The sequence below is a fragment of the Thermobia domestica genome, chromosome 11 (genome assembly GCF_964235325.1).
Source record: "Thermobia domestica chromosome 11, izTheDome1.hap1.1, whole genome shotgun sequence".
Taxonomy (NCBI): Eukaryota; Metazoa; Arthropoda; class Insecta; order Zygentoma; family Lepismatidae; genus Thermobia; species Thermobia domestica.
The window spans coordinates 118332636-118476814 of NC_137464.1; the positions used below are offsets into that span (position 1 = coordinate 118332636).

The 144179-nt window shown below is 36.6% G+C and overlaps 1 protein-coding gene across 6 annotated transcripts; it reads left to right on the top strand.

Annotated features, from left to right (window-relative positions):
• The first annotated feature begins 43725 nt into the window (after nt 1-43725).
• Nucleotides 43726-117179, top strand: LOC145664394 (uncharacterized). 6 transcript variants are annotated; one of them, XM_081731060.1, is made up of 10 exons: nt 43726-43859; nt 60204-60298; nt 64534-64592; nt 67880-67951; nt 71894-71954; nt 76468-76538; nt 82073-82140; nt 95070-96356; nt 105550-105661; nt 116400-117179. In XM_081731060.1, the coding sequence occupies exons 2-10, from the start codon at nt 60216-60218 to the stop codon at nt 116423-116425; spliced, it is 1839 nt and encodes a 612-aa protein (XP_081587186.1). In that variant the 5' UTR covers nt 43726-43859; nt 60204-60215; the 3' UTR covers nt 116426-117179. The 6 variants fall into 6 exon arrangements, with proteins under 6 accessions (XP_081587186.1, XP_081587185.1, XP_081587184.1 ...); XM_081731059.1 differs by having other exon boundaries at nt 43743-43893; XM_081731058.1 differs by having other exon boundaries at nt 43747-44037.
• The last annotated feature ends 27000 nt before the right edge of the window (nt 117180-144179 follow it).

A 144179-nucleotide genomic window follows, 5' to 3' on the forward strand; every position in this document is an offset into this window, starting at 1 on the left:
TTAAGGACGCAGTTCTTACATGGAATGAAATTTGATAAATACAGTATTATTTCTGAACAAAAAGCATAAGAAAATGGAAAGTCAATGACATTCTTAGAAATGGTAAGAAGGATTATTGTTGTACGTGGAATGCGTAAAACTAACAAATTATTTCGAGGGGAGAATGAGCCCGATAGCCTCCTAAATACGTCACTGAAGACAATTCTGCTCCCCTGATCCTTCACAGCATTGTTTTTCAACTTCATAAATATTTTAAACATCGCTTATATATATATACACTGCTCCACAAAACTTAAGCAACTCGAAGAAAGTGGCAGAAAATAAAACGACAGGATCACTGCACCAAGTGTAATGAACAAACAGACGGTCCAGATGCACAATGCAACACAAGTGAAGACGAACAATACAGTTAGGATGTACAGGGTGACCAAAAAGTTCAGCACTACGATACCTCAACAGGTGAAGCTGGGTTGTGCGAGAGCATAGGCAGTCAATATGGCATGTAACCACCACGAACAGCTATACAGGCACGACATCTGGCCTCCATGCTGCAAATCAGAGTGTTGATCAAGTCTTGCGGCAGATGGCGCCACTTCTCGAGGAGAGCTGTTTGCAGGTCAGGGAGCGTGTGTGCTGGTGAACTGCGCTGCGCTATTCGCCGCCCAAGATCATCCCACACATGCTCGATGAGATTCAAGTCCGGCGAATATGCAGGCCATGCAATGCGCGTAATGCCTTCGCTCTCCAGATACTCGGGCACACGATGTGCACGGTGTGGGTGGGCATTGTCATCCATGAACAGGAAGTCAGGGCCAAATGCTCCGCGGAAATTGCACACATGTGTATTGAGAATTTCATCCAGGTACCGTTGTGCTGTCAAAGTGCCATGTTGCACAATATGGAGGTCCGTTTTCCCGTCCAGCATAATTCCACCCCACACCATAATGGAACCACCGCCATAGGAGGGCCGTTTAGCAATGAAGTTTGGATGATAGCGTGCTTCTGGCTCTCTCCACACTAAAGTCCGATCAGAATCTGACGAGAGGCTGAATCTCGACTCATTGGAGAACATGACACGCGCCCACTGGTTTTCCCCCCATACAACATGTTTCTGACACCATGTGTAACGCGCACGTTTGTGTTCCAGTTTCATGGCACACACAGCGCAGGCCTTTTTGCATACAGTCCTGCTCTATTGAGTCGCCGACGAACAGTTTCACGACTCACGCGTTGTCCTGTAGCCTGAAACAACTCATTGGCCAGGTGGGAGCATGAAGCTTGACGGTTACGTTTGACAGAAATTGTGAGAAATTGGTCCTCGACGGCCGACGTCTTCTTCGGACGGCCTCCTCCATGACGTCTACTGACTTCACCTCCATTTTGAAAGCGATTACACAGCCTCGACACAACACTTTTGTTCACGTTGAATTCCTGCGCCACTTCCACTTGCGATCAGCCGAATTCCACCGCCCAATTGTTTGCCCGCGGTCAAAGTCACTCAAATGTCGTCTACCAGCCATTGCAATGTGTGTACCTCACACAAGAACCACTAACTCAATGCTTGGAGCCTCGGACACTACTGGGCTGTGGTGTACGGCTCATGGCATAAGTTGTTCACCGCGCTTGCAACGATGCTGCTTATGCGATAGAGTGGGTGCTCGACTTGCCTGTGTGTCTCTGTGTATGTGCATGCCACTAACCAGTGTTGAATGGACCCCACACGTCACTTATACCACGTTCTCTCGGGTTGCTTAAGTTTTGTGGAGCAGTGTATATGGGTGTTCGGAAAACTGGTTTGTTCGGATAATCGAACTGTACATGTTTATTTGCCAAAAAGAAGTACTGTACTGTTTGCATGCACCGTGAGAAGCTCTTCTTGGGGGCGCGCAATCCTTCAAACTGCGCGGAGCGGCACGCCTCAACTCTAAGCTGGCGCAGCTGTTGCTGTGAACAGCTTTGATACTGCCGCTACTTCGACAGCCAGTGCCAAACCGACAGAAGTGTGCTGATTGTTGAAATAGGTGCGAGCGAGTACACAGTTCGGTTAAGCGGTCGTTCGGTTGACCGACGTCCGGATAATCGACGCTCTACTGTATATATATATATATATATATATATATATATATATATATATATATATATATATATATATAGAAACGTCTTACCCGTCCCCCCCAATGTTGAAGACAGATTTGCGCCTATGCATGCATATACCTATGTTACATTCTTCAGCTATATGATATATACGTCCATTTGTATGTGAGATCCTGACCGCCTATATTGTTTCATACGAAAATTATGTATAGATGGAACACTTATACGGAAAGTATTATAAAACACGCGTTTTCAGTTATACGTCTGCTGTACGTCAAGTCTAAACACTACAGGAATTACGCATGTAACAACCTACCTTTTTAAGTACGCTACCTACATTTTTTTTCTCAGTGTGTGCTTTGAAAACTAGCCACATGTTTACGGGGAGAAAGCATTTTTGTTGAAAATCATTGCTGTTTTCTTAAATATTTGTGAGGTTAATCTACCTTAAGCTAAACATACCACTAACTAAAGAGTTTCAGACAGTATTGATGAGCTTGAATAGTCGCTAATGCTCTCGCCTTTGGTCCTGGGCTCGATTTCCCGCAGGGTCATTCGGTCGAAAAGGTGTAACAGCTATCCTAAATGAGGTTTTTCCTGGAATTTCCTCATTCACACCAGGTAAATGCCGGGATGGTATCTAATTTACAGGCCCCAGGCCGCTAATTTCCTTATCCGTTCCTTATATCCCTCCCTGTACCGTGATAGTGTGCTCGCCGAAGGTGTCATCCCTCCAACGTGACGTGCTTAAGGGCATAGATGCCGGTAATGGGCATGACTTGTATCAATAAATAAATAAATAAATCAGTATTGACGAGCAAGCGCTAGCAAGCGAAGTCGGGTTAGAGCGTCGCATTCGTCCATTCGTAGTATTCGTCCATTATAATTAATAGCAAATAGTAATTGCAAAATTTTTCATTCCGCACACGGCATTTCCAGTCCACTCAGTTCACAAATTACTCACATATCAATATCAATTATTATCTTTTCGCAACTTGAACTCATTCCACCTATAAACATTCTGTTTTTTACTGTTTTGTTCCCCCGTAATCCTAGAGAATCCGAGAAATATATTACATACTTCTTTCGTAAATTTTGCAAATTCAAACTCATAAAATAGGACCTGTTCGATGCTTCGTTTATAATTTCATGTTCATATCGTATATGGAGTAAACAATTTTGTCTTAAAATGGGCCCCTTCGAACGGCGGGGAGCTTCCCTGGGAAGCAGTTGCCCCCTCCCTTCTCAAGTTACGGTCCTGTCACTTATCACATACCAAGCCGGTAGCCAGCCCAAAAATGTAGGGGCAGCCCGATAGAAGTTTGAAGGTCCCGATCGAAACGTATTATAGTTAATCATCATATTATAGTTCACTTGCAAGCCTACCGTAAAAAGTTTAGGGGGACAGTAAAAACTTAGCGGGGGCCCGCCCCTCTGGATACGGGCCTGTCACATACTAATATGATGTAGGCCTATCATTAATTTTTATGTCAATTATATATTGTGGATCTCCAAATTTTTGGTGGCAACAAATTTTTCGCGGAGTACATAATCAAATTTCGCGTGTGGAGATACTATGTTTTCATACAAGTATATAAATATCTCTTTAAGTATATTATTTCATTAATAGATAATCATTTTTTAACATATTTTCTTTACCGGTCTGTTATTCTAGTATAAAATTAATAAGTTGACACCAAATCAGTTGCAAACACTGCTCAACTTACTATCACATTTAGTGACGTCATATTGTGTGGAGCTCTGGTTTTGTCAACCTAAGGTCTCCCTGTACAACTGTTGAGTCGCTCGATTCTCTGTTCAGTTGTTTGAACGCTGCCATTGTCAGGTGAAATGCGGGAAAGTGAATTGGATGGAAGCAGTGGGTTTTTAGTTACTTGGTATGATTGTTACTTCACAGTGAAGATTTGCTTTAGTGTGAATTTTTTAAATAAGTAATATGGATTCACAGGCAAGTAACTCTGTTCCAAGTAATGAACTGTTGTCAAGTAATGAACTGAATCGATCAACAAAAGCAATGAGTGGAGCTGAAAGCGCTAAAAAAAAAAATTAGACTTAAACATAAGGACAAGATGAGACTGAAAATTAAAGAGAATGCAGCGTAATAGGCAAGTCAGACTCGCTTTTTTCCTCTCACGTTCCCTTTTGTGAAACTTATTCCGCTGTGTTTCGTTATTGGCCACTTAGAAGAGGAAAGTACTTTAAACTGTGAAGAAGAACAAAGTAATTCAAGTCAGATTGGTTCAAGGAAACGAAAAGAGTGCCAGTGTACAGAATTATGTATACATCAAGTGAAGAAAGCGACATTAATTCAGAATACAACTTTGAAGACGATTTTCATAATGAAAAAAATGAAATGAAATCTTTAAGTTTAACGTCCCACGGTTATGCCGGTTAGGCTAAAGGAGACAGTGATAATGAAAAATGAGTGAAATGGTGGAGTGAAGAAAGTGGGAGGAAACGGGAGAACCCCGAGAAAACCCACGAGCACCGTGTTTGTCCACCACAAAGTTCACATGGCGCGATCTGGAGATTTTCATAATGATATTCCAACCGTCGTGCTCAGAGTGGACAATATTAGAGCTGATATATTTATCCTAGTGAAATTTGATTGTGGCTCTTCCGAACATAGGATTAAATATCGGTATGTATATGTGTCTGAAAGTGATGTAGAAGATGGGGACATAGAGTAACAATTCTAAAATGCATGGTCCCCCGCCAAGTGAACTTTGTGGTGGACAAACACCGTGTGCGTGGGTTTTCTCGGGGTTCTCCCGTTTCCTCCCACTTTCTTCATTCCACCATTTCTTTCATTATTCATCATCACCGTCTCCTTTAGCCTAACCGACATAACCGTGGGACGTAAAACTCAAAGATTTCATTTCATTTTTCTAAACTGCATGGATAACAATTGTACAAATTTTTGTTTTGATTAAAAGAACAGATCTAATTTCTCATTTGATCAAGTTTTAAATATATTTCCAGCACCTAATTTGCAGGTAAAGGATGAAAGAATATAGTATAAATTTCCAGAACCAATAGACGTTTTTAAAAGGAACTAAAGAGTTTTGAAGCGAATCCATTTGCCCCCTACAAGACTGTCAAACCAACTTAGATACCTACCTGTTTAATGAAAAGAAAAATGTGTGATTTATTATAATAATTTGTTTCTAAACCTCGTGGTAAATGTTTCTATGTAACTTAAGGTAGACGGTTTTGGTAATTATGTTTGTTTTAGTTTCTCTCAGCAAATTCATGTGAGTTAATATAAAAGTTTATTCTTCTTGTTTAACATCAATAACAATAAACAGGTATAGAAATCTTAATAACTTGATTTTATTCACTCTTTTGCATAAATCTGTAAATGTCCCGTGCGTAACGTTACGCACGGAACACCATTTCTACACCTCATGAAATAAATATGGAGGATAACAAAAAAAATTAATAAGTACCACTAACAGGCTAATAATAATTCTATTTTGGGGCAAATACTTTATCTTCTACAATTGCAAAGGAAACACAAATAATACGTGTTTTCCGTTACGCATGAAACAGCAAAATATGACATGAGAAAACTACGATTAGTGTTGCCACGAGACGAGACGAGACGAGACTTCAGGCTGTCTCGTCTCGTCTCGTGCAAAGCATGTCCCGTCTCGCTTCTCGTCTCGAAAAAATGTGCTCGTCCCGTCTCGTGTCTCGTCTCGAGAGGTTCTGTCCCGTCTCGTCTCGTCTCGTCTCGTTTGTCTCATTTTGTCTCGTAAAAAATATAGCAGCGTACCATGGGAACGAAAGTAAAATCTAGCAGGCTGCACCATGCTAATCAAGATACAACTAAGTTATTACCCTGGATACACAAGAGAAGAACATAGATGGATTAGGTCAGTGGATCGGTGGGTCAGTGGGTCAAGTGGGTCAAGTTTTCTGAGTGGATCAGTGGGTCGTGGGTCAACAGCATGTGACCCATTGTGACCCACCACCCACCTTGACCCACTGCGACCTCCCACCCACCGTGACCCACTGCGACCCACCACCCACCGTGACCTACTGCGACCTACCACCCACCATGACCCACTGCAGCCCACCGGCTCAGTATGATCTACCGACCCACTCTGCTCACTGCACTGTAGACAGAATATTCTGAAGAATGTAAATTTTTCTTCGTTTTACTTTCAAGATCTTCATCTCCTTTCCTTTTCCATTTATTTATGTCTACTTACCTGAGGTGAGTAAATCTAACCAAGTGAAAAAAGATCTTCAGGCACTTTTGGATATTGATATTTTTAATTGTAATAATAGCAATAGGGCTTATACTACTACTTGGCTCTCGAGACTGTGGCTTTTAGAGGAGCTAACTACTGGAAAAAATACATTTTTGAATCACTGTAATATATAAATTATTATATGAAAAAATGAATGTAGCTATGTGTGCCTGATCATCACGGTCAAATTGCAAAGTCAAATGAAATTCCTTTTGGTATATAGTTAGGCCTTAATCCAAACTGGGATGTTATATTGCTTTCATTATAATGCATAATATCCTAAGGAGGTAGTGAGGATCCGAATTTTTGCGAAACAAAATGAGTATTTCGCAAGCCGTTAAACTTACGGAGCTGAAATTCAGTGTATTAACTGTTTATTGAAAATAAACATCCTAGCAGTTTTTAAAATTCTCCTTTATGGGGGAGGGGGGCACATTCTATATATGGAAAATTGGTAGTGAGTTGGTTTGTAAAAATGATCGAAAACGATCGATGTTATTTAAGAAAAAAATCAGAAGCAAAAAATACAGTGTTTGGCTTCATATATCCATTGCTTTCTACTATAATAATTGCTGAAGCTTATGTTTATTATATAGAGCGCTTACAGCACAGGACAATCAACCCATAAAGTTGTGACTAAAATAGGCATAAAATTTGTACTGTAAGATTAATTACACGGAAATTTTAAGTTTGGATTGTACGCATAATTATATGGAAAATTTTACACTATTTTTTCTTTACGTTCGTACACTTACCTTAATTTGGAAGTTTCAAATTTCATCCTTTGTTCCACTCAAAAGTATCGATGATAATTTAATTGAAATTCATCGTAATTTGGCACAGGGCAAACAGTAATGTGGTAATTGAACAGGAAGAAGGAGGGAAATTCCCATTCACTTCTGAATACTTTCCAGAAACCTCGTTTCCTTTCGCTTTCTAGACGGGGGAGGGAACTTGGTAATGGTATCAAACCTTCATGTGTAATTACAAAAATTAAGTTTATAAACAAATAAGAAATCAACAGTTTATCAGGCTTTAATTGATAATTTATTCACAAGATTCCCTATCAAAGGCGTGGTAGATGAAGTTTCTGTTCTACATGGATCGACATTGCCAACTGACATGGTCGATATGGAAAAGATGTTGCATGGTGATAGAGAGACGATACTTCTTGCTAAGTATTTCAAAACTGACCAAGAAATATCGTTATCAGACTTAAGTCTAACAAGCAGATTGTCGATGGCTCAGTGGTAAAGCGTTCAACTCTGGTGCCTGAGTTCTCGGGTTCGATCCCAGCCCCCGCCAAGTGAACTTTGTGGTGGACAAACACCGTGTGCGTGGGTTTTCTCGGGGTTCTCCCGCTTTCTTCATTCCACCATTTCATTCATTACTCATCATCACCGTCTCCTTTAGCCTAACCGGCTTATCGTGGGACGTAAAACTCAAAGATTTCATTTCATTTCATTTTTCGAATGTGTGTGTTTTCTCGAAGTTGTCTAATATCCTACCACTTTCTTCATTCCACTAATTTTCCCATAATCATCTATTCGGGGTGGGCCAAAGTTGCCTAAAGATCTTAAAGTTTCTTATATTGTCGGGATCTATTCGCAATCATACAACGTACATCTTCATACCAAGCCGAGCGGTCTGCGGCGATAGACCATCGGCTTGAAGGACCTGGGTTGAGTCCCGGAAGGGTCATGTGTATGGATTTTAACAGCATTTGTTTCTTCGTATTATGTCAGGGGGCGAAATCGTACGGGATTAAAGGATTTCAGTCTGAAAAAATTGGAGAGAATATCCTCCCCAGGATATTTTCATGGGAGTAAGGAATTAGTAAAAATATAGGATATACATTTTATGGCAAGTTTAAAAATATGGTTTGGGTATCCTATTTCTTTTCTGTTAATTATGTTCTTCAATGTTTGAATTTTGATCATTCTCATGATATTTTCTGCTTTCAACGGAGTTTCATGAATATTATACCAAATGTTCTTTACACTCTGTAAGAAACCATTTCTGAAGATAATTCAGGTCCTAATGAATATTATTCACTAGGAAAGGGAAATATTCCCCTCCTCACAACATGGAAGCAGAGGGCAATCTCGCACTCTGGTCAGATGAAACATTTCCGCGTAACAAAACGAAGATCCCTCTGTAAAACCTCTTCACTTCCAGTGTTATTGTTAGTATCATAAATTTGCTGAAAGCAAACAATTTGAAGGGTTCGTCAATAATATCTTTGCTTTCTTTGTCCTTCGCTCGCCTTCCAAACGAAGAGGTGACTTTTACAACATGACTGCTGTATAATAAGCGAGCGATTGGTAAAATGGTAAAAGTGTGTTTTTATGTGTATGTGTGTGTGTGTGTGTGTGTGTGTGTGTGAGAGAGAGAGAGAGAGAGAGAGAGAACAAAATTTTAGTTGCAAGATGACGTACTTCAATTGCCGTTTTCGGTTCATTTCGGTTCATATAGCAAAAAGAATACCGTCACCAGAGAATAAAGACAAGTGTAGTCTGTTCTGTTCTCTTCCGCCATCTCAGCCAGAACTTTGAACTTCAAGCTGTAATGAGTATAGACCTTACCCAGTTTTCAAATTGAATAGATGGTGGTGGTAGTTCGGTTTCTTGACCTTGTAAAAAAATCTTCCCTGTCTTTGACTTTGTTTGTCATCATTCGAGCCAGAAATGAAAAAAATGAGAATTCCTCAGTTTACAGCAAGGGGAATTGCGGACAAGACATTAAGGATGATATTCCTGGAAGCTCATGTATCACGATTGTTTTGTTCAATAAACCGAGGACACTTTTCTATGAAGGCTTTTCAACATGTTTTCTCACAAAGGGGATTTTCCTTTTGCAATCTATATGACCACTGGCAATTTCAATCTTGGCCATTCCCGCCAGCATTTTCATTTTCGAGACACGAGACAAGACGAGACATTTCACGAGACGTCCCGTCCCGTCTCGTGTCTCGTCTCGTTTTCGAGACGGGACAAGCAGTCTGTCTCGTCTCGTGTCTCGTCTAAAAGGGTTCTGTCCCGTCTCGTGTCTCGTCTCGTTTACGAGACGAGACGAGACGAGACACGAGAAATGTCTCGTCTCGTGGCAACACTAACTACGATTTTTACCTACCAGAATCAAGCATTAATTAAAACAAAATTGTCAAATTTTTGCTAAAGGTCCACATCATATATTTTGCTATTGTTCATATAATTACAGATTTAGAATTTAGTTTGAAAATTATTTGAAAATTGGGATATGTAGAAAGCATTGAAAGCATGGTGAAGAACAGATAAAGTTTATGTAGTCAAAACCCAACAAATATATTTAACAAAATTAAATTAAATTAAATTAAATTAAATTAAAATGTCTCGGTATATATTTACACTATCTCTTATTAGAAAAACATAAACATCTTAGTTTCAAATTAATTTTGAAAATTTACTGACAATGAACCACTTAGCAGAAAAACGCCCTAATAGACTGAATAAAGCAGAAAACATAAACATATAACAACTACCACTTCCTATGAAAAGTTGCTCATGGCTCAAGGAATGCTTGAGAATCCTTCATTTATGTAGTCATATATGTCAATATACAATCATCTTTTGCCTGATGTTTATGAATATTTTGCGCTGCTCTTTACAGTTACCGTATAATATTCTGAAAATCAGTGATTTTATACTTCAGATTATTTGATTTAGACCTATAGGTCCATGACACAAAATTAATCAGCTAACAGTAAGATCGCTGAGTTATATAAAACCCAGTCAACTGTGTTTGGCTTAGACACGGGTGCCGATAATGCAGGGCTCGGGACTTGGAATTCCCAGGATCATGATATTTTTACTTGGATATTTGAAAACGAAAAACACATAACGCCCCCCCCCCCCTTTCATCTTCAGAGTTATTCAGAAATTGGTGCCGCTGCACTGGACAGAAAGGACACTTATACCAACACTATGAGAAGAAAACAACCTGATGATGAATGCATTTTAGTATTAGAGTAGCGAAGTTTTTCGATTAATTTTGTTGATTAGAGGGTTAGTGAGATTGAATTGAAGCAAAATATGAAGAGAAAAAGTTCTATTGTATCTTCATTGGAAACCAATATCATAAGTAATATCCGCGAGAGGTCAAATTTATATTTACATTTATCTACAGTTTTAGTATAAAATTATGTGGCAGTAAGAATTCTTTGCAATTTACTTTAGAAACAAAAAACATGATTTCTGAACAAAGAAAGAAGAAAATTTTCGTATTAATTTCTTTGTGTTTTCTCTACGCTGATGTAAATATTTTTGGTCAGAAGGTTGAGCATCACTCTTGCTTCAGCAGCGTTGTAAATATAGAATAGGGGTAAAAGTGAGGGAGAGCGCGGGGAGACGCCGTTACCTCACGTCCAGAAAATATCTATGGCGTTCCTCCACTTCCTAAATAATTACAATGTGCTAAGGTAGGCATACATGACGGGACCCACTTTTACCCATATATATATATATATAAAATATGCATTAAGCAAATCCTGGCTTCAGCGGGGAAGGAGGAAGTGAAAAATGGCCCTTAAGTTTGATTCTTATTTTGTTCTGACCCGCGCTGCGCTAGAAGTAGACGATCACTTTCTATAACATTTCCTGCTAAACATTAACACTTTCCGTTACTGGAAAGGAGGCAGTTGTGTGCTGATTCCTATCCACTCCAATAAAAAGAAAAAGAAATAATATACACGCCACATTTCTTACCGAATATTCTATCTGATATTGCTGTACATTGAAAATCATATGATATCATCATTTAAAAATCATCGTTTTTAAAAGTCCTCACCCTGACTTTTTTTCTTTAATAAATCGTCTAGAAACACAGAAGTCGCGCCAAATCGATGATCACGTAATAACTTCTGCTTCAGAATGAGTAAGACCCATTTCTCGCATTGTGTAGTAAAAACAAAGAAAGTACATTGTCTTCAAAATCGTGTCATGCCCTGAGTAGCTAATGATCATACGTGCTCTCTGCACACGCAAAGGAAGTATGAATCATACCGTGTAAAATGACACGAAGTTCCTGCGAAACTTAGTCATACGTGTTATGAATATCTGTTCAAAACAGGAAAAACAAGGGTCGGGATATGATCTGCATAACAAATTAATGTGCTAGTCATTTAGTTTGTAGTGAATTCTTATTGGCATTTAGTAGATCTATGAAGAGTTTTCCTTCCTCATTATTTGTTTATACATTTCAACAGTGGCGTATTTAGGATTTTGTGACAAGGGGGCTATGCACAGCATGAGGAAGCAGGGGGCAGTTGCCCACATGAGTTTGAGAATTAAATATACTTTAATCGATTGTCAACTAATATACTATGAAAAAACGTGGAACTCGTGTATCGGTGGAGGATCTTACCCCCCTTCTCCCAGGTAAGTCTGAAATGACGCTCCTGTAAACACACGTTGAATATTTGTAATCTCATTCCAACTTAACTGATTTCATTGTAGAAAGAAAGAATGCAATTATTCAGTTTTATCTGTGTACGTTTTTAACTGAAAGAAAATGTTTAGACAAGTTGAAGGCAGGGGCGGATCCATGGGGCAATCGCCCCCCCCCCCCAGAAAAGGAAACTTTCTTATTTTATATATAAATAAAACCCATCCCAGAGTTTGGAGCTCTTAAAAGTAGCTCTAAATAGCAGTATTACAGCCCGCCGCCCCTCCCAGATGTCCTTCCTGGATCCGCCCCTGGTTAAAGCTGAAATATACGGATTGCAGTTTTAATGGCAAGAATTGCAGATTGGTGAATCTTATGTGGTATGATACACACAAAAATTTAGCAGTGAATTTAATCTTTTATTCTATTTATAGAAGAAAAAGGAAGCATACTCTTGGCCTATCTAATTTCCCGGGCTACTCATTCCCCTCTTGATTTTCTTTAATTCAAACATTTACCTTTCTTTATACGATTCTTTACGTTCTTTTACGGGGAAGGAAATAAAAATCACCAGTTAGGAACAGGGTTTTTCGTTCATAAACGTATATTACCAGCAATTAAACGGGTTGAATTTGTTACTGACTTTCTTTCTTTTATTACTCTTAAGGGACGGTGGTGTGATATTATTGTTTTAAATGTACATGCCCCAACTGAAGATAAGGATGACGATATAAAAGACAGTTTTTACGAAGAAGTGGAACGGATATTTGACCAACTCCCGCGATACCATATGAAAATTCTATTAGGGGATTCCAATGCGAAGGTAGGACGAGAGGATATTTTCAAACCGATTATAGGGAACGAAAGTCTACATAAGGAAAGTAATGACAACGGTGTTAGACTCGTGAACTTTGCAACATCCAAAAACCTAATCGTGAAGAATACAAAATTCCCACATCGCGACATTCATAAATACATTTGGACATCACCAGACGGGAAAACACATAATCAAATTGATCACGTTTTAGTAGATAGAAGAAGGCAATCTAGCATAATTGATGTCTGGTCGTTTAGAGGGGCTGATTGTGACACTGATCACTACCTGGTAGCAGCGATAATACGAGAGAGGTTATCGTTGAATAAAGGTAATATTCATTGCCCGAAAACGGAGATTCAACTTAAAGAAATTAGAAGAGAGTCAGGTAAGAGAGAAATACCAGATTGAAGTTTCGAATAGATTCTCGGCTTTAGAAGATTCGGAGTGCACTAGTGTTGAGGACACCTGGATTGAAATTAGAGATAGCATTAAAATTTCAGCAAAAGAAAACTTGGGACACGCGGAAATACGTAGGAACAAACCATGGTTCGATCAGGAATACACTAAACTAGCAGAGAAGAGAAAACAGGCAAAATTACGCTGGCTACAAAATCCGAATGATATAACTACACAAAATTTCGCAGATATCAGGCGGGAAACTTCCAAAACTTTTAGAACAAAGAAACGCGATTTTCTGAAAGCTAAAATTAAGGAACTTGAATATAATAGTAAAAATAAAAACATCCGGGACATGTATAAGGGAATCAACGAATTTAAGAAAGGCTATCAACCTCGTGCTTATATATTAAAGAAATCTGACGGTACAGTTCTCACTGACACGGATAGCATCTTAAATAGATGGAAAGATTTATTTGACGATATGCTTAACATGCAACCAAAAACTAGTGTGCATGGAGAAAAAGAGATACACACCGCAGAACCGTATATTCCAAAACCCAACCGAATAGAAGTAGAAACCGCTATAAAGAAATTAAAGAAACACAAATCTCCGGGTGTAGATGAAATTCCGGGTGAGTTAATTTTAGCTGGAGGCGAAAAATTGTGGAACAAGATACACAAACTCATCCTCCTTATCTGGAACAAGGAAGAATTGCCACAAGAGTGGAAAGAATCAATCATTGTTCCAATTCACAAGAAAGGCGACAAAACTGACTGTAATAATTATCGAGGCATTTCCCTTCTGTCAACATCCTATAAAATCCTTTCAAATATTCTATTAGCAAGACTGACCCCATACGCAAATGAAATTATTGGAGATTATCAGTGCGGATTTAGACGAAATCGATCAACTATCGACCAAATATTTACCATTCGTCAAATACTCGAAAAAAAGTGGGAATACAATACACCGGTGCATCAACTATTTATTGATTTTAGTAAGGCGTACGACTCGGTTAGGAGAGAAACATTATACAACATTCTTACAGAACTTGGAATACCGAGAAAGCTAATTAGATTAATTAAGATATGCTTAAATGAATCCCAAAGTAAAGTCCGGGTAGGAAAATTTTTGTCCCACCAGCTTTCACGTCGAAAATGGCCTGAAACAAGGAGATGCGTTGTCGCCATTATTATTTAACTTTGCTCTGGAATACGCTATAAGGAAAATCAAAGATAGCAACCAGGGCCTAGAGTTGAACGGTATTCACCAGATTATGACATATACTGATGATGTAAATTTAATAGGGGATGATAGGAGAACAATAGAAAGAAATGCAGAGATCTTATTAAACGCTTTCAGGGACATGGGTTTAGAAGTAAATGCAGAGAAAACTAAATACATGGAAGTGCGTCGGGACCGTAATACAGCAAATTATAGATGCGTTAAAATATTAAATAATACTTTTGATAAAGTGGATAGTTTCAAATATCTAGGATAAATATTAACAGAGGAAAATCATATCCACGAAGAAATTAAATGTCGACTAAAAGCAGGGAATTCGTGTTACTATTCGGTTCAAAATCTCTTGTCGTCGCGAATTCTGTCGAAGAATTTGAAGCTTAAAATATACAAAACGATAATCATGCCTGTTGTTTTGTATGGCTGCGAAACATGGTCACTTACTCTGAGGGAAGAACATAGACTGAAAGTATTTGAGAACAAGATCCTGAGACGAATATTTGGACCCAAGAGGAACGGGAATGGGGAATGGCGGAAACTTCATAACGAGGAACTACATAATTTATACGGTTTACCCAACATTGTTAGGGTCGTCAAGTCTAGGAGGCTTAGGTGGGCGGGTCATGTAGCTAGAATGGAAGAAAGTAGAAACGCTTTCAAAGTCTTGACTGGAAGACCAATCGGAAAAGACCATTAGGAAGACCTAGGCGCAGATGGGAGGACAATATTAAGATGGATCTCGCAGAGATTGGAATACAAAGTAGAAACTGGATGGAGTTAGCTAAGGATAGAAGTCAGTGGAGAGCTTTTGTGAACGCGGCATTGAACCTCCGGGTTCCATAGGCCATAGAGTTAGTTAGTTAGTTATAACTAAACGATGTAAATTTTCCTTTGCTATATTAACTAAAGTTCCGTTATGTTTATATCCGTGCAAGTTGGTGTGGAACACCAGTTACGCTTATCAGCTCGTCTTAGTTTTGGTGTTTACTGACGACGGTCGACTTGAATCACAACTAACAGCGGTCGAAAGTATGATAGGAGAAACGAAAGAAAGTAACAATTAAGAAAAGGAACAGAAGAATAGAATGGACGAAAGAAAGAAAAAAAAGAACGCAGTCCTTACATGAAATGAAATTTGTACAAATACAGTGTTATTTCTGAACAAAGATTATAAAATGAAACGTCAATGAAATTCTTAGAAATGGTAAGAAGGATTATTGTTATACGTGGAATGCGAAAAACTAACAAATTTATTTCAAGGAGAGGTGCTTGAGCCCAAGATTATCACCCCCACTTGATAAGCCACGGCATTTCAACGTCATATGTGAACGTCGGCTTTGTGAAGTGGCAATCAAGGGCGGCTCGTGGTGAAACTCGCAACTGTAACGTTTTTTCGTTTCAAACTAATGAAAGAAGAGTTACCTAATGTTCTAATTGTTTTTATACACAACAAGTAATGGATTAGATAAGTTTTCTTACCGTAATTTGAAACAATAGAACTTAATTTTTAGAGGTCTGACTTCCCTCGTACTCTTTCTCTGGCTGCAATACAATTAAATGGAAAATCTTACCACGATGACAACAGTTTGCTTATTTCTTCAGACTTACGAACTATAATATACATAAACATAGGAATTCTTATCAGGTCCGTAGCTAAAGAGTGGCCAGGTCGGACAGTGTCTGTGCCTGCTTGACCTGTTGATTTAAATTTGTAGAATCAACAATTTTCGGTAAGTTTAATATATGTCTTCAGAAAATGCGCCCATTAACTGCTTAACAGTAGCAATGTTCATACATTTCTTGATCAATGTCAGGGTTTAGGACGGTGTTGTAAGTAGGACCGTAGGACCGTCTCGTGGGCACAGCAAGTGAGACAGTCGCTAGAAGTATTTCCCAATCTGTAATCCGCAGATCTTTGGTGATATATAAGACATTTCATTTTCATTAATCTTTATCTTATACTGTTGTTCTCACCTGGAATATTTGTAACTCATATTGCCTAGGTTTCAACCAATTGAAAATAGAATACCAAAACACAAGAAAAATAACAAAATTACCAAACAAGACGGAAATATATATATATAAAACACATCTTAACATCAGTCCAACATATTCATTCGGATTGATAAAATCAAAACTATCTACACTCTGTATGCCTTCCAAAATAAAAAGCATTCTTGACGAAGTAGTAAAATTTGTGAATTTTTACAAGCACCCGTCCTCTTAACAGCCTGTTATTTTCTGCTCTTTGTAATGCAAAGGGAAGGGATAAGAAACCCTTACTATTTCACTCAGAAGTTCGTTGATTGTTTCGGGTAAGGTTCTGAGTAGACCCGTAGCCAGGGAAGAGCTAGAGCGTGCAGTGCCAGCCCTGAATGATTTTTGCCCTTTCTGAAACAAAACGTTGACCCCGCTACTATTTGAATGAAATCGTTGAACTCTATTGAATATTTAAAACTAACGGCTCTATTATATTAGGGTATTGGTTGCGCCACCGGTGGTGGAACTGTTGGAGACATCATACTCTTGTGTATCGTCCACCAGTGGCACAACCAAAACAAGACATGTTCATGAGAAAATGTCTTTAGTGAGTGAAAGAATGCTTCTTCTTGTCCTCTTCATGAAAAAGGGGAGCCGAAGGAAGAAAAAGAAAGTGTGCATACACCCTATATTGATGTCAAGGGAAAATAAAGAACTACATTGCGCACTATTCAATTATCTTTGTGAGGACAACACCAAGTTTTTTTAAAATTATTTCCGAATGTCAAAATCATCGTTTTTTTAACTATTGGGCATTGAAATGTCCACTCCCTTGTCCTTGGGATGAATTTGTACCGTTACTGCATTTCCGTCACCACCTCCATTGCCACTTGGCATTTTTTCACGAATCAAAAGAAACAACCGACACTACACTAAGTCACAATATATTCCTGTCCGATGAGTCCCAGAGGAAGTGCCGATGGTCAAACAACTCTTAACCCTCTCAGGATTTCAACTTTTTGAGGTAAATTTTAGACTTTCACTGAAACAGCTACTGCTTTCTTACTATTTATCATAGAATTATGGCTCATACCTCGTTTTTCTTTTCTTTTTTTTTTTTTTAATTTTCAGAATAGAACATTCTTTCCAACGGTACCACTCGCTTGACCAACGGTACACCAGAAACGGGAAAACCGGAAAATGTTTTTTTAAAAAAAATCAAATTTTTGCGCCCCTCTGCCCCGAGCTTGGGTTCACATAGGGATTTGATTTTTCTTAATTACGTAGTTATGTACACAATACATGTGCAAAATTTCAATTTTGTATTTTGAAAACTAAGAGTGAAATTTTTTTTAAAGTCTGCAGGCGACCCATTTTAATATATATATATATATATATATATATATATATATATATATATATATATATATATATATATATATATATATATATATATATATTTCAACCAGTGGCCGAATGTAATAGAGCCCTCCTTGTTATTACTTGCTTTTTCTCCATCCTCTTTGTTACTACCCCGTCATGACCTTTTTTCTATTAGATGTCAAACATAGCATACTCTATCTCACAAACGGATGGCGATGGATCAAAAATGAGTTTACATTCTCATTTGTGGGAATATTCAAGCCTAAATTGAAGCATAAAAATATACCCCTTTCTGTATAAAAGAAATTTTGTGTGGCATGCAATATGACGGAATTCAAGATAGGTTTTACGGTGATCACACTTCCAAGCAACGCAGTTTTTTCAATAATACCAATTGCAACATTTGCTTTTCCTCCCTCTACGCGTGTCGTTATTATTGGCCTGTCCCAATACTTCCGACTAACCTTATTTACAGATCAACATCTTAAAACAAAATTAAACAGGTACTTTCCACAGAATATTTTTCATACTAATAACTATTTCAATACTTTGATCCAAGGGTGGAAATTGAATTTAAGAACTAAGGAGACAGTTATTAATATATATAGCCTGTTCGGGCTGTCACGAGAGTTCAGAGAGACGGGGGTGGAACCAAATTTTCATGGAGAACCGACTTAAGTGATAGCAATTGTTGCAGAACAAACGACCAAATAAAATCAAAATCATCAAACAAGTTTCCTAATTGTTGCTAGTAACCACCGATATTCTTCATTCTTTTAGACAAGCATTTACTAAGGGGACGCCTTCCCTCATGCCCCCCTGGAGGATGTGAAAGGGTTACAATGTGCTTGGAGCACAATACACCGATCTTTTCCTTGGTGTGATTCTATTTGGTCAACCGAAACCTTAGCAAAGCGAGCGGTTTCTCCTCGCCTTCCAATTTATTTCAACATGAAGCCACCGTCCCTTGAATGCTCCACATGCGTGGATAGTGCACGATTCGACTAGCCAAACTCACGTAGACGAGCAGTGAGCCCCCTTTCAAAATTTGTCAAATGCTGGTAATGTTGCCTCACACGAAAACGTGACATTTTACACTGTCCTTCACGGTACTTACTAGGTCTAATCGTCCGACGTTGCGCATGTTTCTTATATGGCCTATCAGGCCTACTAACACGATCTCGTGGTGACAACACCCACTCTTGGGCAGTTGTAACCTTCACAGATAATTGCAACTCTAACCACATACGAGGCACATGTTTAAAAAGTCGATATTAAAAAGAAAAAAAAACAGAAAGCAACAAGGGTAGAAATTTATTGTGATTTATATACAAGTACACACTGCTATTTTTAGACATAGTGACCATGAATCTCCAGACGTTTGTGGTAGTGTGGTACAGGCTTCCGTGCACCATCTGTGTAGAAATCTGCCTTCTGAAAGTGCAGCCAGTCCAGAATGTCGAGCACTTCGTTGTTGTAAGCCACTTTTTTAGGTGAAGAAAAGGAAAGAAATCGCTGAGGGTAAGGTCGGGATTGAAAGAGGATCATTGAATAGTTCTCACCAAAATCTTTAAATTGTCTCAACAGTACTAGCAGGTGTGTGTGGGCGGGCGTTGTCATGGATCAGGAGAATTCCAGAGTGTTGCAATCTCCTCTGCCAATTTCGGATAGCACATCTCAGATTATTCAGTCTTTGGTAATACATATCTGCTGAAATAGTTCGTCCTGGTTCCAAGAATTCCAAAAGAATCACACCCTTTTGGTCCCAAAACACAGTTGCCATGATTTTGTGAATAGATGGTGTTTGTTTGAATTCGTTCGCTTTAGAAAACCAAAGTGCCGCCTTTGCATTCACTGCTGCTTTGAGTCCCAAGTGACGTAGAATATTCAGATTTCATCCTTCTGTCCCTATGTGAGAAAGGAGGACATCCTCATCTTTCCTCTCCCCAGCGGGCCAAAAATTCACGTGCAGATGTCATTTTTTGTTTCTTGTAAGCATCTGTCAGCATTTTTGGCAACCACCTCGCACACACCTTATGATAACGCACTTTTTGATGCACTCTTTTTGTATACACTTCTGGAAACTCTTTGGCAATAGGTTCAGTTATTGTGAACCGGCAATTGGATCGCACTTTTGTCGTTAACATCAACGCACTTTCACCAGATAGTCCGTCTGAACACTAGGCCTTCCACTATTCTCATCGTCATGAACACTTGAATGCCCTTCCCGAAACTCTCTGCACATTTCCAGACAAAACCTTCTCTTCAATATTGTCGATCCGTAAATGATACGCAACTCTTGGTGAATGTTAGCTGTATTGTGTTTTTTTGGCGTTCAGAAAAGTATGACATATTTCACTTCACATTTGGCGGAATTTTGTATTACGGCTGCTATTTTACCTTACTGGTACTTGCACGTACGAAACTCCACTCGGGTGATTCTCTTTTGTAAGCACCTAATACTAAGGCACGCTCCTGTACATACTCAAGTTTATCAGTGTTACCCTCAACCCCATGTGAAAGATATTTGCCTTCTTTTAGATGTCCTTCGTATATGCATGTGTGTGAAATTATGTTGACATTGCACTATTGCTTTCACATAGAAAAACACACTGCTGAACAAGACTGTATGTATTTAACATAAAAACACATTTACACGTGACGTTTCGATCTTCTAGCCAAGATCCTCATCAGACGTACACTGAGTGATACAAAAAACTACTCAAGTATAAATACACAATTCATCTCCCTATCTGCTCTCTAATTGGCCCGTTCAAACAGCCAATCAGAAGCGTGGAAATATATCTGAACTGACCAATGGGAAAACATAACATTCTTTCAGAAAAAAAACAAGGAACAAGCAACCATTGAATACATTAATTCACATACAGGGTTTGTCCGGGAAGTAATAGGACTGATTTTATTCCGCCATGACTGTACTTCGGAGCGTGCGCGCACCAACTGGATCCGGTAGAGGGCGTTCCAAGCTAACGAACGAGCGGCTGGTCAGTTGTCTCCGAGCACACGGAGAGTCAGGTCAGGCTTTTTTGCGCGACGTGTTTCTGTGAGTGATGCAAGCCGAAAATGCAGCGTTCGTTAGAGCAGAGGTACGCGATTAAATTCTGTGTTAAACTCGGTAAATCTGCGACAGAGATGTTTGATATGATCAAGCAGGCTTACCCAGATGATGCTTTAGCAAGAAGTGGTGTGTTTCGGTGGCACAAGGCCTTTTCGGAGGGCCGGGAAGAGGTCGCCGATGAAGACCGTGCTGGAAGACCTTCGACTTCGACAAACACCGACAATGTGACTCGTGTGCGCGAAGTTTTGAACTCAGACCGTCGACTAAGTATTCGTTTAATTGCCCAGATGTTAAATTTACCAAAAACTGTGGTTCATGAAATTGTGACGGGGCATTTGAACATGCGCAAGGTGTGCGCGAAGATTGTTCCAAAAGTGCTCACTGACGACCAGAAATTGCGGCGAGTGGAATTGTGCCAAGAAAATTTGAACATGTGTGAAAGTGACCCCCAATTTTTGAATAACGTAATCACATGTGACGAATCATGGATCTTTGAGTATGATCCCGAGACAAAGAGGCAATCTTCCGAGTGGCATGGTACACGCCGGCGTCTCCTCGCCCATAAAAGGGAAGAATGAGCAAATTCAAATTGAAAACGATGCTCATTGTCTTTTTTGACATCAAAGGCATCGTCCACCATGAATTTGTTCCTCCTGGACAAACCGTCAACGCCAAGTTTTACGTGGAAGTGCTCAAGACACTCAAACGAAGGGTCAATCGGGTCCGACCAGTCATCGGAGCCGACTGGAAGCTGCACCACGACAACGCCCCGGCTCACACCGCCTTTCTTGTGAACAGCTACCTGACCAAGGCCGGCATCCCAACGCTTCCGGAGCCGCCCTACAGCCCAGATGTGCCCCCCCCCCGGACTTCTTTTTGTTTCCTCACCTGAAACGCTCGATGAAAGGCAAGCATTTTGAGACGACAGAGGGGATCCAAGCAGCTTGCACCGCGGCTCTCAAGGCTATTCCGGAGAGTGACTTCCGTGACGCCTTCAATGCTTGGAAATTGCGCTGGCAGCGCTGCATCGACGCAGAAGGAGCCTATTTTGAAAGTTTTTAAAGAATTGTAACGATTGGCTCAATATTTTTTTTTAAATCGACTCAGTCCTATTACTTTCCGGACAAACCCTGTACATGTTTCTGTATTGTGGCCCAGAAAGTGGAAAGAGGCCTGGTGGATAGAAAAGGAAGGGGATGTAAACTTAATGAATTGGACCAAAGGTATCAGCATTAATAAAGAATGGAGAAATATTATTGATAAATACAGAAAAATGTATGTGAATTAATGTATTCAATGGTTGCTTGCTCCTTGGTGTTTCTTTCTGGTAGAATGTTATGTTTTCCTATTGGACAATTCAGATAGATTTCCACGCTTCTGATTGGCTGTTTGAACGGGCCAATGAGAGAGCAGATAGGGATATGAATTGTTAATTTATACTTGAGTAGTTTTTTTGTATCATTCAGTCAATGACACAAGAAGATTCTATACCGGCCTGGTACAGGACCACGTACAGGACCATCTACCTGATGGAAGATCTTACACATCGGCTTCGCTCCACTTCGGCATCCCACACAGTAGAAGACCCAAGAACAGAAGCCAACTTGTTAAGACTTGTTTCGACCAGTTGTTGAGCTCATCATCACTTCTGCCAATTTGCCACATACATTCATCAAAGCTTAACACTGGATGAAGTAGCTGAAACTAGAATATCCTTCCATCTCTTATGAGATGGTAAAAAGACGATAACTTGACTTGACTTGTATCACTAAGTGTATGTCTGATGAGGATCTTGGCTAGAAGATCGAAACGTCACGTGTAAATTTGTTTTTATATTAAATACGTACAGTCTTGTTCAGCAGTGTGTTTTTCTGATTTTATTCGCAAGACGGATGACTATGATTGTGTTCTTTCACATGCTTAACTTCTTTTTGTCAGTCAGTATATTATTATTATTATTATTATTATTAAAAGAATTGAGAATTGAATGCCTCATCTGAAGTTGCAAAAGGGTTAAGACATAAAACGCGTATGACCAACAAGCTGGAAGGAGAGGGTATGTGAAGTATGTGCCACGTAAACAAAATTGGGAACCACTATTCTGGGTGAAATTAAGAAGAAAATAAGGCCATATTTTTTTTTACATAAATTTACAAAACGAGACGAGAAAGAATTCTTCTTGAATCGAGACAAGAATCTGACAAAAATACGAGACGAGACAACCTTATTTCTCGTCTCGTCTCATGGGCAACACTACTCAGGAAATTCCAAAATGGATGTTTTACTGTTGCTGTGTGTTAGATTTGTTATTGCATAGTATAATAACGTAAAAAAATGAGTGCCTGTTATTGTTGGATAATAAAAACAGCCTATAGTGAAACATGCACTGCACATTTCCTCCTATTGCGAATTCAGTTTATTGCACCAAGACTAAACTTTGTTTCTTATTGTTGTACAGTATTCATTGCCCTAATTATTATTCGAAGTTTACTACGCGGTCGGCGTTCTATTAACCATGGATATAAATGTATTGTTGAATTTGCCCAATGGGGCGAAGAAAGAAGATAAGTTGTGTGTGCGCAAGCGAGAAAATATAAAAAAGCGAATACAAGGTGATATAAGCAAGCTGATACGTTTATTTTAAACATATCAAGTGTTTTATATATAAAGAAAAGACTAAGTAAATAAAAAGACTGCAATTGAATTTATTTACAGCCACAATTGTGGCCTCTACTTGTCAGTTCACATAGTGCCACTGATTGATAATGGACCGAGAAAGTGACCCTGAAGACCTCCCTGGTCCATCAGGATTGGGACGAAGGACCGAGAGACATCGTCAGCAGTCGCCTGATGAACGTAACCCAGAGCCAGACATTCCACACGTACATGAAGTTCCAAGCGAAGAGGAAGTATTACAGGAATTCGACTACACGTCGTTTCCGCAATGTATCCTTCGTAGTGTACAAAATGTTCCAGTAACTCCTACAGATATGGTAAACGTACTTGGAACTGTGGCTACCCTGACAGGAGCAGAAGCAGCAAGAGCTGTTGCTAACATGCAGGAGGGATTGGCTGGTCCTTCTGCCGTTATGAGTACAGTTGGAATGCTGGTACTTTCGAGTGTAATGAACTTAGTTGAAGCTAGGACACGAGCCTCTATTAACAATACTAATGATGAAGATCCATTGTATGTTGGAATGGACATAGATGTAAATCCTTCAGATCAACTAGATGTATATTGGCCTGTAATTAGAGATGCATTTGAACGCAGAAGACGCATTTTGTACGTAAATCCCGAAACTCCGAGAAATCTTCTGATAGAAACAATTTTTGTCGGAGATCGCTACCATTGGACATCGATAACACTTGGAATTAGTGCTTTGATGTCGTGCTCTATAGCTAGTGGAAGGAGTTTATGTTTTGGTATATACAGTCTTCTAACATCTGTTGCCTGCAGTGAGCATTTCAGAAACAACCATGAACCATTAGAAGACTATTCTGTTTCAGAAACTTCTGTAGATAGAGAAGTTGAAGTGGATGGTGAAGTGGTTGTCAGGAACTATGCTGTTATAGAAAGAACCCATAAGAAGATTCCGAGATTGGTTATAGCAGTGAGTGCAGTAGTGCTAGGATCATACTTCTATATAAAAAGACGGTGGTTATAATCATTCTACTTGTTAGAAAGGACTAACTTTCTTCTTGGTGAAGTGGTTATGTTTACAAAAGACTTCCTTGTTTTAATGAAGCATTTCCCTTAAGGAAACTCCCAGTTGTTTACAAGTTTACATAAATATATATTAAATATAAAATACGCAAAGTTCGTTGAAAAATTATATGTATTTATGAGCTAGTGTACAAAAGCAATCAGTTTTGTATTTTCGTTACGCACTTGGAAGCATTAATTCGTCTTACTTCAAGAACATGTTGATGAACTCCTATCTAAATTGCAACTATGTATACCTATTATTGTAAATAATCATTGAAACAAGTGTGAAGAACGATTTTTAGTGTAAATATTCGTTGAAAGCAAATTAAATATTGTCAAACATATATAAAATATTAGTAGTTCAATTATAGCTGCAAAACAGCTTATTTATATATAAACAATATTCTTTTATAGTTAAAGTTTGCAGTCACATTTACAAGAATCATATATTTTGTTAAGTACTTTCAGTATGTTTCTCTCCACTTTTTCTGATTTTTTTTTTTAAGCAAACGACTACGTAACAACATACACTCTGATTATATAATTCTGAAAAGTGGATCATTTCATACTTCCAGATTGGTACTAAAATTTTCTAATTATATTGGTTTCATGATCTTTGATAGAATGCAGAAATTTGAATATCTGACAATTACGTCGTTATAAACTGTGCACTCAAATTCCTATTTTGCAAGAAAGCAAAAGAAACGTTAGTCATCTTCACTGGCCGAGTGGCTAGAGAGCGTGCCTTTGATAGAGCAGTTCCTGAGTTTTATTCCTGGTAGGAGCATTGAACGCATTACAATAACTCAGATATTTCAAACTTTAGGTCTCATGAAATATGGCCTACCCACTGACAAAGATCATAAATACAAGCCAATCAATCAGTTAAAAGATCTAGAAGCAGTAATTAGTTGTCAACAGTAATTTATATATACTATGTAACGCGCTGTCTAAATGTTTGATATTCTGTGTTATCTTTAACAATGTTGTGTACCTAGTTGCGTGCATAAGGAAGGTTTTGGAGTTCTAACCTCCTCGAGCAAGATATTATGCAAAAATAAACATTTATTATGTTAAGATTTATATACAAACACCTAAAATTATATCAAGTTATGAGTTTGGCCCTCCTAGACGAACTTCCGCCACTGTGTGTAGCTACGCCATCTTCGTTGCTTAGCACATTTATTTACATATGGGGTTATTTTTCTGTTGTTGTTGTTGTTGTTGTTGTTGTTTTTTTTTTAATGACTTGGCATTTCAATTATGTAATTATATTGATTTCTTAAAGTCTTGACTTAAGTTTCTTGCTTTTTAAAACTGAATTTGCATCATACGTCAATTTAACAGTATTAATCAAACTTTTTGGGTTTCACTTAATTTCGAAGAAAACAGAAAAATAATTCTGCAAATAAATAAATAAATAAATAATCCAGTGGCTTGAGTATTTAACATCATTAAGTTCACTTACTAAAATTAACAAAAGTGGTGGAGAGTGTATAGTAGATCCTTAAGAAGAGAGATCATAATACTTAGGGTCTACAGATCACATGTAAGTTACGTGCATGCCAAGGAAAGACCAAACATTATATTTCTGTCTAGCACACAGCTCTCTGTCAATACATAAAAGTAACCAAGGAAGTTCTGTCGCCTTTTTTACCCATCACCTTCGACCATCGATATGTTACCTAAGACTTACCTGGAAGATTAAAAATAGTCCCCATCAGCATTGACGACCTTCTGCCAATGTTCTGGAAGGCCATGGATTCCATCGCCGCAGAACTTGGTGGGCCGTGAAGCGAAGAAGGTATCAAGTGCATTTTGCACCTGTATTAAAAATTTGAATTGGCGTCCTCGAAGATGATTGTCCAAGGAATGGAATAGCTGGTAATCGGACGATGCAATGTCCGGGGAGTATGGTGGATTGAATAATGTTTCTTATTAAGGCGTCATGCCCCAGGTCATCTTAGCCACGTGGGGCTTAGCGTTGTCCTGTAAAAAGAGGACCCCATTGGTATTCAGAAGTGCTGGTTCCAGAGTTCTGAGTTTTTCTTGAACACAGCTCAACTGCTGACAGTACACAGTTGCATTGATGTTGGAAGAAATTACAGTGAAACCTCTACTAACGGACACTTCTATAAAGCGGACACCTCCCCTAACGGACATATTTTGTAATCCCCGAACACCGTAATAGGGAAAAAAAAACATATTGGCAAACCTCTCTAAAGCGGACACTCTCTAGTAAGGACACGGACAGTCTTTCTTGTCTTTTATAGGTATTATTTACCTCCCATTACGGACACTTTCTCTAAAAACAAGTTGAAAAGTACAGTAAAAATACACTTTTAGTAATTCATACTATGTCACCAATGAAGAACATGAGGGTGTGACATTTTGCCTCCTAAACTATCTGTCCAGCAACTCTGAGGAAGGGTCTCTGTTTCACAACACTCTTATATCCTTTGCTTGCATTCCACTCCCACTCAACCTGTTTTAGAAACAAAAGTGGTTGACAGTTGCCCACGTTTTGGGATGACACATCATTCTACTATCCCGCTGGAATCTCTAACCAAACAGAAGACAAGTTTGGTACTTTTGACCACGGGTACGCATATTGTCGTTAAAAAAAAAGTCATTACTGGACTGCAATTAACTCACAAATTAAAGCAACACACCGAAAACGTAGTAAGTAGCGATAAATGTAAAGTGCAGAGAACTCTAACATCTTATTCCCATGTTGTGCCTCGAACATAGGGAATTGGATGACGCAAGATAATGCAGATACAGTAACATTTTGGTAATATTCATAAGTATGTAATTCATGCAAAAATATTTTTTCTAATTGCATATTACCTTGTTTATAAATTTACGTAAGAAAATATTGAAACCTCTGTAAGGCGGACACCACTCTATAGCGGACAATTTTTGATTCCCCACGGCTGTCCGCTTTAGAGAGGTTTCACTGTATTAGAATCATGAATGGGAAAGTCGCTGACTTGAACTGAAATCTTTTAATTTGATAATTCAGCCAAATATGAAATAAAATAAATGAATTTCGGAATTCTTACTTTGTATGTATGTTTTAGGATTAACTAATTCATATCGGACTTCCGAAGAGGAACATCATTGCAATACAAGAAGAACCAATAGGTCGATGTCCTCCTCAACAATGAAAACAACCAGAAAAACCAATAGGTCGATGTCCTCCACAACAATGAAAACAATTCTACCCTGTTCAGCGAGATCAATTGCGGTACTGACAATCAATGGAGGAATTTGCTCTTCATACGATATAGTATACGCCCAACACCTCATCCATATTAATCACGTACGGTGTTGCTAAAATGTAGCAAAATTTTATTTTTAAGACAAATGTATTATATTCTGTCGTGTTTGCTTTCTCTTAATGGCCACTAGTTCACACATTGCTGCAATCAGATATGATGCTTTGGGCGCAAACTCTCCCTTTAGACTTTCAGTAAAATAAATGTTAGTCAAATCAGTGGTGATTTCAGGGGGTTGCTCAGGACAAACAAACACATCCCCCACAAACATATCTCTTATCATGTTCACCGTGGCTTACCAGTATTTTTACTATTTTCACCCTCCGTGTATTCAAAATCTCCCAGAGTATAATTACCATAATTTCTGGATATTTTTAAGAATGGTGTATGTTTATTGAGAAGCTAAGAAAAGTTTAATCTTAAGTTCCAAAAATGCTTATGCTCATTTTCTATACTTAAAATATATTTTAATATTATTGTATTAATTATTTTCCTGAGTTAAGTATTCTTGCGAAGAACACTATATAGCTATTGATTTTTTCATAAATATTAGCACAAGACAGAATTGCAAGCCAAGCACTTGACCAAACACAGCGAAATTTTCCGGTCTTCCATTTTCCCTAAAATTTCGGGCATTAGTTAATCCCAGATAATTTTCCAGACACAGACTTGAATCTAGGACGTATGGTAAGCCTACCCGGGGGAAACCTTGAAATCATCACTAAGCTTAATGAAGATGAAAAACGGAAATAAATCTATTTCCTCGACAGTGAATATACAGTGTAGCATATGTTTTATACAGTCGGTTTGTACATTATGATGAATCCACACACTAGCGGATCCAGAAGCGTCGTTTGGTGGAGGCAGATTGCTTCGTGGACGAATAATGTAGGCTTTAAATAGCGCTACGTAAGAGTTTTGCATCAATTCAGAATAACGTGGTGCATTATTTTATACAGAATGTTTCAAAATAACACCGTCAAAGTTTGGGGGGGGGGGGCGATTCCTGACATAGGGTTGATATATTACCTGATTTTAGCGGATACCACCAGATTTTCAGGTCTTATATTCGTCCCCCGCTTAATCATCTCTTAATCACGAAAAACCACTCCCTTTTTTGGATTGGAGAAAAATCTAAGACGACTTTATTGATAAAGTGTTGTTATATTCAACGTAAACCGCTACATCTCTGTGTCAATCTCAATCGCGAGTGGACAGATGACAGAAACAAGATGAACGCAGAAACTGTCAAATTATTACTACTGGTTTTGTACAATATGAACAGGGGCGGACTGGCCCACCCTGCTACCCTGCAAATGCAGGGTAGGTCCCCAAACAGGTAGGCCCCTCCACCATTTTTTTTAAAAATGTGCTCAATTAAATCTACCAGCATCAAAAATATGGCAGGGGAACTCCCGCAAACTTGTGTTTTGCATAAAAAAGACGTAAAGTTAAACTTTCATGAACAGACCTTATTCTTCTTCACGCTTACCGACTCGAAAAGGTTCAGTCTATGAGACAATCAGGCCCTAAAACATTGGGGGGTTTGTGATACAGCAGCTGTTAAAAACGAGCATGTTAATTACTACGTTTTTAAATATAAGAAACACAGTAGATTTCAGGCTGTTATTGGGTTTGGATACCATTGCCTACTACGGTCCTTTTACTAGCCGGCGAGTGGCGATGTTTTAAAGAAACAATAGTTTCGTGGATATTGTGGAAAGTGGAGGTGTAGCCGGAACGCTTTTGAACTGCATTGTCCTCAGACCAAGCTTCGAAGAAGGAAATCGGATCAGGCTTCGTTGTTGTTGTTGTTGTTGTTATTTTTTTTCAGTGCGGTAAAGCGAAAAGAAATTAGTCGCCACTATCAACGATTGTTTTATACAAACCTCAAACAATTACTACGAAGTTGCTGCCCTCGGCTCTGTTTTATTTGTATATTACATCGAAGAGCAAATCCGATAGCAGCAATTCAATTATTGGAACACCAATTATGTGTCGTTTGTCGTGGAAGACAGATGTGGTTGTGTCAGTATGGATGGTAGGAGTGATTGTAAGATTACTGCAAAGAAAAAATATATAAGTGGTGCTAAAAAGCGAGAACACAAACGAAGATGTGATTTACAAAAAGCTGCATCTGACCCAAAACAACATAGGCTATTTGAATCTATGAAGCCCCAAGAAACAAATGAGCGTGATGTGACTCATTCGAGTACTGCAGGACAGTTGCCAGGTATTTTTTTGTTTTTCTGTCTAAGGTGTTTATAAATTACCCCATGTCTTTGGATGATTTCAGTCAATTGTAGCTTATCTTTTATGGCTATTTTTACTTGAAATTACACAACTTTAACAGGCGAACACGAAATTAACTGAACTGTTTGCTGCCGCGTAATGCTTTCAAGCGGGTCAGATCAGGCTTTCATGGGTCAGGGATCGAGTCAAGCCTGCTTGAGACACGGGTCGGGTCAGGTCACCTACGCTAGGGTCAGGGCTGTTCTAGCCACGGGTCGGCTCGGGTCAACTTTCTTATGCGCCGTTTCGGCTAAATCCTTCTCGGGTCGAGAGGGTCGGGTCGAGTTGAACGTCGACCCGACCCGACTCATGACCCGAATAGGTTTAGCCGAAACGACGCATAAGAAAATTAACCCGAGCCTACCCGTGGCTAGAGCAGCCCTGACCCGACCTGTGACCCAAGGAGGCTCGACTCGAGCCCTGACCCGATGAAGCCTGACCTGACCCGTTTGAGAGCACTAGCTGCCGGCACTGGGCTCAGTAAGCGTTGGTGTAACTTCTAAAAGTGCTGAACACTTATGCTGTCAGTCAAATCAGTGTGTATATCGTGTGAATGTTAACTTCCCTTTAGTTATTAATTTAAAATAAAAGTGTAGTAAAGTGTAAAAATTATTTGTGATGTGCAAAGTAGGTATTCATATGAAAAGAGAAGTTGGGGTCAGCCGAGGAATGGGCGGACTACAATAGGCGATAGACGATATCTAATCTTTCTGCGACATGAATATATGATATTATGACTTACTTATGTCAAGGAAAATCTTGCGTTTCGAAATCTATCGCAAATTTACCTCCAGTCGCATTCTTTGTGTTGCATTGAGGCCACAAAGTTACAGCTTTTTCAAGTTTCCAACACTGACACTATGTCTGTTGTCTCACCTGACACGCTTGGGGGTGGGGGTCGGGGGTGGAATTTTTTTGTCTGCTAAGAGCGGGGCGTACTTCCTCGAGATTATACAGCAATATTTAGACGAGTTTATTTATGTATGTGGGTTACAACATTTTCTTCTCGTCAAAAAGACAGGTACAGAGAGAGATTGCGGCACATTCGCGAACAGACTCCCGACTGAAGTAAGTGGTATTTTTTTTACGTATCAAGGGGGAAGGGAGCCCCAGATCAGCTATGCCAAAATACGGTTCTTCGTTAAGTAGGGTGGTTGCAGGTTTGGTTACTCAAAAAAAAAGTTTCAGATATGTTATTTTACATGAAAACGCAATAAAAATTGCCTCAAAATTAATTAACGTTTCCCAAATGTCTATATCTCTTCTACTGCTTTTTTTTTTTCTGATGGCATTTTCTGAAACACCAGTCTTTATTTTGGGATTTCCAGCAGACATGGGTAAAATCATGTCAAAATTACACATATATATATTTTGGGTTTTCTAAAACATGACATTCATTTGTTTAAATAAATGGTTTAACTTCATTACATAAAAAACAATAACACTATATAAATAACTGAAAGCACCAATTCCGGTATTGTGTATGTTTACAATAAAAAATGATAATGCCAATTACACACTGTATGAGTTACTATTAAAATGTTCCCACTTCAGGTTTTTTGTAATTAATGTTTTGCTTTTGTATGAATATATGGGATACTATCTATGGGTTCGAAGATGGACTTTTATATGTAATACATATGAAGAATGCCAAGTACATTTTTTACATTTTTATACAGTGGGCCCTCATTTCAGTTTAGCAGGGTGGACCCTATGGTTGCCAGTCCGCCCCTGAATATGAAAGACGTACTGCATCATGCATAGAAGTTTATGATAAGATTTTATACAATCGAGATTTTTTAAAGAAAGTTAAAGGGAATGAAAAATGTAAAAAAAAAAAAAAAAAAAAATGGCATAATCATACACATTTTGGTTCAACCCTGGAATACTAATGTATGATTTCATGGGTGCGTATTTCTTTGATAACATTCTGTCCAGTTCAACTGAACAAGTCTATGTTGTTACGTAATCTATATGTTTAACTAGTCTTTATATATTCAGAAATGATTGCAAATTGAACCACGGTATCCTTACACGGGAGGGTCTCACAAGTTGTCGCTAAAATCTGATTGCCACATAGCACATCTGATAGAGCATTATGAGAAATGAAAATAAACAAAATTTAAGGTACTATGGACCAGAAGGATAGGAGCTAGGGGACTTCAAAATTTAAATAACCAAAGATTTATATCATGGAATTATGTACGTTTAAAGTATCTTAAAAACCGTTAAAGCAACCAAAACAAAAGTTGCACAGTATAATGAGAACAAAATGCCCTATCGAAAACCATAAACAATATTTTCATAGGTGAAGCAGTGTTGCCAACTCAGCATAAAAATATTTTATTATAAATAGCATCATATACAAGTGTGCACAGATTTAAAATACACTATTATCACTAAGCATAACAGTGAAGTGTAGTTTTACAGTGTTGCACACTATTGGAGCTACGTGTGCTGAATGTGTACAATGAAGAAGTCTGTTATGTGGCAACAGATGGTAATAAAGGAATCTGGGTCTCATACTGTGAATTTAGTTCAAATGCATAACACAGATAGTATAGCATAGCAAAATGTCAGCAGTGTCACAAAATATTGATGCATTTGAAAAACGAAATTGAGTGATGCCATTTTTACGTCTTGTGTCAGCTTCGAAGCTATATTGGAGTGCAAAGTGCGATTCGAATCACTATGAAAGAGAAAGATAATAATGAAATGTAAGGTAAAAAGTACAACAAAAACATGTCCGATTCGGGATTGGAACCCGCGATACCTAATACTTCGGTTGTCTAGCCTTCTAGACCACAACGCTATCTGGTCCGACTAAAAACGAAATGAGGTAGTAACAAAATAATTATATTTACAATGTGAATTTACGGTGGGCTGCAGGGAAGCAAACTGGTTCACACTGGTTTTCCAAGAATCTAGTAAATTGGACCACGAGAAACATGAATCTGAAGGAATTTTGACGATTCGAATTTCGGAACTCGAGATATTCGAATTTGAAGTCACCAGGGAAGCAAACTGGTTCACACTGGTTTTTCATGAATCTAGTAAATTAGACCACGAGAAACATGAATCTGAAGGAATTTTGACGATTCGAATTTCGGAACTCGAGATATTCGAATTTAAAGTCACCAGGGAAGCAAACTGGTTCACACTGTTTTTTCATGAATCTAGTAAATTAGACCACGAGAAACATGAATCTGAAGGAATTTTGACGATTCGAATTTCGGAACTCGAGATATTCGAATTTAAAGTCACCAGGGAAGCAAACTGGTTCACACTGGTTTTTCATGAATCTAGTAAATTAGACCACGAGAAACGTGAATTTGAAGGAATTTTGACGATTCGAATTTCGGAACTCGAGATATTCGAATTTGAAGTCACCAGGGAAGCAAACTGGTTCACACTGGTTTATCATGAATCTAGTAAATTAGACCACGAGATACATGAATTTGAAGGAATTTTGACGATTCGAATTTCGGAACTCGAGATTCGAATTTGAAGTCACCAGGGAAGCAAACTGATTCACACTGTTTTTTCATGAATCTAGTAAATTAGACCACGAGAAACGTGAATTTGAAGGAATTTTGACGATTCGAATTTCGGAACTCGAGATATTCGAATTTGAAGTCACCAGGGAAGCAAACTGGTTCACACTGGTTTTTCATGAATCTAGTAAATTAGACCACGAGAAACGTGAATTTGAAGGAATTTTGACGATTCGAATTTCGGAACTCGAGATATTCGAATTTGAAGTCACCAGGGTAGCAAACTGGTTCACACTGTTTTTTTTATTTGTTTTTTCTTCTTGATTATCGTAAATTACACTACGATGAATATTGATTCCAATACTCTCTGTCGATAAGACTTTTGAAGTTGAATACTTGCAAATTTGAAATTTAATATGACATAATGGAGATGATTTTCAGCATAATATTTGAAAGAAGTTCTTTTCCTGTTTCTGATTCATAAAAGGTTTCACTGTTCGTATGCAGAGTAACTGGAAATTCGATGTATTAATTAGAGGGTGTATTCTACAACTAATTTGGAACATTTTTGCCTACATGGTCGCAAGTGAATTAATTTTGAGTTTTTTTTTTTAACATTTGGGGATTTTTTTTTTTTCAATTTTCGGAGCTATAACTAGAGGCTGCTAGTTGTGAACAAAGTGCCTCTTTATGTCTTTTTAAATTGACACATTTTGAGTAGTCGTCGACTGAAATTATACTGTGAACAAACAACATATCTGAAAGTACCATAACTCCTCGGGAGGCTCAAAGTTATTATTATTATTATTGCTATTGTTGTTGTTGTTGTATATCACTACCAGAGTACTGTATTATTGCTTTTGATTTAGATTTTTAGAACAACTACAGGCATTCTAGGATTAGCAATTTGTGACTCAATCGTGTATTTATTCTACTTTCGGGCATGTTGTTTGTTTAGGGTATGGGTATTAACTTTCGTTGAGTCAACAGTTTTTAATGCAAGACATTCAGTCACTTTGTAAACTAATGATAATTTTGCGGTTCTTGATAGGTTGCTTCACATGTTCCTACATATAGATTTGAAAATTACGAATGGCACTTGTTTAAATGCTCATACATCCTCTCTGTATTCTAAATTTATGCATTTTAATTAGATGAATGGCATGCAGGTACAACATAGATATAATATACAGAATAACAAATTACATTATATAGGCTAGGTTTAATGTATAGTAAGTACCAGTCTCAAAATGTTTACAACTCAAGAAAATGAGGATTCAAATCTTCTCGAATCTTGATTAGAGGTTCAATATGTGCGTCAAGAACCCAAATTCTTAAGGGCTCATGTTCATTGTTAACATCAAGTGTATATCGGTTCCCGCACCTCAATAATTCTTCTACTTTTTCTTGAATAGTTTGACATTGATCAATTGCTGGTAATCCTGTTCTTCTACTCGGACTATAACAGTGTATTGGTCTGCAAAGTGCTCTTGCCAGAATGGCCATATGGATATTTGCTCCCCAGCCTTCTCGAGCTATACCTCCTTCATTCATATTTTCGTTAGTAACTACCTCAGAGCTATGATATAATATAGGTTAGGAGATCTCCTTCGTTGTCAATAAAGAATTGGACGCGTTGAAGTTCATCTTGAGGATCTGCTCGAGGAGTGAGTATCCAGTTTCGATTTTCCCACATATATTTGACGGTGTAGAGTCGTAAAAAAATAGGCGTAAAACTCATGACCAAAGAGAGCAAAGCTAATTGCGTTGAACAAACAGTTAACCAAACCATTTATATGTGGAATTGTGAAATCACTAAGTAAGAAAGCCAACTGAGGGTGTCGCTGCATATGATGTGTATCTCTTGAGGGATGATTTGGTGGAATTTGCCAGCCGCAGATCTGTTCTTGATGTTGAACAGTTTGGAAAACTTCACTAACCCAATGAAGAGTTGGGAGAAAAGCATTGAGATCTTCAGCTGCGTGATGAAAGCGTATCCATGTGAGAGCATCACGAGATCGGGTGTTCAGCTCTTCCAGAAACTGACCAAATGGCTGGGAAGATGAATGTTGATCTGGCTTGGCTAGTGTTTCAGAGAATGTCACCTCCTTACGTTGTACTTGCGTTCCTAATGACTCTAAATGAGCTCTAAAATTCTTTATCGACGAAACGGTTTTGAAACTTTATCGAATTGTTATCGATTACTCGATTATCGGAACAGCCCTAGTTGGATGCAGACAACGAAACAGCATATAAAAATTTGGAAGAGGACAGTCCCGGGTGCCGGTCCATCTTGTTGCAAACGAAGAAGAAAATAGAAAATCGTTGTATTGATCATTCATGTATTGAATTATTTGATTGCTCTTGCTTCTTGTATTGACATACTTGTATTTATCGTTCTTTATATGATTCTTTAAACCAGTGTTTGCGTCAATTTAACTGTTTTTTTCTTAATGAAGATAAATTTTCTTTTACATTTTAAAACAAACATTTATTTCAATTTTACGATTACTAGCTTCGTTCATCTGAAAAGTGAACCATGTGAGATGCATTTTGACGGAGCGTAGCAGAATAGAGCGACCTACTTCGACAATGTGGTCAATGATGTCAGCGTTAATCCGTACAAAGTCATTAGTTATAAAATGTGAGATGATGCACTCCAAACAGAATCGAAGTGTTCAGAGAAAAAACGATGAGGGTTCAACTTTTTTTTTATTTTTTTAGATATTATGCCAAGTGGTAGCTCAGCCTTTTACTTTCGCTATATCATATACTAACAGGACAAAAACAATGACAGTTTTTCAATAACATGGCAGAAGACACAGGTCTACAATGGTAAATATAGAATACATGAAAGTTTATTTTCCTCTTCCAAAACGCTGCCAATGGTGGACCCTCATCGTTTTTCTTCTAAACTCTTCAATTGGGAAATATTTTTTTTAGCGACGACATTATATAGATATTAGAACGATTTGATAGAAACATTACCAACACCCCGTAGCTTCTAAGCTCTATTACCAACGTAGTTTCTAATGTGTATTAGATGCGTATACTTTTACTTGAGGCCGCTCTACTGCACCTCAAATATCAAAAAATATGTTTCACAGAAATTTCCATTTATTGGTACGTCATTGGGACATGAGCAATATTGGATTTTAAAAATTGCATCATTCTAAAGAGAACAACCTACTAATCATCAAATTTGTATGAATATTACTCGGTCCAAAAATTTTAGATCCTTGTTATCTCTATTACTATTCTTATAGTTACTACTTAGAGAAAATTTGGAAATATTTTTCCTGGTTAAAGATATTGGAGTGATATTTGGCAAAAATATTACTAATATTTAAGCGTATTTTTCAGACTATTTTAGTTTTGTATACTTTGACCCAGGACCGGTCCAGAGGGCCCCAAACTTAAAAGAGGGAATTTTTGTAGAGAAATTTCTCAAATTTTCACCAATTTCCCTTTTTTCACATGTGATACGGACCGACTCCATATTGTTTTCGAAAGCATTTCTTATTCTGAAGAGAATGACGTACTAACCATGAAATTCGGACACATACTGTGGAAGCAGTAGTTATGGAAATAAAAATCTGAAGAAAAAGTTTGAAAAGCCAAAATTTCGGCCATAGCGTCAGAAGCTCCACTTAGAAAATGGTGCAAACTCAGTTGTCTCTTCCTTGGAATGCCCCAAGTGAATTAAAAACATTTCCAGCTTTCCCCTAATTTTTGGAAACCAAAGTCCTAATTTGACTGGGCTAATTGTAATTGGTAGAATTCGTTGAGAATAGCCAACAGATGTAATGGATCTCAAAAACTGTCCATTATTGTTGATTTTTTTCATGTTATTCATAGTCTTAGGAAGTCAAAAAGTAGATGGTTGGCAAAACTGTTACACGTTTAAGTTTTCCAAAATAAAATATAATGTTTTCCTTAGTGAGTAATTAGATTTAAATTAAATTAATAGAGATAGCAGAGCTTTTGAAGAAATGGGATATTATCATTGGATTTTCAATAATTAATTACCTAGGAATATACTTTTCTTGGAAGTATCCCTGTTTTCTCGTTAAGTTATTTGATATATTTTATGTCGCGAAGAGTATCACTGGCACATACATCTTTCATAGCGAGGTTGTTCGGATGCTAATAACGCCAGAAGCAAACATATTTTACGAGAGGGAATCATACTAGGAATGCAATGGATATACCCGATTGCAATGAAATGAGCTGAGCGAGCTTAAACTACGTAATCAGGAAGCGTTTTTCGGTGATTATTCCTCGATGGTACATCGGATTTTTGATTTCGACCTATGCTGTCACTCAGCACGACATACTCTATCAGCGTGCTAAGTTTGGTTGAGATCGGCCAAACGGTCTAGGAGGAAGCGTTTTTCGGTGATTATTCCTCGATGGTACATCGGATTTTTGATTTCGACCTATGTTGTCACTCAGCACGACATACTCTATCAGCGTGCTAAGTTTGGTTGAGATCGGCCAAACGGTCTAGGAGGAACCTTTTTTCGGTGATTATTCCTCGATGGTACATCGGATTTTTGATTTCGACCTATGTTGTCACTCAGCACGACATACTCTATCGGCGTGCTAAGTTTGGTTGAGATCGGCCAAACGGTGTAGGAGGAGTTCGCGGACAACCAAACGGCTAACCCGAGTATAAGAGCTTCGCTTCGCTCAGCTCAATAATCCCCCATCATTTCAATGTAAATGAATCGGTCGCTCATAGGACTGATAACAGTTCCTGTCGCTTCTAGCCCTTTAGGGATCTCGGCTTTTTGGGCTATTTTTTAGACTTTCAGTCAAGCAGCTACTGCATCGTCACTATTTACGTTAGGATCATGGTTCATATCTCATTCTCTTCAGAATAGAGCTGGCTTTCAAATGGTACCACTTGCATGCTCATACCATATATCAGAAGCGGGAAAAATGTCAAAGTGAAAATTTCGGAGGGAAATTTTTTTTCTCGAACTTTGGCCCCCCCTGGCCCCCCCTGTGTGAACGTAGCCATCTAAAAAAATCTGAGAAATAGTACTTGGTATACTGAATGTGTGTGCCAAATTTCAAGTTTCTATCTTGAATAGTAAGGGCGGGAGAAATTTTATCAAAAATTCCCACAATGCCCCAAATTACCACAAAACACTATGATCTCAGGGAAAAAATTCCAGAGACATCCCTAATTACCCTAGGGTCATGTGTCGCCCATATTCTCTTCTGAATAGAACTGCCTTTCAGGCGGTACCATTCACATGTCTCCATCATGTATCTAAGGCGGGAAATTCCAGAAAAAAGGGATTTTTTGGTCTAAATTTCCCTTTTTTCAACTTTTAGCCCCTCTGGACCCCCCTGTTTAAACGCAGAAATCTGAAAAAAATCTGTTAAATACTACTCGGTGGACTGAATGTTTGTGGACAATTTCAATCTTCTAGGTGCAAAAATAAGCCCGCCAGAAAAAAATTCAGAAAATACCCCATATTACCCTATACAGAAGTATATTTTGAAAAAATCACTGAGACGTCCCTAATTATCCTAGAATAATAATTCGACCGTCATTCTCTTCAGAATGGAACTGCCTTTCAGACGGTATGACTCACGTGTCTCCATCGTGTATATGAGGCGGGAAAATCGCGAAAAACGGGATCTTTTGTCTAAAAATCCTTTTTTCAATTTTTCCCCCTCTGGACCCCCCCCCTGTTTTAATGCAGAGATCTGAAAAAATCTGATAAATACTACTACGTAGGCTGAATGTTTGTGCACAATTTCAATCTTCTAGGTGCAAAAGTAAGCCCGCCAAAAAAATATACCGACCATGTCCCATTTTTCCCTATATAGAAGTATATTTTTCAAAAAATCCCTGAGACGTCCCTAATTGCCCTAGGATAATGATTTGACCGTTATTCTCTTCAGAATGGAACTGCCTTTCAGACGGTATGACTCACGTGTCCCCATCATGTATGTGAGGCGGGAAAATCCTGAAAAATGGGATTTTAGGGGTAAAAATATCCTTTTTTTTTAACCCTTTGCCCCTCTGGTTCCCCCCTGTTTTAACACTGACATCGGAAGAAAAAATCTGGTAAATACTACTCTGTGGACTGAATGTTTGTGCAAAATTTCAATCTTCTACGTGAAAAAATAAGCCCGCCAAAAATAATGAACATAGGCTTCATAAGGGAAAATTTCTATTTCAAAATTATGACGTCATCACCTCCTATGTCTGGACGCAGGACGGTCTGAAACCATACGTAATGTCTTCTACAATGTCTCTGGACTTGAAAAAAAAAAACGGACGAAAAAGCTCAAATAGAAGAAAAATAACGCAATGTACCATGAAAAACGCGTATGGTACAAAATGTACCATAAGATCCTCAAAGGGCTAGGACTAATGTTTTTAAAAAAGCTAAACACAATTTTACTGCTGTTGCAAAGAGTGTGTTTCAAAACAACACCGACAACGTTTGAGAAGTGATTCCTGACACCAAGATAAGACCAAGAAGTACAGACCAATCTGTGTGCAGAAATCCGTCATTTCAGTTATCTATAGGCTGCCGAAAACATGAAAAGAATGAACTTTAAAGGTCCATAGATCCAATGGGAATTACAGTAGTCGGATCAAGTTTTCATTTAGGAACTAGTATGTGCCCTATCCAAATATGCATGTTTCAGAATTTGGGGTACTTCCGCAACAATTTTTATACAGGTAGTTGTGGAGTACTTCAAATTATATGCCTGTAGCCAAACTCAGGCCGTGTCCAAAAGTACATAGTGCACACTTCGAGGATGCACACTCGAAGTCTACAAACGGAGTGCACACTTCGTCAAATTAGCTTTTGATCCGCACTTGATTCCAACGCCTCATAGTGGTGGAACATGGAACATAGATAACAAAAGAAGGGTGAACTTCGCGTACTAGAAAAAATAAACATGCTTTTTTTTTTAGATGAATGATTTTTCAGTTATATTTAATATAAATATATCGTACAGATTGACAATATGGGGTAACCATAAAATGACTTAAGTTTCAGCTTTGCCGCACCTGCAAACATTTGTCATTTCGGATCTTTCACGCGCAGATTAACAAGAGCGGAGCGTAAATGCAATATATATATATATATATATATATATATATATATATATATATATATATATATATATATATATATATATATATATATATATATATATATATATATATATATATGTGTGTGTGTGTGTGTGTGTGTGTATTGTCTTATGTGCACAATAAACTCGTAACAGCATAAAGACCACTGAACTATTGACGATATTCTATTTATTAATTCCCGGAAGAACAGTAGCACTGGTGGTTAGGGCGCTGACGACACTATTGCGAAATAGCTTAGGAATTTTATTGCAAGCGAAAGTAGGCAATTTGCAAGAGCGTTAGGACACCGAAAGTACTGAGGGAAGCGCTATTTATAACAATATGGCTCAAAACTACTATGGGAGAGAGTTCATATTGGGTACAAATGCTTCTTGTATGGAATATGACACATAGTTGTCGTAGTTTTAGTGTATTGCTCCAGTTACAGGTATACTGATTGGACTATTTCAACCATGCTGCGCTAGTAATGAAGTTCCTTATGTGCTACTCTTAGATGTTATGAAAATTAAAAGACAGTTTTATGAAAAAATACAGTATGTCTTATGTAATCGCTCTCATTGTTCAACTATACGGAAGTAATTATTTGTTCATAATCGTTTCATAGTGGGTACAGCAATGGGATTATATGAATTAAGAGGAAGGCTAGTCTTTACTTTGGCCATTTCATTCAATGAATCGTTCAATGAACCGATTCGTAACGAAGACAGAAACTAACGTGCCCTCCGGGGCTCTAACCCGTCTTCACTCGCTAACGCTCGCTCGGCAATACTATGTGAATTAAATATTAAACTTTGGTACACTAAGGAACCAACCTAGCTACTACCCTATATGTATGGGCTAACAGGCAAGTTCTCAAAACCAGTACCGAAAGATCAAATCACTGAATCGAAAAAATGAATGAAATGGCTAAAGTAAAAACTTCCAAGAGGAATTTTGAAATCTTTGATACATGTATGGAAATACATTTTTTATTTGTATTTCACTTTAGGGCAGCTGTCAAAAATGCAAAATGTACGATCAGTCTCTCTCAAGTGCAAGGAAATATGATAGCTTTGAATGGAATTTGTTTAGAATCAAAACTAGAAAACTAAGCCTATCTATCTACGAATTAACATTTGCAGCTACAGATGTAACTGTAGCTATAGGGAAATGAATAGTCTAGTTATTCGTTATTCTATACTAGAACTTAATATTTTACGGCATACGGCTTAATATATACGGTATTAATATTTGTCATTTACGTGCAGATAGCTGTATTACCGATAGTCTAATTATCTCAATTAAGCTACATAAACCATGTAATATTTAAACACAAATGTCTTTATAGCATTATTAAAGAAACTATTTGGTTGCTTTCCCTTTGGATGCTGAGAACAACGTAAATAGGTTTGTTATTTGTGTAACATTTTTATATTTCACTTGTAATATCACTAAATTGTATATTTATGAAGTAGATTATTTTTAGATCAGCTCACAAATAAATTCAGCTCAACAAAAATATTAAAAATATGGCTTTTAAAATTTTAATAGGTTATTTTATTAGATATCGCCATGTTAAGCACACAAGTATACTAACATAGTGTACATCCTCGCACACTACGCACTATGCACTCGCAGACTTGTGAACTTGGACCTTTCGACGCACATTAGGTGACGTCAGTTCCGGAAATAAGCGTACTTCAAATGTGCACTTGTATCTTTTGGAAACGGCCTCACTCTATAAAAATTGTTGCGTGAGTACCACAGGATTCTGAAACATGTAGATGGATAGCGCACATATTAGTTCCTGAGTGAAGTTTTGACCTGAATATGGTAGGTCTCATAGTATTAAAGCTATGTAACTTTAAAGTTTATTGTTTTCATGTTTTCGACAGCCTATAACTCCGAAAAGAAGCGTTTGTGCACCCATGTTGGTCTATACTTTTGTCTTATCTTGGTGTCAGGAATCACCTCTCAGACGTTGTCGGTGTTGTTTTGACACCGACGTCCTATACTGGCAGTGAATTATCCAAGCTTCTCAGCTCAACGTATTCAATACTGACTTTATTCATTCACCGATATATATATATTACAGTTCTCAGGAAGCCACGGTTACGGCAGCACTTTAAAATAATTGACATAATGTTATATTACTTTTACTTTATAGTGCATAATTTCAAACCAAAACAATAAACAAATTTGACTCAGTATGAAAGAACCTGAGCATCTTCAAAAAGTAAAGCGCCTTCAAAAGAATTTTTGTTATGGTTCTTAGCAGGGACGGCGATTAGAGGAGGGCAAGAGGGGGCAGTTGCCCTACTTTTTAGAAGTGACCTCTTAATGTTTATAGTTTCATTTGGAAATGTAGTTTTCGTATGTATTGCTGGTTCATAGAAAAAAATTGTACCATATAATATTTGCCGTTGCGTGAGTACATATTGGTTATTTGTTTTTCTGTGAAGTTAAGAAAACTACAGGAATTGCCTTTTAATTGGAATTCAAAGCAATTAATATTGCAATTGCGTATTCCTTAAAATGTCGTAGCATATGCTTGTAGTATCGACTGTCTTTCATTTTCTAAGAGTAATAACATACATTTAATGGCATATGTGGTGATTTAAGGTAAAAAAAAAAATGGTATATGTGGAATTAATAATATAAGTTGTTCAATAATTCCCAGTTTCAATAACTTCTACGAACAAGCCTTATTATTCATTATTATGATCAATATTATCCTTTGTTTTGCAAATTGTTGTTAAATAATCTGATCAGACAATTTTCCAGACAGAATTTTAAGATGTTGATGAGCAAGGAATCAAGTCTCTTCTTTCACTTCCGTTATTTAAGAGTACAAATGCTACTACCTACTTGCGTTGCTCTTGTCAATTTACTTAATAAAATATGATATACAGTCTTTTAACTGAAAATGGTAGTATCCTATTAGTTATACAACTTTTCGTCTAAGTGTTAAAAACAACCAGGAAAACTAACATTGATATCCAAATATTCAGATCATGTCTTGCCTCTCCAACTATAACGTCCAATCACCGCCACTGGTCCTTAGGATGAAACGATTCATTCTCCGTACGGTTTTCACATTCTTCGAGTCTGGCAACGCTGGCGTGGGTTGGCAGCACTGAATACTGTAAACAAAAACATTTCGTGACGTGTTCGCCGGCGTCTTGGGGAGTTGAGTAGTAGGATGTGTAGGGATCACAGCGGAACAATGTATTATTTTAATTGTTAGGTTTAAAATAGGATAGTCAGCAAGTATTGGTAATTACAGTTAACGAACATGATATTAAACCCGGTAGGGACATTTTATTGTATAGGATCACATGCTAGTGTGTGCTAAATGCACGATTATTAATTTCTAGATTCAGAGCTGAAAATTGAATGATTGATCATAGCAAAGTTGACATGATGTTCTAAAATTCCTTTGCATGAGGAGTAGGTATCTGGATTTATTGACCTCTTATTGTAGTAGAAACTTGAAAGTAATTTTTCGTAACCACTGTCTTCATTTTTTTACACATGCACTTATTTTCTTTGATTTTTGAATGTAAGCATTTTGAGTTAGTGTATTGCTTATTGGTTTCACACACCTAGTTATATCATAAATACCGTCACAAGTTAGAATGTGAATAACACAGAGAGTATTAACACCAAGGCAATTTATTTTGGTCATGTTTTACATTGATATGTTGTACACCTGACGCACGAATCATTTTTCGAAATGTCTTCCCCCCCCCTTCCCCCTGGCCTTGATGCAGGTACGAAGTCTATCCGACCACTGGTCAATGACATTACGCACTACGTCCATGGGAAAATTGTTCACTGCTCGGATCAAGGATTGTTTCAGACTGTCGACAGTTGGATGCCGTTTATGGCAGACTTTTGCCTGAAGGACTGCCCAAAGTTTATAGTCCAATGGGTTAAAGTTCGGGCTGCTAGAAGGCCAATCAGCGGTAGAAATGAAGTCGGGAGGCCTTTCCGTGCCAGCCAGTCCTAGGTGGCTTTCGCTTTGTGGCCTGGAGCGGAATCCTGCTTGAAGGTCCACCTTTCTCCAGGGAACATGGTAGCAGACAGCGCTTTCGCTATAGGTGTTAGCACTGTGTCCTGGTACACCTTGGCAGATGTTTTAACACCTTGTTCGCAAAAATGCAGCTGGGTTGTGCCTGAGTAGCTCACTCTTCACCAAACCATCACTGAGGCAGGATGATGTGCCCCCTGAACCCTTGGAGCTGCCTCAGCTGCTGCAGTAGATAACGTTGGCATACACACGGTCATTTTGGGCGTTGTAGGCCTGCTCAATTGTGAACACCTTTTTGTCAGTGAACAGAATCTTTCTGTGCAGTTCGTTGGCGTAACGCCGCAACAGTCTCTTTGATTTAAGGACCCTCTGCGACATTGATGTTTGGTCAGAAAGTGACCAGTCCGCCTCTTATACGCCCGTAGATGTAGGTTATTCTTGAGCACACAAGACATAGAATAACTGCTGATGTTCATCTCAGCAGCCATCACACTTTGTGTTCGAAGAGGATTTCTTCGAATTCTTGCTGCAAGTGCTTTCTGGACCTGCGGGGTTCCTACCGTTCGTGGTCTGCAATTCCTTGCGCGGTCAGCTGCCGTTCCAGTCTCAGTGTATCGCTGTATGGCGCAATACACGAATCTTGCTGATTTGTAGGGGTTTCAGGAGGTTGAAAATCTCACCTGCTCTCTTCCCGACCTTGTGTAGTGCAATTACTGCTACACGACTTTCGTACTCGCCCCACTCTATCAGAACTCAGTACAATATCAACGTATGTCATGAACAGTCAAACACACACTACATGCATCTTCCGCTTTATACACAGATGGCAGCACTGTACCTCTCTAGATGCCTACAGCGCCACTCCAAACTTTGTGACAGTATTTATTATATAACTATGTACTAAGCGCAAATATAGTCTAGTTACATAGGTAGTAATGTCTTGTTGAACATTAAGTTGAAGGAAGTCATATTGGCAAAGCCGTCCCGTGGGTGGGGCAAGTGGAATAATTCACTCAGGTCTCGCTCCATAGGAAGAAACAGATTCTGTTGTTCCTGGAATTGTATATAGATGAACTAACATTTTGCAAGACATCTTTCCAGCTTAAACTGTTAGGCTACTCTTCCGCAGATGGCGGCCCCGGCTTAGACCCAGATGGCCCATTTTCAACGTTGTGTTGCTTTAAATTATTTTACCCCTCGTGGCAGACCGTCATCGTCGGGAAGGGTTAAAGCTGGGCGGATGGCTTTATTTTTTATTTATGTATCAACCCTCATCTGCATGTTTTTGCATGCCCTCTCAGCCGCGAATGCCACTACTGGACTCGGGGGTGGTTGGTGGGAGTCTTGGGGAGTGGATGGTCGGAAACATCTTCCTGCATCTAGTTTGGACGTACACCCGTGTGTGCGTCCGGTGTTTGTGTTCTCCAGTGTCCAAGTCTTTGAAAATATAAAAATTTAAAAAAATATTAACCAAAAAGTGAAAAAAATAAAGCACAAAAGGATTTAAAAAAAAAATAACCTGTACCTTTTGATCGTTTGGGTTGGTGGGGGCCTAATCTTTTGGTTTGACAGTTAAGTTCCGATTCTTACTTTTCCGGGGGTATGTGTTTTTGTCGATGGGAATTTTTTTCTTGTAAGGGAAACGCACGGGATTTCAACAGGTTAAGGACTTTTTCTAAAATGAATTTCTTATTTTGGCCATAATATTGGTCGGTGTTGGCCCTTTTTTGTCCTTGAACTGTAGAGGCCCTACTAATACTTAAAGTCACTTGAAGGCTCAAATATTAATGTTTAAAATTTTTATGAAACTGGAACTTGCAATTGAAACCCGAATTCGACACACTTCACCTGGTTTCGACAGTTATGGTACCTGAATTCGACACCTTCAATTACGTTCAAGTAAAACATTAAGTAGGCATTATTATAAACTATAATTTGTTTACTTATCCAATCCAAAGCCATGGATAGCATTGTTATAGGCATTATTAGTAACAGTAATCACTTCTCAGCTTCAAATATTATTTTTTTATTATACAGAAATCATCAGACAGACAAAAAAAAAAAAATCTGAATTGATTAGTTACTGAACCAATCTACAAATACCAGAAAACCAAACAAAATACGAAGAAAACAAAAGTAAGTACTGAACGTCTAAAAAATGCAATTTATATTATAGACATTTTAACAGATGATACTTCTGGAAGACCTAAATTACAATCACATTACCAGGCTTCTGAAAAACATATCTAATTCTTTCTCCCGTCATGGAGAGGTCTGGAGTCGGGACAAAACCAATTATTTGACTCCCTGTAATAAACGATTTTTTTTTTTTCATTTACAACAAATTCCTTTTTACTATTATCAATGCTTTTTCAATCCCATCACTTGGATTACTTATCCCAGAATCTCTTGAACAACACAAAGGAAGGTGAACTTACAAGTATTTCGGTTCCCCCCTATAAATTCTTCAATTATGTAATCTCCTTCTTTTATCTTTCTATTACTGACACTGTCTGTTGATACACTATCAGAGTCATCATTCTCTCATTCTGAATCACTGTCTTTAAAAGACATCGCACCTTCATCTGAAGTGTCCGAATCACCCACTCCCAGTTTCTTCTTTCGTTTCTGCGTAACTTTTCTCGCTATATCCTTACTTGGAACAGCAAGTTTCTTTGTGTGTGTTTTTTTTTTTTTTTTTTTCTTAATTTATTTATTTTCATTCCTAGTTGACGTTTCTTCCCTTCTTAAAATATTCCATCATTTGAGGAGATGTTACCACAGCTGGAAGTTTTACCTTCTTTCTTTTAACTTTTGTTGATAGATTATCGCATGGCTAGAATAGAGCTCTCTTGAATGGTGAAGGCACCTGATTTATGCTGGTTGATGGCTTTCGAATGTGTGCTGTTGCTTTAGCCATCACTTCTTGAAGTTTAGAAGGCGGCGTAGTTGAAGTTTCTGGTGAGTTTATCAAGAGTCGTGAATAGATTGCTACAACGAATCATCTGTGCTGGACGAAAGAATCGATACTGGTGTTAAACCTTCTACTGCAGAATTCTGTGCAAGTGATTCTTTTCCTTGTGGTCAGGGTTGGCTGGTTTAAACCAAGGTGGTTGAAACCAGCTAATTTCTTAAAAAAAATAAATAAATAAATAAATAAAAAATTAAAAAAAAATAAAATAAAAAAAAGCGCTTTAAATCGTGTGAACTTAATAGTGATGTTTCCATATATCAAACCATCTACATTAGTTTTATCTCCTTTTCACTTTTTAATCAAGGCGTCCCGTGTTCAATTCTCGGTCGAACCACAACCGTTCTTTCAAGTGTAAACCAAGTAGTGGTTCGCATGTTACCTTAATCAAAAGTCTTCTTTGATAACCTCGGTATTACATAAGAGTGTTAAGCCTAAACATACAAAACGAAACCAAATTGTATATTTCTGCTTGCCTGATTGCCTGTTGCTTTATAAAGAAGCCAAGGTTGCTTAAATATATTGATAAAATTGGCAAGATTTATCAGCTGCCTACGTAGCCAACATTAGCTTGGATTGGACTTTGTTTTAATCTACTTGTTTTAGTTTACTTGTCTTTGTTTTAATTTGTAATTTAATACCTCAGTTTTAGCGTACTGATTATGATACGTTGGCCTTAAAATTTTACATGCAAATACATTTAAAGTAATAATAGGATTTTCCCAATGGCTAAAGCGGGAGTTTCCCGATTTATATATAATTCTGTATAATGTTTTTACTTGTGTAACTGTTTATCTTTTTGTCCTTCTGAAATGACTCTTGACAATTATAATAAAAGTAGGCCTATGCAAAGATCAGTACAACGTATTTTTTATCAGGAGTCCTTCGTGAGTAAGTCGGCAGACTCATCGCATTTGTGACCAATTAGTCCCGGTGTCGTGTCCAAATTGACAATTCCTCTTGAATGTAAGCCGAGAAGCGGTTTGGATTCCCTTTAAGCTTATGTGACCCCTTTCAGCATAACTGTGTTATTGCATAATAACACCAAGGTGAATCAAACTTATTTCTGCCCTTATGTGATATAAAAACATAAAGCAAATTATTTAAATCAGAAAAAAACTGGGTTTTTGTTTTTTTCAATAAAAACCATGGTTTTTGCCAACTCTGCAAGTATTACAAGTATTCATAACTTCTTGCTTTGCTTTGTTTGGGACATTCTCTCTCTCTGATGTTGAGGTGTCTCGTCATAAACCCTTCATACCACTTCCTACTGGGAAAAGCACTACTGTCCTCAAGCTTCAACTCAGTTGCTGACTTTCGAATAGAATTCGGAAATGTATTCCGTGAAATTGGAAACTCCCTTTTTCCCATCATTATAACCCAATCTTCTAGCACACGTTCGTGTTGCGCTGTGAATGCAGCCACACCTCCTAATTTCATACTAAGTTGGATTTTACTCGTATATTTATCCTTTAGTGTGATTCTTGGAAGCAGAATTGTATCTCATTCCCTCGTTGATTGCTTTTATTGCTTTCGTCAGAGACTGTTCAGAATATGGCTAATATTTTTTTAGGGCCCATGTTCCTGAAAAGAAAGAGAGATGTAAACAATAAACAATAATATAAGACTTGTTGTTACAACATAAATTTCAATATACAGTTTTAACGTTCTAAAAGACCCTGGAGAATCATGAACACTCATTCCATTGTTTTAGTCAGGAGAACGTAAGTTTTTCAGTGCAGAGATGTTCGAGATTTTTAGACCTAATTCTTCCCATCTCTCTTTATTCAGGTAGCTTACATTCGTTCTCCTGGTGCTGGTGGGACACTCTGACTGCTCTAAAAAACATAAACTCTTACTACTAAAGTTCGAGTAGGGGCACGTGGCTTATACATTGCTCGGCGTAAGCTCTAAACTGCGATAAACAAAGCCACATGAAACTAAATGTCGCTGATTTGCTGTTGTCCTACCGACGCTTGTATTCCTCCGCAAAATAGTTCATGTAATTGCATTATTACTTTTACTATGAAGCTTCATATAAAACTGCTATATTATTATAAATGACAAAAATATAATACGGACTATCTAATAATACTGCAATCGAGTGTGGCTAATGAAACAATAGAAATAAACACTAAGGATGCGCAGTAATTATGGCGCCAACTCAACTGTGGACGGGTGTTATGCTTTTAAAGTCTGAAAGATGACTGGCATGAATCCCGGTTCCGCGAGTGTTGTGGTGAAACACCAACAAGGCAAACCTTTACACACTAAGCAACAATTGTTTGCGAGCGAAATTCAAATACTTTTTTTTAAAAATCTTTCGAGTTTATTTTCTTTCTTTTCTGCTGCTGCTGTAAGTATCTGGACAACATGAGGCAGTATTGTCAAAATGCACGTGTATAATTTGCCCCTCCCCGTGGGGAGTGGGAGTGATACATCACTAGCCAATCGTATTTGTGACAAGCGGAAGGATACAAATATTTTGTTTATCGGAGTTTAGAGCTTACGCTGAACAATGTTTAGTGGTAGAGTGCTCGCCTTTGGTTCCAGGGCTCGATGGTGCCATCCCAGGTCATGCGAGTTCGTTATGGACATCGTGTTCGTGTTTTCTCGGAGTTCTCCCGTTTCCTCACTTCTCATTCCACCATTTCTGTCATCATCATTCACTTGAAATAATCATCCGTCTCTTTTGGCCCCGATGACGTATCCGCGGGGCGTTAACCCTTATCCGGGCAAGCTATTTTTGTAACATAGACGGCAACTGGGGCCTTACTAACTCGATATGTTCATGATTTTTAACTTCGACTAAAGATAGAAGAATTCCGAATTTTATGTTATCGAAATATTTATGGTTATTGAGAAATTCGAAAAAAAAAAAAAAAATGAATCTACTGGACCTGGAAGGCTCCGCTTGCCCGGATAAGGGTTAAACTAAGAATTTTATTTTACTTCGATTCGACATGCTGGAACCTGATTTCGACATCCCATGTCGAACTGAGGTTAAATTATCGTCGAATTATGCAACAAATAGCTTTATGAAAGACTTTGAACATACGTTTAGATCTTCAGGTAAAATTATATTTGCACTACTGAACATGAATTCGACAACCTTGTCGAAATCCGGTTCACGTTAGAAATAAAAGCTCGTGTTTTCGACAACCTCCCGTTCATGTTGCATCACAATCTTTGTCCTCGCAGAAGAAAACAAAATGCACTGATTGAATCTCCTTTACAACATTAAAGTACCACAACTTGCTTGAAGCATATCTAACTTTAATAAAAGTCTTACGAAAATGACTTACCGTCTTATGATTTCCTTAAGATTATGTGCTTTTTCTCGTAGAATGCGTCACACACAACAACAATATACTTCTTTTCTCCATGCGTATGACATCTACTGTAACCGCGCTTTTGACACGAGAAAACACGCCCCCATAGTGTTGCCACTTCTATGCACGATTGGAGGAATGACCTCTTACACTTATTTTATAGCATTTAAGCACAGGTATGTCGAATTCGGATACCTGTCGAATTCAGATGCGTTTATCCCCCCCCCCCCCCCGCTGATCCTACGGTTAAGGCATGCTTATGTGATAGCCAATGGAGTAACGAAAGTTCTCGCAAGCAACCTCGATGTAAAATTGCTTTGTTCACATACATTTTCTATTTATCAATGTATATTTAACATCAGCGTTTCATTGGATTCGAGCTCACCCTGTCGTAAGAAGCCCAAACCAAACTAGAGCGAGACAAGATCTCAAGTTTTTGTTAGTGTGAAAAGACTAGTATCACGATGCATGTAATCCGATATCTTCTAATTAAAAATAAAAATGCTGAAGTTAACTGTCCGAGTGCTGTTAAGGGCTTGCCGAAGTTAACTGTGCGAGTGCTGTTAAGGGCTTGCCCCTTTGTCTCGTTAATAAAGAAATTACTTATAATAGTGAACAGTTTAAAGACATCAAGAAATTACAGAATGGCATTTTATTGGTGGAAACTGTCAACGAGAAGCAAATAACGAAACTAAAATTGACTACAATTGGACCAGTGAACGTGTCGGTAAAACCATCATTTATTGAACGTCTCATACGGTATAATATCATGTTGGAACCTCCTAAATGCCACCGAGGACACCAGCACGTCGTGTAGTGCGAGTGCTGCTGTTTGTGCAAATTGTGGCGGGGGTAGTCATGGTATGGAACCTTATACAGCGACCAAGCCCTTTTGTGTCAACTGCAAGGGCAAACATTTTACTAGGTCTCCAGACTGTCCACTCTTTCAACGTGGGAAACATATCTTTTGAAAGCTAATAGTTGTTGAAGATCTCTGCTGCCGATGTTAAGCTTCGTTTAAGAGAAAACATTCTTTTCTCGCTTCCTGTGCTCTTTGATACTGTTGCAGCTATCTCTTATAAATCTGTGATAACCCAGACGCCTGGCGTTTCCATCCAAACGGATCTTGTTCCCGACAAAGTCCAGAAATTCCGATCCCAGTCGCATCGACTAGCAAACCCCACATGTAGCGTTTTGTGTTGGTCTTCAATGAGCTGCAACTCTTCGCCGCTCACCTTATATCGCCGGCCTAAAACTTAGCCAGAATATCCGCCAACTCAATGATACGGTTCTTTCTGTTTAAACCAACAAAATCTCCACCTGTTCGTAAGCAGTGTTTTAGAATCTGGCATGGTGGAAGACAACCATGGTTGGATACTGAGTGGACAGGACTTGGCCCGCGTGGAAAGGTTCGTCTTAAATATTGATTTCTGCCCTTTTATTTTTTTATTTATTTATTTATTTTTATTTTTACCGTTGTTATGTTTGTTATTCTAATATATTTATTATTTTATCTCTTCTTTTAGATTTGTGGTTCGCCTCAAGCGTTAATTTCAGAATTTTTATTGTTTTTTTTTTTTACTATTTATTGTTATTGTTATATATGTGTTATTCTCATATATTTATTATTTTCTCTTCATGTAGTTTTTTTATTTGTCTTTTACAGCTGTTTTTGGTATATTTTGGTATCTTTGTTTTTATCATGATTGTGATGTTGATCGGGACGGGGCCAAATAGCCTAGATGCTGACGTCCCCATGAAACTCCAATCAATATGTTTTAAATAGAATGACTTCTCTGTTATTTTCATCGTTTACTCTTAACTGTTAATCACAAGTATTTCTCATTTTCATGTTTCCTTTGCTCTCCACAAGATACATGTTCATCTGTTATATTACTGCGTAAAATTAGCACCTTCCAACAGTTAAATGTTGCAAACTACGTTCTATTCAGAAATAACGAAAACAGAATCCTTACCTTCTCATATTTCCAACTAGCAGTATAACACCACCCCACTGATGTAAATAAACTTTTAGAGAAGGAATTGGGGCCAGAGTCCATCAAATACATGTTTATGAAACACAAAAATTCCAAAATACATACGAAAATACGTCTTACCTGTACTACAGTGCCCGAGAATTATCCTGGCAGTGACGTAGACTTCGTTCTTGCTCAAATGCCATCCCACTGGTTAATGCAGACGCTTCGTTCAATTCAACGTCCAATCCCAGGAAAGAGAAAATGCGCGAACACAAATACCAACTTAAAAGCACGCTCCGTTCTCTACAACAGGAAAGCGAAAGAAAATGAACCGAAATGGGATATTCGTTTTTGATAAATATACTTGTCATCTTTGTATAACGATAACTGGAGTTCGAGGAGGCATAAATGCTACATTTTTTGCTTTTATATTTGCATAACTTTCATGAAGAATATGGTTATTTTATATTTGAATTTTATAAGTATGTCGAAAATAATTTTTAATGATAGCCATTTATGTTTATTCTGTTCTAACAACACTCAGATTTCAACATGCTACAAACTTTCGTTCTATTGAAGACATACACAGATATGCAGTGGACGAAATGGGATGGGAAGTCCAAAGTTTATTTTAAAGAAACCCCCATGTCTTTACCTATCACGGCCCTTGAGTTAGAGGATGATATGTGAATGTGTTCCCGTTTCCTGGTCGCGGAAACAGAGCGTGGGGGTTAGTGAATGTAGCTTCGAAAAGTATAACATTTACCAATAGGACATAAGAACAGCACTTCCAGGAAAAACACACAAACACATTAAAAAACAAAAGCGAAATGAAATGAACTGAAAATCGCGTCTTCTTTCTGTAGGGCTGTTCTTTCTGTGCTGACTGTTGAGAGTTGTCAATCCTTTGTTTTATTCTCGTTCTCGAAATTTTGTGTATAAGAATGGGTGATAGTACCTTAAAGAAAGGCAAGCCGTTGCATTGTGATGCAGGAGACATTGTTTTTAATGTTTACAATTTTTCTTGCAGCAAACAATAATAAATCTGACAGTGTTCATGAAATTTCCCGAGCAACATGTGTCAGTGAGAGATCCGTGTGGCGAATTGTGAAAGAGAAGGAGTAAAGTCTGGACAACCCGTCGTAACACTCTATAAAGCAAGGCCAAATACACAGAAAAGACAAACAAATTTAGATTCTTTCGATGAAGTAGTAGTTCGTAGAACAATTCACAATCTCTATGCTGAAAGCATTGTCGCCACCTTAAATAAATTATTGTGCGAACTTAAGAAAAGCATTGACTCTAAAGGTTCTGACGGTGAGTGGACATTACAACAAACACTGCGCAGGTTTGGATTTAGGTTGAAAAAAATTCTATTGGAAATAGAAAACTGCTGTTTGAAAGGAAAGATATTGTCGTTTGACGACAAAGATATAGGGTCTAATCTTATTTTTTTCTTTCTTTGTCGTAACAATGCATATATATATATAGGGTGCGGCACGTAAAACCGGTCCGTCGTAATATTCTGGTATATTGTGTTTTTGGCAACACTTAAATAATCTACCTTCCTACCAAGAGATGGCGTGTCGAGGTCGGGTCGACTTACGTGACCTGCAGCAGTCACGTGCAGCCGCAGCCAGTGAAACTTGTCGAAACCAGTTGAGAAAAAGGCCTCGTTGTGTTAAGCCGGGTGAGTGTCAGTGTGTGATAATGCCGTATTCGATACCCGAGCGTGTTGCCATTGTTGAAGGGTTCATTCTCACTGGATCTTTTGTGAAAACAAAGAATTTGTTTCGGGAGAAATTTCCAGGACGTTCTGTGCCAGCAAAATGCACCATTCAGGAATTGATTGAAAAATGGCGGCGTACAGGATCGGTTCAAAATGCTCCCAGGAACAGACGACCATCTGTCTGCACACCTGAATTAAAGATGCAGGTGGAGGAGATAATGACAAGAAGTCCTCGAAAGTCAACCAGGAGATTGAGTCAACAGGTTCATGCGAGTGAGAGAAGTTGCAGACGTGTTATAAGGGGACTGAAGTTAAAACCGTACCGGATAAGTGTTGTGCAAGAACTGCAGGAAGGAGCCTGACCTGCAGAAGAGGGTGCATTTCTGTTCATGGCTGTTGAGCAATGTTGCCAGTGGTTTCTTGGATCCACTAATGCTCATCATGAGGGACGAGGCGTAGTTCCACCTGTCTGGGTACGTAAATTCCCAAAACAACCGGTATTGGTCGACAGAAAATCCACACGCAATCCACCAGGTACCCTTGCATGATGAGAAGATTGGTGTTTGGTGTGCCATTTCCGCCACAAGCGTTATTGGGCCCATATTCTTTGAGACGACAGTGAACAGTGACGTGTATATGGGAATCCTGGAGGAGTTTTATACACACTTACCGAAGAGGAGCGTCAGTTATGTTACTTTCAGCAGGACGGTGCAACATGCTACACATCAGCTGCATCATTGTCCCTTGTGCATGAGATGTTTATACCAGAGAGGACAATCAGCAACGGCTTGTGGCCTCCTCGGTCACCAGACTTGTCCACGTGTGACTTTTACTTATGGGGACTGTTAAAGGGAAGAGTATACGAAACAAATCCACACACAATTGAAGAACTCAAGACCAGGATCCAGGATGTCACCAATAGCATTACAACACAAGAACTGACAAGGGTATATATGAATCTCTTCAATCGTGCTCACATGTGTGTTGAAGTGGGCGGAGGACACTTTCAACACCTGCTGTGAAGGTGAGTAGTCATATTCAATACATTACATTTTCATTTTATGTGTTCACTTTACGGGCCGGTTTTTCGTGCCGCACCCTGTATATATATATATGCTAGTATTATTCAAATACATTGTTATCTAAATTCTCTCTAGTTCGCTACCAGCATTATTTTAAACTGGAGTTACGACGTGACGTGCGAAGCGTTGAGTGTGGCATCGAAGCACTATTTGTGAATAGCGTAAGTTGGTAGCCTTGCAACTGAGAGCGTTGACGTCACTGCCAAGATAGTTCTCGCCGACTGTAGATTGCCACACAAAGGAATACGTACCTTCGTGAAATATGAACTTCTCTCAGCAGGAAATACACTCTTATTGCCTTAGAAAGTGTTTCTTAAGTAAGGAGTTGTAATAATAGATGCAGATTGTCTTTAGGAGAGCTGAGTGTAACTGCAACGTGTGCATATATACCATAAAACTGCACTGTATAAAACAATCACAAACTAACTCGTGGTAGTAAAAAGCATGAATCCTATCTAGCCGAGTCAGAGTAGGAGCGCAGCTGGTGGACTCAAGCAGAAACGAGACGGTGCGTCCGTAGAAGCAGGCGCGCCAGCGACGGTAGGTATTCGCGTAAACAATGATAATAGAGAAACACTTTATATAGTATGAAAGCACGTGCCCTGCATATGGCACAGCTTTGTTACACTTCTGTGATCACTTTGTACACTGCCTTCACATAGCATTTAATTTTATGTCTTCCTTGTGGGGTAGGCTATTACGTGATAAAGAGCACATTTTTCATTTCGAGCTTCTACGTTACTATACGTGTAAGAGGTAAAATCCCGCTATATTTTTATTACTTGTACAATTCTATTGTGAACTCAGTAACATATTTCTTCCGTAGATTTTACGAATGTATGCCCCCATAACACTTTATACCACTTAAAATTTGGCACCATTTCCCCACATTTGATTCAGATACAACTTCCTTTCATTATTTTCCCCTCAGCATTTCTGTTTTCCCTTCCATTACTTCAACATCACGTCCTACGTTAGTTAATAAAACAGTGAGTTTTGAAACACTGCCATATTAGGCTCTATTACCTATTTACCTAATATTGCATCAATACGTAAACTCATATAATCCAGAATAATTTCGTTTTTCTGCCGAATTAATTACCATACACTTTTGGTCCTTATTAGCTTTTTTGTTATTCTCAAATGGCGGCCGCTGCCATTTTGTCTAATTCTGTTCATTACTCCATAAATTGTATTTCGTGACCGCCGTCTGCGGCAGTTAAACCAAGTATTAATGTCGCGAAATGCTTATACTGGAATCATTATCATTGATATGAAAAAAAGGTCAAGGTTATCCATCCACTTAACATCATTGATCCACAAATCAACGGGACAGCCTTGCATACTGACTCACTGTTAGTGGGGGTTCTTGTGGTGCTCTTTCCTATGTTTTTGCAACTTACTTTGTCATCTTTAAACTGAAAGACATGACCGAGGTCTTAAACGGACAAGGGAAGTTTGGAAGAAAGCACTTGCCTGCAGAGAAACTAAGCATGCCATTTGAAAGACCAATTCATGTTGATTACAACAAGTTAATAAAATTTTTGTACGGTTGAGAACTGTTTGAGAAATTCAACTTAGAAGTTTATATGAAAAAAATGAATATATACACATTTAAACGCGTTAAGTACAATATTATTAGCAACGAATATTGACATACAAATTGAAATCTATCGGAGGTAACAGGAAAACTGTTTTGCAATATCCAACGGGTTTCTTAGTTAAAATTAGTCATTATACTGTTGACAATAATGATAGGTTAGAGATGAAAATTGATCATGTTGTTCTTCTCTTCTACAAAGAAATGACGTAGGCAAAAGACTTCCTTGCACCATGAACATTTCATATGTGCAATTGCGTTGATCCGACAAGGGAACAGTTCGCATAATCAAGACGAAAAGCAAATTCGACATGTGATTCAAAAGGTGTATAATTTGTTTAGTAACCTGTCTTGTGGAACGCACACTGAAACAGTCCAATGTATCGCAGTGATCGGAACTGATTCATTAGCATGGACACGAACTTGATTTGATTGTTTCGTTGGTACATCATAACGTCCGGATGAAGAAGATTCATACTATGTACAAATCGTGTGCAATTTTTTGGTATATTCTCAACCATTACGTCTTTCCCATCCGTCATCCACTTTGCAATGGACAATTTGTTTGTGAATGGAGCCCAGAGATCAAGCAGTAGCAAGTTCAAACCATCAGGCTGCATAATAACGGTAGGTTGCTAGGAGGCGCAATCGTGCTTTAACGTTGAATCTCTTGAAAAATTCTCAACCGTACAGGAATTTTATTAGCTTGTTATAATCAGCATGAATTGGTCTTTTAATTGGCATGCAGGCGAGTGCTTTCTCCCGAACTTTCCTTGTGAGATCTTCCAATGTACCCAGAATTTTTTATCGGTCTTGCCTGACCGTGTGGGAAAGGTATCATATAAAAAGGAATTATGACGAACTGAGTCGTGAAATAACAACTCATGTGGGTCATTGCATGTCAAATCAACATGAGGTTTCAGTTCGACCCGTATAGATTGCAATAAGATGTTATATTGTAACTGCTGTCACTAATGTATGGAACAAGTGGAAAGCTCAAGCTGTTTCTTGAAGTGGTTTCGAAATTACAGGACCCTAAAGTTCTCAAGATTTACGAAATATTGCGAGAGTGACATTTGTTGGATTGAAATTTGCGGTTGACCTAGGATTTTGGTCAAAATGTCACTTTAAGGCTTATGAAAAAGAGCTTTCAGGTTGTATAAAACAACATAGATTTTTTAAAGTAGTGTTTTATTTCGAAAAAATCAGGATGTTGAATCTGATTTTCTTAAAAGGCAATATTTTAACAGTTTTCAAAAATATTATAAAATAAAATATTCGAACTGTTATCAATGTATCCCCAAAATTTTATTTTGAAATTAGCGAGGGATCATTTGTTACAAGAGATTTGAAAATCACTTTAAATTTGGTTCTTCGTTTAGAAAAAAAAACGAATGAAATAAGGACGTATTAAAATAAAATTAATAATGTACAACAGTGCCAAAAAAGACCATTGACCAGGTTTTTGACCGTATTTGAAACTTCAGGTCTTCTGTGTATACTGCTTACAACTTACTTTGGACTGAATTAGAAAGGCTTTTTCGGTTGCAGCTACATCTTTGTCAGGCAGAGTATATAGTCAGCCTGTTGGGGTCACAGCGATTACATTACACATTACATCCACTTCACGAATTCAAAGAACATACGGTCCCCCAGGATATGCAAAAGATGGAGATGGACCAGCTAGATAGTGAAACGTGACTTTCACTTTATCTTGCTTTTCATCGTTTCTCAAAATATATGCCTACCAGTGCCAGGTTGTTGTTGGATGGATTTGATGAGTCGGAAGTACCTTGTTAGAAAGTTTGTACAAGTTCTAGGAATTAGTTTGAAGCTCTAGGAATGAACACATTAAATTTCTGTGCCCCAGAAATCGTTTGTGCTTTGTTGAAGCGATCTTGTAGGAATGTTGGTGATTGAGTGAACTCTTGACTAGCTGATTGAGTATAAAATGCACTCCAGTAAAGTTTGCGCTACCGAGTCAAAAGGCTGCCAGGGTATAAGAATTGTGTTATAATATATATGCTGCAAACTTGCTCGGCTGCTAACCTTTTGACTGTGCTTACATTCCTATCCCATCACAAGGCCTCTTTCCGTAAGCTGTTAAAGCAAAATACCATTCAACCTCTATGTGTCAAATTAACTTCATGTGGATGTAAGTTTAAACAAAAAGTTCTTTTTATTCGTATAATGAACAGTAGATCCATAAGAAAAGTAGACAGTGAAACCTTTCGTAATGCGAACAAACTTTCTGTTCTGTCAAAAGTGTGAGAGAACCCTTCCTTTTACAGTTTTCTGTTTTACTCCCAACATTTCAGTGACGCTTTTCGTAATCGAGATGAATTATTATCAGTTCATTCGAGTTTAGCACAGTAAATATTTTCCACAATTTAAAAATAAACCTTCAACTGATCCGGCAGTTACAAGTATATATATTTAAAAATAAATAATTCGTGGAATTGTTGTATGCTGATACATTCAAAGATCATTCGCAGCAACATTACTACTTAATCTTTGATCGCAGAATCATGAAGTTCACTATAGATCATACCATGTATGCATGAAGGAGACTAACACTCTCTGAGTGTGTGTTTGCATATTTTCATTTGCTCTTTCTCTCCTCGTGAAGATATTCATACAGTAGACATATATTTAACCAAGAGCAGAATATATGGGAGTAAAACTAAAGCAGGTAACAGTTCTATTGTGCAAACGTTTGTTAGCTATAAAATTCCAGCAATGTTCCATTATCCTTCTTTTAATTGAGGAACTCAATTTTATGTCTCCTTGTAAACTATTTTGATTATGTTGCCTAGTGTACTTCGATGTATGTAGTGTGTATTTGTTAACTTAAACAATTTTGTTCTCTGTTTGTCTTTTAAAAATAATTGCAGGTGTGAGATAAAATGGTGATATCTAAGAAACATATAGATTCGCCTGCTCATTGGGCTACACGGAAGACTGGATATCCGTTCATAAAGAACCAAAGGTGAGTTACTTATTTTGATAACATCATAATGTGAAGGTCCTTCTGTGATGTCTTTTATTGGGACTTAAAAGCTTTGTGTTAGCTATTGATCTATTTTATGAACATTTCTTTAGTGATGATTCAATCTGCTTCTTTGTGGCTCCCCCTTTCCAGTGAAGGCAATATTTCACCAATTGTAACTGGCTACAGGCATGGATAACTTTGTCAATAATCCTGTAGGACTATTCAAAGATAACGTGAATATATGGATGAGTCAAATATATTTAACGAAGCGATAAATGCAGGATAATCAGTTATGAAATGCAGAGCGTTCAATTTAAAATCGTCCCTGAAAATATATATATGCCATCTTCTTTCCTTTGTACACTCTCTCTCATATGTCCATTATAAGCATACCTACAAGACTGGCACAATAATAATAAAACAAAAACAAAATAACAAAAGTTTTAAACAAAATTGAGGAATGTATTAAATTGGCCTCGGGGTCTGTCATGTTGAACGCGTATATATAAACTAACCTTATAGTGTCAATGTGTTTATTTTAGCGGAACTCTCGAAATTCATCTTCGGTCTACAGAAAATCCACATATGCGTTCAAATTTAAAGCTAATTTGTTGAACTTTTTCCGTAGAGTTAATAAATTAATATTACTGAGGAGGAAATTAAAATTATTTTTGAATTAGAAGTAAATAGATACTCTTGGAACACTTTTAAGAAAAATGAGGAAATGAGCTTGGGATATCCATATGATGTCCAGTAATATTTTAATTAACCATGATAATAAATACATTTTTATTCCTTTTTTGTCAAAAATTTCCAGTCAGCTTACATAAAATGACAAAAACATGGTTTATACAAGTTATAAATCTCCGATTGATATGGAGTGACATTTCACGGACTACAAAAAGATATTTTATTAAGGATAGTTATGAGTATATGAAGCTACATGTTAGTGTGAAAACTCTTAGAGTCTAAAGATACGGATTCCTAGATTTCAGGTCCTTCTAGACATTTAGAAGTATCCAGTGATAGTATTTATGTAGTTATAATATCTAGAAAAACTACATTACATATTAAAAGAATTAGAATCGGTTATCATTTGAGAGCGAAGAAATCCAAGAAAGTGGTTGCTATGAAGATTGGGAATGTATTATCAATTGTTTAGTGAGAAATTTAAGTTTTATCAAGTTTAAAGCATATTAATTCACATTATGCATAAATCTATGGGGTGTGATAGTGGACTAGTTGATCATGGGACAATAAAATGGTAAAATCTATATTGGTTGGAGTGTAGCGTCCGTTTCCAGCACCAAACATATATGAGACGTGAACCTACAGTTGAAAATGAAATCCGAGCCACAGTACTGGGTTAAAATTGCAAGACTCTCACGAGAAAAATGAAATGAAATCTTTGAGTTTTACGTCCCACGGTTATGCCGGTTAGGCTAAAGGAGACGGTGATGATGAGAGATGAGTGAAAATGGTGGAATGAAGAAAGTGGGAGGAAACGGGAGAACCCCGAAAAAAACCATGAGCACGGTGTTTGTCCACCACAAGGTTCACTTGGCGGGGGCTGGGATCGAACCCGGGACCCCAAGCACCAGAGGTGAACGCTCTACCACTGAGCCACCGCGCCCCCAGACTCTCACGAGAATCGAACCCGGAACTCCGTGCACCAAATGTACGCGTGCTAACCATTAGATAGTGGGGAGAACAGTAAAAACTACATGTGTTATATTCTGTGAAGTGTAGTTGACAAAAGTTACTAGTTTTGTATGTCGTTTATTTTTTTCCCTCGATATATGTGAGGCGTAGTATCATTCGTTGCACAACATATAAGTTATGTTTTATTTAGTATAGTTATGAATTAATTTTCGCATTTGAAGTGACCCAGAGAGAGATCAGGACCGGCTTTCGAAATGATCTCGCTGGAATAAGTACATAGGCAGTGTAAGGCTATAGTATTTAATTAAATAAAATATGCCACACGATTTATATATTTCATACATACAAACGTATAGTTATTCTGATACTTCGAAAGTTTATGCATTTTTGGTATCTATGCTCTAAGGGTTCGATTCCTTGATAAGTAAGTAGAAAATTTATTTCAGTCAATTGCAATACAGCATGTTGAAGGTCGAAACACAATGTCCATTATTTTATTTTTCCAGTCATTTGATTAAATTGCTGGTTGGTCGCTTTAATGAGATGGATATAATCGAGTATCTCACATGTAGTACGTGAGGAAGTGTGCAATTTTGCATTATCATATAAGCTTACAAAATGTGTACGAACTTCAGTTAGTTCAGTATGACAGTAATTCTTGGCCTGTACGTCATCCTAATCAGAAGGCACTAGTCAGATTCTCTGTAAGAATGTTAATACTTTTTCTTTTGCTGAAGTTTTCTTAAATTATTTTCGTATCAAAGAGTAGATATGAATCTGGGAAATACTTGCTTGCTTGCATCTTTGAATCTGGTATTACATGCATTTCAGTTATACTTGTTAAGGGTTGCATGGCAATATTATGTGCTAGAGTTGCTTCAGCATCCATCGTCAGAAACGCATCTTTCAACTTCAGTTTATAATAGAAAATGCAGTATTTAACACAATAGAAGTTGAGCCCAGCTGCGTTTCTCGTAATTCTAATATGTCTGTCCGGAATAAAGTCGTGGTCGCACCAGTTATTCGTCTCTTCTGTGATATATGTGCTTGGGCTTCTAAGTTAAATGTTAGTTTCTCAACATTTATCCAATCATTTCATTAGTTTTCTCCTTCTTCTAAGAGGTTAATTTCCTGAACTTATCGCCTTAGATATTCCATAATTTTCCAAGAAATACTTCTGTTACTCCTTGTGATACAAGGGCAATTCGAAAAAAAAAAGATAAAAAAGCTGTTTGGTTATCAACGTCATATACTCGCAGGTACAGAACTTTTATTATACACATTAGAAAAGTACTACATTACGTTACTTTTCAACATATTCACCATTCAAAAAAAAAAAAAAAAAAAAAACGCTTGGGAATGAAACTACCTTCTAACAGCATTCTGAAGAACATTGTTATCCCACTTCTTGCTGCATCATTCACGTCAGATCATCTTTAAACATGTAACACCATTCACGTACAACACCTTCACTCATCACGTTTTGTCCGTAAATACCACACAGTTCGCGATGAATCGCACAGCTGCCGAACAGTTTTTTCGTACTCGAAAATCTATTATCGCACACACTTCACGTTTGGTGGGTTTTTCTATTACAGCGTTCATTTTCAATTGTTATAGCGGACGAGTGAACTGCAACACAACCTTCTTCCACTACGTACTGTTTACTGAGCACTGCATACAGCGCCACAGGACTGACGTCTCTCTTCTCGGTCATTTCTCGCACATATGTAAACTTTTTTTTTTTTTTTTTTTTAACGAATTGCCCTCGTACTAATTTTCCAGATACTACTGTCATGATTTATCCTCCAATAAATTGTTTGCAATCTCAGTGTGTGTGGTGTTTCCACTGTAGTCGTCGAGTGAGTTAAATGTAAGATCAACGGCTAACTTACAACCGACTTCTTTCTATTTAGGTAACTATTAATTATCTGATATATTCAATACTATTATATGAAGAATAGACACCATAATAATGGTAGTTAAAGATCAGGTGTATGCGATTCTCAGTATTTGCTTTCCGAACTCAATTTGAAACTATTAATTGCCTTTCTTCTACTTCGAGTGTCAACTCTGTGTGTGTTTCTATAGCCATAAAGTATATATTAGATAAATTCGTAGAAAGCTCTAATATTGACAGGTGACAGAAAATTCAAAGTATCATATCTGTAGATTTACCCCCCCAAAAAAAAAAAAAAAAAAAAAGGCTTTCTGAAAGTAGCCGCATGCATTTTTTCCCTTCATTTAATCTTAGTTTATGAGGTATTTTGCTGTTCACTGATCAGTATTGCTCGTCATCACTATTAATTTGTAGCGCATATTTAAAAAACAGAAAAAAAAATCAATGCCGAACGAAATGTAGAAAAATGCGTAGTTTCCTTGAGTTGAAGCAACCTGGAAATGAATATTTTATTCAGCATGAATTTTTGGTCTTTTTCGCTTGCATGCATGCTTATTTTGTATGGGGATTTACACTGCTAAAGTAGCTGTCACTAATAACAATAGTACTGCTGTAAACTAGTATTAATTTTAGGTCAGATTTGCATGTTAACTATAGTTAATTATTTCAGGAATAAGCGAAACCAAGGATACAGAGGTCGTTTGAAGGAAATTTTACCTGCTGCACCAGGTTAGTTACATTAGTATATTAAGTGCTAAAACTAATATCGTGCGCAATACGATCAGTCACCGTAAATACATTTTTTGCTTGATTAGTAAACATACACAATGTGCTTCAGCTAGAATTCATATTTAGATAGTTGAATGCCACACCGATATTTGTTGTAACATTTATTTCTAACCATAAAAGCTGAAAGACTGTGCACGGCTAACCGGTGAACCTTCTGCTTGGATAATTTTATTATAACGTATCTGATTACAGTAATTTGGCATATTGAAACTAGGGTGGAAGATGGTATGGGTCTGCAAACGAACAAGGATAAATATTAGCTTTTTTATTGAAGATAAATGTAGATTTGTGTCAGCGTTGGAGGGGTATTACTTACGAATAGTTTGCTTACCTCACACTTCCAACAGTAACCTCGATTTCCATCAGGGTCGCACGTGAGAGGGGACTCGGGGGGACAAATACCGGAGAAAGTGTGAAAAATATCTTCATTTAAGTTTTTTTTATTTATACTAATGAACGGAGGAAATAACTTTTTTTTTCACACACCAGATCCTCTATATCACTTTTTCACTCTTTTTTCCCCCATTTCATTTAGTTGTGACTTTTTATCAATTGTGAAATTTCCACCAAACTTCCTACTGTGTGCAGTTACACGTACAGCCAACTTTGCCAGCAATACTTTTCCACAGAAGCTGTTTTAAAACTTAAAATAATTGAAAATAAATCGAAGAAACAAAGAAATTTAACCCTATAACTATCAAATCAATTTGACACAAACAGCGGTAATCAGTTGTGATGATTGACCACAAGTGTCGCCAACTTCATTGATAAGTTACTTTGTCTAGCGTTTTTGCCACATTTGTCAAAAGACAAAATGAGGGAGGGGGGGAATTTACAGAAAATTTGTCTGGGATCCCATGAAATCTATTTGTGCTCCTGTTTCAATTATGGATGTTTTCGCACAGTTAAACAGTTCACTGTGGAATACATAGTCTCTTACGTAAACAACATATGAAATAGATGTTATAGATCATTAAACAATCTTTATTGAAAATAGAATGACAAATGTATGAAGTATCTTTTACTAGGAGAACGAAAGACTTCAGGTCTTGAATTTGGACATGGCTTGCTTGACAGAAATAGGTACATCATCTTCCCAGCTTATGTTTCTAGATTTAAATTAGTAGCAAGGAAGAAGATATATATAATCACATTTATTTTTGATCCTGTATCTGTAATATTTTAATCACACTCTTGTGTGTCTTTACAATACTTTCAGAGACAAAATGAAAAACTGGCGTGCAAACATAAAGTTCTAAACACAAGGAGACATCAGAATTATCTAGGACTAGTATTTACTGTAACATCTTAGTCATAAGATCACAAAATCGACAGTTTTCCTTCTTGCAGTATACAGAATAGACTATTTATTTTGAAACGACTTTGTAAACTAATAGATAGAAGATGCTGAAATTTTACACATTGCAAATATCGCCACGGGGATATTGTATAACATACTCTGCAATTACATCAGATTAACAGTATTGCCAACCCCACATAAAGTTATATTTTTTACACGGCACTACTCCAGACTATTACATATGTACATGTTTAAACGAAAAGTCACAATATCATATTTATTATTCAGTGTTACAAACTAAGACCACTCTGGCATCACAAAACATCCAAATTTTGGAGCCTCTACAATGTTAATAACAAATAAAACGAACGGGGCAATGCACATTCAAAGTACCGTATTGTCGAATACAGTGGTCATAATATGACGTATATCGAATGAATAGGTTCAAAGTTACAAGAAATTGAACATTTTTACATTTTTCAAAAGGCTTTATTTAGAAAAACTGCTTAGATAAGTATCGCATCCAGTCACATAGAAACATTAATGTTTGAAGCACTAAACTTACATGTTTTCTTCAAATGTACTTAGTAATGTGTTGAACGAGTGAGTCACGATTGTGAAAATATGCTTCAAATAGTAAGCATTTCATTGCTAGTGTCTGCAGATAGATATGAGTGTAGATAATTCGGCTTTGTTAAACAGTTTTATGACTAGTTTCATTTACGGACCAAAGCGGATCAATAGGATGTGGACGTTTCTTGTGTTACCTAATGGACGCTTCTTGTGATACTTGCTAATGGACACTATACGATATATATATATATTGTATAATTAAAAAACAAACACTTATTATACTTTGTATCCAAAAATGATTTCTTTTTATTTCATTTCGATCCTCTCTTGGGCTTTCGTAAGTAACTTTCCTGATGCTCCCCCACCCTCTCCCGCATTTACGAATTCATTCTCTGGTAGAGCGTTCACCTCTGGTGCATGGGGTCCTTTGTTCGATCCCATCTGCGCCAAGTAAACCAAGTGGTGGCCAAACACCGTGTGCGTGGGTTTTCTCGGGGTTCTCCCGTTTCTTCCCGCTTTCTTCATTCCTCCTTTAGCCTAGCCAGTATAACCGTGGAACGTAAAACTTGAAGATTTCATTTCATTTCAAATTTATTCTCAAAGATAACTTTCGTGCAATATTAGAACACATGATCTTCCGACATCCCTTTAAGTTTTGTAGATCCTCACACATCTTCACTTATTGACGCCCTTCTATCGAATTTTTAATACCACTGAATAAGAGTATAGAAAATTATTTACAGAAGTATGCCACGGATAGGAATTACAAAACTATTTAAAAGTGTTTGAATAAGTATATTCCTCCATCAAAACAGCGCATAGTGAATCCTGTTTACAAGATAAAAAATATCTTTACACACTTACTTATCAAAAAGAGCATTAAAAGATCTTCCGTGGGTAGTTTTGTTAATGAATTATACGCTATTTATAATAATCGGAAGACAAAGACAACGAAGTCCTTGAATTAGTTGTCGAATAAAGAATGATTTACTAACGCACTTGAGCATATCTAACTGTATATGTAGATTTCTTATTTGCTAATCAAAAAAGAGTACCTGTGATAATTGGGAGCACTATGGCTCATGATAGAGCACTCACCTCTGGCGCGAGGATCTGTAGTTCGATCCCAGGCTATGTGAGTATGGTAGACAACATCGTATCCAAGGTTTTCTCCCATTCTTATTCTTTCATAATCCTTTTACTTTCAATAATCGTCCGTCTTCCTTAGCCTTAAAGAGAATCGTTGAACGTTAAATTAAATATTCCAGTTCATCTTTCTTTCTTGATAAACTGTATGAATGTTTAGTAAGTTTCATGTTGAAAGTGAATATTTACTGTATATTTGTTCTTTTAGGAAAGAAAATGAAGGTTCAACGAAGATTGTTGATGCCTGAAGAATCAGAAGAATCAGAAGTTCTTCGTGATGGTTAGTGCATATTATTATATCGTAAGAGCCTTCTTGTAAACTTTTTAGTACGTTTCATATTCTCGCTTCTGAGAGTAAGCACAGTAGAAGTTTGATATCATCAGACACCCTGGTAGCAGTAGTAAGAACTTAGTCAACACTCGAACGAGTGTACAGGTATACAATACCATGAGAGATAATCCCATAAAATGTACATGTTAAATATTTCATGTCTTATGTGTGTATGAGGAGTTAGCTTACGAATGGAAATCAGTCATATTCTGTGGGAACAAACAAACAGGAAATTTTTAAATTCTGGTACCAAGTTTTAATTTTAAACAGTTATTACAAGTATATGTGCGGAGTGCATGCTCAAGATTATTTATTATTTTGACGTGCGATATTAATAGAAACAATTATACCCCTGGCATATAATAGTAATTTCATAATGTTGCACACGTATTTGACAATGTTTTCCTTTACAGATAGGAAACTTACTTTCTGACTTCTCGTATTTAATTATTGGTACACTGCTAGCATGAGGTCCACCCACATACTCTATACAAAATCATAAACAGCGATCAATTGATCCAAACATTCCCAAACTGACGATACATTTCAGTGCGTGGATCCAACAATCATGAATATTGTGAGACTACTAGCAGTGGTGATGCCTTTCAAATCGAAAACTTTCGTGAAAGTCCATATGAATCATTCAAAAGAATAGTAGATGATAGAAGGAGTAAGTGAGAGAGTCTTTCATATTGTTACCCCTTTTTTGTATGAGTGTCTAGATGTCTCAGTATAATGTTGAATTCTTTCTTTTTTTCTTTTTTATACTTTTTTTCTTGTTAGGGACAGGATCGTTTCAAAACTTAGTAAATGCCACAATTGTTAACAGTGTAGGCTGTTATATAAAAACATTAACGTGGGTACAGCATGAGCTCAGGGAGGCAAAGTTCTACTGAGATATGCTTAGGATTGCGGTATGGTGTTGAAAACTTGTCCTCGTTTCGTGGTGGGATTACGTGTAGTTAGGCCGAAGTCCTTCACATGAACACTAACATTTCCAAAATCAGTAAATTAATCTCATCACTATGGTGGAACGAATATATTTGGAGCGTGGGATTGTGAGACTTGAGAGCGAAATCTCGCATTTCACCTATACATTAAACCTACCATCGTTTTACAATGTCTCCACTTCAAGAGTTCCGATTTTGGCTATATCAAACTCTCCCCTCATATTCTCCAACATTTCTAGGAGACCCGATCTGTTTCATCACAATATCCTTCAACCACTACTTCAAGATTCCACTCAATAGTACTCTCCATTCCCAGTCCCCTTCCTCGCCAACATTTTCCCTAACAATTCTGTTGTTCAAAAAGTCTCACTACCATGAAATTCTCTTCCAAATTTCCGTATAATACCATTCCAGTCTCCCTTCCTACAGAAACAGATTAATCTTGCTTTTCCCATACTTACCTAAAGTAGTAAAGAAATTATTTTTTTTGTAAACAAGATTTTTTTTCTGAATGGGATTTTTACACGGTAAAAGAATTACATAATTCTGTTTTTCTTCTTTTTGTGTACTAATTATTAGAATTTTAATTCTCTTATTTCCGTGATGAGAAATTAGACAAAAAGAAAATTTTTAGGAAGATTTAAAATTGTTAACTGAAAGAAGGTTTTGACAAGATAACAGTTAATAATATACAAACTATTTGCTAATATTTCATCAGAGATCATGCACATACCGTCGTGCTTCGTTCTACTAAGTGTTTGTGCCTAATTAAAGTACAAAGTTTAGCACTGTGTATCTGAGTTATCTTATTGTCATTTTATGTAGTTTTTTTCTAAACCGTTTCCACGGTGAACATTATTTGCTTTTCAATGTGCAACTTTTTTTTCTCTCTTTTCTTTTAAAATTCAAGAATATTCTTAAGACTGAAAATCAAAATTTGAAGTTCAGTTTCCTTTATTTTGGCTTCGAAGGTCCAAGTCTCATAAAATTTCAGTTCTGAAAAGGGATGTTAAAACAAGCCAAACCAATTTTTCCCCTACTGTTCCTAACACTTCCTGTTTGTGTTAGATCAAAATATAGAAGAAATGTTGAAACAAATGTCAACAATATTTCGTAGCTCTACATGCCAGTAGCATATGTAACTGGATTTAAGTGCGAAAGGTTTTACGTAATAGTATTAACTAGTTGTAAGCCGACAGAGTACAGTGAAGGAAGATATCGAAAGTGCTTATAGTGTACTTCTTTACTGTTCTATGATAGCATTAATTTTCTGTTTCAGTTCCGGAATTCCTCTTTCCAGCCATGGGAATGAGAGAAGTGGGGACATTACCAAGAAACCGTAAACCATGAAAACCATGTCGCTGGTATGCACGCGGTGCGATCAGCAATGTCGGTATCGGTGAAATTCAGGCTCGGAAGGAGAAGGGGGAACCTCGGAAAACCTATCAACATGGTATTTCTGAGGCAGGGAAGGAGCGAAAGACAATCCACATACACACACACACACACACACACAAAAAAAAAAGTATTTATATAAATGTATCATGTGCAGAGACATTGATGTTCTATGACTTAGTGAGGAGAAAATTGGGATTGCATCAAAGAAAACACAGCGCCTATGACATGTTCAATGAAATTACGAGGGATATCGAACGAGAGGAGAAAAAACCTCAAAAGAATGATCTGCTAAAAGCGAAGGGGAACGAGAGGACGAAATAGAGCTAGAAAAATTCGAGTAAACCCTAGAAAAGAACTGTTGCTCTTCCACCATGTTCTGCCTCTATCGCTCTGTTTCGCTATTACCTTTGCGTTTAATCTTTCACTTCTGTCTTTGAACAAAGAAAAACGGGAAAGAATGTAATTCGTAGTGTCTATGTCTGTTTAGAGAGGACGTATGAACGCTAGAAACACACAACCGGATCGTCTGCACAAAGATAAATTATCGAGGCGATTTGCGAGTTTAAAATTAGCGCATTTCTCGTTGACTTGGAAAAGGTGCAAGAGAGAAGTAATTGATTGATTGATTGATTTTAGCGTTCCTTTTAGCAGTGAGGCTATATGAGACGTGGACCTACTGATTAACGTGGAATCCGAACCACATGAGTTCCCGCCGGGAATCGAACCCGGGTCTCCCACGCCAAGAGAGAAGTACTTGCATGTAAGATTCATTTATCGAAGGCACAATTAATTGAAATTTCCTAGACAAAGCTTTGTGGCACTTGCTTGTTTTACTGACCATTGGTGAAGTGGTGTTCTCCTATGACTTTCGAGGTAGGTCTTGATCGGATCTTGGGAAATGTTTCTTCATTGCGATATGAGTCCTGAAAACGGTGGTGAATTTTTTTCGTAACTTAGTTACTTCCAAATTGAGTGGATATCCTGCTTGTTTTATCTAATTATGGAAACAGCAAATATGTATGTCTGGAATAAAATTCAAACGAAGGCGCGTTTTGTCTTGTAAAATATATCCACAGGCGTACAGTTCTTCCACGTCTGACTGGCCGAAAATCAAGATTCAAGACCTCAGTCACTGCTATATATCATGACACTGCTATCGATCACATCGTTCGCATCGAATGACCTTGAAATAGCGTGTTAAGTCCTGAGAAAGTGATGTCTGCTTGGCTTCTTAACGAATCCTCCATGCCTGTATTTTTCTTGCATTTTTCGACTTTGAAATTAAAAAAAGACAATGAACGAAGAACAATTACATCTGGCTAAAAAAAAACACATGATGTTAGTATTCAAGGCGACAGCCTGTTTCCAGTTCTCATGTATCTGTCTTTATTGAGATTGAAAGAAACACATATTTACACATACAATAATTAGAATCTAAGTTCTTAATTCTATCTTTATCTGCCCTTTTATGCTATGGAAATGTGTTCGTTTTACAGTATGGTCTATTTCTTTATACTGACACAGAGCTTTGTGTATTTTTCAGCATCAACCTTTGAAGATGAAGGAGATCAGTCATATCCGTGCATCATGGATGCTTTCGAGAGGTAAGATTTTTTTGTTTTTTAAAAAAAAGATACTTTACAAAGTATAAGCAACAGACATTTTTGGATTGCAACATTTTGTATTATCGTTGGTTGCCCATGTACGTGTATTATACTGATAAACATAATTATTAACTTCATCAAAAACGCGTAAAAGTATTCAACATGAATTTGATTCTAATTCTAGGCGAAGGGCGAATTCAAGCAGATTTCTTTGAGAAATCTTAAGTTATATTGATGCAATTTAATTTTGTAACATTTTTTTAGTCCATTATACACTTTTGAATATTATAACTTTAATAGTTCAGGACCTTTAGCATCATCATTTGACCCCAGGTTGCTCATGACTTTATGATTGGAACGCACAATTTCGATCACGTGTTTGTACCCTGCCAGAGCTACAACACATTGAATACAAAATAAAGTGTTTATCTAGATGTTCTTTTTAATAGTAGGTCTTGTCCTTTATGATCTTGCTGTTACTTAGGAAAGTAAAGTACAGTCAGAGATATCTTTAATATACGTATCATTATGACATTGTAGCAATTGACAAAGTAGAAGCACCACAAAGAAAGATCATTATTATTTTACAATTTCACATCTTTTGATCTGTAATATTTAGACTATTCGATCAACTCTTTACTTTCGTACAATGCTCTTGCAAATCCCTAAAACTTTTCTGTCGTTTACAGTCTTTCCTTCCTATTTCCATTGATTTTTCCTCGTCATACATTATTTCATATTTCCGTACTGCATCTAATTATTCATATACGTATATCATCACATTTAAGTTTGTAGTACTTACTTTGACTTTGTCAGTTTTCCTTCTCTGTTTGTTGTTTAACTTCCTAAACATTATTTTTTCTTCAACCGTACAAATTTAATTCTATTTATTTATATTCCTCATTTTCCTTAATATTTGTTCTGTTACTGATGGCTTCTTAACCCTGTCCTCTTTACAATACCCTGTCATTTCCGTTGCAGCCTCATGTACGCGAAGTATGTAATGCTCTCACCCCTCGTTAGTTCGTATTTCTCTTTTTTGTCTTTTATTATTATTTTAAATACTTTTCAAATTTTCCAGCTCTTTACTTTCACTTACCCATCCTTCAATTTTCGATTTCGAACTTATTTCTTACTTTTCTCTAGCAACTACTTTCAATTGGATATCCATTTAAGCCAGCATAAGATCGTAATCTGAGATCGCCTGGCGTACAAAAGACTTCCGCATCTTTAAACTATTTCGAAACTTGTCTTGTATCATTAGATAATCTGTTGATACCACTCTTCATTGAGTGGAAACTTCCAGGTATGTCTTCTTCAGTACTGCTTGAATCACGTGTTCCGTCTCATCATTTCCCTGTCGGCAAAAATTTATTAAATCCTTTCCTTTCTCATCTCTACCTATTGTATTACCTTCTATTTCTCCTCCCACTTTAACACACCTATTACAAGATGTACGCCTTTTCTTCCTATCCATGTTTTCCACTTCGTCGTAGTTTTGCTCTGATTCTTCCATTGCATATGAAGTGATTGATGCGTAGGTTTGTATCAACATCAGATCCCTCTTATCCTTTAGTCTTACCATCATTACTGTACCATGTACAAATTCTAACCTCATTACCTTTTAGAGTCGCTTCCTCAGAATCACTTCTTCAACATTCCGACTTCTTTTCTCACTTACTGAATGAAATATTCTACATCCTTCACTTCGAATTCCCCACATTACCATGCCTTCGTACGTCTCAAATTCCTACCAAATCCAGATTATTTTATCTCCGTAACATGGTAATATCTTGCATGTTCCTGTCCTAGTTTCATTCCCCTTAACGTTTTGTCCTCCAGTAAGCTTTTCCACATTAATATTCATTCGTTTAATAGTCTATCCCAAGACATCCCTCTCCCTATTCATGTCATGATGTATATTTTACCTACGGAACTATTTTATCTTCTTGTAGGTATCATTGTATCTATTTTCTCTTTCACTTGTCAGAAAGCCAGAAAAATTAATGTAGTAGTTTTCTGCTCCGTTCCATACCACAGTATCTCACTTGTTAATCACGCTGACCACATCTGGAATTGATGTCGTCCACTAACTTAACTATTGGACCAGAAAAAAAAAAATTCTGGCTCTTCCATTTCGCTCAATTTAGTGAGGGTTCCCCACCATCGATGTACTTCGGAATTTAACTGTAGTATGGCATGTTCTCAACACAACACAAATTCATAAAGATTTTGTTTGGGAAGGTTTTAATTTTAAAGCTTTCTATAGTTGTTTGGTAGTTCCTAACATTTTTATAACGGTGTAAAGCCTTGTTTCATATTTCTGAATCAATAACTTCTATTTGTGAATTCTATAGCATTTCTATATATATAGGGTGTAACATAGATGCATGGCCAAAAGTGGCGAGATAATTTCGGACATCCAAATAAGCAAAAATGTTCCTATAAACATGGGTCTGATACTGCTTCGTTTCCGAGATACAGGGTGTTCAAATGTCGACTCCAATGGCTTACTATGGGAAAGTGAATGAAAATGTTCAATATTACAAGAATGATACAGGTAAGTGGAATTATGCCTCTGCAGATTACATTTACACTAACATAGAGAATGAAACTAATGAACATTTGAGATTATTGGGTTGTCAGTGTTGCCAACCTGGTACAAAGTGTTATGTTTTCAAATAGCACTAGACGTCCACACGTTAGCATATGATTGCTGTTATCAGAACGTTCCTAAACATAGGACAGATTCCAATTCTTTTTCGAAAGATAAGGCGTCTACGTGTGAAGTCAATTAACGGCACACAATAGGAAACAACGATTCGTAGATCACAACTCTTGCATAAAAGGGTTATGTCGTTACAAATGAATGCACATCAGAATAATTTAGGTAAAAGCCACAAAGTAATGTGTACGCCTAGTGCTATTTGGAAACATGACACTTCGTACTAGGTTGGCAACACTGACAACCCAATAACTTAAAATGTTGATTAGTTTCATTCTCTATGTTAGTATAAATGTATTCACACATGTATAATTCGAGCAATGGGAGGGAATCGATATTTGAACACCCTGTATCTCAGAAACGAAGCAGCATCGGACCCATGTTTATAGGAAATTTTTACTTATTTGGATGTCCGCAATTACCTCGTCACTTTTGGTCATGCATTTATGTTGCACCCTGTATATATTCTATAGCAGAGGTTGGTTCATTATATTGAGCCGAAGTCATACCGCGCATACTCAACCCATCAGCATGAGACTGCCACGAGGCAAGCAACGGTATCTCGTTAGTCACGCAGTAGAACACTTTGGTCGAGGATAGTCTGATGGCGTCGAAACTAGACACATTCTGGCAGGGGTTCATTGTGGCCCTTTCCGACGCTAACTTCACGGCGTCGCGTAAATGTGTCATGTACGTAATTTTGGTGTAGGTCGTGCCACTGTAAATCGTATTATATGGAAATATGCGGCACAGTCTTGGACTCACCACACCGACGCGAGCAGCTAGAAACCGGCTTTCCGTGAAGAGAACTCCGCCGCGTGTGGCTTGGCATATGGCGACCTTCGAAAATACCCACACACAGCGTGCGATGACGAGCAAATGCCACACATTGCAGGCGACAATCAACCGCGCGATTCACTGGGATTTACACCTCACAATTGTTTGCAACAGCAATGTGCACGCTCTGAAACCATATTATGTGGCTGAGTGAGAAAGGAATGTAGGAGGCTGTGTAAACGTCATCTTAAGTGATCGGTGGAACTTAGTTGTTATCTTTGATGAGGCATGTATTTACCTCACAGACTATGGTAAATTTCGTGCCATTACATACAAACCTGTTGACGCAAAGGGTCGAAACACGTTCTTCCGCCAGTGCGCAGAGTTTCATGACTGTGGCTTGTTTTCTTACAATGACAAACTTCGTCTCTGAAAGGTGGAGCAAAACGTCAAAATCAGTGCTGCATACTACTAGACTTTGTCCTGACTGAAATGTATCAGCATGAAATCCCAGCATTGTATGGACAAGAAGTGAACCAGGCTGAACTGCACCAAGACAAGGCATCTAGCCACACGGCGAAAACATAGCTGAAATTCTGTTTGCCATATGGAACAGGAAACTGGAATTTCGGCAATTTTTTCTCTGACATCCCTGTCAAGAGTCCAGATGCTAGTCCAATGGACTATTGTGCTTTCGGATTCCTCAAGTCTGCACCGTCTCCAGCCTGTGGAAAGTCTATAAAGAGGAATGAGATGCATTATCCATAGTCTCCTGCAATGAAAATTCCGATGTTGGGCAGAAGTCAGTAGAGGTGGCGTACAGATAGAACACAACCGTTGCGAAAATATGGCTCTTCCTAGGTAAGTGACACACTCAAATTCGGCTCAATATAAATAAACCAACCTCATATATATATATATATATATATATATATATATATATATATATAAACAGAGTGTGTATATATATAATTGTAGTTTACTGTTTTTCTTATACTTATTACTTTTCAGGCTGTGTAATAATCCACAAGAACTTAATGATGAACAGGAAAATTATTTTCCTCTGGAGTTTCGACGAAATGGTAAGTAATGCCATATTGTACCATGAGGTGTAATACAGTATGCTTAAAGTTACGCAACCCAAACTTGGGTGACTTTTGGACCGTATATGGTGAATACCTGAGTCTCCCACCGATTCCTTACGTATATACAAAACATTCATTAATGTTCAGTACGAAAAGAAAGAATCCTTGTTACTTACTTCTAAATCATTAGCTTCTATTTGTGAATTCTATAACGTTAACATATAAAAAAGTACGTATACGAAGTGAAATAATGCATATCATGAAATAATAAAGTGTAGAATTATCTTTGATAATTTTCATTTTGGATAGATAGAGTAGGAAGGTATCTACTTGGACTGAAAAAGATACAGTACATTTTCAGTTATGCCTTATTAACGATATCCGTAAAAGATATTTTTCTTCGAACTTTCGAGATCCGATGTCAAGAGGCAAAACATATGTGTAATGACCACTCCTCATAGAACCGTGAAAAGAAATGCAAGTGCCATAGGGAAAGAATATTGTACGATTGTCTCTTACAGTATTCTATATAAATGCACAAGAAAGGGAGTGACTACAGAAGGAATACGTACTGTTTGTATCGTAATGTTTTCTTCTGTGAATTAGGCATCATGAGATACTCTGTAGAGGAGAAACTATTTATTGTTGAAGTTTATTTATGAACTTCCGTGTATGAAACAGTGAAAAGCGCAATTTGAGAAGATATTTCAAAATGCAAGCATACCTCTCATCTGATCTTACAATTTCGAGAAACAATACCAGTGAACGAGAGAACGCATAGAATCCTTTGTTCTTAGATAGGAAGTGCTACAGAATGTCATTCTTATTTTAAAACGATCCGTTACTATCTGAATTAAGTTTACCTAAATCTATAGCATATGGAGCTGTTCACATCTTAAATCGTCATTCGTTTTATGAAACTTCAGAATTCTCTTAAACGGTTAATACATGAGTTCCTGTTCGTTTTTTTTTTTTTTTTTTTTTTTTCACATTATTTACTTTTTATAAATTCTGCAAATCCCATGCTTACTTCATTGGCCGTAGTGAGTGCAGAATTGACGTACCCGTAGTACACTATGTTTGAGTGCAGAATTGACGTACCCGTAGTACACTATGTTCATCTTTGTAGAACATCGAATATGACACTGAAGAAGTTTAAACTGTAGCTTCCTTTATTTAAACTCTTTCCCTCCTGATCCCAATGAGAAGGGAAAAATCTAAAATTTAATGAGAGAAAAGAGAGATGTATTTTTAATTAGGTAAAGATGTTTCATTCTTAATCGGCTCGGAGACTAGTTGAGTAACACGTAGAAAGATGCGCAGCACGAAAATGTACTTACAGCTAAGAGAGCAGTGGTCTTTCTGAACTAATGTGCTGAACAATGATCTGTGTACGTTGAAAATTTTGCTACAGAGTTTTGCGGGGGTGAGTTTGAGCACATTTGCAATATTAAAAATGCCATTAATTCCCTCTTGACAGAAATGAAATGTAGTGTTGTGATGTAGAGAGTTTTGAAACATTCCATTGGGAAGGTAGTCAAATATTGTCGTGCAGTAAGTACATAGTAGTATTCTTACCAGTGTTACTTGTTTCTTAAATTAATATTATGCTCTAATGAAGAAAATCTAGTCCGCAAAGCGAAGAATGATATTTAGTGCAGGGTTTAGGTTGAATTAGAGAACTTACAAGACTGAAAAGTTTGTCAAAAATACAAACGTTATATATTGCAACTCGACAAAAATCTAGTGTGATTTGCATGTAATTGTATCTTGCAGACAAATAAGCATCCATTTTACTTGTATTAGACAAATGTTCACATTCTTCTGTTATACCCATCAGCAATTCGGTAACTACAAGGCATTCGATTGGTATCGTCATACAGCTCACATGAGAAACATTGGATTATCGAACTAATGCGAATGAAAGGATATGTCTGAAAGCTTTTCTGACATCCAGTAGATTTCCATATATGCATCTTTGGTGGCCTTACATACGTGTATGTCCAATCGATATTGTATCTCCTGCCATGTTCGTGTCATCATGTCTGGTGGAATGAATGCGATTGTGTTTCTTATTCAATCTTTAAGGTGATTTAAACTTTGATTTTTCTAAGCATATACCAGATCATTTACATGTCCCCAAAGGAAAAGTCCAAAGGAGTCAGGTCAGGGCTACGAGGAAGCCAAGCAGTTGGTTCTTCTCTGCCAGTCCATTTGCCAGGAAACCGTCTTGGATACGCCCGCCCCTCTGGGTGATTTTCCTTTTAAGACACTTTTTTGTTTCTTTAAATTGTTTCAGTCACTTACAAATACTCTCATATTGGCGGGATCTCCCATACTGGCGTCGAAAATTACGTTGTACAATGATCACTGATTTAGTTTCAGTTAACCAAGTAATGCGCTGTGCTTTCTCAACTGGATTCGGCATCTCACTACCTAGGCGACATCTTGACACCTAAAGTTTTATTTAAAGTCAAGTGTAAGTGAAACCTGATGACACAACAGCCTCACCTTCCAGGGAATAAATTTCATGAGTTTCTTGACGCCTCCAAGAATCAAAATCTATACGTTAATCTACAAGACAAATGACAAGCGTTTAGAATCTCGTCATTCTTTTATAGAAACCTTGCATTTGTATTGTTGAGAAACTTTTAACTCGTTGAAGATTCTTTATACTGTTAATAGCATTTTATTAATATTGCTAGAATATATTAATACCTATCCTCTTGGTTTTGTCGGCATTCCCGTAAAAATATTTTTTCTGTACAGAATAATGTTGAACAACGTGTTTTGATCACCTTCCAGTGGAATATTTCAAACCTTTTTGCGTCACAGTATTCATCATCTACCGTAGCTGTCAATACCAAAGGCAGTTTCGGTCAAGCTACAGAGCCACTTTTAACATTGAAACCCGATAGGATTTTAGAGCAAAAAACTAACATCAAAAAGCTAGGAATATCTACGGTAGAGACCTTTCATATGATTCGGCAGTTCTCTGTCAATATGACTGTGTAATATGAGTTATTTTGAATGGCACTCGTACTTTAAGAATGGAAAAACAATGAAAGACGGAGAAAGATCAGGGCTATCTTCCATGAGCACAGCCTCCGAAAACTTCACAAAACTAGAGAATTTGCACACGCTTATTAAAAGTGAGTAAACAAAGTTACATGTAATAAATACTAATGATAAAAGATAAGAAAGTGTTTTAATTAAAAAAAAAAAAAAAAGAACAAATGATATAAGGATATAGCAAGCGGTGTAACAACTGATGGAGTTGTTACAGAGAACTGAAATAAAGGTAGGATTTGCGGATAGGCGGTGATACCTTTTCCCGGCAATACGCAACGGTGAGCCAAGTTACTACCGTTCTATCAGTTTTTCATTTAACTAGAATTATTTTTACACAACATTGCCATTTGGTGTTTCGATTGATTGGTTGGCTGATTAGTTTAGCGTCTCTTTCAGCACCTAGATTATTTGAGATGTGAATCTACAACTTAACACATCTCAACCAGATAAGTTCCCACCGGAAATTTTGTGTTTCGAGTGTGGTTTATTAACACTGTAACTTAATACCTACTCAAGGTGATAAATTGATCCATTCTTTAAGCACCAAATAATAATATACACGAGTAGAAACTCATTTAAAAATACTACCTCATATACGTTGTCCGATTCGAATGAAATTCACTCCACCGAATGTGCATCTATAGAGAAATGGTGGTCTTAATTGGAAGGACATGCTACTAATAGTTTGAAGTTTGTCATGTAACACGACGAGTATTGTGTGTGGATTATGGTCTGTGTGCAGTACTAGAACGACGCCAACAAATCCCTTTCAAGTAACTATGTGAATTTGAACATGACCGTATAGTTGAAAGTACGAAAGGTAACCGCTTACATGGGTCATGATGTGTGAGTAGTCTTTCGATGATTCACACGAAGGAAGCAGAGGGCAGCGCCAGAACAGAAGAATCTTGGGATCACACTATTGGATAGGATACCTTCCGTCAGTCCAATCAGTTACCGTGTAGTTCCTGCTTCTTTTAATATGTCCCCACGAACACTAACCATCAATTGTCTCCCGTGTTTCTGTCGCACTATACCCGTCATATATGCTTATCGCTGAGACCGTCGAGAGATCTTATATTGACGACACGAGTGGTGTGCTAAGAGTCAGTTTGCTTCGGACACAGTGACAACTGATGTTTGTTCATAGACTTGCAAGTGAGCGGAAAAATTAAGCATGTGTTTGCACTCACCACACAAAATCAACATTTGGAACATGGGAGTAATAAGCAGTACATCACGCTTGCCTGTAGTTTTCATTCAGGAAAGGATGGCTGGTAATCGACCATTATTATAATACCGTGAGTGCTGTCTTCCGGTTGCATTTGGACACTATGCGGCATCCCATTTTCCAGCAGAATAACAGGCTTTCTTATATCGCCAGAGGACCCAGCGTGCTCTATTCGGCGTATGTCTTCTATCATGGGGTAGTAAGTTTCCGAACCTAAACCTGTCTAGCACATGTGGCAGCATCTGACAGCCAGCTGGTCTCCGACAACGTCATCTGTACCAAGATCTAAAGGCGTGGGGCCATCATACTCCAGACTGGTATTCAACCTCTGCACGAAGAACTGCTTTTGTGATAATTCGGAGTGACTACCCGTACTATTAAGTTGAGTAATGCATGTGTTTGAACCTACACATGTTCAGGATGTTTCACGGCATTATATTGGGATCAGTATTACCTTTTCACCTTCTTGTGTACCAACTTCGTATGAAATACGTGAATTCTTAACGGGTGTTGTTAAATGCTCTTCCATTAGTGTGAAACATCCTAGTGTTAACAAATTTAATCAGAGTGAAATGTACTTACGTGAAAATTTTGAAGAGAAACAAAATGAATGTATTAAATATACGACAACGACGATTTTTTTAAATATTTGTTAACCCAGAGCATGTAAAATGACGAAGGCGGGGTAAGACAAAGCTGTCCATTGGACATCGCCCATCCCCCACACCGATGGATAGTCTGATGAAGTATGTAATGTAATTCGATTGCTTCAGGCGGAAGGACGTAATATAGTGTCAGTTCATCGGCAGGAACTTTAAAATGATGACTGTGTTTATGACTGCTGCAGAGAGTTTAAAGAAGGGTTTACCGACCTATGTGATAGTATCCGAGGTGGATATCTGTGGTGGCAGACGACTTTGATGAACGCGTGAATCATGTGCTTTGTGATGCTAGTGCTCAAAAAGAAAAGTGTCTATACAATCCCGTTAATGCATTTTAATTCAAAATTATATAAGTACCTTTTGTTGTGATTTATATATATATAATACGCTTAGAACAAAGGAATCCCTGCGTGGGGGTAATCAAAATAACAGGTACTTACATACATGTTAGTTACGAATAAAAATACTGGATTAATTACTTATTATTCTTTCTTTCTTGGCTGGTAGCAAGTACTAATGTAAGATCCATTTGTTAAATATTTCCGTTCTTTGTTATTTACTTACAGAAGCTGAGAGAAGCCCAAGCTGGGGAATGGCGAGCACACCTATTGGAAGTCCAGTGAAATTTGAAATCGTAAGTTCAAATATTTTAAGAATTATTTTATTTTATTAGGTAGTTTAAGTATTGTACAGAAAGAAAAGTATTAATTGATCGAAGTTTGACGACCAATTTCAACAATGAATAGGATTCGAACTACTCTTAATAAGAAGCAGAAAAGTAGTAATAGCTTCATGATGTCTGTGGATGCACTTACAGAAGGTTGATCCATCTATATGTGTCCGATTTTAAACTTTCACCCCTGCTAACAAAATCGACCGATCCGAATGATTTAAAGAGCTGGAAAAAGCCAAAGGCCTCTAGTATCGCGCCAAGTTTGCGTATGTGTGTATGTGTGCATCATGGTTCTCAAGGTGACCCGGTTTTGGAAAAGCTACGTCGTGGCATATTTTTACGCCATATTTTCCATGGCATAGATTCAAAAACAGTGCAAAGAAAATGAATGTGAATTGGGGTCAACGACAATCAAAAAGATAATTAATCAACCTAAAACGACGTTCCAGTACTTCATTCACATGGCATTCCTTGTCCGACGTCACAGGAAACTGCATGTAGGAGTTGGAATTCTTCCTGATTCCGCTGCAGGTCGCCATTTTTACACACAAGTTTCCAAACGTAGCAGATATGTTACGATCTACTACCAGTAGCAGAAACTTCTCCAACACTGCTTCTTGTCAATACAATGAAACGTTACAATTTTGAAGACGTCGTCCGTTTTGGGTTAATATGAATACACATACTGTATATGTATATAGCTATATACCACCACAATCTTCTCATACATTTAGCATTTTCGGAGGAAATACACGATTCAATTTTTTTAGTTACTGTGCATGCGAAAATAAGTTATTTTCATGATAGAATTGTAAAAAGTTCTGCTAACAGTTCAGCTAGGTTATGCTAAATGTAAATATAGCAAATTATTTCTGTGTGACATCAAAATATGATATTAGTATAATTAATGGGCTGTGAATGTCCTATGTAAACTCGAACACAATATAGACAGAAAAGTAATGATGTCCTCCACTAGCAACACGTATTAGTAGTAGCATTTGATATAATTTGTAAACAAAGTAATCGAAAGTTTGCCAAGCGAATTTCATGTATTGTCTGACTTCAAAACATAAAATTTATAGAAGTGTTCTAGATAGAAAGTATCTGTAGGTATTAACGTTGTTAAATACGTGTTCCATCTTTAATTTTTAGCCCATTGATTTATATGGGGAGTTATATTTTTTTTTCTTTGAAACGAACTACAATTTTAAATGTTTGATTTCATAGATTTCTTCTTAATATTGATTTAAATTCCTTGCTTCATGAAAATTAAATTGTGTTACATGGCGCATTCAGAGTACAACAGAATCAAGTCCAGATCTTTTTTTACTCATTTTGAATATATATATTTCATCTTTTAGATTTCTGTGTAAAGCTTTTTCTCAGCGCTTAAAAGAATCGTGTCCAGATATTGTCAATAATAGCTCTCATAATGTAAAATGAAATGAAATGAAATCTTTGAGTTTTACGTCCCACGGTTATGCCGGTTAGGCTAAAGGAGACGGTGATAATGAGAGATGAGTGAAAATGGTGGAATGAATGAAGTGGGAGGAAACGGGAGAACCCCGAGAAAACCCACGAGCGCGGTGTTTGTCCACCATAAAGTTCACTTGGCGGGGGCTGGGATCGAACCCGGGACCCCAAGCACCAGAGGTGAACGCTCTACCACTGAGACACCGCGTGTCTAATATAAATAAAGTGTTCCTGGGAACAAAAACGCACAAATTTCAGATTTATCGGCAAGTAACATTGCTTCTTTGAAATACTGTCCCTTAACGACCCGTGACACGGAAGGAACATTTTTGATGTACAGTAATGTTTTGATTGATAAATGCAAGTTTTCGCCAAAAAACACCGAAAACTACATAGTTGTGTATTATGTTTTCAATATAACGTAATACAATATCATACGTTTGATTGGCTAAAAGAGGAGTAACAACTGAAAACTGATTCGCATAGTATGTGGTAACTTTTCGTACTAGATATGGGAAGAAAGCGTGCGAAGTTGACTCCTCGGGAAGGCAAATATGTTTAATACTGGTGGACAAAGATATCCTTTAAAAAAAACAAATACTGAAAAGGAAGATCTTCCTGATATTTCAAAATGTATATGGGAGCGCATAGTTATTATTATTATTATTATTTTGGACAAGCGGGATGGCGTGGGAGATCCACCGTTCGGATCTTACTTTAAGCTGTAGGACCGGGTCTCATATAGCCTCGCCGCTGAAAGGGATGCTAAACTCCAAACCAAATCAAATATGGATATCTTAAGTCCAAATAATAAAAGCAAATAATAATAAGAAGAAGAAGAAAGAAAGAAAGAAAGAATAGCTCTGTTTTAACGGATCAGGCTTCTTTATCCGCATGTTAAGCGACATTTCCAAGGAAGGGTGGGTAATCCCTTTTTCTTAAATGTTTGGCTACACACAAATACCGTCTTCTCTTAAATCCAACGTTCGGTTTTTCCATTCAAGTATAGGGTAGGATAGGGAAGAGTAGAGAATATTAGGGTAGCGTACGGTAGCGTAGCGTAGAGTATTGTAGGTTAAGTTACATTACGTTAGCTCAATGCTTTGCCATTATTTTCAAATGTAGGCTAGAAAAATGAAATAAAATCTTTAAGTTGAACGTCCCACGATCATGCCCCTTAGGCTAAGGGAGACGATGATTGAAGCAAGTGAGTGATGGTGGAAGAATTAGTGGAATGAGAATGTGCAAGGAAATGGGAGTACCCTGATAAAACCCACAGACACGATGTTTCCAAAACAAATTTTCTCGGCCAGTAATCGAAGCAGGGACCCCACGCACCACGAGTAAGCGCTCCAAATGTAGAGTAGAGTAAGTTATGTTATGTTACGTTAGGTTTACTTACATTCAATATTTAGTCATTATTTTGAAATGTAGGGTAGAGTAGGAAAGGTTAGGTTAGGTTACCTTATCGTATTGCTACGTCTCACCGTGACACTTTATTTGACAGTTACGTCAGCATGGAACCCCACGACTCTGTTCGGACAAGACTTTCAAAACTCAAATTTTGACATACACTTACATCGCCGCGCCAATTCCGCTCAGTAAAATAGCAAAGAATTAAGTTTACATTGGCGTCGCTAGTTGGTTATGCTTCATTCCAGAAACTAGCACTGGTGTACGTAAATATGATCCTCTTAATCAAGCAAAGTTTATTTTAGTAATTCACTGTCGGGTTTGCATAATATTACAAATTGGCGATTCGGTGCAGCTTTATGTACGGATCCAAGAACAAGTTCCTTGCATTTATGTTTCTTTTTCAGCATATCGACTTTTTGTATCTTAAATAATCATTCTTGGAGTGTGGGCTTGCATTCGTTTGTACAGATCCATTTGAGTGTATACACATAAGAACTATTGCTCAAAAGTTACTAAACAACTTGTGCTAGATGGTCACTAAAAAGCACAAATGCTATCTAATCGAGTTAGGGTAGGAGAGCATAGGAGTGGCCCGATTGATAGCGAAGGTGTGCGTCAGCGAAGGTGAGTGTACATATAAATAAGGATAGTCCAAACACTATATATGACATCAAATACCTTACATGTTGAATAATGTATTTGTACATTACTAAAGACGTTATAGGTCATATCGCGATATTTTCATTGCTTGTATATTTGTGTTCCAAATTAAGGGTTAAATGCTCTATCGCCGGATCAGTGTTAGGAAATTTACGGGTGTATTGGTTAATTTATTTTGATATCTGAGAAGAATGAGCGAAAGTCATGTGATGGGAATAGTTAAAAATAAGAAAGTGTCTGTTCTTGGTTGTTTTTATGTAAGCGGCACTAAATATGGAGGTGGAAGAGTCTATTTGGCGGAGAGGTACAATTGCTATGATTTAGGGGCGGGAAAGCACTGTGGAAATGGCGCATGTTTGTCAAGATTCTGACACTCGTGTTTGAGTTTTATCGAATTATAACCTAACCTAATGCAACTTAACCAACCTAACTTGCTAGGTGGTCACTACGGCATTGTATTTTTGCAAACAGTGCAAAAAGTGTATTTTGTTTACAAGTGGGCAGTTATTACTATGAAACCATGACAAGTGCTATTGAAACTCGTATCATTACCAAAACCCAACTGTTTTCACTGCCCTCGCCTACTTGCGCACACGCCGTCGCTGACGTGTCTGCTCCCTTCTGACGCACCTTCACGCTATCGTGCGGGTCCACTAGCTTCACCCTGCTCTGACTTGCGCTTTTAGTCGCCACCTAGCACAAGTTGGTTTATGTTTTTGCACTGTAGTTTTTATGGCATATGTCCGAACTCCATATTTATACGCATATAGTGATTTTAATTCCAAGTTGTAAAAGTTTACATGCCTCTGTTTTCAAGGTAATTGGTTTGTAACCTAACCTAATATAATGTTATCAAATCTAATCTAACGAAATGTAGTACATTTATATATATATATATATTTCGATTTTCGTGTGGACCGGCGATACAGCACAATTGCCCAAAGTAACATAATACATTACTGACGTAAATTTCACAATTATATGGATCTCTTAACTCTCAGACATTTGTATGGTTGCGCGTTAAGAGTTAGCACATTGACTTCAGATACTTCTCTTCATTTCACATACTATGGTTACTAGCTACATTATAGGGGAATCCGTACATAACAGGTTCGACTTACATTAATGCATTTTTATGTAGTTACGTATCTCACAGGTATGAAGACAAAATATTTCGGTTAGTAATACATTAGTCTATTAAAATAGTACTACAAATTTGTTCTGTATATTTTAAAAATCTGTGAATCCGTACAGTAAATGTGCACCGGCGCTTCTAATGAAAATTTGCTTACATTTTTTAAAATCTATACATATCAGGTTAATTATTTACGGTGGTTACTGCATGACTTATTGGGAAAAACACGGTAGCAGCAATCATTAGTTTTTATTGTAAAATTTGCAGAACATGCTAATAAATTTAATGTAAGAATGGGAACAATTCTAATTTATGACATACAAAGTTAACTGCTCTGATTTTCTGCTTCGGTTTATTATTTTCTTTTCACACTTATTGATGCAGTATTTAATATACACGGGCATATTCAATCCAAATAAAGCAAAACTGTAAAGATTTAAAATGCCTGTAGGCCTGTTAAATGAACGAATGGAACATTGTATGCCATAAAATATAACTGAGCCCAGGAGAGTGTCTTGCAGCAAGGTAGAATCTTATAAAGATAAATAAACTTAACTGTAAGATAAATTCAACCTACTATTCCATCTCTACTAGGTGGCCACTAGAAACTAAATTTCTTCAATTCACAGACTGTAGTAAGTAAATAACTTCAATTAATAAAATAAATAATATAATGAATTAGTGCAAATATGCTACTTTAATCGGTCAATTGTAGTAATGACATATTTTTATTGCCACAAATATCACTCTTTCTTGCTTTAGAAACAATTGAAATAAGCACAGTAACACCATTTATATCCACATAACGACATAAACATCCAAATTATTAATGTAATCTTCTCAAGCAGTCCTGCAACAAAACGTAAAATATCCAAAACAGTTAGACAAGCTAAAACGAATACATAATTCATTATCGTTGAAGTACTGAAAAGGATTTTGCCTGTCTCTCATTATTCTTGTAGGTCGGATAGCATATCCATCTCATCCAGTACTTCAAATTCATCTAAAATATCCAAACTTTTGCAATCATATTCACTCTACTCATAGCTGATCACGACGTTAACAAGGATTAATCTCCCGTTTTCGATGGTTAATCTTAATCTGATGATTTGGCGATATAATCTTCAGATCAGTGTTGGTGCAACACATTATCCTCACTTGCATGATTAATTTTAGTTTAATCTCCATCCACGGATTAATCCTCGGTTGGTGCAACTGAGCATCAGAGAAATAAACATTTCTGGCATAAGCACATAATAAAAACTGCCTAGCGAAATTGAACAGGACTCGCAAATATTTCCGTTAAAAGTTTCAAAGTTAACGAAGATAGATCTATGTTGAAAAATAAAGTACATACATATAATGGGCATAGTGAGATAAAATTTTAAAAAAAAAATGTTGTACATAGGCCTACCGTATTCAGTTATATGATTTATTTATGCTACAAATTAATACACATAAAACACAGTGAACAACAACAACAAAACTACATACGGTTTTAAAGGCCAAGACAAAAAATTGATGTTATGCCCTTCACAGCGCTCCTCCCTCTACTTTTGACTCCCTTTTGATTTATTGTGTATATTATGCTTCTTGTTCCATGTCTCTATAGCAGCTAGGGAACGAGTTATTGGTATTTGGAAATAACTATGTAAATTGCACTTCGTTCAAAAACTCACACGGTAACTAGGACCTTATGTGGCGGTGTACTAAAGGTTAAATGTGTAGGATAACAAGTAAATGAAGACCTTTACAGACAACGTAGTTCATATACCTAACCTCTCACAGAATGTTAAGATTTTTCTAAACGCTACATTCCGGAACTTGAAAATTTTCGTTAAAAAGTATATTTTAACATCCGTTCGCAACACAGGTTCCGCCTAATCAAGAGAAATTTAACACATTTTGTTCTACATTTAAATTCATGGGACTAAAAAATTTCCGTTTAATAAGTGGCCTGTTGAAGACAGTTTTTACTGCATTAAAAGCCTGTATTCAAAAACCTTACGTCTGGTTTAAAAGAAAATAAATCCACTTTAAATTACTTTTTGTATCCAATTATGTGTAAATCCTAGAATATTTTCTTCTAGCGTAAATTGTCCATTTCAAACAACAATAATTTACAATGTATAATATTGATACTTTAAATGGAATAAAGTAATTTGTACAAGACATGGAGCATGAATGGGAAGAAGGTGGTTATCGAAAACATAACTGAAGACTTAGTAGGGAAGTTACATTTCGAGAGACCGAGGTGCGTATGAAAGCAATACAAGCTTATATTTAAATATTCTATCATAAACTCTTTTGAAAACTTGGAAACTTATCTCCTTATCTCAAAAAAGTAACTGCTGTGACAAGTTTTAGATTTTGTAAAGCAAATATTTTAATTAATTTAGAGCTCATTTTCAAAAGGGTTGTTCATTTCTTCCCGAAATATATTTTTCAACGGTTTCTTTGGAATGAACTCTGTCAAGTATGAAAAATAAATAAATAAATAAATAAATAAATAAATAAAAGCTACATCTAGGGAGTTTCATAGTTGAATAAACTTCTTACCAGACTTGAACCTGCTATGAAAATATAAGGAGGTCAAAAAATAGAGCTCTCCTGAAGTTTGAGCTTTTGCTGTCGAACAAAATAGAAATGTCCTCTTTTGAAAACAAGCTTACTTGCTTTGCAAAATATATTTTCTTCTTGAATTGTTAACATCTATCAACTTCAATCTATTGCTTCAAAAAGATTTTTCGCGCCCATTTAGTTGTAGTGCGACATTTTTGTCCACCCAAGAAAAAATTTATACCATTCAAATTAACAAATTAGGACTGTTTAAAAATTTCGGCCACTTCGATCACTTGCAGTGCGACATCATCAAATTTGAATTTTAACAAGCTCAGAATTTTCTTCATGTTTGTCCACCCAAGAAAAAAATTGTACCATCGAAATTAACAAAGGAGGGCATTTAAAAATTTCACCATTTTGATCATGTGCAGTGAGACATTTTCAAAGGGCCTGTGACACATCCATAAGGTCTGGGCCAAAACAACCGATTTTGATTAAACTTGGTAGACTAATAGGACATCTTGCAAAACTAATGTAATTAGCCGGTATTTGTCGAAAAAGCTGTAGTTTCTGAAATACAGTCGATTCATTAAAGATGATATTTGTCGTGATATCTCGAGAACGGCTCCACCGAGATCAAGCAAACTTTGCAAGCCATAGTAGATACATAATAGCTTTAAAACGAAATTAAAACGAATTGTCTGCACCTGCGCAGAATGCGCAAATAATTGTACGCATGCGCATATCTCGAAAACGTGAAGACTGCGATATATTTTTCTCTTGCTTAGTTTGAACTATATGACAAGTATAACATAATGCAAGAAAAAACTATACTCAAAGGTGAGCATTTTCAAGCAATTGAGGTGAGAAGATGGGATGCTCTGCCCCCGGACACCCGCCTCTAGTTACGCACTATTGTCGTGATCTATTGAAACTAGTGGTAGGCACAAAAACAGGTTTTCCGTAGAAAAACCGAACCTGCTTTGTAGAAAACGGATAACCGGTTTCGGTAAAAACCGAACCGATTTAGGTTAAAACCGGTTTCAGTGAAAAATCGGGGTTTTGAACCTTTTCAGAACCCGGTTTCGGTTTTCCTAAAAACCGAAAACCGGAAAACCTGTTTCTGTGCCTACCACTAGTTTCAATAGATCGCGACTATATGCCTCATAGTTTATCCTTACGCTCTCTTAATACTGTGTTACTATTGTCCAACATTGATGACTTAAAGTACTTGATATCACTACGACCCGAATATGGCGACTATTAACGTTAACTATATGACTTTTACATAAGTGTAATGGAAATGTATGACTGAGAAGCGAGACAGAGTGCGTAACTAGAGGCGGGTGTCCGGGGACAGACCACCCCAACATCTTCTCACCTCAATTGCTTGAAAACGCTCACCTTTGAGTCTACTTTTTTCTTGCATTATGTTATACTCGTCATGTAGTTCATACTAAACAAGAGAAAAATATATCGCAGTCTTCACGTTTTCGAGATATGCGCATGCGCACAATTAGTTGCGCAGTTCTGCGCAGGTGCAGACAATTCGTATTAATTTCGTTTTAAAGCTATCATGTATCTACTATGGCTTGCTAAGTTTGCTTGATCTCGGTGGAGCCGTTCTCGAGATATCACGACAAATGTCATCTTTAATGAATCGATTGTATCTCAGAAACTACAGCTTTTTCGACAAATTTCTGCTAGTTACATTAGTTTTGCAAGGTGTCCAATTATTCTACCAAGTTTTATCAAAAACGGTTGTTGTGGCCCAGACACCTTATGGATGTGTCACAGGCCCTTTGAAATTTAACTAGCTCAGAATTTTGTCCATGTTTGTCCACCCAAGGAAAAAAATTGTACCATTCAAATAAACGATGGAGGGCCATTTCAAATTTCGGCCACTTCGGTCACCCGTAGTGCGCATTTTTCAAATTTGAATTTTAATTAGTTCAGAATTTTGTCCAATTTCCGTACATGTTTGTACCATCAAAAAAATTTGTACCATTCAAATTAACAAAAGAGGCCCGTTTCAAAATTTTCTGCCACTTCAATCACCAGTAGTATGACATCTTTAAATTCGAATTCTAACTAGTTTAGAATTTTCCTTTTTTTGGTAAATTTTTGTATGACCAAGATAGCTGAAATTCGAATTTGAAAATGTCTCACTACAAGCAATCTAAGTGGCCAAATTTTTAAATGACCGTCCCTGGTTTATTTCAATGGTACAGAATTTATTCTTGGTGGTACAATAATGTTTAAAAATTCGACACAATTCTGTGCTAATTAAAATTCGAATTTAAAGATGCGATACAGGTGATCGAAGTGGCCGAAATTTTGAAATGGTCCTCCCTCATTTATTTGATTGGTACACAATTTTTTTCCTGGGTGGGCAAAAATGGACAAAATTCTGAGCTAGTTAAAATTCAAATTTGAAGATGTCGCACTATAGGTGATTGATGTGGACAATTTTTGAAATGACCTTCCCTCGTTTATTTAAATGGTCCAAATTTCTTTCTTGGGTGGACAAAAACGGACAAAATTCTGAGCTAGTTAAAATTCGAATTTGAAGATGTCGCACTACAGGTGATCAAAGTGACCGAAATTTAAAATGCCCTCCCTCGTTTATTTGAATTTTACAATTTTTTGTAGGGTTGGACAAAATGGACAAAATTCTGAACTAGCTAAAATTCGAATTTGAAGATGTTATACTACAGGTGATCGAAGTGAACGAAATTTTTAAATGGCCCTCCTTTGTTAATTTGAATGGTACAAAATTTTTTCTTAGGTGGACAAAAATGGGCAAAAATTGGACAAAATTCTGAGCTAGGAAAAATTCAAATTTGAAGATGTTGCACTACAACTAAATGAATCCAGATGTTTCTTTTAGTGTTCTTATACTGCCACAGGATCACATAATTTCAAATCCACACACATACGACACGAGCAACTTTAACTTCCGACATAGGTGACATGGAAATTTTGTTGTAGGTAATTTGACACCGTTATTTATATCTTCTTCCAAAAAGGTGACAGTCATGCATTATTGCCGGGAAAATGAATCACTCATTCCTTTCTTATTCTCCCTTCACATGACCTTGGAAGGTATTCTGAGCCGAGAAATTTGAAATTCCATTTATAAGGTAAGTTGTTGGACGTTAAAAATTATCAATATGATCGTTCCTTTAGATATGCATTTATATGCAGTAACAACATAAGCATGCGCTAACCTCCGAAATATGCAAATATATGCGCTATAAAACTTTGCTCTTTTACCCCAAAACACCTGAAACAAATTTCTGTTTAAAGAGCATATCAATATCACATCAGAAAAAAAACAACATACAAATATGCAAAAATCTGAAGTTATCAACAAAATCGCGGGAGTCGTATTTGAGAAAACTGCAAATAATAATTTCATCCATCCACAAGAGTAAACTACTATTTGCGAATATTTGTATGAGAAGTGGTTTATGCATCATTATAGGATTATTGAAGAAATATTTATTTATGAAATATGAACAAAAACGACTGAGTCGTGTTTGAGGAAACCGTCTGGGAAAAACTCACCTCCAACAGAAACTTTTCCTTCTGATTTTTTTTCAGAACAGCTGTTAGGCAATATTGTCAGGTTATTAACGAGATATTTATTTATGAAACGTAAACAAAATCGTCTGAATCATATTTGAAAAATCGTGTGGAAGAAACTAATTTCCAAGAGTAAGGAAGAAACAAATTTCCAAGAGTAAGGAAGAAACTAATTTCCAAGAGTAAATTACCCCTTATGGATATTTTCAAGTAGAAATGAGTTATGCTATATTGTGAGCTTATTTATGAAAAATCGCCTGGATCAATTTTGAGAAAATCGTCGGAAAAGAACTCAGCCCCAAGAGTAAACTACATCTTCTGGACATTTCCTAGAGAAATTTACTTACACCACAATAGGGTTGTTAGTGAGGTATTGATGTGTGAATTATAACAAAATCGTTAGAGCCATTTCCAAGAAAATAATATTTTTCTTATTTTCACCTTTCAGTAAAGTACCTTATTTCTCAGGGGTAGGAAGAAAATTCTAAAAAATCATCCTGGGGAACCTGGGAGATCTTGTAAATGGCTTAAGTTTAAAATTTGATACGTTGAATGGTAGAGCCTATAGACGGGCGTCGCATGTACAAATTATTTTGCCGTTTACAGCACTTCGATATCTCAAACCGTTCCGGAAATACGATAAACATTGACAAAGTTCTCAACACTGCTGAAAATGGCGTGTTTGTGAAAATTATTGAATATTATTGTTGTTTTCTTTCTCTTTTTTAGGATTACAGCAATAGCTTTTAGTAGTTGTCATTACAAGTTCTCGCAGTTACATGATTTAAGCAGTGTTGCAAAGTTCTGCAAAGTTTATCATATCTCTGGAACGATTTGAGATATCGAAGTGCTGTAAACGGCAAATATCATTTACACATCCATTACAAACCGTACAAGTAACTAGATATAATACTTATTTCAGTATTTTTTTTTTTCAAATAAGACCTTTCAAAAAATTCAAAATTTTCAATCCATGTAACTTCGTTCCTGTTCATTCGAAACAAGTCATACCTTGGCCATGGTATCCAACGCAAGATACTTTGGATATGCATTATCCTGTTTGTCTCTGTTGTGCTGTATGTGTGATAGAAATTTCCAAACTTTGGATGTTTGTGGTACTATAACATCCTTAGTTTGCAACACTGAATATTTTAAGTGGTATTTTAAATTTTCGTTTAACATGTTGATTTGAAATACGTAATAATCTGACGTACTGCCGTTTGATATTGGGTTGGTAACACTGTTCATCCGGTGATGTTACAAAATACCTAGGACTTTGCCCTCTCCCTAAAGTTTCTTGGTGCAAAATTTCGCTTTTCCTTTTACGATTTCTGAGGTATTTATTACTCTCGTTATAAATGGACCAGCCTGTATATGTACACAAGATTGGCCGTCAGTGGAATGACCCTAGGGGCATCCTGTCATATTTAGTAAAGAATAAAATTATTATGTTCACTTACAACTCGTTGACTCTAAACGGATTACTATATGGTTTATTAATTATTTCATAAGTGTATATTTAGTGCACTAAAGTTAAGTGCATATTTAGCTCCTTTTTTGATACTTAATATTGGTAAACATCAACTTTATTATAATATTAAGTTCTAGCTTTGAAGTTACGCGTTTCCGACAGGACTTTTTCTTCCTTTTTTGACATATTGTACTCATCCTCGTACTTTTGGCACTTCCTGTGTATGTTATGGTTTGTAGTGCGTGAAGATGATATTTTGTATTTCGGTACTTAGCTGGATTTCTTGTATTTTAGTTGAACGTAACTTTTTCTCAAAAGGAGGTTAGAAAATCAGATGATGGCAGTATTACAATGTATGCGCTGACTTCTGTGCAAAAGTATATAAACCTCTAATTTTTCTCGAGACGAAAGTATAAGGCTGCGCAAATATGTATGTGATTTCAATAATGACCTTTTGTATACCATAAGATACACCATTAAATATTGCCTTTGTAACTTAACTTAACTTAACTTTGTATCGTTAAAAACTTCTTCCGATGTTGATTTTCTTTTAGGGGAAATATATATTTCTTTTCTGTTTTACAGTCTGATGTATCCAGTATATCGTCGCTAACAACACCATCATCACCAATACCAGAAATTGACTTTGAGGAAAGATATCTACAAAATGCTATAGTAAATGAGGAAGCGAATGCAGTTCCACCTCCGTGTAATCCCGATAATTGCACTTGTAATGAATTAGATAACTTAGACAACGAAGATATTCAGGTGAATTATATCACCTCAAAATTGACAAAAATTACCAAAACATCTCAATATACTGAAGATAGGGAAAATCATGTCGTGGAAATAGATGAAATAGTGGTTAACATGGTTCAAATTGATAATAGTACTGCGCGCAAACAAATGGTAGAATATACTACTAAATTACTACATCAATTGGAAAATGCGTGTACGGAAAATGATTGGCAGCCACAATTGGCATTACCAAATGGAGTTATTGAAAATTGCAATAATGATGAATATTCTGATGCACAGGTGGTGCCTGCAAATGAGAGGAGGTCTATAGGTAACGACGAAGATAATATTAGCTCAAATGAAATTCATTCTAGGAAACGTTTGCATGATGGCACTTCTAAAGATAGACCACGAAACTTAGCAAGGTGTGATTCAGGTGAAAATTCGGTGCAGGACTCTAGTTCTTGTTCAGATGATATCTTTCCACGAAATGCTTCTGTCCATAGAAATAAAACTCGTGTAGACTCTTCTACGGTTCAGACTGATTCTGATTCGTGTAATAACAGTGAATGTGTAAATTCTAGGGACTTACATAGAAATGAATCGCCAGATACCAGTGTTAATATTGAATCATCTCTTCTTCATATTGAAGACAAAGAGGCAAATGTGGAAGGTGCAGAACACAAACACGGTTCGCTTCCTAATTCTCAGGAATATCTTTCTAGAAATCTCCGAAACTTACTCGTGGAAGGGACGGACACAAATAATGAGAATAACCGAATCTCTTGTGGTTTAGCTCCAAATAAAATAAAGAAATCTCCGCACAAAGTTGTACAGCCAAAACGAGTGTTACCTAGTAGAAAAAAGTCGGTGATTAGGAAGATGAATGAAATATTTCCTCAGAAGAAAACTCCATATTCTCGTAAAGTGGTAAAAGACGTGAGAAATAAGCAAGAAAAGGTGAAATCTCCAAAAAGAAAAGAATTTCCTGAGCTAACACCAAAGAGCCCCCGAAGAAGCAAGTCATATAATCTTCGGATGAAACAGACTGTGAATAGTATCAAGGAATCTCAAATTAGAATATGTACAAGAACAACTAGGATGTCTACTTCACATAAAGTATCTAAGAGCAAGGTAAGATTAATTTATAAAAAGTAAATGTTCTCAGTTGGTACATATTCGATCGAAAAACGAATAGAATATACGAGGGATAATCGGAAAATACAATTACAAAGTCTATTATGATTATGTGTGAGCCATAGCTAGAGGATCAAAACAACTAATGATAGAGGGCACTCAACACTAGTCCTCGATGCCATCACTTTTCTTTTTATTGAAGCACTTTATTGGTAGATGAGGTTTTCCATACCGGTTGGGTAGAAATCCGCGTCAAGTTTTCTTAGCCACCGTGAGGCAGCAATTTTGACATCATCACATGTCAGATAATGGTGGCCAACCATGTTCTGTTTTAGAACATGGAAAAGATAAAATTCTCTTGTTGCTAGGTCAGGGCTGTAGCCCTGACCTAGGGCTGTAGGATGTGCTCTAGTCGTTACCAGCGTAAACACTGAATACACTGAACAGATTTTTGCGCCGTACAGATTTTTCTCATTATCATCCAGGAGAATCACACCATGGCGGAGAAGACAAGAGCGTTTTCGTCTGATGACATTCCGCAACTTCAGAAATGTCCTGCAGCACATCTAATACCTCACAGAATACAGTCTACAAAACTTTCCTGAGCGAAACAGTCTCTTTGAATTTCTTCTTCCGTGGAGAAGATGCATCCTTCCATTCCATGAATGTCTGCTTCTTTGATGGAGGGACAGATGCAGTATTGTGTCATCACTATTCACTATCCAGTGAAGAAAATTGTTCCCCACCGCTGCGTAACGCTGCAGAAGATTTAGCGACGTCGCCATTTTGGTTGTCTTGTGGTTCGCGGATAGTGCTCGTGGTATCTATTTCGCGCACACTTTTCTATCCTAAAGGACATTAACCAGAATGTTCTTCACAACTGTATGGTAGCCCAAGCTCAGCTGATATTCAGCATAATATTTTTCTTCCGTCCACACGAATATACTCTTGTTCACAAGCACAATTCACGTTAGTAAATAGTTTAGGCACTTGGTCCACCGCTGTGTACGGGGTTATCATTAACAATACTGGTCCATCCTTCTTTGAAGGCGCTACATGTTACTTTGAAATTAAGCCTTCCACAATTTGCCTATAAATGTGAGCAGATGTAGTGCTTTTGGCCCACAGGAACCGCACCACTGACCTCACTTCTGTTTTTGACCAATTTTCCAGACAAGTCGCCATTTTAAATGTCCACTTCTCGGGTATATATGGTCAAAATCCGAAATCCCCAAACTTGCAACAAAACAAATATATTATCAATCTACAAATAAAATTTTACAGTTAATAATACAAAATTTATATGCTTTGTAACTTCTTTTTCTGATCATCCCTCGTAAGTAAGCCTGTTCGCTTTTAAGGTAATTTGTAGTTATAAATTGAGGTAGTCATGGTTATAATAAATCAATCCATTCAGAAACTAAGATCAAATTAAGATTTAAAATAGAGGTATTACATCTAGTTTCCTTTAAAACTACATTCATTAGTCCCTTATTGTCATGTCTGCCTCATACATCAAATGTTCCGTTTTTCATTTCCGAACCTTTATTGTTTTTTTATCATTCCGTTTGGAAACGATAATTTAAAATGACACTCTATAGATTTAATTAAATTTTACTTGTGCCGTTATTGTTTATTCTTCATGTTGCGCGATTTTTTTTTTTTGTGTGTGTGTGTGTGTGTGTGTGTGTGTGTGTAAATTACTTTATTAATTTGGTGCCGTAGTATTTAACTGCATTATCTGTCTGTTTAGTTGAAACAAGAAATATTTTTGAAGAAAAAAGTTACCTTTGTAGAGAATAAAGAAATACCAGAAAGAAAACTTAAATATGTATATATTGTCAATTAGTTGAAGTGCCCGTACTTGGCTCAGAATAAGAAATTAAGGAGGGATGTCCGTGTTTTGGCCGCGTAAGAGAAATTGATCACTGCATGCTTTGATATTGTTTGCAGAAGTTCAATTTTTGGTAGGTATATGTGTGTAGAAGTTTAGCATGTCTGTGTTAATTTTCCACCCTCTATTTTGCCTTTTACGCATATGGCATGAGCTCAAATTTTTAGCATAGCTCTAGAATTGTTTGCACCTTTTTCTTGAAAACTACTGGAGGGATTCGTTTTATTTTTATACTACGCATCGTACACTAGCTGGTAATGCTACCGAACTAGGATCATTTTTCTAGGTTACATAGAAAGCTAATAATTATTTTTTTTTTTAATCTTGAAAAATTTTATTGATGTGATTGTTTATGTTGTCCAAAGAGTAATTGAGAGAAATAATGGATAGAGGTACATATAAGTAAGATTTATGCAAAATTTGGGTACCCTAGCGTTAATAGTTCGTGAGAAAATGGTACATGAATGTCCAAAAACGCAATTTTGAGAAATTAAAAGTTTAAAATTTACATCAGTAAGGCGGATCACAACATTCAGAAAGTACAATAACCATATTCTTCGTCTTTGGCTGTCAGTAATACCAGTAAGCTATCAGTGTCTTTCGCACTAAGTTTACTAGCACAGACTAATAAAGAAAGCAAAGAACGTGGACGGAGAACAGTAAACAACAGTAAGCAAAATGATCTATCTATTCTTTTTCGAACGACAAAGCAAAAATATGTTTACTACATATTCTTTGTCTTTGGCTGTGTCTTCTTCATACTTCCTACTTCTTCTTTTCTTAATTCTTGATTTCTTAGTAACTTCAGGATTGCTAATTGTTCAGGTTATGTTATACGCTTTTTGTTCATGTCTCGCAGTATTTTGGAGGTGTATTCACCGTTTGAAATTACCATCTTTTCCAGAATACCAGTTCTTGCTTGACGGCTACTATTTAAACACAGAATAGCATTATACACTGCAATTTGTACGATTGTAGAACCTGCAAATGTAGCTTTTGGCCATCGTTGTCATATCAGGACATTGAAACTCTTATTGGAGTTCTGTATTTTCCCATGCAAACATTTTTCCAAAAGGGCGGGATCGCAAGAGTTCTGTAGATAAGTTTGATAGCAACCATCACTGCAGCAGGCAATAAATGCTTATATTCATAATGTTCTCCATTTGCTAGGGATCTGTTATACCCACACCAAAATTTTCTCCTTTGGGATAAAGCACATTCGTTGGTTTCTCGTCAGTTGAATATTTATGAAAGTAAGTTGCCCACACTGCTTTCTTCATCTCCTGAAGGTTGCCAGCGTTTTCCCTGATTGCTCTCGCATAATATATCAATAAGCTATCAGTGTCTTTCGCACTAAGTTTACTAGCACAGACTAATAAAGAAAGCAAAGAACGTGGACGGAGAACAGTAAACAACAGTAAGCAAAATGATCTATCTATTCTTTTTCGAACGACAAAGCAAAAATATGTTTACTACATCATTACAGAAGAGTAGAATGATCAAATAATCTGGAATGAAAATAAGATACGTATATTTAAAAATGAAAATACAACGGAAACACACGATAATTTGCATTTCTCGAAGGGAACCTGATGTCATACGAACATGAAACTTCAAAGAATGTAGATTCTGAAAATGATACTTTTCAAAAATCGAAAATTTTGACCCCAAACACGGACATCCCCCCCTTAAGGAAAATATTTGAAACTCACTGAAACGTTTAAATGTGTTGTTCACCCTCTCTTCCTGGGGGTAGATATGCAAAATTAATAGCAATTTTAAACTGGCCGAAGAAGGAAGAAAAATAAATGGAATTCTCATCATGATAATCGTACATGTAAGGGAAACCATTTTTTACCTTAAGATACGATGCATGCATGTACTTATGATGAAATGAAGGATCGTGGTTTTATTCTAAGAGTACTCACTAGTTTTCGGGCTTCTGATATAACCTTCTTTATACATTTTTTCGAAGGCTCACGATAGTAAGTAGACTGAGCTTTTTTGTAGACATAGCGACATTCTTTCCTCTAATTTGACCTTTTCTCCACTTTTAATGTTTTAGAGTAATAAAGTCACCAGTAGTGATATTATGTTTTCCATTTATTAGCATAATCTTGGTATGTTGTAGGTTCTGATTTTCTGTGTACCAGGAGCCGTAGTTCTTTGTAGATTTCAATGGCCTACTCATCTCTTCTTCATCTTTTAGCCTGGATATGTACACTCATGTCCAAAATGATTGTCGCATATCTATAACTGTCTTCTTGTAAGAATATAATTTGATAATGATTTTGCAGGGTACTTTTAATACTGATAAGCATGTGTATAATCGGGAAATGTATATTTGTGGTAAATTTCATAGGAATAGAATTATAAATACGAAAAGTAGAATGAGTAAAACAAAATGTTGCTAAATGGACAAGAAAGTTTTATTTTCGTTTTATTGTTCTTATTTACTGCTCTTTTGACATGAAATTTGCCACATACATGTCTTTGCCGATTATACACATACTAACATTATAAGAAATAACGGGCAAATTCGTTATGAAATTATATTCCCATAACAACATATTTATAGACATACGACAATAATTTTGGACATGAGTGTACATATATATATATATATATATATATATATATATATATATATATATATATATATATATATATATATAAAGAAAAAAGTATGTTCCTTGTAGTTTCTCCTTTTCTTAATTGATTCTTCCATAATTCCGACATTCCGTAAAAGTTACAAATTGTGGTATTATATGTCATTAATATTTTCAGTTGGTTCTTTAATTAGTAATGATCCCCTTTTTAAGATAGTATTTTTGTAGAGTTTTTATTACTAAATTCGAAGATATTCTAGTAGTCAGTCAGTAGTTGTTCCAGAGTAGTAAATCAATGTCTAGTTTTTGTTTTTTAATATATATATATATATATATATATATATATATATATATATATATATATATATATATATATATATATATCTTATTAATTTCCTTTCTGGTTTCTGGTTTAAAATTCTAGGATTTTATATATTGGTACTTATGTATCGATATATAATACGGCAGAAAGAGTGACCATATTTGAATGTGGATTGCCTAAGTCCTGCAATACACGTATACTTTGTTCATATGAGCAAATACGTATTTACTGGTTGAAGCTAAGGGTATATACTACATAAATATAATAGACCTACCTTAGTACCACGTAAGAAATCATAGAGTTGACAGAAATGATTCATTGATAAGAAGATAACATGGTACGAAGGTAGGTCTATTGTATTTATTATTAAAGTGCACAGTTTGAAGATTGTCACGCCTACATATAAGATGGCTTGAGTACACAAGTCCGCTTTTAAAAATTACATCTTCATTTGCTCATAATTACTTCGAATACACTGTTGTGTTAGACGGTGGGAGGCTGCCATTCTGTTAGTGCAGTCAAATTACCAAAATGTAAGGAACAAATTAGTAACAAGCTGAAAATTGGTACAGATGTTGGGAATGATGTTCTAAACAACATAGGGCATTTCCAGACAAATGTCAACCTGATAGGGGGAAAATGAAACTGCTGTCATGCACATATGCAAAACATCATTTGAAAGCTAATTTCATATAGAATCCAGATCAAAACAGATTAATTAAATATAGTTTGTATTTCACTGTCAAATAATGCTAAATATACAATAGATTATCCAAGTGATTAAAACAGGCAAATTGTATGTTGAGTTATAAACTAATATACAGAGAGATCGACAGCAAGATTTTGACCTTTTTTTTTTTTTTCACCGATGCACTGTCATCAGTATTTCATAAATCAAATAGTAAAATGAATATAGTGTATAAAAATATAATTATCTCCCATATTAAATAAGCACTATTTACATTCGTGTCAGTCCGGAACGTTTTCCATGTTGAACTTTATGTAGCTTGCCTGCATGTTTGTTAATTAAAAAAAAAAAATATATATTTCATATTTTCTGTCTCCTTTAAACAGCCTTTCAAATGATCCATAGGACTTTACTGTAGCTTCTCCATAACCGAGTAAACTGTGTTCCGGACTGACATTAAACTGTGTTCCGAATTGACCAAGTGTGTTCCGGACTGACAGATCCTTCTTTTTACCTGTCTGAACTTGTTTTTGCTCTCTAATCTTATCAGAAATTCTGCAGGGTAAACATCGAGCTTGTACTTATGAGCCTCTTATTTTTTATCTGGGTATTGTTGATTTGAAACTTCCAGCGACCATTTTCCAATATGGCGGCGAAGATCACATGGGATTTCAGGGGACTTTTAGTATGTTGTTCAGAACATCATTTCCAACATCTGTATCAATTTTCAGCTTGTTACTAATTTGTTTCTTTCTTCATTAAAATTTGAGCTTCATGTACTGCACTATGTGTTATAGTGTACCCTGCTTTATGCCATTATTGCCTTACAGAGGCTTGTTTGAAAATAGACGCGTCCCGGGGTCGAACTCAGAAAGTCAAGTCGGAGGAATGCACTGATTGAAGCGTAGAGTGAAGAGACTTGAAAACGATTTTTCATAGACCTTACATGCTGATGACTGCAATGAGTGCAATAATACTACCTTTCTGATACCGTAGATCGTCGTGTGCTTCAATTGCAGGTGTAAAATGTGTTGCAATCGTGTTAGTGTAACGTCTGCAGAAATACACATATCTCCTGTGTTATATTCGAAGAAATACGATCTGATTATGTTGGTGTCCGATACAGCACACAGCACTATAAGCATTGTCATAATCAAAAAACGTTCATGGAGTTCATCTGGATTACTGGAAACTCAGTACAGGAAGTTCTGGTTTATGCATTTCTTGTGACGTGATGTGTTTCACCACTCGTCAGAAGATCGGTAATGAATGTAGTGTTGTTACATTAACATGGTGGTTACAGAATTCAACGAGCGCTTGCGTATTTTCATTTTCGAGACGTTGCGCATGTTAAATTTTGTGTGGATGGAAATGAAGATCATCATGTAAAATTCACTTTCACTACGGTCCGACATCTATAAACGTGATGGCGTAATTTTTTTTGCAGCCCTACATGGGCTACCACTAACATATTCGAACGCGTTTCATGTTTAGTTCCGTCTGCACTGCCGCTGTCTTTCTAGAGAACGCTTTGTGATACATACTGCTGCAGAGCATAGGGAGAAGCAGCATCTTGCAAATTCAGCTCAGAGGTTTCTCGTGGCATGCATGGTTAGTAGCGAGAGATCAGATTTTGATTCCTGGCGGAAGCTCATGGAGTTGAAATCTCACATTAGGTTGCAGTTCACTTTTCATATATCCTTCTTGCTAAAGGGATGCTACACTTGTGCTGGAGTTTTCTCTGTTTCAGTAAGGAAATTACGTTTAATAAACCACTCTATAAAACAAATTCGTTTTCACAATGTCTTGCGCTTCTTGATTCACTAGAGTTGTAATAAGATACTACTATCTCATTCTGCTGATTTTACAGACCCTCTTTACAGATATGCCAGGAATGAGCAATCACCAAACTATAACAATAGAAGAAACGTTATAACATGTTTATTGTTTTTCCGCATATACCCAACGATCATTGAATTATGATCACCTTATCGAATAGTGAATTCAACCTTATTCCCATGGTAGTTTCGTAAAGATGCAAACCGATAATACGTAGCTTCGGACCTAGGCAGCAGTCAACAGGGAGGATTTGCACATGATAGGTAAATTTCAAGATTTATCGGTATTTGACAGAGGTCAAATTGTAGAGTTTCGAAAGGTTGGTGCCTCGATTGCGCGAAAGGATGCGGTAGTGAGATGTTCGGGATTTGTTTTAGTGAAAGTGAAAGACTGGTATCAACAGTCGAATGACAGACTATCAACAAAACGACAGAGGATGGCACAAGATTGATTGTTGAGAAGAGAGTCACATTTCAGTGAGTGGTATGAGTTCACAGGCGAAGCGCGTGTGGAGCAGCTGATAACCCAGTACAACTATAGCCAAATCGAAAACGTATCCCTTATAACCTTACGCCGTACATTTACACGTACGAATTATTTCAGCAGACGCCTCCTCATTCGGGTACACGAACACCCATATCTCTCCTGATGAAACGACCGTGCGAACTGCATGATAGAAAACTGGAAGAAGTTTGCTCTTTTGATGTATCACAGTGTTTACTCCAATCCATGGGTGAGCTGGAACGTGTTTCCCATAAAGTGCTCGAGCTCTCGTGCATGGTGTCAACACTGTAGGTAGGTGGCGGTGCTTCTATATTGTAGGACATTATTTACATGGCAAAAACTAAGTTCCTTATTAGCCTAGTGCCCGGTATCGCGATGTCTTAACAGATTAGGTTCACATTCCATCATATTAAATTATTTTTACTCATTGAAAATGGCATCTTTTGAAACATACTAGTTAAACACCTCTTTTGGAACATACTAGTTAAACACCAGAGGCAATGTTTGATGTGCACTCATGCGCGATAAAATTGCCAGATCTTCCTTCTTTGTGAAGAATACCATCATATCAATCGTGTATCTAAATATGTTGTAGGTGTTCGCTGTTTCCCAATTGTTGGATCATAACCATAGTTATTTTTCAACAAGACGGTGCCCCTTATCATTGGTGTGTGGAGGTTCGTGGCGATACAATTTTTCCCGGAGCTTGGTCTCACCAGTCTCCTGACATTACTACCTTTGATCTTTCTTTTCTGGAAAGACATTCTGTATGCAATGCCAGTATCTTCCCTTGCAATGTTGAAAGGATATCAATATCCATTGCATAGAATGTGCTAGTGATGTTAGACAGTACACGGGGTGAAGTCGAATGTTGCCTGGATGCATTGAAGTATCGTATCTATCCAGGAAGTGGATAATATTGCGTGTTACACGCAGTCGCACGTTATCCTGTTGGAAAGTGATTACATGCAGGAGCTGTAGTAAAGGGACCATAGTCATCGATGTACCATTAGTTGACCAAACATTGTCAATGTGTTATTATATGTGGATGAAAAATTAGTGATGGAAGAATAAGAGGAAGGTTCTGAAAGGTCTGTCAAGTTTTTCGGCTAGAATAAAATTGAAACTCTAACAGATCTCGATTGTTCAGTTCGTAAGTGAGTTATAGAACAAGTTGATTTTCCGTAACAATTTGTTTATTTTATTTATCTATGTAAGAAAGATGGTTGATCCACTTTCTTCAGTAATCAGAAGGACAAGTATATGTGCAATTGCAATGAATGTTTACTATTATTGATAGTCATTATATAACGTGATTTTAATATATTTTTCAGGATCCCGATGAGATAACTGTAAAGGATGATATTTTGGAACAGTATAATCCGAGACATTCACCAAGGCGAAAGACTCCAAAGAAGATATTTAATAATAGCAGAGCTAAACAAGGTATTTGACTTACGTGTATTCTATTGACCTTGCCAGTGTAATGATAGTATAGTATAAACTAACTACACTAAAACAAAGAAGGGGTTGCAGTAAGCTGCGAAAATAGGCTCTACGTTAAAATACGTAAATAAAAGTGTTTCAAACATAGTTTGACAAAATTTCAAGACTGATGCTGGTACTCTGTAACTCCTAATATAATAAATATTTGATCATGTAAGATTAGCGTTCTGATATTCTTTTGCTGGACGTATAAATATTTGGTAAAGAGAGCATATGCGCGCTTCTAAACACGGGTTATTGAAGAAACTCTGGCTCCCATTGTCATGGAACAAAGGGCAGACATTAAGTTCTGCTATAAGTTAGAGAAATCAGCAATTCGAGGCGAGATGATAAACATGATAATTCACGTCTCGTTTCCGCGACTACAATCGAGACGACATGAAAATTTACGGGTCTCGTGGGCAACACTATTTAAGCGTTAATTCTCAAATACTGCTTTTGTGATACATGAATCGTACTATAAAAACTATATAGGGAATTCCAAAACAACACTGACAACGTTTGGAAGGTGATTCCTGACACCAAGATACGACAAAAGTATAGATCAACTTAGGTGCACAAATGCTTCCTTTCGGAGTTATAGACTGTCGAAATAATGAAAAATTGAACTTTAAAGATCCATAGTTCCAAAACTATGGGACCTACCGAAGTCGGATCAAGACTTCACTTAGGAACTAATACGTGCCCTATTGAAAAATCCATGTTTCAAAATCCTGCGGTACTTCCGCAACAATTTTTATACAGGTAATTGGTGAGCACTTCAAATTATATGCCCGTAGCCAAACTCCTTCTATAAAAATTGTTGCGGAAGTACCGCAGGATTTTGAAACATGGATTTTTCAATAGGGCACGTATTAGTTCCTAAGTGAAGTCTTGATCCGACTTCGGTAGGTCCCATAGTTTTGGAACTATGGATCTTTAAAGTTCAATTTTTCATTATTTCGACAGCCTATAAATCCGAAAGGAAGCATTTGTGCACCCAAGTTGATCTATACTTTTTGTCTTATCTTGGTGGCATGAATCACCTCCCAAACGTTGTCGGTGTTGTTTTGAAACATTCTGTAAATTTATAAAGTGATTGTACGAACACAATGGAGAACAACTTTTAAAGAAACGCAGGTCCTTATACTCTAATGATAAATATGGTGTGAATGTTGTTACGCCAGTCTCTTCGTAAACCTTCCGTTACGCTGAAGGATTCTTATAACTTCTAGGTGAAATTAAGGAAATGATCAGAAATTTTTCAAAACGAGGCGAGAAAATTTTCGAGACAAAACGAGGAAAGCTTTTTCAGTAATCAAAACGGGAGAAGAAAGTTATTCGAGAAGCAAGACGAGGCGAGATCTAGAAAATTAACGAAGTGAAACGAGGAAACCTTATTTGTCGTCTTATCTCGTGGACAGCACTATATTAGAAGCATTTATTATTCTATTGGTAATAATATTACTTCTGTGTTACACAATAGATTTCATGGTTTACCAAAATTTGAGACAATCAGTAGTTCCCATTTATGTAATACTTATTATTCTATTGCTATAGTATTCAATCAATGTTCAAATGAGACGTTTATGCTTGTGACGTAACATTTTGTGTTTTCGCTGCAAAACTGTTTATTATATCTGAATTAACTGTTTATTAGATCCCTATTAATACACTGCGCATTTTAAACTAATTGCGTAAGTTCTGTTTCATACATTATCGAATGGAAAGAAGAAAAGCTACTTCTTATTGTAATGATGAGTTGTGCTATTATAAAACGCTTAAACTCTTCTATACATTCTAATAAATGGGATACAAGTGTGATACCTAGAAAAAATATGAAAAAAGTAAGCATACTTCTTCCTGGTGATAAAAATTTAAAGTACTCGGTGAAAAATTAATTAGCTTAAATTGTTTCTTTGCAAATCCACATTCGAAACACAATATACTGTTAATTTTACCCGAGTGTTTAGTTCGTAAAGGGATTCGCACAGTTCTTACAGAAATGTAAAACTTCAAGAAACTTGTTCTTGAAGCTAAATTCTGAATTCTGTCACTCTTGGGGCTAAATTCTATCGCTCATTCATCCAGTGCTCGTGGTCCCGGTTTCGGTAAGTAATAAGTTCTGACCTAAAGTTCCTTGCGAATAAAGATGTTAAAATATAATCAATTAGTTTCGGAAGAACTACTTTAATTGATGCTGATGGGTCACAATAACAGATCTTGTAGACGCAGTAAGTAATCACATTTACATACTACATTATTTACAATAATTATTAAGGATGAATACATGTATATTTCAGTAATGTAGTTTGATTTATTAGATTGGATTCATTTATATTAAGAGTCCCGTTTCAGCACCGGGCTAAATGAGGTGACACTTTATATTTAAAGGAGTTCTGAACCATTACTGGATCTGCATTCGAGACAAGAAGTACACAAAAAAGTTAAATGGAAATAAAATCTAGTGAATGGGTTTACTGGCTCTGTTTTATGTACAAGTGATTTGTGAAACTATAGTTTCACGTCTCGGCTTCGGTGCTGTGAGAAACACAACTCCAACCAGCCAATGAACCAAAAGTGATTCGTTAGCGTCTGTCAATTTGAGTTGGAAATTACTGAAAAGTCGGAGTTCGGCGTTTTTTATTTATTTATTTATTTATTTATTTTTATTATAACAATGAGGCAATATGAGATGTGGACTTACAGTTTAAGGTGGAATCCAAACCACGGTAATGCGTTCCAGTTTTAAGGCACCCAATGGCAATGGAACCCGGAACCACGTACACAAAAGGCGTTAGCGCTAACCACTAGACCAGAGGGGAGGGGTGGAAAGCAAATACTGTACATAAATATTTTTTTAAAAATAACTTCAATACTCACAACTTCCAAATAGTGCTCAAATAAATCAATATCCTATTCGATAATATGTTACGCAAAAAAGAAATCGAACATACGATACCAGAAACTAAATATCTGTTTCAATAAGACTTCATGTCATGTCATTCTCTTCACTGTTTGATTCTCTAACACAAGTAATAAGTTGTTCTGAATTCCGATTGTGAATAAAAGAACTTTAAGAACACAGTTCTTCCATAAGTTACTATCTATATTTTGTACACATTCTGCTAATAACATATACACTAGTACTAAGGAAAGGAATTTTTTTTTCTCACATCCGTCTTCAACCATGTCTAAACCAACTCTATCAGATTGAGGCAACAATGGTAGGATGGCAAACAAAGAACTTCATGACCTGCTCTTGTGCTATATTATCAATAACGAATTCTTTCTTTATATTCGAGTTTCTGATCGCCTCTATTAGCACAACTTTAATAGGGAGGGGTTGTCGAACAGGAATGTGATGACTATTCATGAAATCTACTTTGAAATTTTCGTACACATTGTAGGTATATGGCGTTTAAGTCGTGAATGGTAGTTTGCATTGCCCAACACTATCACACATTTCTTATTAGTTGGTAAGTTTTTTTTTTTTTTTTTTATGAGGCTATGCTCGAACCAATTTTCAAAAACCTGTGCGTTCATATCATCATGAAAATTTGCTTTTGAATCGCCGATGTTTCTGACAGAAAGAAACAAACAAATTGCAACACGTGCAAAATCATGATACGCTTCACTCTGGATCAGGAGCTCTGAGGGCGCAAGAGCAAGAACTGTCCTCCCAAACTTTTTTCCACCACAATCAAGTTTCACCTATATAATCTTGCAACCATTGTTCCTAAGCTGATAAGAGTCTCGACAAAAATCTATACCTCTATGCAACTATTCTAGCTGACTCCATAATAACTACTGGCACATTGGGGGATAAGGGGGACATGTCCTTCTGTAATCTTGGAACGGGGGGACTGTCCCCCCAAGAATCCAATTTGAAATGTTTTTTGGGGAAAATATGATTTGTTTCCGATTGCCACAAAGTAAAGTGAGATGAAATTGACTCCCCCCCCCAGAATAAGCCTCAAATTTGCCCGCCTCCCAATGTTGAAGATAAGTCTGCTCCCCTGATCCTCCACAGCATTGTTTTCAACTTTATAAATATTTTGAACAACGCTTAAAAAATATTGTGGGAACTATCTTACCCATCTCCCCCCTCCCCCAATGTTGAAGACAGATTTGCGCCGCTGATAATAACTTGCCTCTTGTTCAAAATACGGAACTTAAACCTAATTTCTGCAGTAGCATACGTAAAGTAGTTCTCTGATATAGGAAGTGACCATCCTTTCGAAGTTCGGATAAAATTTCGTTCAAATTGGAACTTCTACCTTCACTGAAATAATCATAAATTTTGCGCCTAACAATATCACAAATGAAATTATCGATTTTAGACCGTTTCCTTCTTTTATTAGCCGATTTCTGTGGGGTTTTGGGACCTCTATGCACTATCGTTCGCACTGTATGTCGGTGAAGGTCTAGAATTTTTGCGGTTTCAGTGATTGTTCCCCTTCCTAATTTATTTTTTGTTACATACTAAAAGTATTGCACACGAGTTTTTGCGACTATTTGCAAAGAGAGTTCCTGTTGTTTGCCTTTTCATTTTCCTTGGATATCTTGGATATGACTTGCAGTATCTTGGTCCGGATTCGATTCGAGGCTGTTAACATTATTGTCGTCTCCACTGACACTAGAATTATAACGACAATCTCTACATTACAGACGCTATGGCTCGAATCACAGTCATCAGTTACAGTGACAGTAACGTTATTTTTTATTGTCGCCATTGAAATCTTGACTCTATTCTTACAGCCTCCACTTGCTGAGAATCACAGGAAAGTTTGATCGGATAAAAGCAGTGATAGATTTTTAAAAACATTGGTAACAATTAGCAGTCTGATCTCGCACTTAATGATGTAAAATTTCCTGAAATTTTGAAGCGGCTGGTAAAAAACGATTTTTTACGTTTTTTTTTCCGGAAAAATAACAAAAATCTTTGTATTAGGTTAGTTTTACTAGTAATGGAACCGTTCTTTTTTCTTCGAACGCGTAAATGTGTAAATTGAGAAATTTCAATATTGTGAATATTAAAAAAAAAAAAAAAAAAAAAAAGCATTCAAAAATAAAACTGTTGTAATTATTCTTGAAAATTAATAGTCTGCACTCATTTCCTTTAAGTGTCTTTTAGTCGTTTACTCCTGGTTGTGCATTAATTACAGAACTTTTACAATTGCATACACATCTACCATCATGAAGCGTTTGTGTTGCAACAAATAGAGCTCTTGAACGAAACTGAGTTCTTAATGTGCTCTTTGATCTGGTGAAATTTTGGTAATTTTAACCAAATTACTTCTTAAAAGAAAGAGCAGTAGGCAAATTTCGCTAAGACACATATTATTTAATATTCAAATAGAGACTTTAATATAAACTTTATGTACAAAATTTTGTATGTAAACAAATACCTGTTTTCTAGTGCGACAAATTATCTACATATATAAAAATGAAAATGACTATATTTGTAACCTAACAACTCTTGAACCAGCAGACTGATCTTGATAAAAGTTTCCAACATAGATGAAGTTCGGGCCTGGGATGGATTTTACCATTTCACTTTGAAAGTACAACTTGGAGGAAGTAAGTGCGGATATATATTGAAAATTACCGATCTTAGTGTCAAACCCATAATTTTCGGAGTTGCTAAGATGAACAGTACAGCACTGTAACTTGAGGAAGAAGGGAGATATATAAAAATGATGCAAAATGATCGATATTAGTGTGAATTCATAGTTTACAGGGCCGCTGAGGTCAGGTATTTACGCAGGGGTAGGTCCTGGGGGTCCGGACCCCCCTAAATTTCGAATATTTTGTGTAAATTTAGCCAAATTTTAGGGGCAATTTTAGGAATTTTAATATAAAATATCCTCATATTGAGTTTGGGCCCCTCCCAAAATAAATTCATGCGTACGCTACTGTCTGAGGTGAACAGTGACATTTCTGATGCGGTTTAAATCAAAATTCAAGGTCGAAACTTTAGGGAGGGAGAAGGGGTGATATATAAAAAGTGATCGATATTAGTGTCGAATCCAAAGTTTTCGGGGTCGCTGAGATGAACAGTGACACTTCGAATGCCGTTTAAATCCACATTCAGCTCCATGACCTGGGGGCGGGGAAGAGGGGAGATATACAAATGATCGAAAATGACCAATATTAGTGTCGAATCCATAGTTTTTGGGGTTGCTGTGATGAACAGTAACATTTCCGATGCCGTTTAAATCCGAATTCAAGCCCGCAACTTGGATAGGAAGAGATATATAAAAATGGCTGAAAATGACCGATATTAGTGTCAAATCCATAGTTTTCGGGGTCGCTTAGATGAGCAGTAACATTTCTAGTACTGTTTATATCCAAATTCATCCACGCAACTTGGGGGCGGGGAGATACATACATATGATCGAAAATGACCGATATTAGTGTCGAATCCATAGTTTTTGGGGTCGCTGAAATGAATAGTAACGTTTCCAATGCTGTTTAAATCAAAATTCTTTTTCGTAACTTGGGGGCGCGGGAGAGGGGACATTATATGTATATCCCCTCTCTCGCGCCGCCAAGTTACAAAAAAGAATTTTGATTTAAAGGCATTGGAAATGACCAATATTAGTGTCGAATCCATGGCTTTTGGGATCATGACATGAACACTTCCGATGCTGTTTAAATCCATATTCAACCCGCATTAGTACTCCTAAGGGAAGGTTGACATGTAAAATTAATTGAAAATGACGATACTAGAGTCGAATTCATAGCTTTTGGGGTCCCTAAGTTCATTGGTGACAGGTTTGGTGCCCTTTATACCCAAAATGAAACGTATTTTCAACATGCGAAGAACGAATATTCTGCCAGTCTTTAATAATAACGACCGGAAATTTCACGTTAAATTCTTTAATATATTTGTCGGTGCTCAAATTTACGCATTTGTGTGATGTATGTGTGTATATGTAAATAAGATCATCTCCCTTTATGAGTTGTTCGAAAAATATAATTACAAATAATAAAGAAGAATTTTTATCAGAAACCAGAAAACTAAAAAGTAAAATTAAAAGCTGTTGCTTAAGTATTTTTCCCGCTAGTGAAATACGTAGTATATATGCTGCAGACACGTTTCAGCAAATAAGATAAGTATCAGGCGAAGAAATAGTTTTTAAACTATATTTTCCGGATTTAGCCAATATTTCCGAACAAAAGATTTTTTCTAATGGGTTCAAAATTTCCGGAAATTTTACATAGCACAAGGAAGATACTTATCTTCATAAAATACATATATTTGATTTTAACATACTGCTATTAACTAAAATGGTTCTGGCTCTCTTATTCTGGCCCACTTCGCTGCCATAAAACTGTAACTTTATAAGATTACTTAAGATAATTTAAATGCGTCTATATTAATTAATCGAACCAGGATTATATTTTATGATCTTTTGTAGTCATAACTTCATTCTATCACGGTGCTAACTTTAAAGGAGTGGTACAAATATATTTGTTCCCACAAAATGTCCCTTTCTAATACAAGAAACATAAGTACTCAATGATATTAACTGTAAACTAGTAAATATAAAATAGTTTTCATTTTGAAAGCATACTGTAGTAAAATATTCGAAAATTTCAATTTTTCTGTTTTTTTTCAAGCTCGGGAAAAAACGGTAAAAAAATTTTTTTACCCAAAATTTCCAGCTTTTTTTTTTCAGGCCTTTACAACACTACTCGCACTACGATCTATTCTACAAGGACTGAACGAATAACCGAATATTTACTGAAGAAATTTTCTTCAGATGTTGACAGAGAGGTTTTTGCCTGTTACGCGTGGAAGAGTGTAAATATGTGACAATCGCATTTCTATTCATTCATCTTTTTAGTAGCTGAAAATTGAAAGAAAAATCTTAACACTAAAAGAAAAGGAAGAAAAGAAAGTTCTTAAATTTATAACCGTGAAAAGTATAAAGAGGATGTTTTCCTCTCGATGTTAGGTCGAATGAATTTTCAAAATTGTTTTTTTTTTTTTTTCTGTGTATAAAGTGGGTGTAACGTCTTAATATAAGGGGTTTCTTACTTGCAATAAAATTATATATATATGTATATATATATATACAGGGTGTTTCAAAACAACACCGACAACGTGTGTGAGGTGGTTCCTGATACCAAGATAAGACGAAAAGTGTAGACCAACCTGGGTGCACAAATGCTTCCTTTCGGAGTTATAGGCTGCCGAAAACATGAAAAAATGAACTTTAAAGTTCCATAGCTCCAATACTATGGGACCTACCGTAGTCGGGTCAAGACTTTATTTAGAAACTAGTATGTGCCCTATACAAATATCTATGTTTTAGAATCGTGCGGTACTTCCGCAACAATTTTTATAGAGGTAGTTGATGATTACTTCAGATTATATGCCCATAGCCAAACGTTGTCGGTGTTGTTTTGAAACACCATATATATATATATATATATATATTTGTGTACCTTTCGAGACCTCGTCTGGACAATCAAATTGCACTGTGTGGCAACGTTGCAAATAAAGAACCATAGATTAGATACACTAATCTATCAAATAGTTATATCGATTCATTCCAGATGGTAGTTAAAGTCAACATTGATTGACACTAGTATCACTTATTAGGGTAGCAATCGATTCAACTGCATGTTATATTCGTAGAATAAAGCTAATGGCTCCAAGTTAATCTGTGACGTTGCCACATTCTGAAATTTTGATTCCCCATAGCGGCCCATCTTCTTTCGAAGCGTACTCATGAGTTTTTATCAATTGGCTGAATACCATTAAAACAAAAAAAGAAAATTACGCTGAGACGCTGAGAAACACGGAATTCAAATCACTGACTAGCTTTCGAGTGGTATTTTCAGGTTCATTATAGGCATGTTTAAAACAGAAATAAGTAAATTGAAAACTAAAACTTGTACTCATAGGCAGCATACTACCTTGATCAAAAAGTTCCCAGAATCACCACCGTGTGGCGCTCTCAGTTACTTGATTTGACTTTTTCTGTGGATTGCCACACCTGTCAGCGATATTTTCTCCCAATTTAAACATCTAAATTTGCAGTTTGTGAAAGTGACGCAGTGTTGAGTACATCTGTTTGGGTTTATGTTTCGATTTTTGAAATGGAGTTAATTTTGTAACAGCGAGTGTTGCAAATGGCGGTAAGAATGGCTACAATGGTGCAAAGACCTTGGAAATGTTGGAAAAGTGTTTCGGCAATGATCCTCTAAAAATATATATGTGTATTTATAAACGGTTTGCCAGTGGCACGAATACTTTATACTTGGCCGTGAGTGAGTCGAAGATGATGAACGCAGTGGTAGGCCATCGACATCGAAAACCAACGAGAACATCGATACAGGGAAAGAAATGTTGGCCGGAAACTGTAAATTAAGAATCAGAAAACTGGCAGAAAACTTGAACTTTGTTTATGGATCCTTTCAAGACATTATAGCGAATAATGTGGGTTCGCGCCGTGATGCAGCTATGTTAGTGCCGAAAGACCTGAATTTCATGCGAAAAAGGGACCGCATCGATATCGCCAAAGACATGATTTGCAAGACTGAATCCGACTTAACATTCATCAAACACATCATTAGTGGAGACGAGACGAGGGTTTACGAGTATGACACGCAATCCAGACATCGGGCGAGCGAGTGGTGAGCACTCAATGAGCCAAGACCGAAGAAACCACATCGTTTTCAGTCGAAAAAGATAATGATGCCCACGGTTTTCATGGATTACAACGGTGTTGTACATCATGAATTTCTGCCAGAAAGTCAGTCAACAAGAAGTATTATTTGGGTGTTATGAAGCGTTTGCGTAAAGTAATTCGCCTAAAAAGAATAAATCTTTGGACAAACAACTCGTGGATTTTGCACCATGACAACGCAGCGTCTCACAATGCTATCATTATCCGCAAGTTTCTCACCAAAAACGTAACGAATACTATTCGGCAGCCACTGAATTCACTGGTTTAGCTCCGTGCGACTTTTTTGTGTTTGATCGACTCAAGAAACCATTACAGGAAACACATTTTAGCGGCCGAGAGGAGGTAATACGAAATTCGAAGACGACTGATCGACATACGGAAAATCGAGTACCACAAATGTTTTGAGAACTGGATCAAGTGCGTTGCAGTCGATGGGGAAACTTTGAAGGAGACAACATCAATTTTCAGGAATAAACTTGTATTTTTAATTTTGTGAGTAAATTCCGGGAACTTTTTTGATCAAGGTGGAGTTTCTGTACCTCTGGGCGTGGGGAAAAAGCTTCGGAAAGACGCACAGTATATGCCTTGTTGTACCGTCACGTATGATAAAGGGAAATAGTTTTCAGTTTATGAAATGTTGATTTCAGATTTTTCCCGGGGGGAGGGTATTTTCAATACACAGGGGAGTCAATAGTACTGCGAAAATGTTGGTAGCCCACGCTGAGCTCAATCAGTCCCAAGGGGAAATTTTCCTGTGCGCCACCGCATGAAATCATCACTGTGTGACAGAAGACATAAGACATATACACAACACGAAAGAATTTACGTAAATTTGTATGCAACATGTAGAAAGATAATAATACGGACAGTTTTAATGTGAAAAAATGCAATTCAATAATAGATAAATCAGTCGAATGCGTGATATGAAAAATGTTAATGTAATAATGGCAGTTTGTATATATTCCTAATTCCTGAAAATTTCTCTGTTGCAGATATTTTTGAACTCCTCTACCCTTGACCGTACTAGTCATCGAAGACTTCTTCCAAGAATTTTTTTTGGAATACATTATTTATGATTGTTATTATACTATATAATGTGGACCACAATATAGTTGTAATGTTAAATAATATAGTTTGGCGCACACCTATCGAATTAAACTAAAAATAAAATAGAAAGAATTCCAAAGAAGAGGTTGTGTAATTTGTTTATATTTTATAAATTTTCAAGTAATGTGATATATTTCTTTATTTCACTAAATATAAAGCAAGAACACTTTTATCTTTTATCAGTTTGTGAATTTTGTGTCTACAGATGCAGTGTTATATTTTTACATTTATAATATTCGATTGTTTGTGCGTATCTGTGTATGATATTAAAATAGACATGATATGTAGACAAAATATATTCAATTAAAAAAAGAAATGAAAAACTGTCGTTCGTCCAAAGGTCACATTCGTAGAAAATATTAAAGTTAACATAAATTTTAAATAATGACTGCTGATGTCCTGCACAAATAAACTTGTCGTATTTATTTGTTTTTACTTTCTTGTACAGATTTATTTATTATTAAATTGTAAGTTAAAGAGGAAAATAGTGAGAATTCTGTTGTAATATGTACAATATCCATTATCATCTGCAGTAGTTGCGAACTAATATGTGATATCAATACAGCTAAGTCAGATTTGTGTTTTGTTATTGTAATGGAAAAGGAAAGTTTTATTATGTTGTTTTGAAATTAAGGTGAATAAATATTTTATTTCATTATCAATAATCTTGTGTATTTATTAAGTACATTGATGAAAAAGGAGAAAATCTGCTGTTTCATAAGCATTTCCAAGTAGTGAAAGGTGAGTGACAGTCGAGTCGAGGCTCTATATACAGGCTGGATCATTTGTCTTGATATACCCTTGTAACTTTTAAACTATTACGTACAAAATGTTAAAATTCATTCAAATATCAACATTGGGATGTTGTTTGGCATGCTCAGAAATACAACTAGATTAACAAATTAAGTGTTACCAACACGACATGAAGTTTTATTTTTCCCAATGGCACCACGTCAAGTTACTACATATTTCAGATTACATAATACCCGCATACAAAAACTTATAAATCACACTTGTTACGCGGTGTTGCAAACTAAGGACGCTACACTATCATAAACATCGAAAAACAACCAAATTTTTCAAGAGTTCAATAGTATTAACGCAAATGAGACGCACATAGCAATGCAAATCCAAGTATCAATACTACGGTTATCATATGGCTTATTTCGAGCAAGTAGGAAGAAAGTTGCAAGGAACTGAAAATGATGAAGACTGATGTATTGCTTAAAGTGGCGAATTTGTGGAAACTTTTAAAACAATTCTTGATTTTTACTTTCTTTGTACATTAAAACAATACTTTTTGAGAGGTGCAATTATGACAAGTTCTCGGAATTACATAATTTTAAACGGGGTTGAAAACTTTATCAGTGTTTAACGTATCTCCAGAACGTTTCAGATATCAAATTGATGCAAACATTATGATCTTTACATCTGTTGGAAATCATCTGTGTGATTGGATGAGGTACTTATCTAACCAGTTTTTTTTTTTTTTTAAATCATCTATGTGATTGGATGGGGTACTTATCTAACCATTTTTTTTTTTTTTTTTTTAATTAAGGCCTTTGAAAAAAATTAAAATTCTCAATCCCTTGTAACATTGTTCCTATCCATTCGAACCGTCATGTCATGATCATACCACAATTTGGATGTTTGTGATCCTGTAGCGTCCTTAGGTTCGCAATAATGAAGAAAGTATTATATTTAATCCACGTGGCAAACACTTATGCTTTTGTGTGCTTCAATTAATCTTCACTTGTGAATTATAAAACACTGTCCTTTTATAATGGCAAAGCAAAAGGTACTTACTGCTGAACAAGATCTAGTATCTATACTCTACGTGGGGAAGTGTATAGTAAAAATAAATTATAAACAAACTCATTATACAGTTTAAAGATTTTCATCACACTCTTGTTAGAAAACAAGAGATTCGTACAAATGAATACAGAAACCTAATCGCAATGTCTAAATTCACCACAACGCAGCAGGAACAATGGGGAGTTCCACTAAAATACGGATTTAATATTTAAATTCAAAAATAAATGTAAAACATTGATATAAAATTTCTCTCTAAGTTTTCAGGTTATACGTCATGTGTTCTAAGTTTACAACCACGATAGTTTCGCTGATCCTGTTACTAGCCTCCTCAAGAACACTAAAGATTGATAACTTGATGCTAATATTTGTATGTGATTGCCGAAGTTCGCTGCTCTCTGACTGACTGGACTTGTCGGTCAATCACAGTTGCATCGTCTGATTGGCTGCTGGCATTTTGGTGCTCACAAGAGTTGGAGCTAAGCTGGTATCCCGTTTCTATACTGAAGTTGTTGGGATGCTTTCTGATTTCAGTGTCTTCTTTATTCATCCTTTCGTGATAGTTGCTGAAGTTCTGGAGTACTTCTGCATTAGGAACACTTTTGGAATACTTTTGTGGAATACTTTTGTCGAAGTATTTGATGCCGTGTTGGATGGAATGTTCAACCACAGGAGATCTTTCACCTTTCACGTCTCTTTAAATGGAAGATGTGTTCGTTTATCCTGGTTTGTATGCAGAGTTCCTATTGGTCAGAGAAGTCATTGAAAATTTGCAGGTCAGAGAAGTTCAGGGAAAAAGATTGGAAATCAGGGAAAGTCGGAGAAATTTTATAATTGAATGTGTAAGAAGTATCGTATCTTCAGAGTAATTGATTATCAAACGTTTCTGGGTAGATATTAATGATCACAGTTTGGGACTTTGCTCAGATTTTTATGAGAGGTAAGTGGAATGTACGTATGAGCCATTAATTACTATTTGTCTCTATAGAATAAATGTTCATCGTTATTTATTCCTTATTGATATGTCAATGTCATCCGACACCTGTCATGGAAGTCAGGCAATTTCCTGCCAAAGTTCAGGGAAAGTCAGGGCAATAGGTTTCTCTAGATCAATAGGAACCCTGGTATGATCCGTCCTATTTGTCAATTTACTTGTTTACACTACCACATACACAACCTATTTTGTACACTCTGGGCACCCTGTAAGTTGTACGCTCTGTTACTGTTTCCAGCTTACTCCATATTTTGTTATTGGGCTTGTGAACTGGTTTTATATTGTACTTCAATACTTTCCCAATTATATCGCTCGTCCATTGGACAATTTTTTTTTTTTTTTTTTTTTTTTTCAGTTCCGGGCTATCATCATCATCGAGTGTGTTTTGTTAATTGTTGTATTGATTAGTGTTGCACTGTAATCGTTGTTTTGCAACGTTTGTTTGACGAGGCTAATTTCCGCATTGATGTGTCTTCTATATGAGTTCCTTAGTGTTCTATGGATAAGTGTCGATACCCTGCCTGTTTGTGGGGCAGATGGTGACATGAAGTGGCAATGAGATATGAATCTCTGCGCGTTGGTTTTCTGTATACTTCATGTCCTAGTTTGCCATTCTTCAATTTGTACACTAAAACGTCCAGGAAAGGAAGTTGATTATCTCTTTCTATGGTAAACTGGATATTTTCTTGTATTAAATTTGGGTTTTTTTGATAAATTTTTAAATGTGTTGTCTTTCAAGTTGCCACATTTTGAATGACTCATCAACGTAACTAAACCAGTAGCGTGCTTTGTATGGGCCATTCTTCAACGCTGTCCGTTCGAAATATTCCACATAGAAATTTGCAATAACTGGTGAGAGGGGTGAACCCATGGCGACGCCATCAGTCTGTTCGTAATAATCTGCGTTGTAAAGGAAGTAAATGGTTGTGAACACACGATTAAAAAATGTTAGTATATCGGCTGAGAATATTTTTTCCAGCAATTTCAATGAATCCTTCAAAGGCACCCTCGTGAAGAACGATGTGATATCAAAACTCACATGTATGTTTCTGGATAGAGGCTTATTTCTTGAAAAGTCCTTGTTAAATTGATATAAATTGCTGATGTGATGTTCTGAAATCCCAAATGTAGTTTGAAAAAGGTGTCAGATTTTGCTAATACAGAAGGTTGTTCGCTGTATATCCGACCAGTGCTGCCACCTGGCCTACCTTGCTAGAACTATGGGTTTGCTGGCGAAAGCAGTGTTGTGTCTAACGTTGTAGGTGCGTGAGTTTTATCAAATAGTGCCGAAAATCATCCGATATTGGAAGGGTTATGTATTGATCGGTACTTTTCCACATTGCTAAGTTTTCGTACGTACACGAGGTGAAACAGTGTCGGGAGAATGGATTAACACTCAGGTGACAGCTGCGAAACATTCACCCAAGAAAATCACCAGGAGAAAGGCTGCAAGCAAAGCGACACCCGTAGTGCTAAGGGGAATCCGTTGATTGACGTGCTTAAAAAAAAGTCCCCTGACGCAACGTGATGTGGGCCACAGATTTCCACTTCGCACCGTCAATTGTGAACAAATCAATTTGCAAGCGCCTCAGATTGAAGTTTGTACGGAAGGCCCTTGTACACCACCTGCTACCGCGTCCCACTGCCGTGCCTAAGACGAAATGCAGGAAACTGTATGAAAAGTACCTGGCGAGTTTCAAACGGAAAGTTGTCATAGTGGATGAATCATATGCTCATCGCATTGCTGGTGGTCACATTCGGGCGATCACATACCGTGAAACTGACCGCAAGAGGCGCAGCAACATTGTTCGTCAGTGCAGGGAAAGTTTCCCTTGTGGCTTTGTAGTTGTTAAGGTATTCGGATATGAAGGTAAGTTGGTGGTACGCAAGGTGGACAAAAACGTGAAGGTGAATGCGAGATACTTCCAAAAATCCATTCTGACACCTATCTATTGAAGAGACATCCCACAATTGTATAGAATGGACGCGAACCAGGTTATGATCCATATGGAAAGGCTTTGAGTTATACCGCCAGAACATTTTTTTTTTTAATTAATCAGGAAATAGCTGAGGAATTAAGAATTCGTATCATTCTGTTTTGAAGACATTTCTGTGAAAATTCCAGATGCTAAGCCAATGGATTTATGCGCATTTGGACTGTTGAAACGATGTCTTTAACATCGCCGCCCGCGCACCTTGGATGGTCTATAGAAAGTTTGCAGGAGGAGTGGGACAGAATTCCCATGCATTGACAATCAGTCGGAGCAAAATATCTTTCTTGTATATCTTGGCTAAGCTAGAGATCTTCGGAGAAACCCCTGCCATTAATAAAATATTTTCAAACCGGATCAGTGAATCACCGAACAGTGAGAGACTACTCCAGAACATGAAGGGTCAAGTTTCCCATTAAAATTGTAAATAAATAGATTTTTCTGCTTTGCTTTAGTAAATAAATATGTTGATTACTGTTATAACAGATTTTGTCTCTGTGATGTTATTGTACGATGAGTGAGTTTCTCCATTGAATACATACGACCCTCGAGGCCAGTAAGTACTCTGTTCCAACTTGCACATGCATGCATTAAACATTGTATATGTAAGATGCATATGAAAAATATTGTAGCAAGCAAGTGACCAAAAAAAAAAGTTGTTAATATTCTGCCAGTTTAGACGTTTTGAACTTGAAACAATGTTATTGTGAGGTTCTTCATGAATTATATTTCCTATTTTGTGAATACTCAAGTTAATGAGCTTACCTCTGGTACATGGGTTCCTTGGTTCGACCCCAGCTCGCGCCAAGTGAGCTTTATGGTGGACAAACACCGTGTGCGTGGGTTTTCTCGGAGTTCTCCCGTTTCCTCCTACTTTCTTCATTCCACCATTTCATTCATTTCTCATCATCACCGTCTCCTTTAGCCTAGCCGACATAATCGTGGGACGTAAAACTTAAAAGATTTTATTTCAAGTTAATGAGCTTATTAACAAGCATTCGTGTAGTGTGGTTCATTGAGGACAGTAATGTATGCAAAACAAATAATTTGTATGGCAGTCGGTGTCTAAGTTGATGCGTGCTCCTTCGGCCGTTTCTTGACCCTGTTTTGTTGAAATCGTAATATAGATAGCTGTGTGGTGTTGTGGACGTTTGGTGCTGATTATTTGATGCGTTCGTTGTATCTTACTGAAAACTAATGCTTGGAAACCAGCGCAACTCGTGTAAAAAGTGTTAAAAACGAAAAGTGATTATCGTGTTGTTTGCTATAAAAAAATAGTAAACTATGATTTACAAATCAATGCCAAAGTATGTTCTGTATGTCGAATATACACAAATCGCAAGTTGGACACTAAACACCTCTCGAAATTATCTTCAGATGTAGCTGGAAGTACAAAAACTTCTACGAGTGCAACTGTTAACACGAAAGTAATAAATAAATAGATAAATAAAAAGCACGTTTGTCATTAGTGCAGTGTCACAATTCAATGTCAGCTTCCCTTTAATCAAGAGGGATGGCAACCTTCAAGCTGTTGCTCTTCGATATTTTTTTTGGCATATTCCATTACTTTCAACAAATGTGTAGAGACTGCAACGCCAAAGATGTTGCTCTTCGATATTTATTTCGCTCATTCCTTTACTTTCAACGAAGACGTGGTGAAGGCAACACCGAAGAAATAACGGAAAAGAAACCCATTTATCGACTGTATTTTATTTTTATCAATTTTTGAACTTTCTACAATATTGAATGCCCTTTTGTTGCCAACTTTCACTAATAAATCGATTGTATCATTCTTATGACCTAAATCAGTTCTTAGTTCTCAGGTATTCACTTTCGTCTTTTACATCAACTCTTGAAGTCACTAATTTATAAACTCTGCTGAACACATTAATCCAGATGTTTGCTTTAATCCAAGGCTATATCAATTTTGTGTGCATGTAGCAGCTACTAGCAGTAGATTCCCCATACATTTTTGCCTGGAGTTTACTGTATAGCCTGTAGAAAGTAACATTCAAGATCCTGAGGGAGTTATAGTCTTCCAAATCCAGCGTAAATTTAATTTTAGAGTTTATTTGTTCCAATTGGGCCATTAGAAATTGTAATTGGTCACATTCATAAATTATAAGCGTGTCATCAACATAACGAAACTATTTGAGGTATCTTAATTTCAATATAATCAACTAATATTTGATATATCTCAAGAATGCGTGACCCAAAGGTATTGACTACTATATTTGCTAATAGTAGAGATAGTGGGCGTCCCATAATTACCCCATTTTTTTGTTCATAACAATTATCGTTGAATTTAAAATAATTATTAAGCAAGCATACTTCAAGAATTTTAGTGATTTCATAAATTTCAAGCTTTGGAATTTGTTTTGGACCAAATATCTCCCTTTCAGTGAGGCCTTGATTTGTAACTTCACGTTCTTTCTTTTTAATTAGATGACATCTCTCACTATACTGTTCACTTTTCGAAAATTGTCGACCTAATTATTTACTGTCAAGTGGCATGTATTTTAAATAAATTTTACCCTATGGCGATGTTTTTGCTCACTTCTATGAAATATCAACATTTTTTTTTTTTTTTTTTTTTTTTTTTTTTTTTTTTTTTTTTGACATTTGCTGTACTTACGAGGGAAGGGCGCGATGTCACTCAGAGATAAATCTGGTGTATTAGTAGATAATGGGAATAGAAAAGAACGTGTGGAAGCATTCGTTTCGCAGGCGTCGGGAATAATAAATAATGGGCTCTACAGTTTCAGGAGAAGTATGGCCTGTCAATCAGATATTGATGGAACGGAGCCTTCGCTCGCCGTTGAGACCAATGCAGAAGAAGTTAAATAAAGTAGAATGAAAACAGAAAAAATGAGCTGAATAGAAAATAGCCACCCTAAGTTCCACCAGGCGAATGCCAGGATGCTAAATCTATCAACGGGCCTTGCCATTATCCACCTTATCTCTTGTCCATCGGGTATGCATCACTAGTTAACCTAATGAAATGATTTCAAGCAGATAAAGAAATTATATACACAGAAATAAATCGATGTCACGAAACGCTCATGTTCACTTTGTGTTCACGCTATTAAAGTGGAGTATTTGTTAAACATGCGTGAGTTATATTTGGAGTCTTGAACGAAGTTGTTGTTACGAGGCTGTTTTTGTCCAATACATTTTGCTGCTTTCTAGTGGCGAGTAGATCAAATTCAAATATTTCCTTTATCCATTGCGTTAACATAGTTGTGTTAATGAACAGTCTTGTATGTATTCAAACGGTTATTTTTGTCATGGCCGTCAACAGTCGTTCCCATTTTAAACATCACTAATCCCGAAATATATATTTAAATATTTCTCACAAACACACACTACTTTAATTTTGGTACGTCGTAGATATCAAAAGCCTGTACAAATGTATTCAGTTAATATTGGTGGGTTCAAACATTTATCACCTGCGTACTGACAGCATCTTATAGTGTGAAGAAATACATCAACTTCATTTCGATCCCTTCTCTGGAAAAACTTTTGGCGACGCTCATGATTAATTTCTGTATATATTTTCTTTATTTTCTTAATATAATTTCATTAAGTTAATTAGTGATGCACACCCAATTGATAACAAGGGCGGGTCAGTTGATGATTTAGTTTCCCGGCATTCTCCTGGTGGGACTGAGAGGGACGTTGGCGCATTTTCTGTTCAGTTCATCTCTTCTGTTTTCATTCTGCTTTATTTAACTTCTTCTGCATTGGTCGCAACAGTTAACAAAGGCTCCGTTTCGTCAATATCTGATTGGCAGGCCATACTTCTCCAGAACTGTAGGGCCCATTATTTCTAATTCCGAACGCTTGCGAAACGAATGTTCTTTTCTATTCCCCCCATTCTTTTATATTTCCATTATCTACTCCTACACCAAATTTGGTGCAATTATCTTTGAGTGACATCGCGCCCTTCCCTCGTTAGACCGATTCCCTCCCCCTTCCTAATAAAAAGAAAAGGCAACTCCTGACTACTTACTCGTAAGTCTATTTTTTTTTTTTTTTCGAAGATGTTATTAATCGAGATGTTTGTTTGATTAGTAGACTCGTAATTTGGAGGAATTTTGTGATTTTTTAGAAACCTGCCATAATGTTCAGCAGTTGTAAGGACAAACTACGATACTATCAGCTGAATTACGCTAAATGTCTCCACAAATCCTGACGAAGGATTTGATGAAGCAATTCCATCCCCAACATAGAATTTTCAAATGCATTCTACCAAATAAAAAAAAAATAAAAAATTTAAATCAAATTTCTCAAGATTATTCCTTTTGTTATTCTTTACAGTTTAGTTTTACGTTCTTTCTTTTCTCTTTGAATTAGTAATTTATCTTATGAATAGACTGAAATAGTGTGACGTCACATCCTTCTCGATGTCATGCTGATCACAGTTTTATTTTCTAAACAACATGGTCTAAGAACCTAAGTACAAAGCGAAAACAGTGACGTATTAACTTGTGGATTGCAAACATTAGATTAAAAGAAACACTTGTATATGTAAAAAAGATTTCCAATGAATGAAACTACGAAAAGATAGGGAAAGCAAGTAATTTCGAAAATAATATGATAAAATATGACAAGCGTTGAAACTGAAATGTTTCCCCTGATATTGCAGATTTTGTGTATTTACATTAAGTGTCAAAATATGCTTAGCTTGCTTATTATTGGATATTAAATTTAAGTAATTCTGGGAAATCTTTATTTAGTACCATCAGTATCACACATTACATTGCATATGTGTAGACCTACAGAATTAGTGTTTAAACTGATCAGAACTTAACCGATCAGAATTTGGCTCAGATTGAAAATTCTCAGGACGCATATGGCTACAAGCTTAGTGTCCTTTTTTGTTTTGATTGTTTGTTTCTTTATTTTGTAGCCAATGTAACTATGCACTCATATTTTAAAGCGTGGGTGTAAGAAATCTGAATGCGCCAAGATAATTAACATTATTTTCACACTAGACAGTGATTTTTCCTTGCAGATAAATCGTATATTTGTTCTATTTTCATTGTGCCGACAGCTCGTCAGTCTGTACCTTCGTTTTTACAAACCGGAGTTTTTACATTGCGAATAATTGCTTTTGTTCATTATGCAATTTCTATCTTATTACTTTACGTAGAGATGTGGTCCTTGTAGGAAACGGTTCCTTAGATGTTACTTCATGAATTACTGGATTTCACTCATAAATTTTCAATATAGTGGTCCCATATTCTTAACCTGTATCTTTTCTTACTAACTTTACTTTATCTTCAAAATATTTTACAATTGTCTAATTAACAGTCTGTCATTATTAACAGCAAATTTAACAGTATTCCTTTCAATTCATGCATTTGTTTAGAAAAAAACATGGCGATCACCATGGTAACGAGAAGGAAATGACAACATTACCATTTCAGTCTATAGCAAAGATTTTTACCAGGTGTTCATGAAAGTTATTTATTTATTTATTTATTTATTTATTTTAAGATTGCAATAATAATAATAATAATAATAATAATAATGACAACTTGCTCGTTTCTCTACACAATAGGTATATATTGCAAATTAATAAATTTTATGTTTGTTCACATTGAAAAACAGAGAGGGTACAACCACAACTAATTGCTTTAACTTTATCACCACATTTTGCCTGTTTAGAAAGGATCTCATTTAAGGAATATGATCATAATAAATCATTTTTAGAAATATTCTCTGGATATGATCTTTTTATTATTATATTTTGTTTAGTCATAGAATAGAACTTTTAAGATGAACACTGGGCAAAGTCACTCCAATTGAATGTAAGACACAAAATAGCAGCTTCCTCCCCTTTTTGGAGAGGAGAAGTAAAACAGTGAACATTGGTAGTGCTGATGATGAATGTTTTAGCGTTATTCTTAGGATTAATGTAGATGCGCGATCTCAGGTAAATTTTCTCATCTATATATATAAAAGAGAACGTACAAATCCTTTGTTAGCTCATCACGCTAATACGGCTGAACCAATTTCTTTCATTTTTGGGGGGTTATTAAGATTTGGACCCTAGATGGTTTTTATCATATCACTTTAATTTTCAATTACCAGTGTCTTGAGATAATTGACCATTCAAGTGTCCATAACGTACAAATCCTTTGTTAGCTCATCATAGCTAAATCTAACCGTATTTATATGCAACCCACATGACCGTGTCACTCGGCGGGTTAACATAAATGACAGGCGATATAATGTTAACATTTACTCCAATCTTCTATGGTTTTTATCATATCACTTGAAAGCGAAAAAGTAAAAATTATCTAAGTAACAAAGTTTATTGCGTTCCGGGGTGACCCCAGCGAAGCGGGGTGAACGCTGCTAGTTTCCTATAAAAGTCACTGAATAGGCCATTGTTAACTCGTGTTGAAACCTACGCCATTCTTATTCCTTAGTTCATTGATTTATTGTGTCTGCGGAATATTTTTGTGTTTTCTTTAAAATGAACTGGGATTTTAATTATATTATTTTACTGAGTCCTTTTTTAAGTTTAATTAAATGTGGCTTGATTTTTCAAAACCAATTTGCATTACAATATTAATTAAATTAAATTTTATTATTAAATATTAAAATTATTGTATTATACAACTTAATTACCGCAATAAAATAACAAAAAATCCATTTCACTTCAAAGAAAGAAAAAATGTTTCCCCGTAAAAACCAATGGGCTAAAAAATAAAGATGGCGTAGGTATTCAACACCCTTAAAACGTGTCTCAAAATATATATTTTAAGAAACAAAGTGAAGAAATTAAAAAGAAACCTATTTAATTGAAGGCAAAGACTTATATTTGTTTATAAAATAGAAATATAATAGATAATTGGTGTTCTTGACAAGCAAATCTATTCAATTTTGACTTTTATTGTTTCTATTGACGATACAACTCTTCTTTCACTGATACTTGACTCTTCTCTCTCGTTTAGTCTTCATTTCAGTATTTCTTTAGCTTCTTCTTTCACTGATACTTGACTCTTCCCTCTCGTTTAGTCTTCATTTCAGTATTTCTTTAGCTTCTTCTTCCACTGATACTTGACTTTTCTCTCTCGCTTAGTCTTCATTTCAGTATTTCTTTAGCTCCAATCAGTAAACATTAAATCATGAATCCTGAATATCTTCTAACATAACTTCTTGGTAGAAGGGAAGTTTTCATCTTCAGTATTTGCTACGCTCTTCTGTTATATATTTTCTGTTTTCAGTAATCAGGCCAGCTTAAGACTTTTCTCTCACCAGCTTCAATGGGGTGGCTGAAAGAATGGCTAGATAGGGGGATGACAGACAGAGGAGCACGAAAACTTCAGGAAATACATCTGGGCCATAGGACATCGGGTCGGATGAAAATGTAGGCATCAGACCAAGTGTTAGGGCGCTGATAAAAATGCCATAAGCTATGTAGAAATATACATAACATATGGAGAGCCAGATAAGGTATGTGTCGTGTAAGTGTAATTGTTCATATAACTATCATGATAGGAGAGGGTACACAAAAATAACCGAAATTACAACACAGTATGCGTGTATTTTGTAGTTACAGAATGTGCCACTGGACATTGTAGCTTGTGATTCCCTAGCCAATGTCAGGAGTGGCGTCAGCATGTAAGTGGTTCCTTCTTGATACTACACTGTGTGTCCCCCTACTCGTAATTTCTGCGATTATTGTGATGCATGACCACAAGGAATAAAAAGGATGGAAAGGATTTATGGGAAAAACTGAATATCATTCTCAAACCAACCACTGGAGGCACACGCTAGTAGCTACAACTTAGTGCCTATTCAAAGCCCGGATAAATGGTGAGGATTAGCGTCAGGAAGTGCATCTGGATGTAAAAACATCGTGCCAAAACCAACATATTGCCTACGAAAATAGAAATGTTTAGTAGTATGAGCGTGTACTACCCGCAAGTTGGATGCGAAGACGAAGAAAATAACGCTTCCTGGAATGATTTGGAGTGAACATACCAAAAGAGGAAAGAATAATTGGTGATCTAAACGGGTATGTTGGTACTAGAGGAGGAGTTATATCTTCAAAAATCCACGAAGGTTGGAATGTCATAGAAAAGAATGGGTAAGGGGTGAGAATATTAAATTTTGCGCTGCGATGTGATTATACTATATGTAATACATTAATCCAAGAGAATACAAAGCAGTTAGTTACGTATAAAAGTGGAACAAGTTTGGAACACAGCAGAGTCCTAGTACTAGTTTGTGATTCACCTGCAGAAGGAAAAGAATCGTTAAGAGAAATACACCTAACGTTAAGTGGTGGAAACTTAAAGACCCAAATCTAAGATGCGAGTTCAAAGAAAACGTATTTCCAGACTACAACCCATGAAAGGAGCCAGCAAACAGTGGGACACAAATAGAATGGTCTATTTATAATAATTAAAAATGGTCATTAAATGGTCATGATCATGGAAATTGTCATTAAGAAGATAGGGGAAGGAGCATTTGGTAAGTCTTCAGGGAAAGGTGCTCCAGTGAATAAAGATAGTTGGTGGTGAGATGAAGATGTTCAGACAGCAATCAAAGAGAAAAGAGGTATGACAGTAAAATGGAATAAATTAGGAATTGACGAGGATCGACAACGATTCCGGAAACTGAACACAGTAGCTAAAAGAGAAGTGGAAAAAGTAAAATCAGAAGCCTGACGAGAAGTGCTCGAAAAACCTGAAAAAAGCCAAAATGAGAGGGAACTCCTATGGATAGCTAGGGCACGAGACAAGGCAACAGAAGATTTCTCTCACGTTATACATATTAAGAACGAAAAAGGGGAAGTACCACAGTAAGAATAAAATCAAAAGATGAGAGACTACTATAAAAAGCTGTTAATGAAGAAAACTTGAGGGTAATCTTGAAGAACGATGTACCAAACCAAGAAGTTGCAGACAACATAAGGGAAAAAGAAGTAATATTAGCTGTACTCAAAGAATAGGAACGCAACCAGCCCGAATGAAATATTTGTGAAAATATGGATATGCCTCGGAGAAGGAATAAATCTGTTGTTAAATTTGATGCACGGCATTTGTCGAAGAAAGAATACCCCAAAGAATGAAGAGTATAATAATATCAATTTTCAAGGAGAAGGATGATATTCAAGACTGCAATATAGAGGAACTAAGTTATTGTCCCATACAATGAAGATTTGGGAAGGAAACCTTAAGAGATGGTTTCGGGAAGGAATATCACTAGGAGAGGAATAATTCGGATTCATGCGTGTCAAAGAACAACAGATGCGATTTTTGCAATTAGACAAATAAAGGAAAAATATCAAGTAAGAAGAAAGAACTACATGTAGTGTTTTTCCACCTGAAGAAAGCTTATGATTGTATACCGCGTCAAGAGTTTTAAAGATTCATAATTAGAGATATACCAGAAAAATATGTTCGCCTGCCCCAAAATATGTATAAGGAAGGTATGAAAGACCAATCAGCTTTGGAGTATGCTGTCTTATGTAATACCAACAGAAAAAAGTTGGAAGAGTGGAAAAGAGCTTTGGAGGATAGAGGATCAGAAACCAGTAGGAAGAAAACTGAATATATGAACTTTGGAGGAGATGGAGACGAAACTGCAGATGGAAGGACGAGAAATAAAGAAAATAAATACATTTAAATACCTACGTTTCACAGTGAATAAGAATAGGAATTTAGATGCAGAAATAGAGCACAGAATTAAGATGGAATAAATGGAAGAATATCTCAGGTATACTTTGTAATAAATGAGTAGATTTCAAGGTGAAAGGAACAGCCTACAAGATCGTAGTAAGACCCACAATGTTGTACGAAGCAGGAACTTGGGGAATCAAGATGCAAAGGAAGAAACTAGACGTGGCCGACACGAAAATGCTCAGATGAATTGTAGTGTTTCCTGAAAGATCAATGTTGAACAAAAATCATAAACGAAAGAATAACAGATACCGTTTAAATTACTAAGATATCTTAAAAAAAAAAAGTACGGGAGACGATTCCAATGGTATAGTTATATTTTGAGAGGAAATGTTGATTATGTCGACAAGATACTGAGGAAGTTGGAAGTAGAAAGCAAAAGAGGAAGAGGAAGACCAAAAGGAGGATGGATAGATTGTATAACTACTGACTTAGAAGAAAACAGGTTAATAGAAACTGGTGTTTGAGACTGAGCAAGATGGAAGCAAATCCTCAAAAACATCGATCCCACATAATTGGGAAAAGAAAGAGTAAAAGAAAAAACAAAACCGTATATTACTGTCCAAAGTTCATGAGTAGAACAAGCGCTTTCGCGAAGAACGGACGTCGCTCGGGAATAACAAGCAGGATGGTGCACCGAAGCGTGTTACAGACCAGCATGTTGCTAAAGTGGATAAACTTATCAAGAAAGTGTAACAGTAGACGACATTTCTGCATCAGTAAGACTTGCTTACTCATTCAGGCACGAAAGGGGTCAGGTCTTGACAAATTTTTAGTCAACTGAGAAGACACTTGAACTGGGAAAACACATGTAAACTTGTGATTTATTAAAAGAATTATCCTTAAGAACTTGTCAAGTAACAACGAAATTTCAGGCTCACCCTTCAGTCCTTGTAGTCATACATCACACTGGACGCTATGAGCAATAACATACACAATGCAATATCAATGATAAACCATTCCAACTCCACACAGAGGTGACGCCACTCGGCTAGTGACATGGTTTCCGTAACCACAAAATGCGTGCATGTTGTGTTGCAATTCTGGTTGGTTTGGGTATTCCCTCTTACTTACGAACTGAAGTGCTAGAGTGCGCGTATTTGGAAATATCAGTGTAGTGTAGAGTATTTATGTAAAAATATGCGAAAAAGGTTCGCGGTGGTTCAGTGGTAGAGCGTTCACTTCTGGTGCGTAAGTATCTGGTTCAATCCCAGCTCCAGCCAAATAAGCTTTTGGTAGAGAAACACCGTGTGCATGGGTTTTCTCGTTGTTTTTCCATTTTTTCCACTGTCGTCATTCCACCATTATCATCTGTCTCATCATCGCTGTCTCCCTTAACCTCAATGCTTAATCATGGGACGTTAAACTAAATATATATATATATATATATATTAAAAAAAAAACTCTACAAATTGCAGGTGTCTCCGGTTCCACTATCCGTGGGAGATTATGTGGTTTCAATTTGATGTTAAGCTATAGATCCATGTCTCATGTAGTATCTGTCATTAAGAAAGAAAGAAAAAAACTTCGAAACAATGAAATGCTTCTATGTATATAACATGTACGTTTGTTTATGAAAGAAGTGTCATTACGTGCAGTACACATGTAGACGAGTAGAAATATATTAAGTCGAGATTATGATATGAGATGATAGAGGCAGTGATTAAATTAAGCCGGTATGAGTCTGTGTGGCACACTGGCGATTAATTGAAAAGCCAAAAGCTCATACCAGCTGTAAAAAGTTAAAAATAAGCTTTGTAATATTGAAGTATATCAAAGATATATCTATGGATATAACCATACGGGTAGTATTTTATTTCCAACATAACTATTGAATTATGATGAATGTCGGAGTAAATGAAACGAATAGTTAGAAAAGAATAAAATATTGGGAATGAAAAAGAACGAGATAGAAATTTGATAAAAGCTGTAGAAATCAATATTATTAAAAGAAAGATATGATGGAAGCTTGAAGAAGTAAAAGAATTGGAAACCAACTTATAGAAAAGCGATTAGATCGAAGGAATTGAAACAAAAGAAGATAACATTAATTAGTGAATTCATTTGAAGTAAAAGTTGTAGAGAGAGAGAAGAATGAAGAAGGCAATTATACGTATTACAAAGGATATAATGAATAAAAAAGGACACTAAATCCATATTAAGAACTTTATGATAGGAATAATACTGAATGTTTGGTAAAGAATGGATTTAGGGTTGTCATTGTGTTCTCGAACTTCAAATTAAGGTCAAAAGAGGCTTCCATGTATATCGTGATTTATGGAATTTGGTGGGTGGAAGTGAACACTAATTTACGACACCGTTTCTCTGTGTTACGTAAATTGAACGGTGTCGTTGTACGGTTTTAGGAATGGAGAGAAAAACTGTAAGAAGTAGATTTTCTTTTAAAAAGATAAATTCATAACTATTTACAGATGTGATTGGGATGATATTAATGTTTGATGATTGTTGGCAAGAACTTTAAGGTACACTCATCGAAAAAAAAATGATACTTTACTTGGATATCCTCAGGATTCAGTTAACAAGTATCTTGTAGGAATGACGTGATGGATGTTGGGCGTCGCAGTGTCAAATGTGTGTGTGTGTGTGTGTGTGTGTGTTACATTTTTGAGTTTAACTTCCTTTAAGCAACGAGACTATATGAGACGTGGACTACAGTTTAACATTAGATCTAAATCACTTCAGCTCCCGCCGAGAATCGGACCCAGACCTCCCACGCCAAAACGTGTCATATGTATCTATCTATCTATCTATCTATCTATCTATCTATCTATCTATCTATCTATCTATCTATCTATCTATCTATCTATCTATCTATCTATCTATCTATCTATCTATTTATCTATCTATCTATCTAATGTTAGTAATGTAGATGGCGTGCGTGTAATTTAATATATTTATACGTATGTACGTGTGTATGCGTGCATGGAAGTGGTGTCGTACGTGTATATGTCTACGTATAGATGTGTGTGTGTTCAGAGTAAAACCTTTCTGCCTCTTAATTGGGATATCTCTAGACTTGACTGGCATTGACTCTGTAAGACATCCCACGCACCCAATCCGACGCCACCCAAGAAAAAAAAAGATCAATGTGTAAAGTGCAGATTAAAAAAAAAAAAAGACGTAACTACATCCGACCGTCTGCCCAGCGGCCCAAACGCCCTCCTTCCACTGCCTGTTCCCCTGCCTATCAATCCAGTCACCATCAATCTTCGCCTTTGACCCTTTGAAGTCTCTGAAGATTGATGGTACACTATCCCCACCCACCCATTGATCCAACCACCCCATTTAACCAAAGCTACGTTCCCTAAAGTCAATTCTGCAATCCTTAGTGATCTGAAAATTGACAAAAATATATTTAGCGTGCCAAATATTGAGAATACTAATTACATTTGTAATAAGGAACAAATAGAAACAATAGGAATCTACTCTTAATTCAAACTATACATAATAAAATAGTGTAAATGTAAAACAATAGTAAATAATTGCTTGGTTATTTACTGTGTTATAATAATTATTATTTTATTAACTGCAATGTAAGGCTACCAAATACAAAATATCATTAGAAGAGCCAAAGAACTAATGAAGATTATAATTCAAACGTCCTAGAAAAAATTAAGAAGCGTTGAAAGAAAAGTGAGAATGAAACGTAAGTTTACTTTTTTAACGAACAACAAATCTTGTTCATACTAGGATAATTTTATAATCCTAGATATTTGAAAGGATTTGTAGGTTCAGTGCGTTGCCAATCCATTCTATTCACTAGATCTTGCTCCCTATGATTATAATCCGTTTAGTAACAGAGACTGAAATTTTGAGAGATTCAGATATTATAAGTTCAAAAGGCAGTTTTCTGCAGGCTAGATCAAGTAATTCTTCTTGGAAAAGTTATTAAACAATAATGTCCTAATGTTAAATACATAATATTAAGATGAATCTCGCAGAGATTGGAATACAAAGTAGAAACTGGATGCAGTTAGCTAAGGATAGAAGTCAGTGGAGAGCTTTTGTGAACACAGCATTGAACCTCCGGGCTCCATAGAGTTAGTTAGTTAGTTAGTTAGTCCTAAATATATAGTTGAACTTTAGAATGAACACGTGGAATAAATAAATAAATAAATAAATAAATAATTAAATATGTCTATAGATTATTCCGTTTCATGTCACTTCTTAATCTCTTTCTTACTCTTAATACCTCTTTTGCGTAAATGATATTTTTCAATGTTAACGAATTTTATTCATTTAAATTTTACATTTCACATCTATAACCTTTAGAACAAAGATAATGGTGAGAAATTACGATTATGATAATGAAATCAATATTAACATTTTATAAAATTGAGCCCATGATATCTCAGCTTTTGACCACAGAACACGTAAGTACATAAACATTAACTATATAATTTTTAAAAGGAAAGAAAAAAAGTGAGTGTGAACTCGGGGTAAGGTTGATCATCTCTGTAATATTACGAAGTTTACTATATTTTGTTATTACATCAACTATCACTGAATTTTCTATATTATGATTGATTATTAGATGAATTACCTTAGTTATATTTATATGCTAATCGAACGTTGTCTATGTTTGTAAGGTTTAACGGCAATCAAATATTTTATTCTATTCTTTTCTATATCTAAATTCAGTATAGAATGTATATATTACCCAAAGAATACTTATTTTTAACTGAAGTGATTCACAGAATGTACTCTGTATTATATGTTTATTCCATGGAAATAGTACATCAAAAAGTTCTACGGTCGAATGAATTGGAAAAGGAAGATCAGGCTGCTAAAGATGAGAAACAAGATTATATACTGCGCGCTGAATTTGACAAGACCATAAAGAAACAGAAGAAAAAGGGGTATTGATATCATTCTGACAGAACTTACCAAAGCCGTAGATTGCCAAATACATAACGAGCTGTTTCGCTTGGTGCAAAAGGATGTGTGGCTGGACAACTTCTGGAAGGCTTAAAAAAAAAAAAAGTCTTATCGTACCATTATGCTAAACAGCGTTGGCCATCAAATGTGAACAATATAGAACTATGAGCTTAATAATTCATGTGTCGCAAATACCAACGGCCATCGTTCTATAAAGAATTGAAAGGAAGCTGGAATCTCATTCAGATGATTAATTTGGATTCAGAAGAGGAAAAGGAAACACGAAAAGATATTGGTTTTGCATTTAATCTTGAAGAAGAGGATGCAAAAGATAAAGATACATATATTGCTTTTGTCGATGTGGAAAAGTCACTTGGTAGAGTTGATTGGAAAATAATGTTTAGAAGGCTGAAAAGTTTGAGCGTAAATTATAGAAATAGGCAGGTAATACAACGGTTGTTTAGAGATGAAACCGTTGTGATAAGATGTGGCGATTATAAAGATGCTATCAAGCAAGGTGTAAGGAAGGATTATACTTTATCATCTACTCTATTTAATGGATATATTCAACACAATGGACGAACTACGAGAGAAAATAAAAATAAATAAATAAATAAAAATAAAGGAGTGAGGATACATGGTGAGAAACTGGACTTCCTTGGATTTGCCGTTGACATAGTTGTGTTAGCAGATGAGCAAACGTCATGCTTAATATGATTAGTCAAGTACTCAAAAATAATAATATGAAGACCAATCGTTCTAGGACAGTTAAGAAAAACGTACTCACAATTGCGTTGTAGAATGGTTCACTTCATACTCGTAAAGGATCACTTACAATTGTGTGCTCTCCATGATACATCTTCACACGCCCCTGTTCAACAATACACCTCCTCTTGACTGACTGGGCACCTCAGCCTTTTCCTGAACATCCACTGAGTTTGCGACGTCGATCGCGTGACCTTGGCTCATCCATTGGTTTGATTAAAGAGAGTGTAAACATTCCGATCATACCAACCGAAAATATATTGTATTTCATTTATTCTTTCTTTTAAAAATGTTTTCTGTCTTTCTTTGTAAGTGGTTAAATTCTTGCCAAACTCCTATACTATGTAGAATCAGTAATTTTAATAATATCGCTGAGTTCCCTCGTGGCTATATGCATCTTCGATGCTCGAGTCCCGGTTCTATTCCCGGCTAGAGATCATGTGGTTCGGATCACACATTCTAGGTCCACGTCTCATATAGCTTCGATGCTGAGAGGGACAATAAATCTCAACCCAACCAATTAATAATATAGCTAAATGGATAATAACCACTACTATTTTTTTTCTTTCTATGGTTTCAACCCACGAAGTATTATGGCCAATTAGACGGATTTCGGTTGGTTGGTTAATGGTCAGCCCCTCGACGTTGTTTCATTCTGTATAGACTGGAGTTCGTTACCTCTTAATCCAATGGTTCCGATTGTCTCACGATGGCGAGACAACAAAAGAATTTTATGCATTCGCGAGAAATCGAGTTCGATACCATACTTCATGAAAAACATCCAAGAAGGCCCTTCGGTTAGATGGAAGCATGACAAATTAGTAAACTGTTAATAGAAATAAACATAAAGCGCTGAGATTCGCGAGACTATGAGTAACATTATTAAAAATTTTACCTAAAATTTACAGCCCTTGTAATCGAAACCAAGATTTCACGTTTAATGGGAGTAGAAGGAATGTCTATAATTAAACAAAGCTAAAGAGAAAGCTTACTTTGTTGAGAGGGAAGAGATACATCTTGCTCTTCTTATGTAGAATTTCAAGATAGTTGACAAGATTAAGATGATTCAACTATAGTTTCTTTGAAGATTTCTAAAACCTAAAAAGAATAAAGCATATTAAAGTTTTGTTCACTTTATTCAATGATATTTAAGAAGTTTTACGTTCTTAACTTGTTTACCACAGTAAAACCTGCCTTCAACGGACCCTTTATTAAACGGAAAACTGTCTTAGACGTAAATATTTCATAATGTCATGAATTTAGGAGTAAAAAAAAAAAAAACCGTGTAAAAGAAGCTTCATTAAATGGAAATTGTTTAATGTGTACAACGGAAGGCAAAATAAACCTTTAACGGAAAATTCTGAGTTCCGGACTACAGCGTTTAGAAAATTTTTAGATCCTGTGAGGGGCAAACATATACATTACACTATCTGCAATAAATTCTTCGTTCCTTTGTTAAATCTTTCTGAACAATTTTCCTTAACGGAAAAATTACTCTGATTTACTTAGTGTAGTATCTAAGGCTAAAGCGTGTGCGGAAAATCGAGCAGCCAAGCAGCAATATATACAGAAATCCCTACTTGACTATTGGAAAAAATAAAGGGAACGTGTTGTGTTCATTTTAAGATTTTGTGTATTAATTTGTAGAAGAAAGAAGTACTGTAGTTGAACAATGTACATACAGCAATGTATTTTCCCAGTATGTCCGTTATAAGCATATATTTTTTAAGGAAAATTCTACCTCCATTAAGAAGAAACCTGACTTTGGCAGAAAGTTTTACGAGTCCCACTCGATTCCGCTAAAGACAGGTTTTACTGTATTAGATTTAAATTGGAATTCAACATTCTCAATATCAACAATTTAGAAATCAACGGATAACCCCTTTTATATCATTTTTTCATTGCAGTTGTTTTTACTCGCTCTTTTTATCTTGTCAGTCAAAATTATGTATCATAGAATTCAATAAATGAATAACTAATAAAAATAACAACAGAAGTAAACTATAAATAATTAAAAGACCATCTCTAAGAAACACAACGTTTGTAGTTAGCTCAAAGCATTGAGTTCACTCCTTCTTCCACTCCAGTACAGAAGCTGATCCTTTTTCCATCCGAACAATTTGAAAACAGTGACACCTGTCAAATTGGGTTTTACAGAGCATGAAAATTGTACGCAACATGAATCAATCCCTCACTTATGTAGTAGAGTGAAGGTCTTGTAGTACGCAAAATGCTCTGACCCATGGAAACTTTAGCATATCGTTCATAGTTGAACAGTGTCAAAATAACGGTTTTGTCATGAAACGGACCACTGTTAGTTATTTAATTAAACGTTATGCACAATATCCTTCTCTACAACTCTTATTACCAAAGGAACTGTTTTCAAATAGGAAATCAGTGGAAGTTACAAGATCTGTGCTAAGAAGATCCGAGATATGGCTGCCTATGAGAATCAACTACCTCAGTATGTTATGATGAAACAGTTACATGTGGCCCAATCATAGTGAGTCATGCAATATATCACAAATTGAGGCTGCAAACTGTCCGCAAGCAGTGTGACCACCCAGTAAAAAGTATTTTGTACTATCCTATGCAGGAAAAAATACTAGCTAGATTTGGAGAACAAGTACTAAAATTTTGTCTGCTTCCATTTCACCGTATTTATGATATTTTACGATACAAAAATCTTGGATATATTTATCGAGTCAGTAAAGATTTCCAAAATGACCAAACTTCAATTGTGCTGTATTATGAAATGAAATGAAATCTTTGAGTTTTACGTCCCACGGTTATGCCGGTTAGGCTAAAGGAGACGGTGATTATGGGAGATGAGTGAAATGGTGGAATGAATAAAGTGGGAGGAAACGGGAGAACCCCGAGAAAACCCACGAGCACGGTGTTTGTCCACCACAAAGTTCACTTGGCGGGGGCTGGGATCGAACCCGAGACCCCAAGCACCAGAGGTGAACGCTCTACCACTGAGCCACCGCGCCCCCGTGCTGTATTATGCATACATCAGGTCGAAATTAGAATATTGTAGTAATATATGGAACCCTAATATACAGAAATAGTCATTCTTGATTGAGCGTACTCAAAATAAATTTTTTAAGGCTTCTTACACTTAAGAAAACAAAATTCTATGCAAAATTTGAAAGCTACATTAACCTTGTTGAAAATTTTAAATTTGAAACATTAGAACTCAGGAGAAGAGATATTGATTTATTATTTTTACACAAACTCTTTCATGGCAAAATAGACTGTCCTGATCTTAACGAACAAATACGTATCCAAGTACCATCCACTAAATTGCGCACTGCTTCGAAAAATACATTTTTTTGTATGACAGCAAAAACAAACGTCTTAAGCAGATCTCCTATATGGAGAGTTAGTGCAACCTACAACAGGTTAGTTAAAGAAAATTTCATTCTTGATGTACTGGCAATGGATGTAAGTAGTTTTAAGAAGTCTATTAATTCTGTAAGCCGAATGTAATTATTACCAATAGTTTTATTAACCTATATAATCTGTATAACGTATATACTATGTAACACTGTAATTAGGCCTGTGTCTGTTGTGTTATATATCAATACATCAAATCAAATCGAAATCAAATCTTATTAGAAGGTTTCCGGTAGCTCCTCCTTCTCTGTGGATGGGGAAGTGACTCCCACATTCTTGATAGTATCCCAGACTTTAATTCTTTTACAGTCAAAATTCGATACAAACCGTGCAAACCACTTATATCCTCCCAATTTTGGCTTTGTACCCCCAAACTGAAAATCCTGGCGGAATCCCTCCTTAATTGTCGTGTGAGAACTCACTGTAAAACCACTAAAGTAACGCAAGTAGGACAAATATAGAAGATGTCGGGCGAAAACAACAAATATCATAAAATGGGCTTATAGAGAGAATCGAGTTTTTAATTCCTTAATAGCCTACTGTTTAAATGGATCACCAAATATAAAATATTGTTTACTGTGGTCATTTATTAGTTTTAACTCTCTCTCTCTCTCTTTTTTTTTTTTTTTTTTTTTTTTTTTACGCTTTCGTACTTCATGTTTTCTTCAATAGACTGAACTATAAGCTACAGCATAAAATCGATAGAAATGGATCTGTTTCCTTCCGATATCCATACTGTTGTTACCGGTGACATTTCGCCTTTCAAGATTGTAAGTAGTGCTATATGGTTCAGTTTCTTCCCCTCAAAAGCATTTGTTGCTATTCATAAAGAAGCACTAGATCTATCATCCCATTTCCCGAGCCCTATGAATTATCAAGCGATCAACTAACCACTGTCAGAAGTCCTTCTTGTTGGAGGAGGCGACCGGACGGCACTTATGTCCCACTTCCGCTCTTGTAAGTAATAATAATAATAATAATAACAATAATAATAATAATAATAATAATAATAATAATAATAATAATAATAATAATAATAATAATAATAATAATAATAATAATAATAATAATAATAATAATAATAAGCAGGCAGAAAAAGTGAAAGTTTCGTACATTGCCAAATTTTCATGAGATTCCTTTTTCTCTCCCAAATATATTTATGAGAAAAGAAGAGGAGGAGAAAAGTATTAGATTTGTTGGTGAACGTACTAGAACACTAAAATATTATAAAAGTATTAGATCTAGTACGAAAGTACTAGCGGTGGTCACACTGTGGCAGCTGCATGCGTTAACATTACGGAGACAAAGAGCATGGGCAGAAGGCTGTACGAGCTTCACCTATCTGAAAACGTTGAAAATTTGTTGTGACAATGCAGGAAGCACAGATTTACCTAAGAAACTGTGGAAGAGGTCGGCCATCACCTACAGAGCTGTTCGTCAGAAAGACCGATGTAACTTGATACATCAATTCAAGGTTTCTCGAAAGGTTTTATAATATTTACTTTCTTCTGCTGTACAGGAAAGGCCGAAACACAAGTCAAAATTAATGCTGCTTATTTCTAACAACATGTTCTATCCTTAATTTATACAGATGAAATACGACATTGTATGGCGACGCCATTCATTGTATGGAACTGCATCAGCACCATGGCCGACGGCATTGGAAGGGGCAAACGCTAAATAAAAGCAACACTACCAACATCATCTGCTTTCCCATCCACCTCATCTAAGCATTGGCAAAGTTCAGCAATGATTACACAGAAATCGATAGATCAGAGAAATTAGGACGTTGGGCTGTGTTACTGGACAATTTTAAGAAAACTTTTACAGATGAAAGCAAGGTGTGAGTAAAATTGACTAATAGCTTTTAACTCGTGTGTTCTGAATTCTTTCTTTTGCATCCTAACAATTTCCATTGAATAAGATGAATTCACATCTTTCGGATAAGTGAAAGCAATTTAACTAACTCTTGACTTCGGGAAAGTCATTTCGAAGAAATTTGGTGAGAGCCTGGAACTGCGGGAAATTTGAACTTGCTTAGCGAGTTTCCTGAAACACAATTCAATACAATATTTGGCTCTTCAACAGGTTTGTTTCTTGTTCTGAAAATAAAGAGAAAGATGCTACAGTAAATTAATGTTTAGATCTAGCATTATACTTACTAACGCCCATTGGACTTAGAGCAGGCATGGATAGCGGTCTAACGTACAAGCTGGTTGCGAAATCCACAATCAGTAACAGCGACACTTTATTGCAGGTATTGGATGTTTCAGCTCTTTGAAGATGTAATATTATAATCTTCTGCTAATTGCATGTAATGTTGAGTGTAATAATTTCAGATGTACCAGAAAGAGTGAATAGCAAAGTCTTGAAGTACTTAAAGAGTGTTGAACAACCAAGATAAGCGCTGAAACATTGCATCATCTTCCTTAAAATAATCGTTGGAAGTTGTTCGATGTCTCTACAATCATTTACTAAGTATTGAGTAAACAATTTTGTACTGTAGATTCTTCTTTGGATGAACACTGCTAATTAAAACTCGCACTTCTTTGTTTCTTCTTAAACTAAATCGCAATTTCTTAGTTTTCGTGTATATTGTTCACATGCAACTAGTCATAAGATATTTTGTAGAAAATGTTGTCTTATTTTAAGTGTGTTATGAAGTTTTCCAAGTATTTCATCTCATCTGGAAGCTTCCTGTTCATGTAGTTTGTATTTGACTGAGTATATATTTTTCATCTTCAATAACATATATCCATGGAAAGCAAGAAAAATATTGTACTGACGAAGGTTGTATACAATTGCATATGCTTTCAACTTAATCTTTTCTACGTTCTTCTGGTCGTTTATTTGAATTGACTTGTTTTTCACTTTGCATTGACATTTATTGGCAATTCTGGTTTCGCAAAAAAAAAAAAAAAAAAAAAGTCTTTATGTGTGTTATACACTATCAACTTACACAGCTTTAGTTTCTTTTATATTTAAAATCTGGTAAATTCCATTGAAATTAGAAGAACAACTGTTCCTTGCAAATAATAGTTTTATATTGAAGGTTTCTTCTTCAAATTTAATTTCATTACAATCTTCTCCTGATAAATGGACCACTAGAGTTACGGAACCAGTCTTAAAATGGATATTTTTTTAATAAGTTATATTAGGTGTATATGAGATCACTCTATTCAAAGCAAGGAGTTATCATACCTGTTTCATAGATGTATTAATTGTGTTACTCATGATCATGTCGAAACTATCTGCTTTATCGAACTGGATTTTTCAATATATTTTACTAACTTCTTCCTATAACTTGACGTTAGGCGGTACATTATTCTCATAATCATCCACCTCAAGTATTTCTTGAAGACGTGATTAAGGACTATATGTACACAATTTCCCTCTGCATCACAAGTTATCTCTGTAGGTTTTGTACTCAATGCACAAAGAATATCAGTTCTTTTCCTTAATTCCTTTCTACGAAGAATATATCAGTAGTAGGCCCCCGCGTATGGCCGAATGACTCATCCTCACTCTCTTTTACGACCGGGATTTTTGAACTTCGTTCCCTTTTACGGCTAAGATGAATGCTTTGGTACCTCGATTCTGATTGGCTGAGAGAGGTCACGTGACGTTAGGCCCCGCCCACGCGGGAAATTCAAATTTTCAGGTCACGTGGTATGACGTCATGAGTCACCCCGACCTCACCCTGGATTTTTGAAATTTGTTCCCTTTTACGGATAAGATGTGTGTTTTGATTGGTTGATAGCTGTCACGTGATCTTAGACCCTGCGATATTTGAAATTCGTTCCCTTTTACGGGTAAGATGAATTCTTTGGTACCACGATGCTAGAGGTCACGTGATCTTAAGCCCTGTGACTTTTGAAATTCGTTTCCTTTTTTTACGAGTAAGATGAGTGTTTTGGTACCTCGATGCTGATTGGCCGACAGAGGTCACGTGATCTTAGACCCGCCACACACCCCATGAGTGAAATATAGAGCAATATGTCGGTGATCACCCTAGACCTGGATTTTTTTTTTTTTTTAATGGTTATCCTTAAAGTTCCCATGAAGGGTTCAACCTCCTCCTTAAATAACCCTTTTTTGGTA

Bases quoted from the DNA above. Each gene is read 5' to 3' on its own strand.
- LOC145664394 (XM_081731060.1), top strand. From the start codon at position 60,216: ATGGTGATATCTAAGAAACATATAGATTCGCCTGCTCATTGGGCTACA. The intron at 76,539-82,072 runs GTAAGTAATGCC...ATTTACTTACAG, and splicing joins TCTGGAGTTTCGACGAAATG to AAGCTGAGAGAAGCCCAAGC. The intron at 105,662-116,399 runs GTATTTGACTTA...TCTCTGTTGCAG, and splicing joins TAATAGCAGAGCTAAACAAG to ATATTTTTGAACTCCTCTAC.